At 43.7% G+C, this 144179-nt stretch overlaps 3 protein-coding genes across 8 annotated transcripts; 2 read left to right on the top strand and 1 right to left on the bottom strand.

Moving 5' to 3' along the window:
* The first annotated feature begins 5721 nt into the window (after positions 1 to 5721).
* Positions 5722 to 99559, top strand: METAP1D (methionyl aminopeptidase type 1D, mitochondrial). 5 transcript variants are annotated; one of them, XM_077957193.1, is made up of 11 exons: positions 5722 to 5778; positions 69112 to 69224; positions 77985 to 78142; positions 80182 to 80331; positions 82081 to 82229; positions 82747 to 82789; positions 88022 to 88185; positions 94909 to 95006; positions 96335 to 96382; positions 97248 to 97326; positions 97444 to 99559. In XM_077957193.1, the coding sequence occupies exons 2-11, from the start codon at positions 69137 to 69139 to the stop codon at positions 97520 to 97522; spliced, it is 1056 nt and encodes a 351-aa protein (XP_077813319.1). In that variant the 5' UTR covers positions 5722 to 5778; positions 69112 to 69136; the 3' UTR covers positions 97523 to 99559. The 5 variants fall into 5 exon arrangements, with proteins under 5 accessions (XP_077813319.1, XP_077813320.1, XP_002808056.4 ...); XM_077957194.1 differs by lacking the exon at positions 80182 to 80331; XM_002808010.4 differs by lacking the exon at positions 69112 to 69224.
* Positions 99560 to 102486: 2927 nt separating this feature from the next.
* On the top strand, positions 102487 to 106789 carry DLX1 (distal-less homeobox 1). 2 transcript variants are annotated; one of them, NM_001260619.1, is given in 3 exon segments: positions 102620 to 103131; positions 103791 to 103990; positions 105136 to 106789. In NM_001260619.1, coding segments are annotated over 3 exon segments (768 nt in total). In that variant the 5' UTR covers positions 102620 to 102818; the 3' UTR covers positions 105391 to 106789.
* Positions 106790 to 116521: 9732 nt separating this feature from the next.
* DLX2 (distal-less homeobox 2) lies at positions 116522 to 119955 on the bottom strand. Its single transcript, XM_001086012.5, has 3 exons — positions 119198 to 119955; positions 118521 to 118705; positions 116522 to 118008 (listed from the first exon to the last, which is right to left on the bottom strand). The coding sequence occupies exons 1-3, from the start codon at positions 119595 to 119597 to the stop codon at positions 117607 to 117609; spliced, it is 987 nt and encodes a 328-aa protein (XP_001086012.3). The 5' UTR covers positions 119598 to 119955; the 3' UTR covers positions 116522 to 117606.
* Between the last annotated feature and the right edge of the window lie 24224 nt (positions 119956 to 144179).

The raw sequence follows: 144179 nt of genomic DNA on the forward strand, positions 1-144179 counted from the left end.
TCTCTGAATCCCCTTTTGTGAAGGCCGTGGGGCTACCACAGAGAGGCTTGTTTGCTGTCTGCTCCTAGAGCAGCTGCCGCTTTCTTCCTTTATCCTTCATCAAGCAAAAGAAAATGCAGTGATGTTTGTGCGTGCTTTAGATGAGGAGAATGCACTCCAGACAGGTTATTCTCTGGGTTAAAGTGGATGGGGTGAGCACAGAGGAGCTCGGTTCAATGGGAAGAGAGGTCGTGGCAGCATCTGCCCTCTTATTTCAACAGTTTCAGTCTTGAATATAGAATGTGTTCAGAGAGAGGCGAGCGAAGAAGTTAAAAAATGCACTACTGCTTAGTTTCTCAGCCAGTTTGGGGAGTGGAGGTGGAGAGTGGGAGGGCAGAAAGGGACATACAGCTAGTTTTCTCTTTCTATTATTAAATCCCTTCTCATTTCATGATCTCCACTTCAGAGATTCTTATAGCAGTCTCTTTTGTGTAACTGCTAACTGACTAAAGAACACTATTTCATACTTATATGCAGGAAATGGCAAAATTACAAATATTTTCATCCTCTGATATTAATGATCAAACTGCTTTCCATAGGCACTGGCCTCACACAGTCCTACAGGACCAAATATTTTAAATCAAAACCACTAAGAACGTAACAGCAAACACAGAACCATAAATATAGCAAAAGAGTAAACAAAAATGGAAAAATATGAGAAGATAACCAATATCACCACTTCATGAGGGAAAGGGAAAAAAGCCACAAGAAAATAAGTAATTTTACAAGAGAGGGAAAAATAAAAGAAAGAAGAGAAACAGGTGCGGAGCGAAGGCAAAAGGAAGAGAGAGAATGCACAGTAGACTGCAATAAAGACATGAATATTATTGTGCATTCCTATGCTTTCGTGTGTGACTTGCCTAGTCTGCTGTCTTTTATTCTATATACCTATGTGACTGGTTGTGATAAAAATGGGTATCTTCCTTAGAAAGTCCAGCAAATAGTGTCAGGCACAGTGGCTCATGCCTGTAATTCCAGCACTTTGGAAGGCTAAGGTGGCAGCATCGCTTGAGCCCAGGAGTTTGAGACTAGCCTAGGCAACACAGTGAGACCCAGTCTCTACAAAAAATAGAAAAATTAGCCGGATGTGGTGGTGTGTGCCTGTAGTTCCAGCTACTCAGGAGGCTGAGGCAGGAGGATCACTTGACCACGGGAGGTTGAGACTGCAGTGAGCCAGGATCATGCCACCACACTGTCTCACATATGGCATTACTTTTCCTTGCAAAACATGAAATATTTACACATTTTCTCTAACAGTACCCTTAGATTACTCAGTAATATATTCATGATTGTTTCAAATGATTGGTATAGGAAACATGACATTCTGCCAGCAAGTTAGTTGAGAGTGCCCTAGAAACTGTCTGCCTGAACCTATAATCCTTCAAACATAGACCCTAACTTTAGAGGGGCCCAATCAGCTACTAAGACAGATCTTTGTTGTACATGCAGTTTATGTTTATGCAGGACTCCTAGTTCCTGAAAAGAATGTTCATTTGACTTAAAATATGTAAACAAGTAGCATACCAACATATTAAAATTAGAGAAGCTAGAGAACAAGACTGGAGATTCTTCTCCAACCACAGAGTTGCTAAGAATTGATCGTGAAATCAAATCAAAAGGCTAACTTTACGGATTCAGATGGCAAAATGAAGAGGCAGGGTCAGGAAGGGAGAATGAGGCAGGGTCAGGAAGGGAGAATGAGGTCTAGATGACAACTGCGCTGAAGCTGTGTGGTCCCAGGGTACCAGTTTCCCCTAGCAGTCACATTATATCAGTTAATCTTACAATGTGTTCATATAAAACAGCTTTTTACTACAGCTATGTAAGCACCTTGGCCCCTATTTCACGGTCTGTGTTTTCTTTCTCTTTCCTTCTGTCCTTCCCTCCTTCCCTCCTTCCTTCCTTCCTTTCTTCCTTCCTTTCTTCCTTCCCTCCTTTCTTTTTTTTTTTTTTTTTTTTGACAGAGTCTCGCTCTGTCACCCAGGCTGGAGTGCAGTGGCGTGATCTCGGCCCACTGCAACCTCCGCCTCCCGGGTTTAAGCAATTCTCCCTGCCTCAGTCTCCCGAATAGCTGGATTACAGGTGCCCGCCCCATGCCTGGCTAATTTTTGCATCTTTAGTAGAGATGGGGTTTTGCCGTGTTGACCAGGCTGATCTTGAACTCCTGACCTCAGGTGATCAGCCCACCTTGGCCTCCCAAAGTGCTGGGATTATAGGCGTGAGCCACTACTCCCGGCCTGTGTTTTCAAATATATTATAGTAATCCTAATATATATATATATAAATATATATATAAAAATATAAATAAATCTAAACTTGTGAGACAAATTACAAGATGATGTTATTTACTGTAAGACAAACATTTTAAAAAAAATTATTTACTTCATGTCGCATAATCCCTTAGAGCATTTAAAAATGCAAATATTCAATTAAAAATTCAATACATACATTACAGAACCTGCATAATTTAAATTTTATTACAAACTATATACAACTTTAGAAAAACTCATGGTATAAGTCTATAATATCATTAAGTTCAAGAAAGAGGAAGGAAAAATGGGCTTTTCAAAAATATGCATATCGGAATTTATTTGATTTATACATTTTATAAATAAAAAGATTTTAAAAGAAGTGAATAAGACATGGTCTTCTGAAAATCAAGGTAAAGACCTATAAAATAATAATCACAATTAATAAAAATATTTTAACATTCAAGAATGAATTTTTGGACATAAACTGAAGGTATTACCTTATCCTTTATTTCTTGAACCCTGGTTTTGAAAATTTATTCAACTTTTTTTTTTTGAGACAGAGTCTTGCTCTGTCGCCCAGGCTACAGTACAGTGGCACAATCAGCTCACTGCAGCCGCAAATTCATGGGCTCGAGCGCGCCTCCTGCCTCAGCCTCCCAAGTAGCTGGGATTATATGCATGTGCCACCACATCTAGCTAGTTTTTAAATTTTTTGTAGAGATGGAGTCTCACTGTGTTGCCCAGCTGGATCTCCAACTCCTGGGCTCAAGCTATCCTCCTGCCTTGGCTTCCCAAAGTGTTGGAATTACAGGTGTGAGCCACTGCATCCGGCCGAACTATTCGATTTTTTATTCAAGAATCCCAAGTACATAATCTGACTAATGGTGAGAATTCAAATCAGTGAAGTGCCATAATATAATTAACCTTCATTTCACAGATAGAAGCATGGACAGAAATGGAGTAGAGAAGTGACTCAGTAGTGGTTACTCATCTAAATAAAAGCACTCTAATGCTCAAGATCACAGAATGTTAAAATTGCAAGGGATCCTAGATATCAGTGATCCAGCCCTTTACCTTGTTGGTCACTATGTATATATCTGCCCCCCCCCCCCCCGCCTTTTTTTTTTTGAGAGAGTCTTCCTCTGTGGCCCAGGCTGGAGTGCAGCAGCGGGATCTCGGCTCACTGCAAACTCTGCCTCCCAGGTTCAAGTGATTCTCCCGCCTTAGCCTCTGAGTAGCTGGGATTACAGGTGTGCGCCACCATGCCTGGCTAATTTTTGTATTTTTAGTAGATACAGGTTTCACCATGTTGCCCAAGCTGGTCTCCAACTCCTGGCCTCAAGTGATCTGCCTGCCTCTGCCTCCCAAAGTGCTGGGATTACAGGCATGAGCCACCAAACCTGGCCTATATCCTATAAATTGATGGCTTTGGCAGACATGTGCTGGCAGCTTTTAACCCTTCTACTGTGAGAAGGATGTGTAGGAGAGAAGCCAGATCCAGGGTCAGTGGATGAGCTATCACCTGTGCAAGTTCATATTTGCTTCATTTCTAGCTCATCCCAGATATATACATTCCATGCTGAACTTATTGAGGATTTCCTCACTGGATTCCACTACTGCTGGTGCCACCTGGGTCCTCATAGTGTTTCCTTTTCCTTCTAGTTGTAGGGGAATAAAGCATTCCTTTATTTTCCAAGGGTTGGCTGAGTTAAATCACATGAACATGTGTTCTCTTTCAAATGTGTTTGAAACTGGGCTTGATGCCTTAAGGAATTTTGCTAGGGACATCTAGATTTCTTTTTTCTGCACACTTCTTAAGACTCGTGGCCAGCTAACTCTCAGGCTCCTTTGCTGCACTCAGATTGCTGGCTTCAGTTATACAGAGGAAAGACTTGCCACATTCAAAAATGCTTTCCCTGGAATTGAAATGAGTTTGCGAAAGGTAGGGCTTGAAGTAACCCATAGGATTACATTTTATTCTCAGTCTTGTACATCTTATTTACCTTGTTGGAAAGCATTATTTCTCTTTATCTTTCAAGGTGACCCAAAAGCATCCAAAACCAGGTTTCCAAGAATTATAGCCTGTGTCCTCTAATGAAATGCCAACATTCACTCTCTTTAAAAGTAAAAATATCAAGATTATGTAGTCATTAAAAAGAGTAAGTTTGAACTAAGTGTTCTAAGATTTGATGTCTATGATGAGTGGAATGGAAAAAGCAAGTCATAACAGTAAGTATATGATTCTGTTTAAAATACTTACATTTGCCTGTGTGTAAAAGGCAAAGATCTGGATTGAGCACACGGTGGTTAACCGGGGAGTGGGACTGTGGTGTGTACAGAGGGCGAGGAAGGGGCTTGCACTTGTTCCTTAACTCATTTCTGAATTGTTCTGAATTGTCTAGATTATTCACTGAGTTAGTAGTGCTTAAAAATTAATTAGAAGACATCACACACATTCACCGAGAATCCTTATCAATCTTTACTGCATTTAAAGTCTGGAAACGGTTACATTCTCAGTTTGACTGGTTTCATGCAGTGTTCAATTGCTTCACCTGACACTCCTCGGGTATCAGGTTCTGTGTCAGGCACGGAAGCTACTAAGATGAATAACACCTGGTCCATGACAGGATGGCATCTACCCCAGAACACAGGTAAGAGAGACAGTGAATTTGGTAAAAATGGGCACCGTCATCAGTAGGCATACATCAGCTCCCTCATTTGATTCACAATTGGCCTTCTGCAGGCTTCATCTCTTGGCAATGCAATTGGCAGGCGTCATCCTTTTATACTTAAACTCCAAGTTTAGGATTAAGACTCCAGTTATTACTGCCAAGTACAGAAGGCGTCCTTGGGGAAAGAGAAGTCTCCTGAGCATACCCACTGGGGTACCTAGAATAGATTTTGCAGCGACACACAGATCCTGTGTTGTCTGGAGTCTCTGCTGAGTAATGTAGATTCTGGGACAGCAAAAGGGAAGCTGGTGACTTTGAACCAAATTTTACCTTTCAACTGAATCCAGGGGAATAATTTGCAACAGAGTGGCAGATGATACAAAGTGCTATGTTGAACACTAGATTGTGCTTTATTTTTTCCGCCCAACTTCACGTTTCCATGCACCACAATGTTGATGCTATAAATATTGGATGCCACGCTTACCTGACAGGCTTCTTCCATCCCACCTGGGCGCGGGGGCTCAGAGCGAGCGCGAGAGCCGCGGCTGGAGCCCGCCTCTCGCGGCTGGAGAGGACTCAGCCGGCCGCAGGTTCTGCTGCTTGCCCGGGTGCCCTAGTCGCTTCCCCGCCAGGGCTCCCGCAGTCAGCCCCACGCGCGCACGCGCGTTCACCTCGGGCGGCCTCGACGCCTCAGGGCTTCGGCAGAGATGCGACTGGCCGGCTCCAGCTGGCAGGGCGGTGAGCGAGTGCTCGCGGCCACGTGACCGACGCCAACATGGCGGCGCCCAGCGGCGTCCACCTGCTCGTCCGCAGAGGTAAGCGCGTGGAGGACAATCCTGTGAGGGTTCACACGGTTGTTCACTCGGTACGCACCCGGGTCCAAAGGGATGCACACCCGCGCTGAGAATTCTCGGCGCACACGACTGTACTTTCAGTCTTTACAGACACACGCAGGCACACACGATGACACATTCACACACCCCAGGAACACACGCAAAAATTTGTTCACTGATCACCCGCCTAGACCACGTCACCACGTGGCATCTATTCGCAATTACTCCTTGAGATTTGCGGGCCATCGTCTGAAGTTTTTTTTCCCAACTTCGGTTGTATCATTAGTGTAACAAACATTTATTCTGTATGCCGAACGAAGAAACCTATGGTAATTCTGAAATGCATCTGGACACCCGATTTCCTTCCCTAGAGCTTATGTAGACATGCCTTTTGGGGACTTGCAAAATGTGATTGTTTTCTTCCAGTGACTTAAAGTTAAGAAGATAAGAAAAGATGTCTGGGCAGTTCTAAGTAGGTTTTATCCTGCGTGAGTGTTGAGATTTTAGTATATATACAAATGCCTTTGCAGCAGAATTGGGGAAATCTTTGTTGGATTTGAACTAGGTTCTGAATCTTTGTTGGAAAGAACTGGAAAGTTTTTTCAAGGACGGGGAAAGAGGAAAACTCATACTTTGAGGAGCTACTTAAGTGTCAGGCATGTAGGAACAGTTTTGTGAGGTAAATATTATTTTCATAGTAATAGCTACTGTTTATTAAGTGCCTTTTAAGTACACGATACTGTGTTAAGCGCCTTACATATGCTTGCTTCCTTTTAAAACTCAATGAGTGAGACCCTGGGAGGTCGAGAGGCTGCAGTGAACGGTGATCTTACCACTGCACTCCAGACTTGGCAACAGAGCCAGACCCTGTCTCAAAAACAAAAACAAAAACAAAAACCCTGTGAGTTAGGAATTATTTTCTCTTTGCAGAAGGGAAAAGTGAGGCTAGAGAGGTTAAGTAACATGACTAAGGTCACACAAATGGTAAGAGGCAGAATGTTCATTTGAACATGATTCTAATTTTTTTTTTTAAACTCATTTCTCTGTACTGCATGACATGGTCACTCCATAGAAGTCTGTGTGTAAAGTTCAGCAGAGACAGTACAGGATGAGTGTGTGCAAGAAGTGAAGAGAGCCCGGGCACGGTGGCTCACGCCTGTAATCCCGGCCAAGGCGGGTGGATCACTTGAGGTCAGGAGTTCAAGACCAGCCTGACCAACATGGTGAAACCCCATCTCTGCTAGTATACAAAATTAGCTGCACATGGTGGCACATGCCTGTAATCCCAGCTACTTGGGAGACTGAGATAGGAGAATCGCTTTAACCCAGGACGTGGAGGTTGCAGTGATCCGAGATCGCATCACTGCACTCCAGCCTGGGCAATAGCGAGACTGTCTCAGAAAAAAATAAAATAAAATAAAAATAATAAAAAATAAGAAGTGAAGAGGAAGATATTTTTAGAGAGGAAGAAGGTTGGTAATGCAATAGACTTCAGTGTTAGTGGAGATGAGAAAGGAGCCACAGGAATATTGGAGGGAGAGATGTGTATGGGAAAGGTGATGTAGTGAGCTTTGTGGACTGGTTGCATGGAGGAATGGAGATGAGCATGAGAGTGTAGCCTTGTGAAAAGACAGCCAATTTATATCTCTTAACATCTGGGCTCCAGGCCTGGCAAGGTGGCTAATGTCTGTAATATTACCCAGCACTTTGAGAGGCCAAGGTGGGCAGATGACTTGAGGCCAGGAGTTCAAGACCAGCCTGGCCAACATGGTGAAACCCTGTCTCTACTAAAAATACAAAAATTAGCTGGACTTGGTGGCACATGCTCATAATCCCAGCTACTTGGGAGGGGGAGGTGGGAGGATCACTTGAACCCAGGAGGCGGAAGTTGTAGTAAGCCGGAAAAAAAAAATCTGGGTTCCAGTCCAGACTTTCTTTACTAATTAAGTTACTTTTCTGTTTCTTCTTTTCACAAGAAATCATGGCCTTCAGACTTCATTTTTGTGTGCTTCTGGTAATGGTGAGAAGGATCTGAGTAGATAGTCAATGTAGAGGAGGAGCCAAAAAACAAAAAAAAAACCCTGAAAACATACATAGGTGTATATATATACACCTATGCATGTATAAACATATTCTTGTATGTACATATATATGTATTAGGTTGGTACAAAAGTAATTGCAGTTTTAGAATCACTTAATGACAAAAACTGCAATTACTTTGCACCAGCTTTATATATAACATCTCTTTGCAGATTACAGAAATAGCATTAATCTTTTCTTTCTTTTTGATCACTTGTGATTTTGACAAATGATGGTTTAGACAATCTTGAGAAAAGATATATGGAAGTCAGGCCAAATTATTGGTTCCTATAATCCATCCCACTGTATCCCAAAGTGTTGCAACAACCAAGAAGTGGATCCTCTGATTAGAGGAGAGAAGGAAAGTGTGTCATCAGGAAGCTGTTTTAATGATGGGAAAGGGCCCTTTTTTGGACTATCCATAGCTAGTTTTAAATTGCAGAGAGGTTTTCCTGCTACCTGATCCCCACCCCCAATAATTGAAAATGAAGGGTAAATTCACGAAGACTCCTCTCTCCACTCTCTTCCTCCCTTTCACCCATCTAGATTGATATAAAGCAATCCATTACAAGTCTTCGTGTACCAGGATTTATCATCAGCATCTCCGAGCATCATTTCTTCTTGAAATATAGGAAGACTTTTTTTTAACCTTTTAAAAAGGGCATGAGGTTTCTCTTGTGATGCCTCAACTCATTGTGGCTTTGGTCACAGTATACCCTGTAAACAGTAGTTACCTAGCTCCTCTCACCATTTCTACTCCTTACTAGATTATTAATTGTTGTTGAACAGGAGCTTTGTCTTATGTATCTTTCTGTCTTTATAAGCACAGTACCTGGCTCAAAGTTAAACTCATTAAAAGCATACTGAATTGAGAGGCTGTTAAGACTTGTTCTCTTCCATCATGGTCTAACGAGGGAGGGGTAGAAACTTTGAGTAGTGACATTGGAAAGAGGAAAAGACAGATCAGCCTTCTGGAACCAAGAGAGAAGGTAACAGGGGCCTTTAAGGGACTAAAATACTCCCAAGTACTAGCACTGGCAGGAAATCCCTTACTCAGAGTACAGAATCCCTACCCTGGGGCCCCAGGAACTCACTCCCAGCCCTCACTTCACTGGAATCCCTGGTCTAGCTCAGGCCACTAAGTAAGATCCCAGTGAGTATGAAAAGGAATAAGGAAATCTCACCTTGAATTGTAATAATCCACGTGTCAAGGGCGGGACCAGGTAGAGGTAATTGGATCATGGGGATAGTTTCCCCCATTCTGTTCTTGTGAAAATGAGTGAGTCTCAGGAGATCTGATGGTTTTATAAGCATCTGGCATTTTCTCCTGCTTGCACTCATTCTGTCTCCTGCCACCCTGTGAAGAGGTGCCTTCTGCCATGATTATACATTTCCTGAGGCCTCCCGAGCCATGCGGAACTGTGAGTCAATTAAACCTTTTTTCTTTATAAATTACCCATTCTCAGGTATTTCTTCATAGCAGTGTAAGAACAGATTAATACAGCAAGTAAGAGGGCATATTTTCTTTCTTTCTTTTCTTTTTTTTTAATTTGAGACAGAGTCTCGCCCTGTAGCCCAGGGTGGAGTGCAGTGGTGTGATCTTGGCTCACTGCAACCTCTGCCTCCCAGGTTCAAGCGATTCTCCTGCTTCAGCCTCCCGAGTAGCTGGGACCACAGGTGCCCACCACCACGCCTGGCTAATTTTTGTATTTTTAAGTAGACACAGGGTTTTGCCGTGTTGGCCAGGCTGGTCTCTCTCAAACTTCTGACTTCAGGTGATTCACCTGCCTCAGCCTCCCAAAGTGCTAGGATTACAGGCATGAACCACTGCACCTGGCCATTTACTTATTTTTAATAAATATATTTAAAAAAGTACTTTTGTTCACTTGTGACTGTAAGGCCCTAGACTCTTCCAACTGAGAATTTTGTTACCTTAGTGGTTTTTTTCAAAAATGTAATATCCAGGCAGGGGAGGGGGAATTTTGTTACCTTAGTGGTTTTTTTCAAAAATGTAATATCCAGGCAGGGGAGGGGCTATTATACACCATGAGTTAAGTACTTTAAACGTTTGCTAACTGCCCTGAGATCCTTGCTATCTTGTATAGCTTCTGCAGGAAAATGTCTGCTCAGTTTTGCCAAACCAATTTTTTTTTTTAATTGAGACGGAGTCTTGCTCTGTCGCCCAGGCTGGAATGAAGTGGCTTGATCTTGGCTTACTGCAACCTCTGCTGCCCAAATTCAAGTGATTCTCCTGCCTCAGTCTCCTGAGGTATCCGCCACCATGCCAGGCTAATTTTTGTATTTTTAGTAGAGACGGGGATTTTGCCATGTTGGCCAAGCTGGTCTCGAACTGCTGACCTCTGGTGATGCACCTGCCTCGGCCTCCCAAAGTGCTGGGATGACAGGCATGAGTCACCATGCCCAGCGCCAAACCAACTTATAATTAAACTTTTGGGATGCAATTCATGGGTGATTTGGAAAATGCTAATATTCCTAAGTTTAGTTTCCTATTACTTAGACTACATTCCTGTTGACAACCAGAGAATGGAAATGGAGTTTTGCCGTATGACATCTTTTAACAAATACATTCCAATTGTATTATAATGTGGCATGTTACTACACAGATTAAGAAATACTTACAATGAAACCATGCCTCTAAAGTCCTAAGTGCTCCTAAATCCATACATACTTGTATGTGTTTTCCTCTATTTGAAACAGCTAGCTTCCTTCCTTCCTTCCTTCCTTTTTTTTTTTTTCCAGGGTCCTGCTCTGTCACGTAGGCTGGAGCGCAGTGGCACAATCACAGCTCACTACAGCCTCAACTTCCTGAGCTCAACCAGTCCTCCCACCTCAACCCCCTGAGTGGCTAGGCGCACACCGCCACACCCAGCTAATTTTTTGTTTTTTCCATAAAGACAGGTTATCATCATGCTGCCCAGGCTGTGAAACAGCTTTCTTTCTTATTTATTTTATGTTTTGTTTCAGTAGTTTTTGGGGTACAAGTAGTTTTTCATTACATGGATGAATACTTTAGAGGTGAATTCTGAGATTTTAGTGTACTCATCACCCAAGCAATGTACACTGTACCCGATATGTTGTCTTTTTTCCCTCACCCCCGTGTCCCTAGAGTTCATTATATCGCTCTGTAAGTTTTTGCATCCTCATAGCATAGCTCCTACTTATAAGTGAGAACATACAGTATTTGGTTTTCTTTTCCTTCACTTAGAATAATGGCCTCCAGTTCCATCCAAGTTGCTATAAAAGATATTGTTTTTTTCCTTTTTATGGCTGAGTAGTATTCTATAGTGTCTTTTTTTTTTTTTTTTTTTTTTTGAGACAGAGTCTCTCTGTCACCCAGGCTGGAGTGCAGTGGCACAATCTCGGCTCACTGCAACCTCCATCTCCTGGGTTCAAGCGATTCTCCTGCCTCAGCCTCTGAGTAGCTGGGACTACAGGCATCCGCCACCACACCTGACTAATTTTTGTATTTTTTATAGAGGCAGGATTTCACCATGTTGGCCAGGCTGGTCTCAAACTCCTGACCTCAAATTATCCACCCACTTTGGCCTCCCAAAGTGCTGGGATTACAGGCATGAGCCACCGTGAATACCACATTTTATTTATCTACTCATTGGTTGATGTGAAACAGCTTTCTGTACTACAAATAGTTCCTGTCTTCTGTTGAAATTAAGAAATTTCAATGTATACTGCAGGGCATATAGACCCTCAGTGATGAATGCTCATTGAAAGTAAGAAATTTCAATGTATACTACAGGGCATATAGACCCTCAGTGATGAATGCTTTGCAGTCATTAAAAAAAAAAAGATATTGACCTGCATTTGTTGGTATGGAATGATGTCCACAAAATACATTATTTGGGAAAAGCAAGTTGTAAAACAATATAAGATACTCACATTTTGTAAATAAAGTATCAATATTTCTGTGTGTGTATACATGTGTCTAAGTTCATATAACATGTATATACACAGAGTATGACATACAACTAGATATTTATAGTTTCTATTTTTTTTTTTTTTAGACAGAGTCTCGCTCTCACTCAGGCTGGAGTGCAGTGGCGCGATCTCGGCTCACTGCAAGCTCCCCCTCCCGGGTTCATGCCATTCTTCTGCCTCAGCCTCCCGAGTAGCTGGGACTACAGGTGCCCACCAACACGCCCAGCTAGTTTTTTGTATTTTTAGTAGAGATGGGGTCTCACTGTGTTAGCCAGAGTGGTCTCGATCTTCTGACCTCATGATCCGCCCGCCTTGGCCTCCCAAAGTGCTGGGATTACAGGTGTGAGCCACCATGCCTGGCCAATATTTATAGTTTCCATGAAATACCCACTTTCCTCAAGCATTAGAAATCCATGAAAATCAGTGTGGATGCTACATATCTTAGGGAACTTGGCAAAGATGGGAGAAGTATTACGTGTATGCAGAGCTTCATTTGAACAACATCTTGTTTTATAGCTGAAACAGCTTGTTCTTGTGGAGATTGAATTTTCTTTTTAAGCTTTTGAACATGGAGACAGTTAAACATAATGCAAAAGTAGAGGGAACAGTACAATGAACTCCCACGTAGCCATCATCTGGTTACAGTAGTCATCAACCTATGGCCACTATTGTTACATCTATACCCCCAGCCACTTTGCCTCCCCACAGCTGGATTATTTTGAAGCACATTCCAGCTATATTATTTCATCTGTAGATTTTTTACCATGTATCTCTAAAAGATAGGGAGCCTTGTTTTTCTTCTTATGTTGTACATATCAGTTCTAGAATTTGCATTATAATTTCCATTTCTCTGTTGAGATTTCCCACCTGTTTACTCATTATGTTCATCTTTTCCCTTAAGTACTTGAACATACATATTTATAACAGCTTTTTAAAAGGCTGTTAATTCTATTATTGGGTCCCCTCAGAGTCTGTTTCTGTTTTATTGACTGCTTTTTTTTTTCTTTTGGTTGTACATTATATTTTCCTGCTTCTTTTCATGTCATGTAATTTTTTTTTTTTTTTTTTAGAGAAGGGCCTTGTTCTGTCACCCAGGCTGGAGTGCAGTGGCACAATCATAGCTCACTGCAACCTCAAACTCCTGGGCTCAAGTGATCCTCCTACCTCAGCCTGCCAAGTAGCTGAGACTATAGGCACACACCACCATGTCTGGCTAATCATGTAATATTTAGTTTTATAAGTGACATGACAGATAATATCTTGGTGGAGATTATGTTGTTTTTCTTTAGCATATGTTTTAAAGAACCGCCAGGCAGTTTGTTAAATCTGCTTGATTCTTTCAAGCCTGAAAGAATCAAACAGAGTTTTGATTCTTCATCTTCTGTTAGGAGTTTTGATTCTTCATCCTCTGTTAGGATGGATCTATTTGTGTTTTGCTGTTGGTTCTAGGGAGTGGCTGAGGCCAGTGTGGGCTCATGTGTTGTATTGTTTTCTTTTAAGTTTCATGGTCCTGCATTGCCTGATATCCAGTGCCAAGATATAGTTGCTTCACATGTTTTGTCTAATTGCTTAAGACAGGTGGGAATTCTAATACCAGTTATGCTGAAATGGATGGAAAAGGATATATATATATATTTTTTTTTTTTTTTCTTTTTTTTTTTGAAACAGAGTCTCTGTCGCCCAGGCTGGAGTCCAGTGGCTCATTCTCAGCTTACTGCAACCTTCTCCTGGGTTCAAACAGTTCTCCTGCCTCAGCCTCCTGTGTAGCTGAGATTATAGGCACATGCCACGACGCCTGTCTAATTTTTGTATTTTTAGTAGAGACGAGGTTTCGCCATGTTGGCCAGGCTGGTCTCCAACTCCTGATCTCAAGTGATCCGCCTGCCTCAGCCTCCCAAAGTGCTGGGGTTACAGGCATGAGCCACCACACCCAGCTGGATATTAATTTTTTTTAAATCTATAAGTTTACTTTCCAGTTTTTTTTTTGAAAATTATTTATTGAAGCAACTGGTTAGTCTGTTGTTTCTGTGGAGCTTTGCATTTTCTGGATTTTGCTGATTGTAGTATATTCCACAGGGCTTGTTGAAGATGTTCCTCTATAAAATGGTAATTAGATCCAAGGCCTGACTTAAGTTAGACATTTTTTGTTACAAGTACTTCATAGTGGTGTTGCTGGAGACATTGTGGCCTGGAGACATTGGAGACATTAGTGGCCATTGGTGATCATTACCTGGCTCATTAGGAGTTTACATATGACAATATTTTAATTACTCCTTCTTTATTTATCAGCTAGAAAACATCTGCAAAGAGAAACTTTCTCATCAAGTATTTCATTACCCTGACAGGCCCTGTCCCAGCAAGGAAAGTTAAATGGTTTGTTCTCTTTATTTATCAGTTTTAAAAATACCATAGTCGCCCGCTTATCCAATGGGGGTATGTTCCCAGACCCCTAGTGGATGTCTGAAGCCACAGATGGTACTGAACCCTGCACTGTGCTGTACTATGCTTTTTCCTATACACACATTTCTGTGCTAAGATTTAATTTATAAATTAGGCAGAGTATGAAATTAACAACAATCACTAAAACTATACTGTAATAAAAGTTAGGTGAATGTGGCCTTTCTCTGAAAATATCTTTTTGCACTGTGCTCACCCCTTTTTTTAATGATGATGTGAGATGACAAAATGCTTACGTGATGAAATGAAGTGAGGTGAATAAGAAGGCATTGTGATGTAGTTTTAGACTGCATGTCTGAAGGAGACTCATCTGTTGAAGGAGAATCATCTGCTTCAGGTGATCCTGGATCACTAAGCCATGACATGGATGTCAGAAGCAGAGGATGTGGATGACTAATGGGTCGGTAGTGTGCAGGGTGTGGACCTGCTGACAAAAAGGGCAGAATGGAGTGGGCCAGTGTGAAATTTCATCACACTGTGCAGAACACTGTGCAATTTAAAAACTTGTGAATTGTTTATTTCTGGAATTTTCTATTTAATATTTTGAGACCTTGATTGACCTTGGATAACTGAAACTCTTATCTAAGAGGAGACTACCATAACAGGTTTATCCTCCAAAAGTGACCAATGAGTTTTTGTTTAGGGTCACTATATGGGCTAATTTTTTTAAAATATGGGTTTATTTTTAATTGTGTATCTACTTTAATTTTCTGAAAGTATATGAAATGTCATGGAGTGTTGAAATGAAATTGTGAGGCAGGATTGCAAGATTCAAGATAGAAGAGCTATTGACAGAAGTAGCATTTCTAAAATATGAAATTTAAGAAATTCTTACTATACCTTAATGTTAGAGTGGAAGATTGTAGGGTCAGAGGATTGAACATCCTCCTGAGCTTGTTGCAAATTGGTTCTCAGGGTATTGGGCATTCGCATTATAATAAGATGCTCATTTCTTCATATAGTGAAATATCAAACCTTGTGCTTAGAATAAATAGAACTATGCTTCTTAACATCCACAGAGTGATTGTGTATAGGAAGATGAGGCAACTAGTAAAGATCTGGTTTTGAATCTTCTCCCTACAAATTATTATCACATAAGTTTAAAAAGTAACTTAAATTTCCACTTTACTTTGCCATGAACCTAAAACTGCTCTAAAAAAAAAAAAAAAAAAAAAAGTGTATTTTAGAAAAAGTTAATTAAGATAACCTGTGAAAACACCTAGCACAAGAAATGTCTTTTTCCTTTTAGCAGATGTGCCTCTTATGCCCCTGTCTCTGTACTCTATTGATTGAAGCAATCACAAGGTAGCCCAGATTCAAGGGAGAAGACATAGACCCATACATGCAAAATTTTGCATATATTTTTGTGTCTGTACTCCCCCTTTGAATATCAAAATTCTTTTTTTTTTTGGAAACGGCATCTTGCTCTGTGGCCCAGGCTGGAGTGCAGTGGCATGATCACAGGTCACTGCAACCTCCGCCTCCCGGGCTCTGAGGCTCACAAAGTGCTGGGATTACAGGCATAAGCCACCATGCCCAGCTAATTTTTGTCTTTTTAGTAGAGAAAGGGGCCGGGCGTGGTGGCTCATTCCTGTAATCCCAGCATTTTGGGAGGCCAAAGTGGGCAGATCACGAGATCAGTAGTTCGAGACCAGCCTGGACAACATGGTGAAACTGTGCCTCTACTAAAAATACAAAAATTAGCCAGATATGGTGGCGGGTGCCTGTAGTCCCAGCTACTCTGGAGGCTGAGGCAGGAGAACTGCTTGAACCTGGGAGGCGGAGGTTGCAGTGAGCCGAGATCGCGTCACTGCACTCCAGTCTGGGCAACACAGAGAGACTCCATCTCAAAAAAAAAGAAAAGAAAAGTAGAGACCGGCGTTTCACCAAGCTGACCAGGCTGGTCTTGAACTCCTGGCCTCAGATGATCCGCCTGCCTTGGCCTCCCAGAGTGCTGGGATTATAGGCATGAACCACTGCCCCTGACCTCAAAATCTTTTTGATACTTCTCTCATCAAGCAGAGGAGTCTTTGTCCCTTCCCCTCAAATCTAGATTGTCCTATGACAGCTTCAACCAAAAGAGTATGGGGGAGGTTATGCTGTAGGACTCGAGGCTGTCATAAAGCAGGGTACAGCTTCTGCCTTGTTCACGGGAACCCTCCTGCTCAGAGCATGAGCTGCCTTATGAGAGACCCAAGTACCCTGGGACTGCCATGCCTGGAGGAAGCCAAGTCGCTTGCAGAGGCTGTGTGAAAGTACTTCAGTCAGTAGTCCTAGGCTTTGACTCATCCCATCCCAGGCACCAGACACATGAGTGAATGAGCCTTCATATGGTTCCAGCCCCCAGCCACTGAGTCACCCCCAGCCTTCAAGTCTTCTTGACTAAGGCCTCAGATGCCATATAGCCTTAGACATTTATTTCTGAATTTTTGATCCATGTAATCCATGAGCATAATAAAATGGTTGGATTTTTTTTTTTTTTTTTGAGATGGAGTCTTGCTCTGTCGCCCAGGCTGGAGTGCAATGGCTTGATCTTAGCTCACCGCAAGCTCCGCCTCCCGGGTTCACACCATTCTCCTGCCTCAGCCTCCCAAGTAGCGGGACTACAGGCGCCTGCCACCACGCCTGGCTAATTTTTTTTATTTTTTAGTAGAAACGGGGTTTCATCATGTTAGCCAGGATGGTCTTAATCTCCTGACCTCATGATTCGCCCGCCTCGGCCTCCCAAAGTGCTGGGACTATAGGCGTGACCGTACCTGGCCTGGTTGGATTTTTTTAACACTCTTAAATTTGGGGTAATTTGTTACACAGCAATAGAAACTGGAGCAGTCTATAATCTCTAATAGCTAGTAACAATTATTTCTCAGTGGAAAGTTGAAAGAACCACTTGTAGGGAGTACCTGTAGGCAGGAACAAAATGTCTGCCCCAAATCCGGAGTTACCACACACAGCAAAGTATGGCTTGTTACCAGATATTTATTATTTATTCATAGTCTAGATGAGGTTTACCAATCAGGAGTCATTTTTATTATAAGTGATATTGTTTCATATCACAGCTGACGTTCTCTTTTTACCAGGTTTCCAGGGGGAAGTGAGCTATAAGGTTAACCCAAGGTCAGATTTGCCCATAGAGAGGTGTCCATTGAGAAAAGCCAGGTAGCAATATTAATACTGGGCAGAATAGAATTTAGGACAAAAAGCATCAAACAGAACAAAGAAGTTCATGGACTTTTTCTGTATCTACATTCACTGTCTGCTTACTGATCTCATCAGTCTGGTGACTCTAAACAACAAACATTAAGCTGTTGACTCCCATATTTATGCCCCAGCCAAGACCTTCCTCCTAAATCCTAGACTCGTACATCCAACTGCCTACTGAACATTTCCACTCGATGTCTTAATAGACATCTCAAAATTAACATGTCCAAAATTCTAAAACTGGACTTCCAATCTCTCCCCTCCCTCCAAAATTTGCTCCACTCCAGATATTCTCACCTTAGTTTTAAGTCTGTCCTGTCAGTTTCTCAGACCATAGACCTTCAAATCACCCTCAATTCCTTTCTTTCTCTCACTCTATATTTAATCTGTCAAGAAATCTTATTGGATCTACCTTTAAGATATACCCAGAATTCAAGCATTTTCTGTCACCCAACTGTCACCACCTGATTTAAGCCACTATCCTATCTGGAGTAGATTACTGCAGACCTTACTACTGGCCTCCCTGTTTCCACCCCTGCCCTCTGCACTTAATTTGCAACACAACAGCCAGACGGATCCGTTAGAGATGTAAGTCAGATCAGGTCATCCTTTGCTCAAAACCTGTTTCACTCAGAGTAGAAACCAAATTCCTTATTCCTGTAAGACCTTGTTCATAGTACTTAATGCTTTTTAACACACTGTATGATAAACTTATCTGTCAAGCTTATTGTCTGTTACCACTCTCCCTCCTAGAATATATGCTCCACAAGGAGAAGGATTTTTGTTTGTTGTTTTTCTTGACGTACTCCAAACATTTAGAACAACACTTGGTACATAATGTGCATTCAATAATGAACGAAAAGTGGTTAATGGTGATGCAATAAAGTTGTTAGCAATGAACCTTTATGAATCAAATAACATGTTGAAATACATAAAGCAAGAGCAGTTAGAAATAAAAAGAAAAATGTATACAATGACAACATAGTGGGAAACTTTAGCATGTTTCTGAGGATTTGGCAATTTAAGTAGCCATAATAAGGTTACTGAGGGTCAGAATGTTATAATTATGTGTATTTTTTACAAATACACATAAAATAGGATAAAACTTGATAAGTTATGTCACTAAAACCTTAAGAAGATTTTCTGGAGAGAAAAAATATATAAACTACTTTCTCTGACCACAATGTATTATAATGCATACATTAATGGAAGGAGAAAAGAGGTTTGACCCAAGTGTTGTGGAAATACAAAAAGAACCTAAGTAGTGGGGGACGTGCAGGTAACACTATACTGGCCTTGGAATACATGGTTCTTGTCTTCCATGAGTTTATATTCCTTTAGGGAAATCAGACATGTAAATCCATTATGGCAACAGAGGAAGATGTATGCACAGACAGATGCAAGTAAATAGTGCGGTGGGATCATCCAGTAGAGACTGAGGAGTCAGCTTCGCAGAGGACATGAAGACTGGCCCGAGTCTGAGTCTTTGCAAGTCCTGTGCTTGGTCAGATGAAGAAATTTAGAGATAGAGAGGGCCTCTTGTCCAAAGACAGAGAGAGATGTGAGAGCCTATATAGCCTTCCTGGGATCATTGCTGGTTTAACATGACAGACAAGTAGGGTGAGAGCTAGCAAGTAGCCAGAAGGTAGGTTGGAAGTAGCTAGTTTTGGCCATAGAATATGCAGGATTTGAGTAACTGCAGGGGAGAGCTGAGACATGTGTGTGAGGGGTGAAGATAGGCAGACTTCTGTTCCCTTAGGGTTAGAGGAAATGATAGATGTTCATGCAGATAGTTTTCACATGGGAGAGGGGACAGAAAATTCAAAAAGCTGCGTGTCCCTAGTGACTTCTATTTCTGTACACGTTTGCAGAGATTAGAGATGAAATGATGAGGTAGGGGAAAAGGAGAAGAAACTGGTAAGGGATGAGTGGAAGGATTGCCCAGCAGAGTTGAGACCCCAGTGAAATTAGAGACAGTGTATTTGTTGTGGCTTCATTCATTGCCACTGTGTGATTTTCTTCAAACACATGTCACTGTGGGTGTGTAAAAGAGTGGAGGTAGGCCGGGCGTGGTGGCTCAAGCCTGTAATCCCAGCACTTTGGGAGGCCGAGACGGGCGGATCACGAGGTCAGGAGATCGAGACCATCCTGGCTAACACGGTGAAACCCCGTCTCTACTAAAAAATACAAAAAACTAGCCGGGCGAGGTGGCGGGCGCTTGTAGTCCCAGCTACTCGGGAGGCTGAGGCAGGAGAATGGCGTAAACCTGGGAGGCGGAGCTTGCAGTGAGCTGAGGTCCGGCCACTGCACTCCAGCCTGGGTGACAGAGTGAGACTCCGTCTCAAAAAAAAAAAAAAAAAAAAAAAAGAGTGGAGGTAGATCATTGGATTGGCTGGATGCACTAGAAGGACCAGGGAGTGAGAGGCACATGGTTGGCAAGAGAGGTATTGAACTGATGAATCAGAGTCTAGCCTAGGCTGGAAACTTTATAAGGACATGAACCATGTCTATTTTGTTTGTATTGGCATCCCTTATTGGTAAAATGAGCAAACTGGAGAGTAGAAGTCAAGAGAGAAAAGACCGACAGTTTGGGGAAAAAAGGAGTGATCCAAAGATAAGAATTCCCAGCCAGGTTAAAGAGCAGGTATAGTGGGAAGGAGGACGGAGAGAACTGGCAGGGTGAGGTACGGTCTGGAGTTTTACGATGGATGTGACTTCTGAACTTGGTCAAACATTCTTAGTTTAATTGGAGAAAGAAGGCTCATACATATCATAATGCAGAGCAGTATAATAGTGCTCTGTGAATAAGAGAAAGAAAAGATAATTTGAGGCTAGCGTGGTCACTTCACTGAAGAAATTAGTGTTGAATTAGGCCTTGAAGGATGGGTCAAGTCGTCAGCAGAGGGGCTGAGGGGGACATTGCAAAGGGGGGAAGGTAGGGTAGTGGTGGGAAAACCATGTGGACATAGAAGAAGTCAAGACATGTTAAGAGGGTTCCAGAATGGAGAATTTGGCTGGAGTTGAGAGTTTTGTAGGGGAGTTATAGGAGATGATTAATAACACGGGTGAGGAGCAGATTGTGGAGAAGGAGAACCTGGAAGGCCAGCTTAGGGTTTATCTTTATAGGCAGCAGAGACCACTGAAGCTTTTTAACAAGGAAGTGAGATGGTGTCTCCATTTCAATCTGCTACTGGTGTGTTCTGAATGTATTGGAGAGGGAAAGCCATTGCAGTCAGTTAGAACATAGTGGCAGAAACAGAAGGACCTGAACTAGGGTAATGACTGCAGGATGGAAAGGGAGAGATGGAGGCCAAGGAAATGGTACAGAGGAGAAATCATCACGACCTGGTGGTTTGTTGGGAAGGAGACCCGAGGAAGGGGAGGGGCCATCAAAGCAGAAAAGGAGGAGTTGGCAGGAACAGAGAACCTAGTAGGAAAAAGAGTCTCTCAGATGAAGTTGCAGGATGACTTAAGTAATTATCAGTGAATTTGGCCACTAGGGATGATGGCAGATTGGAGCAAAATTTAGCAGTAGAAGGAGCTTTGAAAAGTGACAGTTGGGTTGTAGAGAATTGTGGAGGGTTTTTTGTCCCTTCTTTTTTTTTTTTTTTTTGAGGCGGTCTCACTTTGTCATCCAGGCTGGAGTGCAGTGGCGCATTCTCAGCTCACTGCAGCCTCAACCTCCCAGGCCCAAGCGGTCCTCCCACTTCAGTCCCCCAAGTAGCTGGGACTACAGGCGCACACCACCACACCCAGCTAATTTTTTGCATTTTTTTGTAGACATAGGGTTTCACCATGTTGCCCAAGCTGGCTTCAAACTCCTGAGCTCAAGTGATTGATCTGCCCACCTTGGCCTCCCAGAGTGCTAGGATTATAGGTGTGAGCCACCACACCCAGCCCTCTTTTTTTTTTAACAACTTTTTTCATTTCCTTCCTTCCTCCTCTCCTCCCGTCTCCTCTCCTCCCCTCCCCTCCCCTCTCCTCTGTCTCGCTCTGTCACCCAGGCTAGAGGACAGTGGTGTAATCTCAGCTCACTGCAACCTGTGCCTCCTGGGTTCAAGTGATTCTTCTGCCTCAGCCTCCCGAGTAGCTGAGATTATAGGCGTGCGCACCTCGCCTGGCTAGGGTATTTTTAGTAAGAGACAGGGTTTCGCCATGTTGGCCAGGCTGGCTTTGAACTCCTGGCCTCAAGTGGTTTGCCTGCCCAATCTTTTTTTTTTTTTTTTGAGATGGAGTCTCTGATCTTTCACCCAGGCTGGAGTGCAGTGGCATGATCTTGGCTCACTGCAACCTCCACCTCCCAGGTTCAAGCGATTCTCCTGCCTCAGCCTCACGAGTAGCTGGGATTACGGGTGCCCGCCACCACACCTGGCTAACTTGTATTTTTAGTAGAGGTGGGGTTTCACCATGTTGGCCAGGCTGGTCTCAAACTCCTGACCTCAAGTGATCTGCCTGCCTCAGTCTCCCAGAGTACTGGGATTGTAGGTGTAAGCCACCACGCCCAGCCTGCACGCTCAATCTTAACAACTTTTTTTGAGATATAATTCACAGTCCATACAGTTCACCTATTTAAGGTGTATAATTCAGTGATTTTTTAGTATATTCAAAGAGTTGTGCAAGTATCACCACAATCAGTTTTACATTTTATCACCCCAAAGAGAAACCTCTTACCCATTAGCAGTCACTCCCCAATCTGCCCATCCCCTCATCCTTAAGCAACCACTAATCTTTCTGTTTCTATAGATTTGCCTCTCCTGGACATTTCATATAATGGAATCATACAACATGCAGTCTTTTGTGACTGACTTCTTTCATGTAGCACGATGTTTTCATGATTCATCCCTATTGTAGCATGTGTCAGTTTATTGCTGTATAATATGCCACTGTATGGATATATCACATTTTGTTTATCCATTCACCAGTTTGTGGACATTTGGGTTATTTCTACTTTCTAGTTCTTACGAATAATGCTACTATGAATATTTGTGTACATGTTTTTGTGCGGGCATATATTTTGTTTTGGTTTTGAAATAGGCTATGTTTAGATACAGAGGGAAGCAAAGAAACTGGTAAGGATGTGGTAAAATTACCACATCCACAAGACAATGTTTATTAAGTACTGAAATATTCCTTTATGAAAGTTAACTTTTGCGATCCTTTCGTCTCTCACGTTTGGAGTCTATATATCACAACCTTGTTTTTCCTTTGAGTCAGCATTGTGATAATTCTGAACATGGGGCCCCATACGCCCTGTGTCTGTCATCAGGAAGATTATGATTAAGATCAAATAGAAATAGGTCAGGAGAGAAAAGAGCTCCCTGGCCTTATTCTCCTCAAACTAGCTGATGTTCCTGAATACCAGCCTCTTTAAGAATTGATATTTCAAAGGACAACTCCTCTCTGTCGTCTTCTGTCCTCTCTCCCCTACTTTGTGCTCTGTGCATAGCAGCTGTTCAGGACATCGCCGAGCTCAGGGGCACTGCAATCAGAAAAGCGAGGGACACAGCAGGAGAAGGCTGTTCTGGGGCCAGTGAGTGGGAGACAGGACAAACAGCTAGACAGCAGTGTGATGGCTTCACTGTGGGGTGAAGCATGGGGGAGATTATCAATTACCTAGATTTTAAAAAGAGAGCCCTCGAACACCTCTGTCACTGGTCACTTTTACCAAAGCCTTCTAACTCAACGGAAGGAGACGCTGCACTTTAAAGAAAAATCACCACTGCAGAAGAGAGTCTTGCAAAGCCAGTTTTAGTGGCTTAGTATTTTGGGGTAGCTTGTTTCATGAGGGTCAGATTAATTTTCTAATGCTGTTTTCTACCTTAATGTTACTGCTTTAATCATTAGAATACCACCAGTTCCTTCAGGCAATAGGAAGCTATTGAAGATTTAATGAGATTCATACTGCTTATGCTTAAATGTTGATGACTTCCTGCATGCATATTAATCATTCCTGACCTTGATCTCAAATTCCTTCCCGGTACAAATTCTCATTAAACATACCTACTAGATCTCCCAGTGTTCACTGAATACCTGGTTTGTTTCCAAAAGTACATAAAAGAACATTAAGTCTCATGTTCAGTGTGTGTCAGATGTTCAGTACCCTTGTCTGATTTGTTTTCCAATTCTTATTGTGACTGTAAATCTGGAGAATTTGGGGGAAGAAAAATCAGTAACTCTTAACAGGGGATTTAGCCTAGTTTACAAGACTGTATGATCTGTGCAGCAGACCTTGAACACGCCTAATTGCTTGTCTAGGTCAGTACGTCCAACTGCCAACTCTCAGAGCCCATCCAGGCCACAGAGCATTTCCGGGTGGCTTGTGTGCGTGCTCCGGCTGTTGAGCAGCAGGACTTGGCCTCTGTCCCCAGCTTCACTGGCCCCATCTTTTAGTTCAGGTCCACCCCCTCCTGCCTCAGAGGCCTGGGAAACCCAGCCTGGCCACCTGGTGTCCTCATGCCCAGCATCTACGCATCTGCCCCAGTTGTCCCCTCAGCCACAGTGGCAGATTTCTTGACTTAACAGTTCTTCCCTGAACTAGGACTGGGGGCAGGAGTTGTTAGAGAAGGGAGAGGAAAGGTGACAGGTCTCAGGAGTCTGAGGGAAGATGAAAGTGAGAGCAAAGGAGTGTGGGAGAGGGAGATCATATCCGTGGAAGAGAAATATGTCAGAATATGAGGGTGATGAGACCTGTATACAAAGACAGGATGGCAGGGGGAAGAAGTAGGTGAGTACATAAAGGAGCTTGGATATGTGGGTGCTGGTCACTGAAATGAGGAACAAAAGAGGGAAATTTGCATGTGAAAGAGGCCACATGTGAGAGAATAGAGAGAGCAAAACGACAGCTTTGCCTGGCAGAACGTGACCATGCACAGCATTGGGAGATATAGTCTGGTGAAGCATTTTTTCCAATTTGTAAATGTATTTATAACAAAGAAATTTATTATTATTATTACTTTTTCTTTTTTTTTTTTTTTTTTGAGACAGAATCTTGCTGTCACCCAGGCTGGAGTGCAGTGACATGATCTTGGCTCATTGCAACCTCTGCCTCCTGGGTTCAAGCGATTCTTCTGGCTCAGCCTCCTGAGTAGCTGGGACTACAGGTGCGCACCACCATGCCCAGCTAATTTTTTGTATTTTTTTAGTAGAGATGGGGCTTCACCATGTTGGCCAGGCTGGTCTCGAACTCCTGACCTCAAATGATCTGCCCGCCTCGGTCTCTGAAAGTGCTAGGATTACAGGCGTGAGCCACTGTGCCCAGCCTACTTTTTTTTTTTTGAGAGGGAATCTCGCTCTGTCACCCAGGCTGGAGTGCAGTGGCGCGATCTTGGATCACTGCAACCTCCACTTCCTGGGTTCAAGCAATTCTTCTGCCTCAGCCTTCCCAAGTAGCTGGGATTACAGGCGCCAGCCACCACGCCTGGCTAATTTTTGTATTTTTTTTTTTTTTTTTTTGAAATGGAGTCTTGCTTTGTCCCCAGGCTGGAGTGCAGTGGCACCATCTCGGCTCACTGCAAGCTCCACCCCCTGGGTTCACACCGTTCTCCTGCCTCAGCCTCCGGAGTAGCTGGGACTACAGGCGCCCGCCACCACACCTGGCTAATTTTTTGTATTTTTAGTGGAGACAGGGTTTCACCGTGTTAGCCAGGATGGTCTCGATCTGCTGACCTCATGATCCGCCTGCCTCGGCCTCCCAAAGTGCTGGGATTACAGGCGTGAGCCACCGCCCCCAACCAAATTTTTGTATTTTTAATAAAGACAGTGTTTTACTATGTTGGCCAGGCTGGTCTTGAACTCCTGACCTCAGGTGATTTGCCCGCTTCAGCCTCCCGAAGTGCTGGGATTACAAGCGTGAGCCACCGTGCCTGGTCAGAAATTTATCATTATAAAAACACAGATATATACTTAGCATATTACATTACATTGGGATTATTTTAGGTTGTCCCAAAGGTGTAGTCATTTGATTCAGAGACATAGCCTGCTTGCTGGCATGTTGGTTGTTTAAAATGTGGCCTGTTCTGACCAAGAAGTTGGACAGTATTGGTTTTGATGACTGTCTTGCCACTTATTTTTTAAAATGTGGTAATTTTTACATCCAGATAGTTTTTCATCTTTTTTTTTTTTTTTTTTAGACGGAGTCTCGCCCTGTTGCCCAGGCTGGAGTGCAGTGGCACTATCTCGGCTCACTGCAACCTTCGCCTCCCAGGTTCAAGCGTAGCAGGGACTACAGGCGCCTGCCACCATGCCCGGCTGATTTTTTTTACTTTTAGTAGAGATGGGGTTTCACCATGTTAGCCAGGATGGTCTTGAACTCCTGACCTTGTGATCTGCCCACCTCAGCCTCCCTAAGTGCTGGGATTACAGGTGTGAGCCACGGTGCCCTGCCTAGTTTTTCATCTTTTTAAAGCACATTTCTGCTGATACCATTTGACTGGATAGGTGAAAAGATATCCATTTTGCAAAGTAGATTTTTTATATTTAGTGATCAAAAATCTTTATCTTTTAAAAACAATTTTTATAAAATAGCCACAAAATTTCATACCCTTTAACTTATTTACTTAACTCCACTTCTAGAAATCTATATTTAGAAAATAATTCAGTCGGCACGGTGGCTCACGCCTGTAATCCCAGAGGTCAGGAATTTGAGACCAGCCTGACCAAAAATGGTGAAACCCGTCTCTGCTAAAAATACAAAAATTAGCCAAGCGTGGTGGTGCCCACCTGTAATCCCAGCTACTTGGGAGGCTGTAGCAGGATAATCACTTGAACCCAGGAGGTCGAAGTTGCAGTGAGCCGGGATCGCACCACTGCACTCCAGCCTGGGCGACAGCGAGACTCCCTCTCAAAAAGAAGGAAAATAAGGCCGGGCGCGGTGGCTCACGCCTGTAAACCCAGCACTTTGGGAGGCCGAGGTGGGCGGATCACGAGGTCAGGAGATCGAGACCGTCCTGGCTAACATGGTGAAACCCTGTCTCTACTAAAAATACAAAAAATTACCCGGGCGTGGTTGCGGGCGCCTGTAGTCCCAGCTATTCGAGAAGCTGAGGCAGGAGAACAGCGTGAACCCGGGAGGCGAAGCTTGTGGTGAGCCAAGATGGCGCCACCGCACTCCAGCCTGGGCGACTGAGCGAGACTCCCTCTCAAAAAAAAATAAAATAATTAGAGATGCTGGCAAAGATTTAGGTTCAAGGATGTTTATTACAGTGTCGCTTATATTAATATTAGCAAAGAACTGGAAATAGCCTAAATGTCCAATAAAATAAATTATTAAGTAAGTTATGATTTATTCGTAAGTTGAGATGGGCTGTTGTATGGTCATTAAAATACTGCCTATTAAACTATTATACTTCCTCCAATTCATTCTCCACACTGCAGTCAATTGACCTTTGAAAAAGTACATTGTGGCCAGACATGGTGGCTCAGGCTTGTAATCCCAGCACTTTGGAAGCCAAGGTGGGAGGATCACTTAAGGTCAGGAGTTCAAGACCAGCCTGGGCAACACAGTGAGACCCCCATCTTTATAAGACATTTAAAAATTAGCTGGGTATGGTGGCATGTGCAGGTAGCTACTCGGGAGGCTGAGGCAGAGGATTGCTTTAGCCCAGGAGTTTAAGGCTGCAGTGAGCTATGATTGTGCCACTGCATTCCAACCTGGGCAACAGAGTGGGACTCTGTGTCTTAAAACTATAAAAATAGAGAGCCAGGTATAGTGGCTCATGCCTGTAATCTTAACACTTTGGGAGGCTGAGGACAGGCAGATCACTTGAGGTCAGGAGTTTCGAGACCAGCCTGGCCAATATAGTGAAACTCTGTCTCTACCAAAAAAAAAAAAAAAAATTACCTGGGCGCAGTCACATGTGCCTGTAATCCCAGCTACTCAAGAGGCTGAGGCAAGAGAATTGCTTGAACCCAAGAGTCAGAGGTTGCAGTGAGCTGAGATCATGCCACTGCACTCCAGCCTAGGTGACAGAGTGAGACCCTGTCTCAAAAAAAAAAAAAAAATATATATATATATATATATATAAAAGGCACAGTGTCTCATGCCTGTAATCCCAGAAGTTCGAGGCCAGCCTGAGCAACAGGGCAAAACCCTGTCTCTACAAAAAAAAAACAAAAATTAATTAGCCAGGCATGGTGGTGTGCACCTGTAGTCCCAGCTACTTGGGAGGCTGAAGTGGGAGGATTGCTTGAGCTGGGGAGGTGGAGGTTGCAGTGAGCCAAGATGGCGCCACTGTACTGCAGCCTGGGCGACAGAGCCAGACCTTGCCCCCACCCCCAGAAGGAAGGAAGGGAGGGAGGATTTTAAAAGTACATTGGATCATTTCACTCCCCCTTAAAATCTTTTCTTGGCTTCTCACTCTAGTCACTATAAGTTCCTGACCTCCAAGGCTCCCTGGCCTCATCCCATTACTCTGGTCTCCAGTCCTTCCACTCCTGTCCACTGGCCTGCCCCTCAGGTGCTGTAATTCTCTAGGCACTTTCCTCCTTGGGATCTTTGCATATGTTGTTCCTCATGCTTGAACCATCTTTCCCCAACTCTTCATCTGGTTAATTCCTGCTTGTTCTTGAGGTCTTCATCTCATTGTCATTTTAAGAGAGGGATTTCCTGACCTCTCTACCCAAAGGAGAGGCCCCAGATATATTCTGTCACTGTCGTCTATGTTTCTTCTTTGTAACATATATCACATTTTAAAATCATATGTTCATTTGTATGGCTCTTTAATTCCCAGATTCCCTCTGGACTTGGTCTTTTTCCTCTCTTTTCTGGAGGAGTTCCTCAAGTTTCTTCTCTGTCCCTTCAATTGAGGTTTTCATTTCTGTTGCCATATTTAAATCTCCAAGAGTCTGTCTTGTTCCATGAAAGGTTTTATATAAAGGTTTTATATATATATAATATATGTACATATATATTATATATATTATATATTATATATATATAAAACCTTTATATGTACATATATTATATATATATATAAAACCTTTCATGGAACAAGACAGACTCTTGGAGAGAGTGTATATATATATATATATATATATATACACACACACACACACACAGAGTCTAGGTCCTTTCCTCCTTGGAAATATATAATATGTTTTTTATATATATATACACACACACGTGTGTGTGTGCGCGCGCACGCGTGTGTGTATGTGTGTGTGTGTGTGTATGTATATATGTATAAAATAGAGACAGAGGGGTCTCTCTGTGTTTCTCAGGCTGGTCTTGAACTCCTGAGTTCAAACAATCCTCCCGCCTCAGCCTCCCAAAGTACTGGAATTATAGGCGTGAGCCACCATGCCCAGCCCCATGAAAGTTTTTAAAAATAGAATTCTATTCTTGTTTTGTGGTTGGAATATTTTTCTTGAGTATATTATTAATAGTTTTCTAGAAAATTTCTTCTCTGTATAGTCTCTGAATTCTTCTTTCTTTCTAGCCTAGGATGGAGTGCAATGCAGTGGCAGCTCAAGTGATCCTCCTATTTCACACTCTTTCATAGATAGGACTGCAGGCATCCATTACCACACCCAGCTAATTTTTAAATATTCTGTAGAGATAGAGTCTCACTGTGTTGCCCAAGTTGGTCTTAAACTCCTGGTCTCAAGTGATCCTCCCACCTCAGCCTCCCAGACTGCTGGGATTACAGGTATGAGCCACTGCGCCTGGCTTCTTTCTTTTGTTTGATATTTGTCTTTTATATTAGAGGTTCTCAGATATCTGGAAATCCATGGTTGTCTGCTTCTATGTAAGAGTGGGGGATTTAAAAACCTCAGTGGACTCATGAAAGACAAGGAAAGATTATAGAAGACTAAGAAGACTTTACAACTAATTACATTGTGGAATACTGAATTGGATCCTGGAACAGAAAAAGAATTTTAGTGGAGAAATTGGTAAAATTTACCTGGAAAGTCAAGGCCTTGCTGCCAACATTCTGGAAGATAAATAGAAGGGCAGAAAGCTAATAGCTGGTGGGAGGTGGTGGTGGGGTGGGGAGGGGATGGGGGTGTCCTAGCATCCAAGTATGCAGTTGTTCACTTAATCTCCCTCATCACTCATCATAGTACCCCACCCTTAACTGGGATACTATGTTGCTAGGCTTCTCCAGTTAGAGACCTCTCTGTTTTATTCTCTCTTAAGAATGTTTTACTCTCTCCTAAGAATAATTCTGCCAAAATGGTAGAGGGGTAGTCATTACATTTTGTAGAGTATGAAATCTGGAGGTTAGCAGTTCTTCGTTTTAGTTCCACTTTACTCTTGTATCGAAAGATACCTGGTGTCACCAGTTGACTCCTGGAAATTCTTGCCTTTCTCTACCACCTGAACAGGATTATGTTTTCTTGGTTCTGCTGCCATTTACTTCCTATTATCTGCTTTTCAGCTTCTGGTCTTTTTTTGCTTGTTTCCTGTTGTCTCCTCTCCTGTTCTCTAATCTTATAGGGTCATGCCTTAATCTACAAGAGAGGCAGCAAAGGTAGATGTTTATTTGAACTTTGGACTTCTGAAATGAATTTTCTTGCATCTTGACCAGAAATATTGCCCTTATATATGTCATATTTTGTTTCATTTTAATTCAGTTTTATAATTTCTTTTTTTTTTTTTTTTTTTTTTTTTGAGATGGAGTCTTACTCTGTCGCCCAGGCTGGAGTGCAGTGGTGTGATCTCATCTCACTGCAACCTCCTCCTCCCAGGTTCAAGCGATTCTCCTGCCTCAGCCTCCCAAGTAGCTGGAATTACAGGTGCGCACCACCACGCTCAGCTAATTTTAGTATTTTTAGTAGAGACAGGGTTTCACCATGTTGGTCAGGCTGGTCTCAAACTCCTGACCTCGTGATCCACCCACTTCAGCCTCCCAAAGTGTTTGGGATTACAGGTGTGAGCCACCACGCCCAGCCCAGTTTTATAATTTCTTTTGTGGGACTAACCCTTATCTAATTTTCAATCCTTTTCCTTTACCTAGTGACAATTACCCAATTTCTCAAACAATTTACTGGGTCTTATCACCTCTGATATGATGATAGTGTGAACGGCCTCAAGTTTTCTGCAAGTCCTTTTTTTTTCTTTAATTAAATTCAAGACAACACTGTTAATCTTTGAAGACTATCCATGAATCACATTTTTGTCCATAGCCCTAATTTTTCCTTTAACTTTTTTTGCTCTAATACTTCATGTCTGGTAATTTTGTTAGTCAGAAATCTACCACTTACCACTCATGGGATGAAAAAAACACAGTCCTTACCCTGAGGGAACTTACAGTCTAATGGAAGGTACAGGTGAATGTGAAGGTAATGGCAGTCTGTATTAAGGGCTGTGATGAAGGGAAGCACGGTGGCTGTGAAGCACAGCAGCAGGACATCTCCTCCAGTCTTAAAGGATCAAAGATGTCCCAGAGAAGGAGACATTTAAGAAAAGACCTGAAGGATGAATGGTAGTGAAGCAAGAGTATTCAAGGTAGAGGAATAGCATAAACAAAGGCCTAAAAGGAAAAGAATGTGTTACGTTTGAAGCAATGCCATGAGAGTCCTGGGACAAGGGCCAGGTTTTAAGTGATGAGGCCTACGAGGTAACTAGGGTCTAGATCATAAAAAGTTTGTTTATGCTGAAGGTGGGTTAAAAATAAAAAAATAAGGCTGAGCACATTGGCTTAGCCTGTAATCCCAGCACTTTGGGAGGCTGAGGCAGGTCCATGACAAGGTCAGGAGTTCAAGGCCAGCCTGGCCAACATGGCGAAACCCTGTCTCTACTAAAAATACAAAAATTAGCTGGGTGTGGTGGTGGGCGCCTATAATCCCAGCTACTTGGAAGACTGAGGCAGGAGAATTGCTTGAACCTGGGAGGCGGAGGTTACAGTGAGCCGAGATCATGCCATTGCACTCCAGCCTGGGTGACAAGAGCAAGACTCCATCTCCAAAAAAAAAAAATACATATATATATATATGTGTGTGTGTGTATATATATATGTGTATATATATATGTGTGTATATATATATATTTAAATTTGTGAAGTATATTAATGTGGTAGATTACAAAAACGCTACCAGTTCTTCCCCTCTCTGTATGTTCCTTTGTAATATGACTTGGAGGCTCCTCCCATCAAAAAGTCAGCTCTGTTTTTAACAGTCTTTTAATCTAGGTTTGGCCATGTAACTTCTTTGGCCAATGGGATGACCATAAGCAGAGGCTTGAAAGGCACTTCTGTATTGGAGCTTACTTTCTGCTGCCCCGGGAACACTGAGACCATCACCATCTGATTGAGCCAGGCTGGTCTGCTGGATGATGAAAGACACATGGCTAAGTTTTCACTATCACCCCAGGTAACACTCAGCCAAACTTCAGACATGGAACTGAGGCCATCTTGGACCACCTCAGCCTCAGCTGACCTCTGGCTAAGCTGACCCAGACCAGAAGAACTAGCTAAAATATAGACTCATAAAAAATTTAAATTTTGTTTGTTTGTTTGATTTTTGAGAGAGAGGGTCTCACTCTGTCGTCTAGGCTGGAGTGCAGTGGTGTGATCATGGCTCACGGCAGCCTCAACCTTGCTGGGCTCAGGTGATACTCCCACCTCAGACTCTCGGGTAGATGGGGCTACAGGCGCATGCTACCATGCCCAGCTAATTTTTGTATTTTTTTTAAAGATGGGGTTTCGCCATGTTGCTCAGGCTGGTCTTGAACTTGTGGGCTCAAATGATCTACCAACCTCAGCTTCCCAAAGTGCCAGGATTATAGGCATGAACCACCATGCTCGGCCAGAAGTGTTGTTTTAAGACACTAATTTGGCCAGGCGCAGTGGCTCATGCCTGTAATCCCAGCACTTTGGGTGGCCAAAGTGGGCGGATCACGAGGTCAGGAGATTGAGACCATCCTGGCTAACCTAGTGAAACCCTGTCTCTACTAAAAATACAAAAAAAATTGACCAGTAGTGGTGGCGGGCACCTGTAGTCCCAGCTACTCGGGAGACTGAGGCAGGAGAAATCGCTTGAACCCAGGAGGTGGCGCTTGCAGTGAGCCGAGATCACGCCACTGCACTCCAGCCTGGGCGACAGAGCGAGATTCCGTCTCAAAAAAAAAAACCAAAAAAACAAAAGACACTAATTTTTAGGGTGACATGTGATACAGCCAGAGGTAACCCATACAGTTAAGATGTTTAGACTGTATAATAAGGGTAGATGGAGACGAGGAGGATTATAAGCAAGGATGTGACGTGTTCAGATTAACATGGTGTAAAGATCTCACTTCAGGGAGAAGGATGATTTGGAAGAGGATGACTCTGGAAACAGAGAGACTAGTGGGGAAGCAATTGCAAGCATTTTGAGTGATAGATGATTGCCTGAGTCAGGGTGATGGGAGTAGAGGGAAGTGAATCATTTTAGGAGATATTTGTGAAGTAGATTCACATTGGTGTTGCTTGGGTTTGGGGATGATGATGATGGAAAGGGATGAGAGGTGACTGACCCCCTGAGCCCCAGGCTCTGTCTTGGGTAGTTGAGTGAGGAAGGATGAAATTTGGAAAAGTATATCATCAGTTTGTTTGTTTTTTGAGACGGAGTCTCACTCTGTCACCAGGTTGGAGTGCAGTGGCACGATCTCGGCTCACTGCAACTTCCGCCTTCCGGGTTCAAGCGATTCTCCTGCCTCACCCTCCCGAGTAGCTGGGACTACAGGCGCGTGCCGCCACACCTGGCTAATTTTTGTATTTTTAGTTGAGATGGGGTTTCACCATGTTGGCCAGGATGGTCTCGATCTCTTGACCTCATGATCCGCCCACCTCAGCCTCCCAAAGTGCTGGGATTACAGGGGTGAGCCACCACACCCAGCAGAATATGATCAGTTTAACTTGGGTCATGTTGAGTGTGAAGTGCCTGGAGACAGCCAAGAGGAGAGTTCCAGTAAGTAGAGGAGATAAACATGTCAGGCAAGTTCTGGAGAGGGACCTGGACTGAAGGTACAGATGTGGAGGTCAAAAGCATATGGTGACAATATAAGCTCCATAGGGGAAGGTGGATTGTTTGAGAAGAAGAGGAGCAAGGACAGAACCCTAAGGAAAACTGATATGTAAGGGGTGATCAGGGAAAAGAAGCCTACAAAGGAGAATGAAGAGTAGCCAGAGAAGTAGGAAGGCTCTATAGTTAATTACTTTTTAGTTAATATTTTAGATAAATTGTCATCAGATGTTGAGGTAAGTTTCCAAATGTAACATGGCTGGCCTCTCAGCACCAATCCTACATTTCCAGGTGCCCCTAGACACCCTCACGTAGGGTGCCATTTCACATTCAGTAAGTCCAAAGTCAAACTCTAAATCTTCCCTGGACCGGAAGCAACTCATATTCCTGTGTTGCCTCTTTCTGTTAGTAGCACCTCTGTTCTCCCAATCACCTTTTTTTTTTTTTGGAAACAGAGTCTTACTCTGTTGCCCAGGCTGGCTCGAACTCCTAGGCTCAAACAATCCTCCTGCCTCAGCCTTGCTGGTAGCTGGGACTGTAGATGTGTACACACGGCTCAGAGTAATTTTGGAACACCTTTTCTCTGATATGTATGTATTCAACCAATTGTCAAGTTATGTAAAGGACACCTCTGCAGTCTCTCGTATTCATTCACCACTTTGTGGTGATTCCCTAAATCACCACAAAGTTTAATCTCTCTTTGCTTCTCATCTTTTGCTTCTGGCCTCTTGTGATAGCCTCCTAACTGTATCATCTTCATTATCCACTCCAAGCCATTCTCCCCTTTTCATTTCCCTAAGGAGTCATTTTTGCTATTGGCATTACCCTATTGAAAAACTTTAATAGTTTGCTGAATTAAAGGTAAGCTGTTTATCCTAAGCACTTTAACTCCTTCAGAGTGTGGTCAAAGCTTACTCCTCTGCATAAGCATACTCATTACCTTAGCAAAAACTAGATCAGTCAACCCTAATGTATTATGGGCTTTTATAACTCTGCTATACCTTTACCTTCAGTCTAGAATGTTGTTCCCTCATTTTTGTCAAAATCCTATCTATAAATAAGGACTCTTACAAGCATCATTATCTTTGTAGAGCCTTTCTTGATCTTCCCTAATAGTTATGACTTTGCCTCTCTGCGTACCTGTCTGTCCATCTCTTCCTTCCTTCCACCCCATGAGTTAGGGCTCAATTGCAGGAAACTGAAGGCATTCTAGCTATTTAAGCAAAAGTGCCTTTAATATAGGAATTGGGTGTTTCTAATTGTTGAGAAGTTAGAGAAATAGCCTGTAGACTGAGCCTGAAGGAACAACTTCCAGAACAGTTGCTCTGAACTGGCCCATAAGGGGAGCAAGTAGAACTGGCCTACCAGGGAAACTAAGCTGCCACCACCTCTAACTGCTTCTCAGTATTCACAAAGCTATTGTGGGACACTAGAATGCTGCTGCAGGAGAACCTAACACTGTTTGGAATGAGATGATTCAGTACAGTAGGTGGAAGTGAGTCCTGTAAACTAATGTTTGCTTATTAAGAATGGAGGCAAGCCAGGCACGGTGGTATGAGCCTGTAGTCCCAGCTACTCGGGTGGCTGAGGTGGAAGAATGGATTGAGCCCAGGAGGTCGAGGCTTCAGTGAGCAGTGATCACACCACTGCACTGCAGCCTCGGCAACAGAGTGATACCCTATCTCAAAAAAAAAAAAATAAAAAATAAAATAATACAATTGAATTTGAATTTACATCTTTCTCTGAAATAAGAGGCTCATTTAAGAGACATTTCTGGGTAGTACAGAGGTAGGAACACAAGACTATAGGAGGAGGAGTAACCTCAGTTCTGGATTTAACTTCCCCTGTGACCTTGAGCAAGTCTCTTAGCTGGCAGCCTATGGCTTCAGCTGCCGTGTCTTTATTGATGGCTCCTGAAATCTGACTGTCCTGTGAAGCTGGAGATTAGTCTGTCCCAGTGGTTCTAAACCTCAGTGTGCATTAGAATCATCTGGTGGGCTTGTTGACTGATCACTTAGCTCCTTTAGAACCTGTGTTAAAAACAAGAGCTCGTGAAGAGGAATTCACCATCTCTGGCACCTGGATTGGTCTAACGAGTTCCCAGGTGATGGTAATGATGTACTTGGCGGAATCACACCACTGCAGTGTCTGTGTGTCCAAAATGGAGCTCATCATCTTTGCCTGCAAATCTGCTCCTCCTCCTCTTTTCCCTGTTTAGGTTAGTAACTTTAGCATTTACCAGGGTCATAAGCCAGAAATGGCGGGGGAGAAGAGGGTAGGTAGGTAGTTTCTAGGCTTCTCCTTCTCCTTCATCCCAACACACAGCCACTGTAGATTCTGCCTCCTTGGTGGCTTCCCAGTCAGGCCATTATCACTTGTCCCCTTCCATAGTACAATAACCTTTTTGTTTATTTTCATCTCCAACCTGCCCCAAACCCCAGCCCAACCCAGCCAATCCATTCTGCAGATATTTCTACAGTGTAATAGATCGGCCGGGCGCGGTGGCTCACGCCTATAATCCCAGCACTTTGGGAGGCCGAAGCAGGTGGATCACCAGGTCAGGAGATCGAGACCGTCCTGGCCAACATGGTGAAACTCCGTTTCTACTAAAAATACAAAAATTAGCTGGGCGTGGTGGTGTGTGCCTGTAGTCCCAGCTACTCAGGAGGATGAAGCAGGAGAATTGCTTGAACCCAGGAGGCGGAGTTTGCAGTGAGCCAAGATAGCACCACTGCAATCCAGCCTGGGTGACTGAGCAAGACTCCATCTCAAAAAAATAAAATAAAAAAGAAGGTAATAGATCATAACTTTTCTCTGCTCAAGATGCTTTATTGTCTTCCTGGCCGGGCATGGTGGCTCACACCTGTGATCCCAGCACTTTGGGAGGCAGGCAGATCATCTGAGGTCAGGAGTTCGAGACCAGCCTGGACAACATGACGAAACTCCGTCTCTGCTAAAAATATAAAAATTTGCTGGGCATGGTGGTGGGCTGAGGAATGAGAATCGCTTGAACCTGGGAGGTGGAGGTTGCATTGAGCCAAGATTGCCCCACTGCATTCCAGCCTGGGCAACAAGAATGAAAAAAAAAAAAAAAAAAAAAGATGCTTTCATGTCTTCCCATAGTTTCTAAGATAAAATTTAAGTTCCTTATTTTAGAATACAAAGCCCTTCCTATTCTGACCCTCAGCCTACATCTCTAATCTTGTGATGGACCCTCTTCCGTCAAGCCTTAGCACCTATAAACTTTATAAAACCTACTCTCTGTGAATTGCGCATGCCACTAATTTCATCTAGCAATACATTTCTGCTCATTCTTTAAAATTCATCTCAAGTACCATTTGATTTAGATGAGCCACCTCTTGATTCCAGTGGCTTCCTGATCATACCTCTAGTGCTATATTGTAACCATCACTTAATTAGTTCATCATTTTTTCTCTTCTAGACTATAAATTACTTGAACATATGGATTTGAGTCAATAGGTATAGGTAAGGCACGGAAATCTGCATGTTCAACGAATTCCTCGGGGCATTCTAGGGCTCCAATCTCAGGTTTGTTTGTCTGTTTTTCTTTTGTTTTGTTTTGTTTAGACGGTGTCTTATTCTATCTCCAGGCTGGAGTGCAGTGGTGCAATCTTGGCTCACTGCAACCTCCCGGGTTCAAGCAATTCGCCTGCCTCAGCCTCCCAAGTAGCCGCGACTACATGTGCATGCCTGTAGCCTGGCTAATTTTTATATTTTTAGTAGAGATGGGGTTTCACCATGTTGGTCAGGATGGTCTCTATCTCCTGACCTCGCACCAGCCTCAGTCTCCCAAAGTGCTGGGATTACAGGCGTGAGCACCGTGCCTGGCCTAATCTCAGTTTTAAGTGGTTTTTAAAATCTACTTCAACTCTGAAATATCAAGGCTTTTTTTTTTTTTTTTTTTTTTTTTTTGCAATTTAATTGGTATTGGGGAGGGCAGGTAAAGCTTTCGGGTAGTTGATTAAAAACAGCAACAAAGAAAGCAGAGGCTGTCTTCTTTCGTGCCCACAATAAGAGCTTATACTGAAATTTAGAGTAAAGTAGATAAATAGAAATAAGATAAATACCCTTATTTCATTTAAGAGTGTTTGCACAATGTGTCCAATTCTTATTCACTAGTTCTAAAACTATTTATTGAGGGCTTACTATATGCCAGACACTGTTCTAGTCATTTGGAGTACATCAACACAGAGAAAACCCCTACCCTCTAGGAGTTTCCATTGGTAGGCAATAAGCAAATAAAATAAGTAAAGCAAAGTATCTTAGAAGGTGATGAGTACTATGGAGAAAATAGAACATTTAAAGGGGCTTTCTTTTACTTGTCAGTGTTTAGTAATAAATTACTAGAGAGAGTAATTTTTAAAAATTTGAGCTATTTAAATAAGCCATACTTTAAAAGGCAGGATTTAACCTACATGTAATCAGAAGAGAACTTGGGATTTGCAAAATTCAGGTCTGGTTTCCTTTTATAAAGTTGACAGTAAATGGCTTTCCCATTATGTCAATAGGAAATAAATAATTTAGTGACTCAGGGAATTGCTTCCAAGGAGTCAAAAGTAAATTATGTTTATACAAATGTTTTTACTACTGTTAAAAAAAAGCCACAAACCAGAAAAAAATTGTTTTGTACTTGTCTACAAGGCAGAGTTAATTTTATTATTAAAAAAATACCTATACTCTAAAACCTCTTCTATTATCTCCTCACCTCTTCGTTTTTATTTTTTGTTTGCATTTTCCCATTTAGGTAAAAAGATATTGGTCCTTTTAGAATTCATAGGGATGGAATGGTATGAAGAAGCACAGGACTTCTGGTATGGAATGAGGAAGCTGGAGACTTAGCTTAACCTCTCTGGGGTGCTTAGAACTAAGTAAGAGAAGCAGTCTGTTTTTGCAAGGAAAATCACTTCTCCATCTTTACTCTCAAATAACTTACTTAATCAAAAGGTCTAATGTTTCATTGTAAACAGTCTTAAAAGTCAAAATTAATGTCACCTGCAGAGTAAGCGAAAAGAGTGATGAGCACTGTTTTGCACAGCAGTTGAAACTGATTTTCAAAGTCCTACCAAACAGTAAAAGACTTTTCTTGCGTTTCTGAAAAACTAGAACTGTGTGGTGATTCTGATGACTGTCAGTTCCTGTGGGGTGTTTACACAAAGGTACTTTTAAATGAAGAGTCATTTTTAGAGCAATTAGAGAAAAGGCTAGACAGAGAAGAGCGGCTCAGGGGCTTGGCAGGTCGGGGTTAAGGTTTATTGACAGGACAGGGTCAGGCGTCTGCTTAGCCACCACTGCCCCGAGTACCTGCCCTCCGGATACACCCAAGACCTCCCTGGCCTTGGCTCCCTGCCATAGGCCAAACTCCCATGCAGAATGAGGAGAAAAGGAAGGGGAAAGGAGGAAGAGGAGAGCAAGTTCTGCTTGCTCAGTATGGAACTGCAAGTATGAAAATATTTGTGTCTATTTTTCTGGCCCAGATGTTGTGTTAACAGTAGGAAGAAGAAACTTTAAAACAAAGAATTGTCTGTTCTTTCAAGTTTGTAGTTTGCAGTTATTGCATCCTGAAGAAAGAAATTGCCTAGCTAAAGTAGTCTTTTAATTTCATTTTTTAGTTTTGAGTTACAGGTTTCTGGCAAGCTCCCTGACCACTACTGTTACCTGGTGGCGCCTATATTTCATCAAATTTAGACATGCAGACTACCTGGATCCAGGCCCAGATGAACTGTTGTGACTGATAAACATGATCCCACCCTGCCCCCCATGCAGACTCCTGCTTTTCCCTTTAAGGGAATTTAAGACGTTGAGTCGCCGGATCCCCAAGGGAGTTAAAGAAAAATGTGTTCCGGCATTTACATTTGCACTGTGGTTTTCTTGAGCTGCATCTCTCCTTGCCCAGAGGCTGGTGAACATCCTAGCAGTGCCCCGACTTCTCCAGTGTTGGTAATTAATGGGGGAAAATTTTTTGTTTTTAATAAAAACAAGCAGAGACATCTATCAGTACTCACAATCAAGGCAGAATTTGTTTGACATCTTGTGATTGCTGCGCACAAAAAGAATGACAGCAGTTATTAAACAAATAAGAAAAAAGATGCTGTTTATTGGTAGTTTTCAGATGTCCTAAGAATATTCTTAGTAATCTTACTGCCTTTGCTTGTGTAAGTAAAAAATAGTAGAATTGTTAATTTTTGCAATCTGGGTTGTATTAGGTTTGGAATCATAATAAAAATGTAAATTTTTTTTTTTTTTTTTTTTTTTTTTGAGACGGAGTCTCACTCTGTTGCCCAGGCTGGAGTGCAGTGGCCGGATCTCAGCTCACTGCAAGCTCCGCCTCCCGGGTTCACGCCATTCTCCTGCCTCAGCCTCCCGAGTAGCTGGGACTACAGGCGCCCGCCGCCTCGCCCGGCTAGTTTTTTGTATTTTTTAGTAGAGACGGGGTTTCACCGTGTTAGCCAGGATGGTCTCGATCTCCTGACCTCGTGATCCGCCCGTCTCGGCCTCCCAAAGTGCTGGGATTACAGGCTTGAGCCACCGCGCCCGGCCAAAAATGTAAATATTAAGCAAATCTGTGCTGTTTAGCTATGTAACATACTCGTGGCTTTTCCTTTTATTAGAATTTATTTCAAATACTTGTTTTTAAGATGGTAAGGTATTAGCAGTCAATGCAATTAAACTTAATTGCATTTTCTATATGAATTGTTTTTGTCTCTTTTTAAATGTATTTATGGTTCTTTTCCTCCATACTAGCCATTCCTATAGATTTGTCTTGACAAAAAGTTATAAAAAATTGTTTGTTTGCCGCCGGGTACGGTGGCTTACACCGGTAATCCCAGCACTTTGGGAGTCCGAGGCGGGCTGATCACCTGAGGTTGGGAGTTCAAGATCAGCCTGACCAACATGGAGAAACCCCATCTCTACTAAAAATACAAAAAATTAGCCAGGTATGGTGGCACATGCCTGTAATTACAGCCACTCAGGAGGCTGAGGCAGGAGAATCGCTTGAACCCGGGAGGCAGAGGTTGCGGTGAGCCGAGATCGTGCCATTGCACTCCAGCCTGGGCAACAAAAGCAAAACCTCATCTCAAAAAATAAAAAAATAAAAAATTGCTTGCTTGGAAACAGTCTGAAGTCACAAATTTGATTTCAGTTTAATTTGGAAATTTTGAAATGAAAAATTGGGACATAGTCAAGTGGGAAAAGCGTTTAAACTGACTGTTAAGTGACTGAACTTTTGTTTTCATATCATGTTAATGTGATCTAAAAAAAATAATTAATTTCAAGTGGCCTAAGTTATCCCACTTGAGGATTGTTACAGTGATTTCAGTCCCTGACCTCATCAGATGATGTGGAAGCATCAGACCACATATTTTTATAAGTACTGGGTGAGGGCAGGGATTTGCTTGGAAGGGAGGAGAGAACCTCCTGGAAGGTTGATAATAGTTTGTGTTTTGGTAGGTGTTGGTTACACCGGTACATGCATTCGTCAGGACTCATTGAATGGTACCTTAAGATTTGTGCATATAATGGTATGTAAATTTTACCTCAAGATACCAACAAAGGAACTTATAAACGTATATTAAAATCTAGCATGTTAAAGTATGGTAGGAGAGTGGATACTGATCTTGATTGTTAAAACTTCCTTTGAAATGTACTCCCTAAAAAAGATGGATGGATGGATAGTGAAACGTTTAGAAATGTGGTTAAGAGTAAATATAGTGCCGGGCGCGGTGGCTCACGCCTGTAATCCCAGCACTTTGGGAGGCCGAGGCGGGAAGATCACAAGGTCAGGAGATCGAGACCATGGTGAAACCCCGTCTCTACTAAAAAGTACAAAAAATTAGCCGGGCGCGGTTGCGGGCGCCTGTAGTCCCAGCTACTCGGGAGGCTGAGCCAGGAGAATGGCGGGAACCCAGGAGGTGGAGCTTGCAGTGAGCCGAGATCGCGCCACTGCACTCCAGCCTGGGCGATAGAGCGAGACTCCGTCTCAAAAAAAAAAAAAAAAAAAAAGTATAGTAAAATGTTAATGGTAGAATCTAGGTAGTGTGAATGTTCACTGTATCTCTCTTTTTTTTTTTTTTGAGACGGAGTCTCGCTCTGTTGCCCAGGCTGGAGTGCAGTGGTGTGATCTTGGCTCACTGCAAGCTCGATCTCCTGGGTTCACGCCATTCTGCCACCTCAGCCTCCCGAGTAGCTGGGACTACAGGCACCCGCCACCATGCCTGGCTAATTTTTGGTTTTGTATTTTTAGTAGAGATGTGGTTTCACCATGTTAGCCAGGATGGTCTCAATCTGCTGACCTCGTGATCCGCCCACCTTGGCCTCCCAAAGTGCTGGAATTACAGGAATGAGCCACCACGCTCGGCCTCATTGTAAAATTCTTTCAGCTTTTTTGTGTGTTTGACATAAAATGTTGTGTTTCATAAAATATTGGGAAAAGATGAAGGTACTGGTTTTTGCTCATTTAATGATCTGTGTACCTCCATTTTAAATCCCCTCCTTAATTCAAAATCAGACCACTTGGATTAATACCAAAAAGGGGAAGGGTGTGAAAGTAGCTATTTAGATAAACAGAAAAATGTACCCACTTCATACTTTCTCTAATTACCTGCTGAAAGACCATTACCAAGCATGGAAGCCAAAGGTGTCTTTACAAACAAGAATAATTCTGAGAAACCCAAACCACAAAGCCCAACCAATGACCTCTCCAGGCAGATAAAAATTGGCCTCCAGAACCCTAACCATGAAAAAAGACATGACTTCCTGACATGTAATCTTCACCAATGGCAAGGGTGACCCCCCGCTATATACCTTATACTAAGACCCTATCAAATGAAAATGGGCTTTCGGTTTTCAGCCAAATCCCCAGGATTTGTCCATGAACACCTCCACTTTATCAGAATGCCAAGCTATTTCTTACATCCTGATAAAGCCTCCTTTTTAAAGACATATAGATTGTGTGTGTGTGTGTTTGTGTGTGTGTGTGTGTGTGTGTTAATCTTGAAGGGTCAAAAGGACAAATTGGTTCTGGTAGAATTTGAACCAAACTTTTAAAAGCTAATGATAATACATTTTTTAATGAGGCCATATTGTTCAGTTGATGCTTGAGCAGTAAACTAGAAAATCAAGACTTGAGAGGCTCAGTGATCCCAATTCCTTCAGGGTCTCATAGTGAACTCTGGTAAGTTAATTTATGTCCAAACTTTGATTTTCTCATTTGGAAAGTGAGAATAAAGCCTGACACAAAATGGCTAGCCCGTGGTTCTCAAACTTTTGTGTAGTAGGAATCATTGGTTAAGAAACCTTGATGTGGCCGGGCGCGGTGGCTCAAGCCTGTAATCCCAGCACTTTGGGAGGCCGAGACGGGCGGATCACGAGGTCAGGAGATCGAGACCATCCTGGCTAACACGGTGAAACCCCGTCTCTACTAAAAATACAAAAAACTAGCCAGGCGAGGTGGCGGGCGCCTGTAGTCCCAGCTACTCCGGAGGCTGAGGCAGGAGAATGGCGTAAACCCGGGAGGCGGAGCTTGCAGTGAGCTGAGATCTGGCCACTGCACTCCAGCCCGGGCTACAGAGCAAGACTCCATCTCAAAAAATAAAAAAAAATAAAAAAAAGAAACCTTGATGTGTGTAAACATAATTTGATTTGTTAAAATAGAGATTCCTGGGTTCCAGACTGGGTTTTCTCAATCAATTGTCCTAGGGCAGAGCCCAGAAATCTACATTTTAATAAGCACCCAGTGTGATACTGATGCAATTATTGGCTATTAGAACTCTTAGAGCTGTGAAAGCTCTAAAAGATATGGTGTAGATGTGTTTTGATGGGTATTATATTAACTGACAATTTTTTTAGCTTTTTGTTATGAAAAAAAATTATTATTATATTGAGACAAGGTCTCACTCTGTGGCCCAGGCTGGAGTGCAGTGGCACGATCATGGCTTACTGCAGCCTTAACCTCCAGGGCTCAATCAATCCACCCACCTCAGCCTCCTGAGTAGTAGGGACTACAGGCGAGTGCCACCACACCTGGATAATTTTTATGTTTTTTTGTAGAGATGGGGTCTTGCCATGTTGCCCAAGCTGATTTTGAACTCCTGGGTTCAAGTGTTCTGCCCACCTCAGCCTCCCAGGTCTTCCAAAGTGCTGGGATTACAGGCATGCACCGTGTTATGGAAAATTTTAAATATGCATTAGAGAGAATAGTACGAGTCTCCATGTAAGAGATAGAAGTATCACCCAACATCCATCAGATTTTTTTTTTTAAGAGTCTGGGTTGCTCTGTTGCGCAGGCTGGAGTGCGGTGACACAGTCAGCTCAGTGCATCCTCAAACTCCTGGACTCAGCGTGCCTGTCTTCACAACTTCAATAATCTTGATTCACTTCGACTTTCACCCTTTCCTGCACCCCTCCTCCAAGGTGATTTGTAGAAGCAAATGTTAGATATATCATTACATCTAGTAAATATTTTAGTAGGCATCTCTAAAATATTAAAATATAAGTATTATTTTAAAGATATATGACAGTTAAACCTTACCAAATTTGAGAGTGATTTCTTAGTATCAAATATGTCAGTGTCTAGATTTCCTTGATTATCTTTTTTGTTTGTTTGTTTCAGTTGTTTTGTTGGAATTAGGAACCAAACATAGTCCCATGTTGCATTTGGCTGATATGTCTGTAATCTTTTATTCTGTAGGTTCCTCCTGTCTCTGTTTTTTTCCTTGTTATTTATTTGTTGACGAAACCAGGTCATTTGTTCTATAGATTTTCTCAGTCTAGATTTTGCTTTTTGGGTCCCCATGATGTCATTTACCTTTTTTTCCCCTCCTGTTTCCTGCAAATTGGTGGTTTAATCACTTCCCTCCTGAAGTATGATCAGATTCAAGTTCAGTTTTTTGGCAGGAATACATCACAGATAGCGTCCTGTCCATCTTTCAGGAGGCACACGTTTGGTTGTCTTGTTTTTTGTCATGTTAGCACCATTGATGGTCATTGCTGAGATCCTTTATTTCCTTAGGGAGATCCTCATATTTTAACTTAGTGAGTTGCTCATGAATCTCTCCCCCTCATCATGGAGGTTTTTCTTTTCTAAGTTAGACTTTTAGAGCTTTCATAGCTTTCACAGTGAACCCATAGCTGCCTACCTAGACATTCTGTTTGCTGTAGAAACCAGAAAGGCTTTCTTGCTCTCATATCTTAGTTTCATTTACACAATATAGTAATCTTTAAAATTTGTCCTAGTGTCCCCCAAATTTATTTCTGTTTCTGAGACATGTTAAGATGAATGGATGACAGAACAGAAAGTTGAGGGCCCTCGAGTGAAATTACAGTTGCAGGTAAGTTGCCCAGGTGCAAATACAAGTAAGACAGTCACCAATTCTGTACCATCATCCTATCCAGAGGGAAGGGGATAAATTTTTATTATCTATATTTACTTATTTTGTCCAACATAAGGTTTCTGGGTACACAATTATGGGGCACACAATTATGACTTAGAGCATTAACTAAGTCAATTCCCCATACCCCAGTACCCTCCTTCAGGGCAACATGAAGGGGTCTAGAAGAAGAGGGTCTAGAAGAATGAGGTTGGATATGCCAAGATTACTCCAGGAACTGAGAATGAATGGAATTATTCCTTTATTCAGCAAACTCACTGATTGCCGGCTGTATGCCAGACACTGGGGTAGATGATAAATACTAGAAAACTCCCAACCTAACACACAAAACCATGTGCCTCTGTGTCTAGAGTTAGGCATCAGGTGTCATCTTGTGCTTATAGGTAAATCACATACCCATAGTTACATGCCCTATAATGACATTTTGGTCAACAATGGACTGCATATATGATGGCAGGTCCCATAAGAGTATAATGCTGTTTTTACAGTACGTTTTCCATGTTTAGATACACAAATGCTTACCATTGTGTTCCAGTTGCTAACCATATTCAGTACACTGACCTGCTATACAGGTTTGTAGCCTAGGAGCAATAGGCTATCCCATATAGCGTAGGGGTATAGTAGGTTATACCATCTAGGTTTGTGTAAGTACCCTCCATGATGTTCACACATGACAGATCACCTAATGATGCGTTTCTCAGAATGTATCCCTGTTGTTAAGTGATGCATGACTGTGTGTAAGGATATGAGTGTGTATATGTATTTACAATTGTATACGTGTACACATGTGTATGTCATATTCCCTTCTGACTTATATTATAATTTCTAAAAATATTTTTCTTCATTTTTAATTCATTTTCAGTTGTCATTTGTGCTAAAGTTTGCATGAAGTTTTCTCATCCCCCACTTTCCAGGTAGCAGTGGAATTTACTCTCTGCCTTCTGTTGTGTCTGCTCATGTGACAAGTTCTTTTGGTAAGAAAGTAAAGTCCAAACTATAGAAGTTAAACTCTGAAAGAAGAAAATTCAGGTGCAAAGTGATAAGGATTTCACCAGACTGAAGAGACCTAAAGAAAGGGAGGGCCAGATCTCCCAGCTGCAAGTCTCTTGATTTGGTGAGGGATTAAATGCGCCAGGTCCACTGGGACTGGTGGGGGCTGGGGTTTTAGACCTCACGTAGTTGCCATTCTGATGGGGAAACAATAGATGCAATTAGACAAATAAACATGATAACTTCAAAATGAGAACCGTGCGTGTAGGGAAATAAACAAAGCTAAGAGGGTGCCAGTAACTGGGGGAGGGGACCACTTTAGAGAGAGAAGTCCCAGAAGGTCTGCTGATGAAGTGACATTTGAGCTGAGACTCAAAGGCCATGAATGGGCCAGTGATGTGAGGACTTGGTGAAAGAGCAAATGCAGAGCCCAGAAAGGGCTTAGTGTCTCTGAGGAGCAGAAAGGGGGCCCCTGTGACTGGCGGCAGTGAGTGACAGGAGGGTGGAGTACCAGGAGGCCAGAGGGAGGTGGGGTCAGACCATGCAGGCCCTCAAGGCCATAATGGGAAGTTGAAACTATGTTCAAAAAGCAGTGGATAAACATTGAAGAGTTTGAAGCAGGAAAACTTAGTAATTATTCTCACCTAGACTTTTTTCCTACACATGAGCAGACTTCTGTGTGTGTGTGTTTTTTTTTTCTTAGTAGTAACATGCTGTGTATATAATCTGCAACTTGTTTTTCATTTACCAATAATATCTTGGTCATCTCTGAAAGGAAGACTTATAAAGAAAAATAAGGTTTGCCACGAACTATATAACAAATTTAGATATGCAAAAATGTGAAGCTATGGTGGAAAATTAGTTTCTTAGGAGTCAAAAAGGAAGGAGAGTGCTTGTTTTCAATGTCTGTTATACCTATGAATTCCCTGTAATAATTTAATGATATTAAAAATGTATTCTAACTTGATTCTTGATTTTCTCATAAACTTGTCATGATTAGTATGTTACTTTAATTATGCATTTATTGTTAAAGCATCTTTACACACCATTTTTAGTCTTCTAAAGTATAGCACCGCCTGAACAAAGGAGGAAAATAGAAGAATAAGAATTCAGTAGACGTACGTGGTCAAACCGTAACAAACCCAAAGATACTGAGACTCTAGAGAGAATGTGTCACCTTTCAAAGTATGGCTTACTATTGCCATTAGTTATAAATGTACTTGTTACCTGGACATGGTGGTTCACGCCTGTAATCCCAGCACTTTGGGAGGCCGAGGCATGAGGATCGCTTAGCTCTGGAGTTTGAGACCAGCCTGGGCAACATGGTGAAAACCCGTCTCTACTAAAAATAGAAAAATTAGCCAGGCATAGTGGCATGTGCCTGTTTTGGTGCACGCCTGTGGTCCTAGATACTTTGAAGGCTGAAGTGGGAGAATTGCTTGAATCCAGGAGGCTGAGTTTGCAGTAAGCTGAAATCACACCACTGCACTCCAACATAGGCGATAGAGCCAAACCTTGTCTCAAAAAGAGAAGTACTTATTTATTTGCTTTTAAAATATATTTTTGTGAAAAGATATACCTAAAAACCCTTGAACTACAAAAACTCCAGCACATTTTAGTTCTTATCCATTTACAAAATAGTATATAGACAAAGCCTGACTAAGAGAAGCTGTCAATATTACAGTGAAACAGAGACAGGGATTGTTTTCTGGTCTTAGAGTTACCGTAGCATGAGCATCTATGGTCAGCAAATATTTTCCAGAAAAGCAGGTGAATGAAAAAACTATAGCCCACAAAATAACCACCTCAAACTCATGGTCCCTAATGTAGGCTCATTTTTAAGTCTACATTTTATTTTTATTTCTACTTACTTATTTATTTTTTGAGACAAAGTCTCACTCTGTCACCCAGGCTGGAGTGTAGTGGCACCATCTCAGCTCACTGCAACCTCCACCTCCCAGGTTCAAGTGATTCCAATGCCTCAGCTTCCCTAGTAGCTGGGATTTACAGGCATAAGCCACCACACCCAGCTAATTTTTGTATTTTTAGTAGAGATGGGGTTTCACCATGTTGGCCAGGCTGGTCTCAAATGATCCACCCGACTTCAAGTGATCCACCCACCTCGGCCTCCCAAAGTGCTGGGATTACAGATGTGAGCCACTGCACCCGGCCTTTAAGCCTACATTTTATTTTATTTATTTATTTATTTGAGGCAGAGTTTCACTCTTGTTGCCTAGGCTGGAGTGCAATGGCATGATCTTGGCTCACCACAACCTCTGCCTCCTGGGTTCAAGCAGTTCTCCTGCCTCAGCCTCCTGAGTAGCTGGGATTACAGGCATGTGCCACCATGCCTGGCTAATTTTCTTGTATTTTTATTAGAGATGGGGTTTCTTTATGTTGGTCAGGCTAGTCTCGAACTCCGGACCTCAGGTGATCCTCCCGCCTCGGTCTTCCAAAGTACTGGGATTACAGGCGTGAGCAACCGTGCCTGGTCTAAGACTACATTTTAAAAAAAATGTATTGCAGAGGTGAAAATTAACTAAAGTAGGCACGAAGTAAGGGTCGGGGTCCAAGGATGTGCAACACAACACTGCTACCATGTTATGGAGGAATATTCTACACAAAATCTCTGCATTCTTACCCCATGAACCCTATCTTCAGTCTTTACCACTGGAAAGCATCTTTCTAAATTCAAATCCTTGATTTGCTTCTGGTTTTGTAATAAAGTCATGAGCAATAGGAATGCAGTCAGCAATTACCTTTCTGCTTTTGTCTTAAATTGGAGACCATGGAGCGACATCAATTAGCAGGAAATATATTGTTTCTTAAGAAAGTCTTTCATTTAACTTTCTTCTGTACTTAAAATTGGAAATATATTTAGCTTCTCCAAATATTTAGTTGTATGCAAACCAGTTGTTAAAGAATGTCTTAATTCTACAATTAAGCTCACCCACATGTATGTATGTATCATACATTAAAAATGTCATCCTGTTGTGTAGTTTTAAGAAATTACTTTCAGAAGTAAATACTTTAGGTATGATAATGATAATTTAGTAATGATAATTTAGCAAATGATAATTTAGGAAAATTTTCTCAAGTACTCATCATTTTTAAAATTTATAATTCAGAAATATTTTAATGGGAGACTAAAGATATTTATAGTATTTTCCCCGTGTCATATTTTTATAAAACAGATTATTATTAACAAATGATATAATTTGAAATAATTGGAAAGGTCCACTGGCCCCAAAATATGTCCCCTACAGCCTTCTTGGAACATAAAATGTCCAGCTACGTATTAGAATTTCTTTGGGTTAATGGAGTATCCTCATAAAGGCTTAGTTTAATAGGAGTTATCACTCTGTGTTTTGCCAAGATTGCTTTAGAAGGAATGAGTTGGGTATGTTTTCAGTAGTCTTGGTGAAGACCCCAGAGGAAGAGGAGAGGGTAGGGATCTTGGTGGGAGAGAAGGGAGACACTCCCCTACCAGGGGCTCCGAAAGAGGGCTTTAGGCTGTGGGAAAGGCAGGCAAAGCCTGTCCTTTATAATAATAAAATGTTTAGTTAGAGGGGAGCCATATTTAAAACTATAGTACTATACTTATCTGAGTTGTAAAATGGATATTATATAATAAGATGGAGGAAGTCATTCACATATGCTTTCTCTCTCTTTTTGAGCATAATGCCAAAGTGTTTCCAGAATAATTTGGCACCTTCACTTCCTGCACAGACTTGGGGTAGAGTCCAGAAAACAGTCTAGTTGAATTCTCAGATGGGTTTTTGGCAAGAATACAAAGTAGCTTTATACAGCTCATCTCTGATGCTTTTCACTGAGTGTCTGAAAGAAAAGGGAGGATTTGAGGACCTGATTTAAACAAGGAAGTAACCCAGTGACTTAAAGAGGAGTGTTGTGGAATTCGAATCCTAAAATAAAGCCCTCCATCGTTGACTTTTCAGCCGTGGGAATAACCAGTTGCTTCACTGTGTGTTTTGTCAAAGTGCCTCAGCCATTTGGTCGGCCTGATGGTTACCTGCTGCCTCTATTCATAGTTTCTGCGTCCTTTGTTGTTGCCCGGCTGGTCAAACATGTGTAACAGTGCCCTAGGGCACCAAGCGTGCCCTCAGGGAGCTAAATGCTGCCAGATGTAGGGAGCAAGGGTTGATTCACATAGCCATAATTTCAATAGCTAATTTTACCTGTTTTCTTTTGGTTTTGGGTTTCCTTCTTAAAGAAAAACCCATTTGGAGTTGAGCTTTCCCCCCTTTAAATTGCAGTCTTATCTTGTTACCTCTAATCTCCCAGCCCCATCCCACTCCCAAAATAAAAGTGTGAGAAGAAAAGAATAGAAAAGATACGTGATTTATTAAATCTGAGAGATTAATAGTTTTACTTTACGATAAAATCAGTAAAATGTTTCTGTTTTACTGGATTCTGACCAATATTCTTACTTCAAAGTGAAATTATGTTTCATTGACTCAACCTTTCCTCTAGAAATCATTTAGATAGAAATAGATCGTCTTCTAGATAGATATTTTATGTAATCTCTGATTAGGAACACTGAGTTTATTGTTGAAAGCCCTAGATTTTTAACTCATTCTTGAAAACTGGTTAAGTAGAAGGAAAGAATCAAGCCCTTAACTTGATATTCTGTATGGAACTGAACCTCAGATTACCAAATATTTGATGAAAGAACGTTTCTCTTTTTAGAAGTATTTCTGCCAACAAATTAAAAAGTACTGAGAGAACATCACCATTTAGGCAAACCCCTAGTGAAATAATGGATCTAGCTATTGGTCATCAGTGGTTGCTAACATCACAAAAAGAGCCACAGCTATCAGAGCACACTGCTGTCCATTAAATATTCTTGCAAAAAGACTGAACTTGAGGCCAGGCGTGGTGGCTCACATCTGTAATCTCAACACTTTGGGAGGCCAAGGCAGGTGGATCACGAGGTCAGGAGATCGAGACCATCCTGGCTAATACACTGAAACACCGTCTCTACTAAAAATACAAAAAATTAGCTGGGCCTGGTGGCGGGCGCCTATAGTCTTAGCTACACGGGAGGCTGAGGCAGGAGAATGGTGTGAACCTGGGAGGCGGAGCTTGCAGTGAGCTGAGATCGCGCCACTGCACTCCAGCCTGGGCGACAGAGCAAGACTCTGTCTCAAAATAAATAAATAAAAATAAAAAATCATACTTGAATCAGAACAAATCCCTAGGTTTAATATGTCTACAGGAAATACAAAGGACAGAGAAGCATGTTAATTGACACCACCCAGATACAACTAGTAAATTACAGAATGTGAGAAGTGCTAGAGACAAATTCATTTCCTTAACAAATAATTTACGAGAAAGAAAAAAGAGAAGAATTCATTAAAACTGGCATAAGAGACATAGCAATCAAGTATAATAGACCTTATTTGGCTCCTATTTTAATAATCCATTTGTTTAATTTTTTTTTTTTTTTTTTTTTTTTTTTTTTTGAGACGGAATCTCGCTCTGTCGCCCAGCCCGGAGTGCAGTGGTGTGATCTTGGCTCACTGCAACCTCCGCCCCCCAGGTTCAAGCAATTCTCCTTGCCTCAGCCTCCCAAGTAACTGGGATTACAGGTGTCTGCCACCATGCCCGGGCTAATTTTTTTGTATTTTTAGAGAGGCAAGGTTTCACTATGTTGCCAGGCTGGTTTTGAATTCCTGACCTCAAGTGATGTGCCTGCCTCAGCCTCCCAAAGTGCTGGGATTACAGGCGTGAGCCACCGTGCCCAGCCCATTTGTTTAATTTAAAAAAGAATATATGACAAAAGGAGAATAAGGCTGATGAAATATTCGATGGTACTAAGGAACTATTGTTGATTTTTAAAGGTATAATATTATAGTATTAAACCATTAAAGAGAGTTCTCATCACAGACCTGGTATCGTGGCTCACGGCCTGCAGCACTTTGGGAGGCTGAGGCGGGCAGATCACAAAGTCAGGAGTTCGAGACCAGCCTGGCCAACATGGTGAAACCCTGTCTCTACTAAAAATACAAAAAATTAGCTGGCAGTGGTGGTGCACGCCTGTAATCCTGGCTACTCAGGAGGCTAAGGCAAGAGAATCACTTGAACCCAGGAGGCGGAGGTTGTGGTGAGCAGAGATCATGCCATTGTACTCCAGCCTGGGCAACAGAGCAAGACTTCATCTCAAAAAAAAAAAAAAAAAAAAAAAAAAAAACCTCATCTTTTAGATACACACATGGAAATATTTACAGATGAAATTATATGATATCTGGATTGGCTTCAAAATTATCCAGTGGGAAGGGATGATGATTATAGATGAAACAAGATTGGCCATCCATTGGCCATTGTTGAAGCTGAATGATAGATACATGGGGATTTGTTACACTAATCTACTTTTGTGTGGTTTTGAAATTTTCTATAACAAAAAGTTTTTCAAATAGGCTTAGGTAAATCCCAGATTTACCACTTGTAAATCTGTGATCGTGGACAAATTCATTAACCTCCACAAGTCTCAGGTTTTTTTGTTTTTTGTGTTATTTCTGGTTGGGGGGTTACCTAAACAATAGGTACAAGTGTATATTCCCAGTTTACCACCTGGTTCAGGTTGTTGTGCCAAACTTAATAATATGTATGAGGTTACTTTGTAAATTACTACAAATATATCAACTGTTTTATTATTATAAAGTTCCTGAAAGGATCCAGGTTTTCTGCTTAGAAAATTTAGTAGCTTTTTCTGCTCCAACAAGCAGTATGGCTATCTAGATAGATTATATCAATTAAGAAGCTTTGGAATAAGAATATAGTTATGTATCCAACAAGGGTTTTATCCATTAGTTTGTAGTAATAGAGTAATTATAAGACTTTATTTTTAAAAATTTGCAAAAGAAATTTCTCATGGCCTAGTCAATTAAATGTCGTATAGACAACTGTGCTATTAATGTTTTCCCTGTATAGTAAGAATTGCAAATTATTGGCCGGGCGCGGTGGCTCAAGCCTGTAATCCCAGCACTTTGGGAGGCCGAGACGGGTGGATCACGAGGTCAGGAGATCGAGACCATCCTGGCTAACACAGTGAAACCCCGTCTCTACTAAAAAATACAAAAAAAAAAAAAACTAGCCGGGCGAGGTGGCGGGCGCCTGTAGTCCCAGCTACTCGGGAGGCTGAGGCAGGAGAATGGCGTAAACCCGGGAGGCGGAGCTTGCAGTGAGCCGAGATCCGGCCACTGCGCTCCAGCCTGGGTGACAGAGCAAGACTCTGTCTCAAAAAAAAAAAAAAAGATTTGCAAATTATTTCTGATTTCTTATTTTTCTTGATTTAAAGAAATTGCTTGAATTTAACACATCAATAAAGATTTTAAATTTATTTCTTCAAAATATAGAGAAACCCTGATTGTTAAGAATTTTTTTCTTTTTCCTTCCTTTTTTTTTTGGTTGCTTTATTTTCTAATTCTGGCCTCATTTCTTCCTTCCTACCTCCCAGCATTTTATTGTGAAATATATAGAGAGAAACTTGTAAAAGAAATGTACAATTTAATGAATGATTATAAAGCAAATACCTATATAACTACTGTACTGTGTTTTATTTTTTTGTTTGTTTGTTTGTTTTGTTTTGAGACGGAGTCTCACTCTGTCGCCCAGGCTGGAGTACAGTGGCATGATCTCAGCTCACTGCAAGCTCTCCCTCCTGGGTTCACGCCATGCTCCTGCCTCAGCCTCCTGTATCTGGGACTACAGGCACCCGCCACCACTCCCGGCTAATTTTTTGTATTTTTGGTAGAGACGGGGTTTCACTGTGTTAGCCAGGATGGTCTCAATCTCCTGACCTCATGATCTGCCCACCTTGGCCTCCCAAAGTGCTGGGATTACAGGCGTGAGCCACTGCGCCCGGCCCGATTCCACCTTTTTCTATGACAAACATTCTGTGTATGTCTTTTGGGTGCACTTCTGTATGTATTTCTTTTATGTGTATACCTAGGATTGAATTAGTGACTTCATAATTGACAGGCAGTTTTCCAAGGTGGTTGTACCAGTTGACTCTCCAGTAGTATTTGAGAGATCTTGTTGTCCTACATCTTCCACCTGTACTTGGCATTGTCAGACTTTTAAAATGCTTTCTTTTAAAATATTAGTAGTAAAACAACATAGGTAAGTTTACTCTTGTCTATTACTTATATGTACTTGTAATGTTAAAGTCTAGGTTTTATGGCTGGGGGCGGTGGCTCACGCCTGTAATTCCAGCACTTTGGGAGGCCAGGGTGGGTGGATCACTTGAGGTCGGGAGTTGAAGACCAGCCTGACCAACATGGAGAAACCCTGTCTCTACTAAAAATACAAAAACATTAGCCGGGCATGGTGGTGCATACCTGTAATCCCAGCTACTCGGGAGGCTGAGGCAGGAGAATCACTTGAACCTGGGAGGCAGAGGTTGCCGTAAGCCAAAATTGTGCCATTGCACTCCAGCCTGGGCAACAAAAGCGAAACGCCATCTCGAGAAAAAAAAAAAAAAAGTCTAGGTTTTATTTGGTGTGTGTGTGAATATTTCAGAGGTACAGAGACTCTTTCTGGTCATCGCTATCTACTTGCTAAATTACATCTTCCTACCTAACAATTGCTATGCTAGAGACCAGAAAAAAAAAATAGTATAGCTTTAAAAAAGGAGAGAGCATTTTTGTACCTTTTTCACTTGTTGTGATATTAAACCTATAAGTGATAGCTCAATTTATCAATTGCTACATGCCTGTGCTAATGAACTCTTAAGATATGTAAACTCATTTAATCTTTACAACAGTTTTTTATTTCCCCATTTTTTAACAGATGAAGAAACTGAGGCATTAAATGGTTAAGTAACTTGCTGAAGATTGTAAGCTAGTAAATCATAGAGCCAGAGCTGAAGCTCAATAGTTGAGCTTCACTGGTTCCATCTGGGTTCTGAACACTTAACATCTAGACCTCCTATCCCTGTTGGTGGGTTCTGGTTCGAGTGACGTTAGTCCTCCAGAGCCACCATGTTTTGTCTCCGGGTGGCTGTATTTGGGCTTGATATGTTCTTTCTGGTGATAACATTTAGGAAGCAGGTTTGCTCGAACTTCAAGACAGATACTTACTTCCTTTCACTTGCTATAGAAGCTGAAAGAAGCTGAAGCAGCATGAGAATCTTGGCTCTGGGGCTGGTACAGGTATTACAGGAAGGGACAGGACTTGGCCCTCTCCCTTTACTCTCTAGATTTTCCTGGGGACACTCAGCCTTCACCTTCTGTCGCTTAGGGTTTGGGTGGAAATGGCTGAGAATATGTGGTAGGAAGCAGTAAGTGGATGTTTCATTTTCCTTAATTGTCCAAAAATATGGAACATGTTATCCTTTAGAAACCATGTTGTAAATAGCAGCAACATTCCCAGGCCTGCTGAAAAAACCTATAATGTGGCTAAAATATATGCTTACAGCTGTATTGTTTCCTAGTTTTTTGTTTTCATTGCAATTGTGTAGTAGTTTATTTGTCTTATGAGCTTTTGGGCTAGCTGAGAACTTAGCTGCATTGTTCATGTCGGAAAATGCATTCCAAACAGCTAAGACCATGTATGTATCTTAGTGTAGAGCTAACTTTATCCATGGCATAGATCATTGACCACCTGAACACTGCTCCAAGTAAACTGAACAATACTAACACCATTTTTTTGACGGTAAAGAGAAAAACATCTCAGTAAGATAGAGAAACATTTTCTATGGATTTACTGTGACTGAGACCAAATTTTAGTTAGCTAGGATATTTTTAAAATTGTAGCAATATATATATTCATCTGTTTTTCATTTGTGACATATGGGTTTTTATTTACCAACCCCCCCTAAAACACTGAAATATATTCATGTAGCTACCTGAACCACTCGTAGATCTTCAGACTTGTGCGGCAAAAGGAATGATAATTATAATCTGCTTCAGGCTACAGGCTAGAATAATTCAAAAGGAAATGTGCATTACTAATGCAGCAGAGCTCATAAATTCTCAATGTCAGTTTGCCATTTATGCAGTCAGTCTGGTTGGCTAGAGGCAAAAAGACTAGGGTTACATAATATTTATGAGGTCTGAAGTTAGCCATCACCAAACCCAAATATTGCCAGTGTTTCAGATTACTCATTAAAGTCAGCATCATCTAGTCACAGCAATGGAGTTGGGAGCAGGGTGGATTTGGTAGTGATGAAACATTAGCTATAAGTATAAATTCTGTCCATTTTAGTCCACTGCTACCTCCTTTACAGGATTTATAGCCTTCCTATTTTATATATTGTCCCTGAGATACCTACATTCTGCAAAAATCTACTTGCCACCTAAGGTTTCATAACACAAAGGTGGGAATGGGACTTTCTTCACTCTGCAGTGTTTCTCCAACCCTCCTCGTGTTTAACTCCTGAGAAGACCTCCTGGCTCTCTGTACATCATCACAATGGCCAAGTCTCAAAAACTTTTAGATCCCAGCTAGTACCTTATGTCATACTATGCTCAGAAATAATTAAGTGTCCAGACCCACACTCGTGCTCTAGTGCACTTCAGGAGTTTGACTTGTATGGGGTAATGAGCAGCTACAACTCCAGGCCTCAAGGTTACTCCCAGGAAACGCTGTGGCTGTGAACTGCAAATTAAAAATGTGTGTACAGTTGTATAGTTTTGACCATCAAGAAGCACTAGTGCTGGGGCTGTTCCTAACTGCTTTCTTTGTATTTTCACATAAGAACAGGGCATCCCAGAATTAAAATAACCCTTTCATTTCCTACGCTTCTTAGAAGTCTTCAGGAAGGATGAGTTTTGGTATTGTTGGTGGTGGGTTTTTTGCGGGCTGGGGGTGATGGAGCAAATACCTTTAAAACTTTTTTTTTTTTGAGACCAACTCTCACTCTATCGCCCAAGCTGGAGTGCAGGGGCTCCATCTCGGCTTACTGCAACCTCCGCCTCCCGGGTTCTGAAGCGATTCTCCTGCCTCAGCCTCCCCAGTAGCTGGGACTACAGGCGCCCACCACCACGCCCGGCTAATTTTTTGTATTTTTAGTAGAGACGGGATTTCACTGTGTTAGCCAGGATGGGCTCAATCTCCTGACCTCGTGATCTTCCCGCCTCGGCCTCCCAAAGTGCTGGGATTACAGGCATGAGCCACCGCGGCCCAGCCTTTTTTTTTTTTTTTTTTTTTTTGAGATGGAGTCTTGCTCTGTCGCCCAGGTTGGAGTGCAATGGCGCCATCTCAGCTCACTGCAACCTCCGCCTCCCGGGTTCAAGTGATTCCCCTGCCACAGCCTGCTGAGTAGCTGGGATTACAGGCATCCGCCACCAGTCCCAGCTAATTTTTGTATTTTTAGTAGAGACAGGGTTTCGCCATGTTGGCCAGGTTGGCCTCGAACTCCTGACCTCGTGATCTGCCCACCTTGGCATCTCAAAGTGCTGGGATTACAGGCGTGAGCCACCTTCCTGGCCAAAACTTCTTTTTGTTTTGTTTTGTTTTGAGACGGAGTCTCACCCTGTCGCCCAGGCTGGAGTGCAACCGACTCCCTGGTTTAAGAGATTCTTCCGCCTCATCCTCCGGAGTAGCTGGCATTACAGGTGCCCGCCACCACGCCCAGCTAATTTTTGTATTTTCAGTAGAGATGGGGTTTCACCATGTTGGCCAGGCTAGTCTCGAACCTGTACCTCGTGATCTGCCCACCTCAACCTCCCAAAGTGCTGGGATTACAGGCGTGAGCCACTGCACTCCGCCCAAAACTTTTTTTTAGTGAAAAAAGTTGTAAGGATTTCAGGTATACCAGGGTTATAGCTTAACTTTAAGGATTTCATTTTACCCCTTTCTCTACTTTTACCTATATTTAAAAATATCAACAAGTCTTGTTTTTTCTGTCAACTATACAGCATAGTAATTTTCTTCCAGACTAGTAGGTGGAGTCGGAAGTCGTATTCTGAAACACGTGGAGGAAACTACATCAGGAGAGCATTTGCCCTAAGGGAGCAATAGTGAGAGGATCCCCACACTTTCTTCGAAAATTTTAAGACATACTGCTATTCCCAGGGGAAAATCAAACTAAATACACAGGGTTCTAGGAACTAGAGCTATACAGAGTCCTTGTTCAGCAGAGTGTCAGATTCGTTTTAAATTTATTTTTATTCAAAGTTTTTTTTTTTTTTTTAAATCTCTTTTACTGTTATAAGACTAGGGGAAACATCGTAATTGATTGTGCTATTTGCTTTGTTACATTCAGGCCTTCTTGTACGCGATAGCCACAGTTACAGAACTGAACAGTATACAAGAACTGAATGAGTCTGAGGCCCCCCAAAAGCATATTATATAAAGCAAAAACAAACAAACAAAAAACCCACTTAAGGTTGGGTGCGGTGGCTCATGCCTGTAATCCCAGCACTTGGGGAGGCCGAGGTGGGTGGATCATGAGGTCAGGAGTTTGAGACCTGCCTGGCCAATATGGTGAAACCTCGTCTCTACTAAAAATACAGTAATTAGCTGGGCGTGGTGGTGCGCGCCTGTAGTCCCAGCTACTTGGGAGGCTGAGGCAGAAGAATCGCTTGAATCCAGGAGGCGGAGGTTTCCGTGAGCCCACATCGTGCCACTGCATTCCAGCCTGGGTGACAGAGCAAGACTCTGTGACAAAAAAAAAAAAAAAGAACCCACTTAAATGCTCATCATTGGTTAAAGAAGGTGTTGTGTGGCCTGTCCATAAAGGAATTAATGAAACAACTAAATTCATCCCCCAAAAGAAATGACCTAATGTATATATAGTTTTGTTTTTTTTTTTAAGATGGAGTCTTACTCTGTTGCCCAGGCTGGAGTGCAGTAATGCCATGTCAGCTCACTGCAACCTCCACCTCCCATATTCAAGCAATTTTCCTGCCTCAGCTTCCCCAGTAGCTGGGATTACAGGCACCCACCACTATGCGCAGCTAATTTCTATATTTTTAGTAAAGACGGGGTTTCACCATGTTGGCCAGGCTTGTCTTGAACTCCTGACCTCAAGTGTTCCACCTGCCTCGGCCTTCCAAAGTGCTGGGATGAACCACCGTGCCTGGCCAGAAATATATTTTTTTAATTAAAAAAAAAAATATATATATGTGTGTGTATATGTGTGTGTGTGTGTGTGTGTGTGTATATATATATATATATATATATATTTTTTTTTTTTTTTTTTTTTTTTTAAAGACAGGATCTCATTCTGTTCCCCTGGCTGGTCTCAAACTCCTGGACTCAAGCAATCTTCCCACCTCAGCCTCCCAAGTAGCTGGGATTTTAGGCACCCGGCTATGAGAAATATTTTCAATATCAGATCCTTACAAAAAAAAGTAGTATTCTTTTATTGGAGCTTTACTTTGCTGGCACTTCCAACACCTCTTAGTTTATCCAGTCCAGCACTCCATATTTGGAAGGAGGGAGGATAATATTTGGGGAGAGGCAAGGTAAGAGAGGGGTGAGTTGGCAGTGATGGAAAGCAAAGTCAACTTAACCCCAGTTGGTCACAACTCACTAACCTCCAATGGAGAAGATATGTGCGTCTGCATGTATGTTTGATTTTTGATATATGAAAGAACATAAAAATATGACATTAGAGTATTACACTTCAATTTTTAAAACAAGTTTTTTTAAAATAAGTTTAATGTTTTATAAAAATTATTGTATTTATGTATAATAGCATTATATTCCATTATAAAAATTTCATTTATAGTAGCAACCAAGGAGTTAAAAAAACCCAAGGATAGACAAATAACAAGAAATGTACAAGGCCTTTATGAAGAAAGCATTAGATCTCCACCGATGGACATTTAAGAACACTGTAGGAAATGTGAAGACATTTCTTATCTTAAAGAAGACAGTTAAATATTTTAGAGTCAACTGGACATGGTGGCTCACACCTGTAATTCCAGCACTGTGGGAGACCGAGGCAGGAGGATCACTTGAATCCTGGAGTTTGAGACTAGCCTGGGCAACATAGTGAGACCCTGTCTCTACAAAATAAAAAAAATTATTGGGCATGGTGGCATGTGCCTGTGGTTCCAGCTACTTGGGAGGCTGAGGCAGGAGGATTGCTTGAGCCCACGAAGTTAAAACTGCAGTGGGCTATGGTTGCACCACTGCACTTCGTCTGGGTGGCACAGCAAGACCCTGTCTCAAAAAAAAATTATAATCATATTGTCCTTAATCTGTAAATTCAATGTAAACCCAATTTTGTGGCCAAAAACACTTTAAACATGGTGGAAATACAAAAAGCAAGCTGAAAAACATAGTTGAAACAATGTAGTACACACGTTTAATGTTTCTAATTCACAGAGTACTCTTAAAAATAAGTCAGGTGGGCCGGGCGCGGTGGCTCAAGCCTGTAATCCCAGCACTTTGGGAGGCCGAGACGGGTGGATCACGAGGTCAAGAGATCAAGACCATCCTGGCTAACATGGTGAAACCCCGTCTCTACTAAAAAATACAAAAAATAAAAAAAATAAATAAGTCAGGTGGGCTGGGCACGGTGGCTCATGCCTGTAATCCCAGCACTTTGGGAGGTTGAGGCGGGTGGATCACAAGGTCAAGAGATCAAGACCATCCTGACAAACACGGTGAAACCCCATCTCTCCTAAAAATACAAAAAAAAAAAAAAATTAGCTGGGTGTGGTTGCATGTGCCTGTAATCCCAGCTACTTAGGAGGCTGAGGCAGGAGAATCACTTGAACCCGGGAGGCAGAGGTTGCAGTGAGCCGAGATCGCGCCACTGCATTCCAGCTTGGTGACAGAGCAAGATTCTGTCTAAAAAATAAAAATAAAATAAGTCAGGTGAAGAGGCTGGGCTTGGTGGCTCACGCCTGTAATCCCAGCACTTTGGGAGGACAAGGAGGGTGGATCACTTGAGGTCAGGAGTTTGAGACCAGCCTGGCCAACATGGTGAAACCCTATCTCTACTTAAAATACAAAATTAACTGGGCATGGTGGCACATGCCCGAAATCCCAGTTACTCGGGAGGCTGAGGAAGGAGAATTCTTGAACCTGGAAGATGGAGGTCGTGCCACTGCACTCCAGCCTGGGTGACAGAGTGAGACTTTGGCTCAAATAAATAAATAAATAAATAAATCAGGTGAAAAACAACCCAAGAGGCCTAATAGAAGACTTCACAAAAGAGGATACAGAAATAAACAAAGGATAAGACCTTTAACCTCAGGAGTATCTGAAGAAAAATAAGTAAAAGTGAGATAACATTTTTCATTTATCAGACTAACAGATTTTAACGTTAAACTATTGGTAAAGGTATAGAAAATAGGCATCATTAGTAATACAAATTGCAGTGTTTGTGAACAGTTTTGCAAATAAGTTAAAGTTTTGCATATTTCTTAACCTACAAGTACTTTTCTTTTTTTTTTTTTTTTTTGAGACGGAGTCTTGCTCTGTCACCCAGGCTGGAGTGCAGTGGCCGGATCTCAGCTCACTGCAAGCTCCACCTCCCGGGTTCACGCCATTCTCCTGCCTCAGCCTCCCAAGTAGCTGGGACTACAGATGCCCGCCACCTCGCCCGGCTAGTTTTTTTGTATTTTTAGTAGAGACGGGGTTTCACCATGTTAGCCAGGATGGTCTCGATCTCCTGACCTCGTGATCCGCCCGTCTCGGCCTCCCAAAGTGCTGGGATTACAGGCTTGAGCCACCGCGCCCGGCCCAACGTACAAGTACTTTTACACATTTAAACTAAAAAGAAGTAATCACTTGTGCAACTGTACTTGAAAAAGCACATTATATAAAGCAAAAAAATCAAACCAAAACAGAAAGGACCTACCAAAATGCTCATCATTGTTTAAATAAGGTACTACATAATCCTTTCGTATAAGGGAATGCTCCAAAACCACTAAAAAGGATCATATATAAACTGGGCGCAGTAGCTCATGCCTGCAGTCCCAGCGCTTTGGGAGACCGAGGCGGGCGGATCACTTGAGGTCAGGAGTTTGAGACCAGACTGACCAACATGGAGAAACCCCATCTCTACTAAAAAATATAAAAGTAGCCGGGCGTGGTGGCACATGCCTATAATCCCAGCTACTCGGTAGGCTGAGGCAAGAGACTCACTTGAACCTGGGAGGCGGAGGTTGTGGTGAGCCGAGATCGCACCATTGCACTCCAGCCTGAGCAACAAGAGTGAAACTCCATCTCAAAATAAAAGGATTATATATATATATGACAGAGGATATATATATCATGGAGGATATATATATATATGACGGAGTTCTTTAGTGGTGATTTGTGAGATTTTGGTGCACCTATGCTGCTGTGTATTTTCATATATACAATAAGCCTGACCCTACTCTCAGGGCTCAGCCTCACTTAGCGCTGGGCTTCCCAAATTTTATTTTATTTTATTTTTTCTGGAATGAAAAAAGTTTCAAAGATTGCAATGTAATGCTTTTTTTTTTTTTTTTAATTACACTTTGGTATCTCAGAAATCTCTTTCTGTGGGTGTTTACTTCAATTCTGAAAATAGAGCTAGGGTCTTGAAGTGGTTTCTGAATAAATGATGAAACATATGTTCAAAGTCTGTAACTCTTCCTTCTCCTTAACCACATCCTAGATAATCCACTGATGGTAAGTGTCATTTGTGTGAATAGATTCTCTAGTTTTAGTTTTCAAGGACTTTTTTTTTCATTTTAGCTGTCTGGATGATTAATGTGACTAGGAAAATACTGTTGACCCATTTAAATCATGTCAGACAGCATCCATTGCTCATCTACATAATGAAATACACACTGAACATTACAGCTTAAGTGTGGGAGCCAGTGAACTACAAAATAATATTTTACTCATTTAGATTATGAAATAAAATATAAGACATTAGGACTAACTATAGCATTAAATATTAAACTCTTCAAATGGTAATTGTCAGTAAAAACAACTTTTAAACCAAAACAACTAGTAGCATTTCTGTTTTAGTAGCTAATTAGAGGAAGTGGGGGTGGTTGCATGCAACAGAATGAATTTAAGGTAAGTCTTTATGTCAAAGTGTCTGTTAATATTACTTGACTATTATGGGACTTATTGTAAATAGTTGAGTTTTTCAGTTAATCAGTGGTTGTGAAATAATAGTTTTCTGACAAAATTAGAAAAAATTGTTTGACATTTTTATCGTAGTTTCATTAAACTGGTCTCTGAATAATTTTAAAGATAACTAATTTATAGCTGAAACTATTTCAATCAATGATCTAATAACAAAGATAAGCTTTGACAGCTTTAAAAATATTTAAATTTTGTAAGGACATCATTTGCACAGTGATTAAATAAATGCAAAATTTAAAGGCACTGAATTTAGGCTATCAGGTTTCCATGGTTACACCTTTCCAAGTTATTTTGTGTATTGTATAAATAGGTCTGTGAGGCACTGATAATTATTTGTTTTTTTGTTTGTTCTGTTGGTAATTCTGTGTTTAGCTGAGTTTAATACAGTTCACACGGCGTGCTTTGGTTTATGTATATTTTAGTGTTTGTGATTGACAGTGATTGAGCATTTCTTATGGAGTGCTTGCCTTTTTTGTCATAAGTGATGTTATGTTGGTAGTGCTTGAAATGTAAATAAGTTCTTCCTGTATCACTGTTTAATAAAGAGGAATTTTTATGCAAAGAAGACTTCTTGATACATTTAAACAATAAGGTTTGTTGAGCTCTGAAATATTTCTGCTAAACAGATTGCACACCAAGACAAATAGGTTTAGATTCTTACAAACTGAGGTTACCAAGGGCAACATTAAAGTTTATGGCTAAGCACGGCATTGGCTGAATGGTATTTAGTAACAGAATAAAAAAGGCTGAATTCTTTTTTCCTTTTTTTTTTTTTTTTTTGACAGGATCTCACTTTCTTGCCCAGGCTGGAATGCAGTGGTGCGATCTTGGCTCACTACAGCCTCAGCCTCCTGGGCTCAAGTCATCCTCCCACCTCAGTCTTCCGAGGAGCTGGGACTACAGGCACATGCCACCATGCCTGTCTAATTTTTGTATTTTTCATAGGGACGCGGTTTCACCATGTTGCCCCAGGCTGGCCTTGAACTCCTGAGCTGAAGGGATCCGCACACCTCGGCCTCCCAAAGTGCTCAGATTATAGGCGTGAGCCACAGCGCTCAGCCAAAATAGCAGCATTCCGATCTAACTCTTAAAATTGTTTGTGATAGTACACTTTACAGGGAATGTCTTCAATGCAAAATAGAATCTTCCTATAACATAATTTCTCCCATCCCACCCTTTCACAAATTTAAGAAGTATTCTTATATATTTAGAAAGATATGATTCTTGAAAAAAGCCAGGGCCTTTTATGCCTATGGATGTAGGACGGAATTTTCCTTAGACCTCATCATTAACCATCAGCATACTAGCAAGGGCCCAGCAGGAACTCTCAGGAAAACATCAAAATTAGGCTGTCCATAATTCATCCTAGTGAGTGTGAGCCTTCTCTCATACACTACAATCATGAAATGCTGTCCAGTTTGTAAAGTGTTTCTACATCTGCAGTCTCATTTGGGGTTCAGGTTGGCCCTGTGATGGAGTGAGGAGAGGCCCAGTGCTTTGGATAGTGTCACTTTTAAGTAGCAGCTCTGGGACCCAACCTAGGATCTCATGATTACTTTGTGAATTACTTGCTTTGTGGATTATCCAAGGCACGTTGTAAAATTCAGGCTGGTTTCTACCTACTGATTAGTCCGTTTTAGAGTGACCTCCTCCCACAGTCAGGTAACCAATGATAGTAATTACCATTTATTGAGTGCTTACCTTATGCCACCTTCAATATATCATGTCATACAATTATCATAGCAACCCTGTGAGGAAGGTATTGTTATCCACATTAACAAATGAGGAAACTAAGGCTTAAAAAATTTAACTAACTTGTTTAAGTAAACCAATAGTACTCAGAGAAGGAAAACCAATTTAAACAAGAGCTCAAGTAAATATAAATAGGAAAGCATATCTTTTGGAGGAAATTCTCATGGTGCATTCACAAGCAAAATACAAAATTTAAAATTTCACACTGTTTCCTTCTTTTTTACCCCCAAATTGACTGTACCTTATTAGGCATTCAAGGGTTGAGGTTTCTTTGTAACACTCCAGTAGCAGTATACTTCAAAAAGTGTCCCATCCCCTCAGACAATAAATATGTTTCAAATGTTTTACACATCAAATATTTTGGTATTGTGGCAATATTAAAAACTTTAAATATGAAATGATGAATTTGTCATTTTACTGTGTGAATAATCTTGGTGTTGGCTAAGTGTTTTCAGATATGAGAAGCAAGCAGCCTGCTATATACAGATAAAGAGTACATGTTTTGTTGGTGATTGTGGTGGTTTTAATTTTTAACGTTTTTAAATTTTTATTTTATTTTATTTTAACTTTTTTTTTTTTTTTTTTGAGACGGAGTCTCTCTCTGTCGCCCAGGCTGGAGTGCTGTGGCCGGATCTCAGCTCACTGCAAGCTCCGCCTCCCGGGTTCCCGCCATTTTCCTGGCTCAGCCTCCCGAGTAGCTGGGACTACAGGCGCCCGCCACCTCGCCCGGCTAGTTTTTTGTATTTTTTAGTAGAGACGGGGTTTCACCGTGTTAGCCAGGATGGTCTCGATCTCCTGACCTCGTGATCCGCCCGTCTCGGCCTCCCAAAGTGCTGGGATTACAGGCTTGAGCCACCGCGCCCGGCCTATTTTAACTTTTTTAAGGCAGGGTCTCACTCTGTTGCCTAGGCTGAAGTGCAGCAGCGCAATCTCGGCTCACCGCAACCTCTGCCTCCTGGACTCAAATGATCTTCCCGCCCCAACCTCCCAAGTAGCTGGGACTACAGGTGTGTGCCACCATGCCCGGCTAATGTTTGTATTTTTTGTAGAGACAAGGTTTCACCATGTTTCCCAGGCTGGTCTCAAATTCTTGGACTCAAGCAATCTGCAGCCCTCAGCCTCCCAAAGTGCTGGGTTTATAGGTGTCAGCCTGACTTAATTTTTAATCTTTAGTACAAAAAGTAACAGATAGTTGAAAATTCATATCCTTAAATATGTAAGTATATATATTTAAATATATTTATGTTTACCTATATACATATATTTACTTATATACATATTTATATTTATGTTTATATACATACACACACATATATATGGGCCAAATTGTAAGCAGCCTTCTATGGAGCTCCCCTTTTAAGCCTGTGCCATTTTAACACATTGTACTTTTTGCATTAATACCCAAAACTGTCGAGTGAGTATTCATATGGTCAACCAAGTATACCTAGTGGAATTGAGTGTAAAACTATTTGTGGCAACATAACTATACCAGTCCAAAAAGCTGCCTTCAGAAAATTTGGAGCTTTTGCTTTTACTAAAGAGGTTACTGTATACTTTCTCTTTATTTTTCTGGTTGAAAATAACTCCTTGGTGAGTGATCTTGGCTTCTGTTGTCGTGAATCTGTGTACTCTCAACTGCAGAAGCTTGGAAATATGTTGTTTTCCTGAAGCATTAGCTTTCTTATTTTAGGTGGTAATTATTGACCTATCTACCTACCGATTTACCACTCCTATTGACTGGTTACAGGGCAGAGACAAAACTCCTACTGTTGTCAAAATACCACAATAAGACTGATATTCACATGTTTTCTTTCTATCCCATGCCTTTCACTTAGAGATGTACAGTGAAAATTTTCTCAGGAAGTTTAAGATGTAGGGTTTTTTGTTTTTTGTCTTATTTGTTTTTGGTATTGATACTACAATTTTGGTCAAAGCTCTGAGCTATTTCATCCCAATGGTTTGCTTATGTGGCAATAACTTTAAATGGCCCATTGAAAAGAAAAAAGGAAAGAAAGACATCCAACAGAATACCTAGGGCATGCTGTATATAGAATTTAGTTGACACTATTGTAATAGGAAGACTGAAATCATGCTCTTTTCAAATGCTTTAATATACTTTAAAAATATATTAAATCTGTGCTTTTGATCATAGATTATAAGCCCTCATATCTTCTGTTATTGGTATTTTAATACGAAATAACTAATATTTTAAGTAGTATATGACAGTAGTATTTATGAATGGTCTGGAGGTTTTTTTAAGAATTAAAAGGCCGGGCGCGGTGGCTCAAGCCTGTAATCCCAGCACTTTGGGAGGCCGAGGCGGGCGGATCACGAGGTCAGGAGATCGAGACCATCCTGGCTGACACGGTGAAACCCCGTCTCTACTAAGAAATACAAAAAACTAGCCGGGCGAGGTGGCGGGCGCCTGTAGTCCCAGCTACTGGGGAGGCTGAGGCAGGAGAATGGCGTGAACCCGGGAGGCGGAGCTTGCAGTGAGCTGAGATCCGGCCACTGCACTCCAGCCTGGGCGGCAGAGCGAGACTCCGTCTCAAAAAAAAAAAAAAAAAAAAAAGAATTAAAGAAGGATTTTCTCACTATATCAGTTTTTTTAAAAAACTCATGATGTTTTTATATAGACTTTCTCTAAAATTGAGTTCCATGTGTGATTCCTATGAAATTGCACTTCTGGTTCTGATTTGTGTGCTTTAATATAAAATCGTTCTGTTTTCCTCTTCTTTAACCAAAGTGTGTGAGGTAACAGGAATGTTTCTTTTGAGAGACTTTGGAAGGTTGAAATTTGCCAGATGTTCTGTGCTAACCTAGAAGTGTGCATTCCCTGGGTACCAGGACTGTGTGAAATTCTTTCCTGTATCTTTGACAGAGCATTTGGTTTTAGTTCATTTTAGTGTTGTGCTTGTACTCTGATCAGAGCTTGTCTTTTATTCTGTGTTTAAATGATATTACGGCATCCAGAAAATCTGGCAAAGAAAATGATATTTTGATGACATTTTTCACAGGGCTCAACTAGAATGAATTATTACATTTTAACCATGGCCCTAATAAACAGCTTCTTTATTTCCTCTGTAAGGATACAGTATTTCTTTGTCTAAGAAGTTGCCTGAGTATGTGTATTGTTGAAGTGCTAAAAAGCTGCTTTTCTCTAAACTTTAGCTGAGGGACAATGGGATTTGCCAAGTATATACCATTTCATTGTGACTCAATACTTTATGATTATAAAGATGAATTTAATTTAAATTTTGAAGTAAACTTTTTTGTCTCAAATGGAGAAATTCCATGCAATAGCCCTATTGTACAAATTAAACATTTCTATGTAACTTCTACTTACCCACCAAACAATCAGCTTTTAGTTTTATATTTGATTTCTGACTATAATCTTTGGCACCCTTCCCCCAGCTATAATTCGGCCAGCCTAAAGGAATTTTTTTTTCCTAGACTCACAAGCAGGAGCCTACATTATTAAGTAGGAATGTTTATAGATCTGTATTTCTAGAGTAGGTTGAGGTGTTTTTGTTTCCCAAAAAGAGGGGAATGCTTCTTGTTTAAATACAGATGCCTGTGGGCTGGTGGTGTACATTAGTGAATAATCACATATTATTGGATTTAGCTTTTGTAAAGAAGCAAAATGAAGTATTTTTGTAAACCACTTCTGAACTTGTCATTGATGTTATTCTCTATCAGTTGCTATTAATAATTTTATTTAAAGGAGGAGGGATATAGTACAGAGCCAACTTCCTGATTAGGCCTTGGGGAAGGTCATGTTTTGCAGTGACCTGGGCACCATTCTTAAATGTTGTTATTATTGGAAGAGGGTACCCTCAGGCTGCTGCCCTTCCTCTCCCCAGAAGTGCTCTATGACCGACTTTCCAGTTCATCTTTTCTAGAACCAGGACTCCCGGGCTGTAGATGAATTCTGACATCTACAGACCAGTATCCATCTCAACTTCATTTGAGGTGAAGTTTTATTAGTAGTAGTGGCCCAGTCCTACCTTAATATGAGAATGATGCATCCTCATAAAAATTGCAAAGTTAGAGCAGTAAACAACTAGGATGAACTTTTATACTTCAGCATAAAAGTGAATTATGACTTTTTTGTCACTTAAAATATTTTACACATTTCCTTTTTATTTCTGTGGGATCTTTGTTACTGTTTTAGTGGTCTTAGGTAAAAATAATTTCAAGGACAACACTGTTGGATGTGAAGTAGAATATTTATTTCAGACAAGTATTATGCCCATATATTTTAGATTCAGCTACGTGCTTTATTTTCAGCATTAAAGAAAATGAGCTGTTTTCCAACACCTGCATACCAACTGGGCCTGCATCCTCTTTAGAAATGTTGTTTAATAAATAAACACTGTGACTTTATCATCCAGAGGCTGTTGCCAAATGCTGTTAATTAGGCCAAAAAATATTTTTTAAAGGTTGGTGAAACAGATCCACTTTTCTCTCTGTAATGGCATCTTAGCTTGAAATCCAGGAAGCGGTGGTGTATGGTGTCCATATCCACGATTTCCTGCATTGGAGAAAAAGTGTGGAAAGCATCTGGGGAAAAGGAGGCTCTTTACCAGCTTGTTTCCTGTAAGTTCAATTGGAAGACCTTGTCTGTGCAAATAGATTTCAAAATAGAGCCTGCCCTTTGACTGTCTCCATAATTACATGGCTCACTCTGTATTTTATTTGGCAGCCACAGCAGTTAACCCCTGGAAGGAAGGGGCTGATGGCATGGCCAACTTGGCTTCCCAGACATGTCCATGGGAATGAATAAACCACTGTTTGGAGAAGCCCATAGCTAAAAACACACTAGAATAGTTTGTAACTGAACTGGAACTCTTTTAAAACAAGTTTACTAACGTTTATTATAAGTTAAAAAACTTAACTTTGTCCTTATTGTGCATATTGTAGAGCTGTATTAATTGTTTTAAAAAATTGGGAATTGGGGGAGTTCCTTATTGCTTTGATGTAATCAACATCTGTCAACAGATGAATTTGCTTTTGTTTAGTTTCAAGGGTTCTTGTCCTTTAGCTTTGCGCAGTCAGTATCTGCTTCAGCCTGGGGCATTCCCTAGTAGTGCATGTGGTTTTTTTTTCCCTCAACAAATGCACAGGTTATTTCTTGTGAAATGTGAGCTTCCCTTCTGCTTTAAGTTGCCTGGAGATGGGAAGGAACCTTCAATCTTTCTCATTTATTTTGAAACATACACCTTAGTACTAGATTATAAAAATCAATAAAAGAGTTATATCGAGTGATGCAGACTATTTAATTTTTCTTTAGCAACATTTGTACACGTTATGAAACCTGTTAAGCAATCAGTCAGTGTTTTAGGTCAAGAAATATAAGGCATGGATGCATTTGCAGTGTTCTTGTGGACTTGAAGCACACAGCGCTGTAAGAGCCTGTGCTCCTACTCTGAGTAATTGGTTGGAGTTCATGAAGTGTAATCTTTCTGTGGGTCTAAATCAGCACCTGGAAAATATATTCCTATGATACCATCCCTTCTGAGCTTACTGTAGGAGGCAACATTTTTAAACAGTTAAAAATGTATCAGATTGCTGTCACAAAGTAAATTGGGGTTTTTTTGTTGTTAAAGTTAATATATTATTAAGCAAATCATTTGGTTTAAAATTAAAATCATCAATGAATGTAAGAATCATATTTGAAAATGAATTAGCAAAACGTTGTTTTTCTCTCTTGGTAATCATAAATCATTTAAATCTGGCAGGCATTCCTCTCTTCATCCAAAATAATTGCCTCCATTTGTAAAATCAATTAGATGTTAACATGCTATAAATAATAGTTTTGTTACTAGACTTTGGCGTTTACTGATCATTATGAAAAAAATATATTCAGTAAGACATTTTACAGGGTGTCTTTTAAATCACATATTATCTCTGGTTGACATTGGTAGCTAATGTAAAGTAGTGCCAAGCTACTTTATTGTGTTGTTTTCTACCCAGATATTTGATACCTCTGCAATGTAACATAACTGAGGATTGATGGCACACTGCAGGGTGAAAGTGCTTCCCTGGAAACATACAATGAAAAATATGTGTGTTGGTAGCCCACACTTGAGTACAAATGTACTTTGTTCAGTTTTACAACTTCTTAAAATAATCAGCATTTTAAATGTCTCTTTGAAAGTTCATTCAGACCTCTCCCTTAAAAATACTTGTTGACCAAAAGAAAACTCACATTTTCAGGGATAAAATCAGCTTAATTAAGGGTCATTAGTAAAGGTGCACATGAAAACCCAGGGCTCAGTGGGTGAAATGGAAGCATTTCATTATGTAGTATAGGATGCATGAGCAGATAACAATTAAAATGGACCCTGAGTAAGAGGCCAATAAATATAGGGCATATTATGTGCAGCAACATTAGTTATTTAAAATGCATTCCTCCCTCCATCATACTTGAATTCTATAATCCCACCTTCAGGCTTAATCTATAAAGGAAAATAAAATGCAGCTTTTAGAAGTGGATGTTATTACTGAATATGAAAATATTTAAAACTGTAACCTAGATTTACATTCCAAATACAAATTTGAAATATGAAAAAGTGTGCTGCAGGATCCGGAGGACACAGAGCAATTTCAAGAGACATTCAGGCTGCACAGTGTGTCCTTCCATGGAGCGCAGGAAGCAGTTACCTATAATTTTCAGCGTTCAACTCAGACTAGGTGCTGATAGAATTCTTGTAACACTAAAAATAAGTCTTATTATTACCTTTGATAACAATAAATATTCTAGTATTCATAACAAATAACATATAGATTTACTGCCTAAAAAAATCCGATATAGAGTTGGTGTTAGGTCATCACCAGTAACAATACTACGATCATCTCTTACAAGATCAAATTAGTACAAAGCAACTCCTCGCTGTTCTGGGCTCTTCTACTCCCCTGAGGTTTCTTGTGATTTCCCACTGGTGTCTCTAAAACGTCACATTAGTCCACTTGCCCCTTATGGTAATTAGTATGCACTTGAGTCTTGTTTCCCCAAATAGCTTTATCAAAACACAGTGTGCAGTGAATCCTGAATGAATGATAGTGTGTGGGAGACGGAGGGGCCATTTCTGTCTCTGAAGATGGTCATCATGCATCAGATTTGTTGTAATATTGGTGGTAGCAAGTTGGAAATTAGATGTAGTTATAAGGTATCAGCAGTGCTTTTGTCAAGAAATGAATTATATATAGGAAATTCAAGAGACCATTTCTACGTTGATCTACATTAGTTACTGTAGTTTGGGTATCCTTTCTGTGACCCTGAATATAATGGATACTGGGGATTTTAATTTTGCTCATTCAACATTTAGAAAATTTACTACTTATTTATATTATGATAAACAAAGTTGAGGGCCCACCCCTCTTTCTTTGCCAGGCTAATTGGAGGACCATTATCTTCTAAAGGTACCATGACTTATGCCCACTTCTTCATTTCACCTGTGAAAATACCAGATTTTATTTCTAATAAAAAGATGGAATCATTTGTAACGAGTAGTTAGTGGAATAAACACAGTATGGCACGTTATTATCCTGTTGCCTTGTGACAACATTTATAAGGGTGTCTTTTATCAGATTGAAAGAAAAGAATTCGTTTCAAATACAAAAGTGTCTTATGAAAGTGAAATTGCTGAATACAGTGTAGAACCATAATTGTCAACAGATTGGATATGTTCAGGCTATGTTCCTGACGTTTCGAATTTTACCATCCAGTCATGTGTGGGTGTGTCTGCATCTTTTCGGCAGTGAGGCTGTCATTTGGCAGGGCAGGTACCTTGGCAACACTGTTCATCCTAAAAGTGAATGTCTCAAAAGCCTCATCCAGATATCCTAGTCTTAGAGGCCTGATGACTTCATGCTTCAAGTTTAAGTACATGGAAAAGATTCCCCCTATAATGATTGTGTACTTGAACTTGATAACACTGATAAAGATGATCTTTCATGTAATCAACCACATTGAAAAAAATCTTCATGAGTCCTAAAATTGATCAGAGGCTACATCTTCCCGATGCCTGGGATGTAGCATGACAATCAGATGGTGCTGAATGAAGGCACACGTTTCAGAGCTGAAGGGACCTCAAAGATTGTGAAGCCCAACTCTCTCATTTTACTGAGCTTCTGCACCTCAGAGGATAATGTCTTTGAAGTACTCAGCACCGAGCTTGGCACCAGTAAGCACTTGGTCAGTCAGTGTCAACTGTTATTGTTATTGCTCAAGATCACATAGCTCTTAGCAGGACCAGGGGTAGAACTTTCTGTCCAATGCTGTGCCACTTTGGTTCTTTTTTCATCATGCATAGCACTATCTGATGTAATCAAATGCATTTGTTGATTTGTCTATGTCTGCCTCCCACTACAAGGATGTAAGCTCCCTGACAGTAGGGACCTTGTCACCTCATTCACCACTGAATTCTCTAATCCAGAGCATGGCACATGCAATGAGTTCATTAAGTAGTTGTTGAATGAATGAAGGCATTTAGAGACCCCTCAGGTAAACATGTTGAAGAGTAGAGAAGGAAAAGGAAAAGAAAGGAGGATTTATGGAGCACCTATTTTTTAAAAGATGGTTTATCTATTTATCTTGTCTCAGCAAATGCTTGCATCAGCTCGTGGTAGAGAGAACACTACTACTTCCATTTAATAGTGAAGAAAATGAGTCTCAGAAGTTTTGGTAACTCACACCTGTTTGACCTCCAAGCTCATGCTGTTTTCACTACCATAGTGCCTCCCAGTTGGATCATTTCTAAGAATTTTCATGAAAAGTGTCTTCATTCTAAATGCTAACTAGTTACATGATATGTACATTTTTCATGATTAAAAAACTGACCTTGAAATCTAATCCCTGAAATAATACATTATATAACAGAACACACTAGCGAATAGAACTCATAGAGCCCCTGCACACGGCTGAGAGGCAACTGGAATGGTAGACACAGCACTGGATTTGGACTTAGAGGATTAAGCTTGGGGCCAGGTCATTGATTACCAGACATGTGAGCCTTAATTCCTCATCTATAAAGCAGTGATGTTAACAGCTACCTGCCTAATGACAGAGCTGGTAAGAGATAATGTATGTAGAGCACCTAGCACTGAGCTTAATCTAAATGTCTATTAAATTTTAACCATTGTTAGTATTTATATTAGTATTATCATTATTAATAGTAATTATAATACTTTCCTCAGAAGGGAAACACTTATGAGTTTGTGTCTTGTATGTGGTCCTGCCTAGCAATGCAATTAGGGAGGTGGAATCACAGATCGAGTCCACCTGAGTCTTTCCAAAATTTCCATTTCATATCCACAGACTGTCCAACTAATAGTTCTGGCAGCCACCTCCGCGAAGAGCGTGTTTGGTCAGCGAAGGCAGCTTGGTTTGAGGTAGTGGATGGGTTAGGTCAACCCATCACCGCTTTTGGAAAAATAACTTAATAGTAGTAGTAACAATAGTTTTGTGATGACTTTTAAATTTTCTGGGTGTTTCCCTGTGTTTTAGCTCCTGTTTTTCTCATGCCTGTGAGAGAAGTAATATATTTTGTAGAGGCAACTTAGCCTGCTTTCCCTCTCAGCTTTGGGACTTACTGCATGTTCCTTTGTGTGCCTCAGTATTTTCAACTGTGACATGGAGTAATAACAGTTCACAATTCATACAGTTTCTGTGAAGATTAATGAGCTAACATATGTAAAGTGCCTAGTACAATAATTAAGACATAATGAGTGTTCAGTTAGAAACTATACTTGAGCCCTGTTTTCTTTCCCATTTTATTTTTTATGTAGTCTTTTTTTAATTTTATTTTTTATTTTTTTATTTGTTGAGACAGGATCTTACTCTGTTGCCCAGGCTGGAGTGCAGTGGTGTGATCATAGCTCAGTGCAATGTCAGACTCTAGGGCTCAAGTGATTCTCCTGCCTCAGCCTCCTGAGTAGCTAGACTCCCGAGTAGCTGGACTGACTCCTGAGTAGCTGAACTTCTGAGTAGCTGGACTACAGTAGCTGGTGGCCCAAGCCACCACATCTGGCTAATTCTTTTATTTTTTGTAGAGATGGGATCTCACAATCCTCCCACCTTGGCCTCCCAAAGCACTGGGATTACAGGTTTTTATGTATTCTTGAAAGAACTATTATTTATTGGGTATCTTCTAAATGCAAGGCACTTTCATATTTCTTATTTCAATTAATTCTCACCTGAGACTGAAATGAAGAAACTTGTGCAGGGCCACACAGCTAATAAGTGGTAGAGCTGAAACAAAAGTCCAGGCTTCTACTTTCCAACTGTCTGCTTTTCCTAGGATACTACCCTGTCCCTCATATATCAGTTGACAATACTAGGGTTGGTGGTATTGTCATTTGGGAAATATTATACTTTAAAAACTTTACAGAATACATACCTGTCTCTATCAAGCAACTTTTTTTTTTTAGAGAGACAGGAGTCTTACTTTGTTGCCCAAGCTGGTCTCAAACTCCTGGGTGTAAGCAATCCCGCATCAGCTGCTCTCCAGAGTAGCTGGGACTACATGTATGTGTCACTGGACCTGAGTTTTGCAACTTCTTTTTAAAGAAATGATATTATTGACATTTTGTCTGATGCTTGAAATTGTTTAAAATAGTACCCAAACACCTCTATAAGTTAGATTCAACAATATTACAGTCCACTTTAAGGAGGAACATAATTGAGTGAAACCTATCACCCTGAATCACTGACCACTGCGGTATGTTTGCATCAGTAACTTTCCCCAAGTCAATTAGATATCCAGAGTTTTGAAGCCAGTACTTACCTGCAATTCATGTTTTCATTATGTTTCACAGCTGAAATGTTACTCTAGGCCAGTAGTTCTCAAGCTTCCTGTGCGTCAGGATTACCCTGAGGGCTGGTTAAGGCACAGATTGCCTGCCTCCATCACCAGTTTCTATGTTTGTAGATCGATACGGGGCCCAAGATTTTGCATCTTTTTTCTTTTTCTTTTTCTCTTTTCTTTTCTTTTCTTTTTTTTTTTTTTTTTTTGAGACGGAGCCTTTCTCTGTCACCCAGGCTGGAGTGCAGTGGCGTGATTTTGGCTCACTGCGACCTCTGCCTCCCGGGTTCAAGCAATTCTCCTGCCTCAGCCTCCCAAGTAGCTGGGATTACAGGCTTGCGTCACCATGTCCAGCTAATTTTTGTATTTTTAGTAGAGACGAGGTGTGGGATTACAGGCGTGAGCCATCGCACCCAGCCTTGCATTTTTTTTCTATGTGACATTATAGTGCTGGTCTGTGAACCTCATTTTGAGGACTACTGCTCTAGACCAGGATTCAGCAAATGTCTCCTGTAGAGGGCCAAAGAGTACATTTTTTAGGCTCTGTGGAACACATGTTCACAACTACTCAACTACCACTGTAGGTCAAAACCCGCCATAGACATTTGTAAGCAAATGAGGGTAGCTGTGGTCCAATAAACCTTTTATTTATGGGCACCAAGATTTGAATTTCATGTATTACAAAATATTGGGTTAAAAAGTTTTTTTCAACCATTAATAAATGTACCATTTTTAGGTTTTGTGCTATATAAAAACAGTCAGCAGGCCAGATTTGGCCTTTGAGCTATAGTTTTCTGACCCCTGCCATGTAGTTGTGACCTGTTGGGGACTTTTAAAACTATTGTCTGGACAGGCGCAGTGGCTCACGCCCATAATCCCAGCACTTTGGGATTCTGAGGCGGGCAGATCATGAGGTCAGGACATTGAGACCAGCATGGCCAACATGGTGAAACCCCTTCTCTACTAAAAATACAAAAAAATTAGCCAGACCTGGTGGTGTGCCCCTGCAGTCCCAGCTACTCTGGAGGCTGAAGCAGGAGAATTGCTTGAACCTGGGAGGCAGAGGTTGCAGCGAGCCAAGATCGAGCCTCTGTACTCCAGCCTAGGCGACAGAGTGAGACTCCATCTCAAAAAAAACCAAAAAACAAGCAAACAAACAAACAAAAAAAGATTGTTCTAAATATGAAAGTAATGAAATAAAATGAATCAAAATGTCCTCCTGGCTGGATGCAGTAGCTCACGCCTGTAACCTCAACACTTTGGGAGGCTGAGGTGGGAGGATCGCTTGAGCCCAGGAGTTTAAAACCAGCCTGGGCCACACAGCAAGACCCTGTCTCTACAAAAAATACAAAAATTAGCCAGGCGTGGTAGCATGTGCCTGTGGTTCCAGCTACTCAAGAGGATGAAGTGGGAGGATTCCTTGAACCTGAGAATCCAAGACTGCAGTGAACCATGATCACACCACTGTGCTTTAGCCTGGGTGACAGAGCAAGACCCTGTCTCAAAGAAAAAAAAAAAAAAAGTCTTCCTCTCTACCTCTAGCCCCAACCACATGCCACAGAAAGAGCTACTGTTTATGAATATTAATTTCCAGAATTGTATGGGCATGTGCAAGCTTATATAAATGTATAAGCTCCTTTTACATTAATGGGTTTTATGTATGTATTTGTTAAGCATTCACTTTTTTCCTAACAGTGTATTGTGACCTCTTTCCGTATCAACACATAGAGATGATGATTTAGCCTATTCTTTTTAATAGCTCCAGAATTTTCTGTAAGTATACCATAATATATTTAATCAGTCCCCTACTGGTATTTCCTATTTGGAAACATTTGAGTTGTTTCCCACTTGCTGCAAGGACGATACATCTTCATACATCCATCATTGCATAGTGTCTGCAGGATAAAGTCCTAGGAGATGAACTGCTGAATCAAAGGATATGTGCATTTAAAATTTTGATAGATATTTCTAAATTCCTGTTGTGAGTATTTTGAACCCTATATTCATTTTCTTTCAGTGTTATACTTACATTTTTGCTATTTAGTCTTTATCTGACTTGAACATTCATCACAATGAATTTCAGTATAATGCCTCACTGCACGTGAACTTAACACAGAGTAGTAATCCTATGGAGGGCAAAAAGTACAGCTGGCAATTTGTCTGTGATTCTTGAAAGGAAAACGGCTTTACAGAGTATAAAGCCATCAAAACAGTACCCTGAATCTAGGGTCGTCTTGGACATTGTCACATAAGGTATCACAGCAGAAATTGTTCTTTTTACAGCCCTGGTACTTAGCAGATGTTTCTATATGTCTGTTTCCCGTTTACCATTGTCACGCATTTATGTAAACATAGTATTAGCTAATAAATACACTGTTACTATTGTACTAGAACTCAGAATACCACTGCTTTCCTTTCTATTTGGGGCTTTTCCTTTTTCAGTCAATAAGGTATTAGAATAATGATTTAATAGACAACGCCACAACATCTTAAAGTGGAGCACTGTGTTAGGTTGGTTTTTTACTTAGAATATGTCTATTTCTGCTCACAGGTTCTCATAGAATTTTCTCTTCACCACTCAATCATATCTACTTACACAAGCAGTCAAGCCGTCAACAAAGAAGAAATTTCTTTTTTCGGAGACAAAGAGATATTTCACACAGTATAGTTTTGCCGGCTGCAGTTTCTTCAGCTCATCTGGTTCCTAAGGTACTGTATTGCCTATTATCTGCTGCTTTTTCCAGCCAAGATAAAAGTTGACTGCAGAAGCGATCAAATATTTTTGCACCTTTGATTTCTGAGCCATTTGGGTTTTAATTTTCAGACTAGGTTTGTGATCTAAAACTGTGATTTGAGAAGTTTTAATATCCTACAGTTCTATAGCATTAATTTTTTAAAATAAAGCTCTAAGCTTTCAATTGCTTAGTGTATTTAGAATTAAAAGTTCTAACGTGAAATTTTCTATATTAAATTTCTAACATGAAGATAAAACTATATGTGCGTAGTTTTCTGTTTTAGAGAAAAAAAATAATTATAAAATCGTGATGATTCAAAAGAGATAACTTAAAACTAGCATACTAGCTTTTTTAAGCCTGTTCTTATACTTTCCTTGTTATTGATGCTGGTGTCTTTGAATCGTCTTTTAGACTAAATTAAATAAAATATGTCTCAGAGCAGTCTTTTTTTTTTTTTCAGAGATTACAGTTCTGTGGAAAGGCAATCTATCCATTTTTCAAAATGTAATATAAAGAGAATGTGCAAGCAAGCCCTTTAGGAAGAAGGAGAATAGCTAAAGAAATATAGATTGGTCACAAAAATCATCTGCTTTCTCCCTTTTATGAATTTTTTTTACAGTGAGCCCACATTTAGTACGTTACACTTCTGAAGATGAGTGGCCCACTTTTATGGCAAAGGCCGATGACACAGAAAGGCCACCAGGATGTATTCCCTGGCCTGTCACAGTGAGAGTGAGAATTTGGTATTAGTCACAAAATTGACACTTTTTTCCTTAGAAGAAAAGATAAATCTCTGGTGAGGTGAATTGCATTGTTTTAGCCATTTCAGTCAATTTCAGTGTGACAACCCAACAGCCCTTCTGCCTGCAAGTGATAACCTTGCCAGATCACAGAGCAGAGTGGAGACAAGACACAGGCTCTGTGGGGGAGACCTGGTGAGCATTTGTGGGCATTCGTGGTGTAGCTGTGGGAGAGTAGATGTTCCTCCAGAGCTCGGCTGTGGCAAACCAGGCAGTAGTGTTACCTGTATCAGAAAACCCATCTGAACAAGGGAGTAAATGAAGAGCCGTAACTCCTGCAGGACAGGCTTCACAAAGAGGAGAGCCCTAACCTCAGCCCTTCCAGAGCTGCTGTGGTGTTTCAATTGAATAGTGTTATCTCCCTCAGATTCCTGTCCCAAACTGCTGTGGAGCCTTACTGTGGACTGTCCAACAATGCTTATAGTTTGTCATGCATTATAAACTATAAATAGTTTGTAAAGAGCTGTGCAAAACCTTGGGACTGAAAGAAGCTCTGTGTGTAAGATGGCATTTATTTTCTGAATACTGCCCATGGTGGAGAATGGTCTGCAAAAGTGATCAGGGTTGCATGTCTTGAGTTTTGGGGTGGCTTTTTGTTTACTCTTGACAAATAATGGAAATGTTTTAGGTAATTTTTATGTACTTGAAGAATAAAACTTGTTTCATTTTATTCTAGCCTCTCAGTGTTGAGTATGGTTACAACATGTAAGAAAAGTGTATATGTAATAGGCTTTAGGGAACTTAACAGTCAGCCTTTTTACATATATTCATTTGGAGAGGGTGTTGGGAGCTATCTTTTGCATAAATTATATTTTTGTGTTAAGAAGACGAAAGTGCTCTTAATTAACCATTTGGTGAATTGGAAGCTTGGTGCTATTTTTCATCAATGGTGAATATGCTTCTAACCGGGTTGGGAGGAGGAAAAAGAGAAAACTACTGTTTGTTTTGACCAGAAGTCTGCTTCAGTCCAGTTTGACTCAAAGCATGGTAAGGTTAACAGACCATCCAGAGGCAGCACTAACAGGCAATGTTAAGTTCAAAAGGGCAGGGGAAGGAACTAGGGGCAGCCTGGAGGGTCTGTTGTGCTGGCTTCGGAGGTCGGTGCTCCGGCAGGAAGGGCAGAGCTCCATGAAGCAGTAGGCTGTGTCTGAAAAAATGATCCCATTGTCGTGCGCTGGGTTCTGATCTTCGTTTTCAATCCTTTTTCCTCAAGCACATAAAGAAGCCAGACTATGTGACGACAGGCATTGTACCAGACTGGGGAGACAGCATAGAAGTTAAAAATGAAGATCAGATCCAAGGGCTTCATCAGGCTTGTCAGCTGGCCCGCCACGTCCTCCTCTTGGCTGGGAAGAGTTTAAAGGTGGCGTCTCACCAAGCCTCAGGATGACTTACATAAGGGGCAACAAACACTCCTCTTTTTTTTTCCTTATCCTTAACTCTTCTTTTGTACACATCTAATTTGTTTTAAAAAAAAAATAAGTGAAGCCTTGGGATGGGGAAAAGGAATTTTATTATTTTATGTGTTTATTCAAGAAGTAATTTAAAACCCAAATTCAATTTTAACTAGCAGAATTCTAGAGATACTTTGGTCTCAGTCACCCTATCCAAGTTGATCAATGGCAGACAGCTTTGATTTTTGCCCCCTACTCCTGCCTGTAGTTTCAGCTTGTACTCCCCACATTATTTCTGTGTGCCTGAAGATTTGCTCTACCTTGTCCTTTGTCTCCTATTTTCTTGCATTTGCCCTGCAAAGAAAGATCAGGTCACATACAAAAGGCTGTAGGTAATATAGCAATGCAATTATATACAACTTCCTATTACAAGATTTAGTTCTTTCAGGCCAGACACAGTGGCTCACACCTGTGATCCCAGCACTTTGGGAGGCCGAGGTGTGTGGGTCATTTGAGGTCAGGAGTTCGAGACCAGCCTGGCCAACATGGTGAAACCCCACCTCTACTAAAAATACAAAAATTAGCCGGGCATGGTGGCGAGCACCTGTAGTCCCAGCTACTTGGGAGGCTGAGGCAGGAGAATCACTTGAACCCAGGAGGTTGAGGTTGCAGTGAGCCGAGATCATGCTGCTGTACTCCAGTCTGGGCAACAGAGTGAGACTCCATCTCAAAAAAAAAAAAGAAATGATTTAGTTCTTTCATTTAGTTCTTTCATAATAATCTGAAGCACCATTCTATATAAGGATTATAAAAGAAATATGTGAGCCTATTTTCTGCCAAAAGGTGGGCAGAATTTAGGAAGTGAGATTCAAAGATAAAATCACTCACAGTATCTTCTGTGTACCAAACTTACAACACGACTAAACATAATGTATATATAAAATAATGAAGAAAATTACTGAAGAAATGGTTAATTTTTAATAAAAGATTTTATTTTTGTTTTAGAATTTTATTTATGTTTATGGAGTTTATGGAAATAGTCTTCATATACTTATAAAACTCAATTTCAGTTTTCTTTTAGTTTGGGAGCAATTTCGTTTGGAATACCTTTAGTAAGGAAAAAATATTTTTAGAAATACATTTATTTATTTAGACATGAAAGAAATCAAGATTACTTAAAATCAAGTCTCTACAAAATGTATTAGACTCACTCTTTTAAATATCAACCATAATCTCTATGCCATTGCTGCAAAACCCCTGTAATGTTTTATTGAGATAAAAAGATGTGGGTTGACCTACTTTTCAAGTTTTTCAAGGTTCAACTGATGAACCTTTTGAGCATTTATTCATATGCGCTGGGTAGCCCAGGGCACCAACCATTGAGAAAGAGGAAGGAATTGCCGAAGAACATAATTTTGAAATCCTCAGGCCAAAAGGGAGTTATGTCATTTAGTGACTCACAAATGATTTAGAGGATCATAGGGCTTAACATTTCTATTTCCTAATGGTCCATAACACCATCACACGCCCAAATGATTGTCCACGAGGCACAGTTGAGAATTGTAACACTAATCATAATTAATTCAATTGTTGTACCATAAGTTTATCACAGTAAATTTATACAGTCTCACATGGAAGTGCTGTTGCTATAGCATAGTTGATAAATACAAGAAATGTCTTCAATTGTTGCTGCACAATTTCTTTATTTAACATTTTAGGTTGACATGACAACTGAAGAGATAGATGCTCTTGTTCATCGGGAAATCATCAGTCATAATGCCTATCCCTCACCTCTAGGCTATGGAGGTTTTCCAAAATCTGTTTGTACCTCTGTAAACAACGTGCTCTGTCATGGTATTCCTGACAGGTATTCATTTCTTAATAACATATTGTTCTTTGGAAACTAAAACATAAAGCTAAGATCTGTAACATATGTTGAAAGACACTATCATTCAATTGAAACCCACCAGTAAACTTCTGAAATTGATTATGATAAAACAGAAATTTTAAAGTATTTTACTTCTAAGTGGACACAATACCACCATTTAATGTGTGTTAAAGCAGTACGTAATCTAGATGGGAATTGTGCATTACATATGTCTTTTACTTCTTAGATTTTAATCATATAAGTGGTAAAAATCCAAATGTGGCAAATTTTTCTTATCAACTCTCGTTTTGGTTCTTGGCAAAATTAAGGTAACAAATTAAGTGCATCTTTTGAAATAAGTTAAAGATTAGATTTAGTTATCCCGTGTATTCCTCCTTCACTCCAAATTATCATTGCGACTCATTGGGTTTGTAATAGTAGTCATTAAGTATTTATTTTTATTTTCCTTTTATTGAGATCTGTCTATCACCATTTTTTTTTTCTGTTTATGTTTTAGTCGACCTCTTCAGGATGGAGATATTATCAACATTGATGTCACAGTGAGTAAATCATATAAAAAATCGTCTTTGATCAACTTCAGAATTGCTGGTAGCAACAGGAAGAGTGGATTGAAAATGTGAACTGCACCAGTGGAAGTGCTGTTTACTTCTAGACCCAGACGCAAGCAGCTGGTTTCCTTTTTTGTCTTTAACTCTGTGTTTATTCCAAGTAAACCCAGGCCTGACTTGAATTTAGGGCTGCAATCAGATGCACTGAGATCAATGTTGGCCTAAGTGAAATGTCAACCCAATCCTGCTATGTGTCATGTTTTTGAGAAGGTGTAATTGTTATTGATCCACTGTGTAGTTAACGCAGAGCACCACAGCACTGGGCAGCTGCTGAAGCTAGATATGTATGAGATGAGCTAACACGAAGAAAGCCAGCATTTTTCCTTCACTCTGCCAAGATTGATCTTCCTCTTCCTGCTGATTTTGAGTGGGGCCTGTCATTATCTTACTCTGTCATTAGGGGCTACATTGGCCTGTGTATGTCAGTCTATTTGGACAGCAACTCTTTTGCTAGCAGTGTTCCCTAGATTTATTAAAATCCCTGAAGGTAACGTCGAGTTCCATTTCTGGTATAGAGAACCTTGCGCTCAAAGTAAGCAGAGGGCTTTTTGTCTGAACTTAAGTTTTCACCAAATGGTTAATAGCCTTTCTTTTAAGTAACAAGCCTAAGTAATTTAACATAGGGACTTCAAATTGTACAAGATGTAACTTTTTCTCATTTTCTTAGCCTTTTACCATTCTCAGACTTGGATTATGTGTACTTTTACATTTCTTTTTATTAAAGAATTTTGTAATGATACCTTTGGATTATGTAGATTATAAATAAATTCTGTACATCTAATGATTAACAAATATATTTTAAATAAATAAAATTTAAACATCTTAGGAGAACTAGTTGAAATGACAACATTCAAGGAATACAGTTTCTATTAATAAGGAAGTGTTTTTAAGAATAGTAACTAGACCATGAAACTTAGGTAGGAGTGGGAATGAGATAAAAATAGGAATCCAATGGTGGAATTCAGTCTGATTTTTAGTTAAGTTAACTCAACCTTTTTTCTTCATATCAATCATATGAGGAGATAGCCAACGATTCTTTTATTGCTGATACTATTTCCTGTATCATTTTGTCGTACTTAAAATGCTTGAACACTTGCACCACATACATCCTGTTGGTATCTTTCCAACTTAGAATCATGCAGAAGGAGGTATTTTATGAAGCATACCTAAAATAAAGTGCTTTTCATAAGACACTTTTATTTTGGATTGTACCTGATTTTAGGGTTTTACATCTATTATCTCATCTAGTCACCCTATCATGAAATGTTACCATTTTAATGTTTTGAATGAAGTCAGCTGCTCTTCCCTACTGTTTCCAGTGTATCTAAAGAAAATACTCTATTCCTTTTCTAAGTTTCCTGAATACTTAATAAACAGTTTTGTATCTAACATTCAAATTATTTCACAATTGTAAAACTTATAAAGCAAAGTGAAATACTTCCAAGTGTCTAGAAATGTGAAGGAATCTAGGAAACATATAGGTCCGTATCTTAACAAATTACATTTCTTATAAAATATTTTATTAAGTGAAGGACTCCATTATCAGATCCTATATTTCTATCAGAAAATACTCATTGCATTTTAGAATTATTTACGTCTAGTATACATCACAAGAAAATAGATTTCCTTCCCCCCTTTAAAATTGAAAAATGTTTTTCTTAAAGACAATGTAATGTCCATAGTAGTTGCTCAGTAAATATTTGTTAAATAAATGAAGTACAAGGACCAGGCACAGTGGCTCATGCCTGAAATCCCAGCACTTTGAGAGGCCAAGGCGGGTGGATCACCTGAGGTCAGGAGTTCAAGACCAGCCTGGCCAACATGGCGAAACCCCATCTCTACTAAAAATACTAAAAATATAAAAATTAGCCCGGCTTGGGGGCAGGAGCCTGTAATCCCAGCTACTTAGGAGGCTGAGGCAGGAGAATTGCTTGAACCTGGGAAGCAGAGGTTGCAGTGAGCTGAGATCACGCCCCTGCACTCCAGCCTGGGTGACAGAGTAAGACTCTGTCTCAAAAAATAAATAAATAAACAAACGAAGTACAAGACAAGACTAGTTTGTGGGTATAAATAGAAATTGTAGATGACTACCACAGACTTTCAAAAGTATTGTATTTCTGTATATAGTGAATCTTTCAAGTAGTCTTTTTTTTTTTTTTTTTTGAGACGGAGTTTCCCTCTGTTGCCCAGGCTGGAGTGCAGTGGTAGGATCTCAGCTCACTGCAAACTCCACCTTAAAGGTTCAAGTGATTCTCCTGCCTCAGCCTCCCCAGTAACTGAGACTACAGGTACGCACCACCACACCCAGCTAATTTTTGTATTTTAAGTAGAGGCAGGGTTTTACCATGTTGTTCCAGGCTGGTCTTGAGCTCCTGACCTCAAGTGATCCGCCCGCTTCCACCTCCCAAAGTGCTGGAATTATGGGTGTGAGCCACTGCACCAGTCTCAAGCAGTCGTTTTGATGTTCTTTCCTTCCTTCCTTCCTTCCTTCCTTCCTTCCTTCCTTCCTTCCTTCCTTCCTTCCTTCCTTCCTTCCTTCCTTCCTTTCCTTCCTCCCTCACTCCCTCCCTCCCTCCCTCCCTTTCTTTTTCTTTTTCTTTCTTTCCTTTTTTTTCTTTTTCAGAGATAGGGTCTTGCTCTGTCACTCAGGATGCAGTGCAGTGGTGCCATCAAGGCTTACTGTAACCTTGAACTCCTGGGCTCAAGTGATCCTTCTACCTTAGCTAGAACTACACGCGTGTGCCACCACACCTGGTTAATTTTTTAATTTTGTAGAGATGGGGTTTCACTATGTTTCCCAAGCTGGTTTTTAAACTCCTGGTCTTACACAATCCTCTCATCTCAGCCTCCCAAACGATTGCAGGCATGAGCTACTGCACCCAGCCTCAAGTAATCATTTTCAAAGCTAGCAAAAAGTAATACGAAAAGATGAATAAAGATTTTTTAAAATAGTACATTTTTACTTAAGAAACAGTTATACAAACATTCATTTATACATCTTCTTGACTACGCCTATATTAGCAAAATTTATATTCTTGTATTTTTTTTTTTTTAGATAGAGTCTCGCTCTGTCGCCTAGACTGGAGTGCAGTGGCGCAATCTCTGCTCACTGCAAGCACTGCCTCCCGGGTTCACGCCATTCTCCTGCCTCAGCCTCCCGAGTAGCTGGGACTACAGGTGCACACCACCACGCCCGGCTATTTTTTTTTTTTTTTTTTTTAGTAGAGACGGGGTTTCACTGTGTTAGCCAGGATGGTCTCCATCTCCTGACCTCATGATCCACCCGCCTTGGCCTCCCAAAGTGCTGGGATTACAGGCGTGAGCCACACGCCTGGCCTCTTGTATTTTGAATGAAATAGTATTTTGTATTTTGAAATAGCATTCTTGTATTTGAATGAAATACAAGAATATAAAATTTTGAATTTTTGAATGAAATCAGCATACTCTTCCCTACTGTTTCCAATGTGTCCAAAGAGAATACTCTATTCCTTTTCTAAGTTTCCTAAAGACTTTTAATAGTTTCATTATTAACATTCAAACTATTTCAAAATTGTAAAACTTATGAAGCAAAGTGAAATACTGCCAAGTGTATAAAATGAAAACTTGTGCTTTCCTGGATTGCAAAGGACTGTAAATGGGAGTAAATGTATAAAACACTATTCTGTTGCAAGGTAATTAAGATAATTTGATATAGTAGAGAAAACACTCGATTAGAAGCCAATAATCCATCATATTAACCTGAATCTACCTGTGTATTAGCCACCAACCTTAAAGAAGTTACTTGTCTGTGCCTCAGTTTCCTGAATTATAAACTGAAGATCTAATAAAGACCTTTCTTGCTTCCTTCACACAGTATGAGAGCATTTTTTAAAGAAATGCCGAGTAGTATACGATTTAAGACATTAATTCAGTATCACAACAGACTGAAAGCTCAGATAAACATCTTTTTTATAATAGTTTCTACATTCTACCTTATGAGCAAGAGAAATGTCAAAAGTAATTAGATAGGACAAATTTATGCAAAGTAGCAAATTCCATGCTACATCAAAGGATCAGTATCCAAACAGTCGCTTCTGCCTTTTATATTTACTATAGTGCTTGGTTATCATTGATTTATAATGAATCTGGTATCTTTCAAGATCCTACTTGGCTTCTGAATCACTGAAGAATGATAAAATTATCCTTTCTGTAAATGTGCTTTTAAGCCTGTTTTATTATATTCTAATTCTTTAGATATCCATATATAGTGCTTTCTGTTAACATTTGGCCATCTGGAACATTTGATTCAGATTTCACTTCTTGGCCGGGCGTGGTGGCTCACACCTGTAATCCCAGCACTTTGAGAGGCCGAGGCGGGCAGATCACGAGGTCAGGAGATCGAGACCACGGTGAAACCCCGTTTCTATTAAAAATACAAAAAATTAGCCGGGCGTGGTGGCGGGCACCTGTAGTCCCAGCTACTCCGGAGGCTGAGGCAGGAGAATGGCGTGAACCCGGGGATCGCGCCACTGCACTCCAGCCTGGGAGACAGAGCGAAACTCCGTCTCAAAAAAAAAAAAAAAAAAAGAGATTTCACTTCTAGACATAGGGTTTTTCCGTAACACATTTTATTCCTATATGGAACCACTTCTGTTCTTAGAACTGAATTATCCTATTTGTCTGTTATAATACAAACATGTCTATCTACTTCTTCTTGTCATTATATATCACTTCAAATGTAGAACTGGTAAATACAAGATCAAGTAAGTCTTCATGACCTGGAAGAAACTTTTCGCTATGTTAAATACTCCTTAGTTCTCTAAACCTACTGTGGTAATTGTAGATCAAGGTCTTTGGCCACTAATTTTTGCTTATGTAATTCTGTCTTCTCAGAAATAAAGTGAGGAATCAAAATATTACAGTAGTATTGCTCGTCATAACGCTGAAATAACCATACTAGTTAACACATTTGTTTTTAAATTTTGCAATATAATTGCATGGCTTCATCTTTTAAGTTTCTGCAAGTTTCAATATATCTATTTCTTCTTTTTTTGATAGGCAAATGAATAATTCTGGAAGGGTAAAACACATGAGTCTACTAAATACATAAATGAATACAATGTATACTTTAGGATAGTAGATTTTTAAACAAGGACATATTTTTAAATTTCTGCTTATGTTTAGGTCTATTACAATGGCTACCATGGAGACACCTCTGAAACATTTTTGGTGGGCAATGTGGACGAATGTGGTAAAAAGTTAGTGGAGGTTGCCAGGAGGTGTAGAGATGAAGCAATTGCAGCTTGCAGAGCAGGGGCTCCCTTCTCTGTAATTGGAAACACAATCAGGTAAGCCTTACATTGACAAGTAAAGGGAGGGTTGGCAAATGGTACAGAGGTTATTGGTGGCTTGGTATAAAGTTGATGACATGTTTTATGATTCAGAACCATCATTTCAGTCTGATATCAGTATGTGAACTGCCAGGCTGCAATATTGTTCCCTGAGTTGAAAAAAAAAAACAAAAAAAAAGGTTTTATAAAAGTGAATTATACCAGGGTCAGCAAAGAAACTTATAGAAGGAGTAAGCAATAGTTACATGGCTGCTTTTGTTTTAGCTTGATGTACTGGTCTATAGTTTCCCTTTATTCAAAATCACACCAAATATGGAAGGGAGTACCTAAGAAGGGGATGAGCATCTCAACCCTGGGGTTTTTAATAAGACAGGAGAAAAACTAAATTTTATAAAGGAATGAAGTGAAATGTATTCCTATGATATGAAGATAATAAAGTGTTAGTTCAAGCAAGCCTTACCTTTCAAATTGGCAGATTAACAAATAGCCTGAAAGGGTGATCTGTTCTTTTTTTGTCTGGTTCATTTTTCCTGTAAACCATTGTTTATTTTTCACAGAGTATTCTATCCATACTTTTTGAGTGTATGTGTATTTTCTGAATTTAAGACTTTTCTTTGTAATCTGTTACCTACTTTTAGGTCTTTTTTTCCCCCGTAACTGTTTTGAGGTAGACATGCCGAATATATGTTTTCATTTTAAAGTAATGCATTCTGTTAAAGATGATCACATCAGCATCGTTTAAAGTACTGTTCTCATTAATATGAACCATTGAATACTTCCCATTTGTCTAAAGGATGGAAGGCTTAGTCACCTTGAAAAGATGCTGCCTTTTTTTCTTCGTAAGCCTTCAAATACTTTAAGAAAAAAGCCAGTAAAATATCAGTTAAATGTATTTATGGCTTTAAAAATATTGTAACAGTGTCTGAATCAAACTTTAGTAAAATCTCTTTGGGTTATATCTGAGAAGCTTTTATTGAAGACTTTGAACAAAATTGTGTTTTTGACAGTTTTAAATTATAGGCTAACTAGCCTGGGAAAAAAGGATAGTGTCTCTCTGTTCTTTCATAGGAAATGTTGAATCAGACCCCTACTGGGAAAAGAAATTTAATGCATATCTCACTATCTTACTGTCCATGAATATAATAGAAATGAATTCAAAATGCAGTTTTATTTTTGCAAATGGGATGAGTCGATAGATGCACCTCATATTTTTGAACACCTAGGGTTCAACAAATTTACTGGTGGTGCTCTTGCATTTTAACAAAATTTATTCTTCAGTAGAAGGGGGCAGAGAACACTAGATTCTTATTCAAGCATTCTATCGAGCTCTGCATTCATGGCTGTGTCTAAAGGGCATGTCAGCCTTTGATTCTCTCTGAGAGGTAATTATCCTTTTCCTGTCACGGAACAACAAATGATAGCTAACTACAGAGGCACATTTGCAGTAGTCACATTCATCAACTGCAGAAAAAAAAATTCAATTTAATTGTGCAACACAGCTGCACATGGGCTTTTGAGCATTTCTGTTGTTCTCCCTGTCTCGCTATTCCTCCCTCCAGATCTATTTTTTAAACTTTTTTTCTGGTTATTTTTTCCCCTTTTTGTCTCTTCTTCCATTTTTACTCTCTGTACTTTCTTGTTAAAGTAATTTTCCTTTGTGGCTCTCATTCTTTTTTCCCCATTGAAGGCTATGAATGTAGAAAATTATCACAATTACTCATATAATTGAGCCTCTTTGTAGCAAGTGCAACTCCAGTAGCCTTTCTCCATCATGAAAATGGTTTCATTATAGGGTTTTTCATATTCTCTGACACCATCTACACAGAGGAACAGGCGTGCAGATGAGATGTACTAGGAACAGGCTAGATCAGTAAGGTCACAGTAGGAATAATTAGCTCTGCTATGGAAAGAGCATCTAGGCCTTTTACTGCTACATAAATGTACTGTCCATGGCTTTTAGTCACAAAAAAAACTTACTAACAAATGGAGCTCCCGCCTACTACTTTGAAAAAAAGATTTGTATCAACACTACAATTTTCCATCATTAAGACTAATAACACAGAGCCTAGTATACATCAAGGGGAATAAAAAGAAAAATCTCACATTCAAGTGGCGGCTGGGTGCTGACCTTTGTTCCCTTTTTTTGTGTACGACTTAACTCTTTACAAAAAAGAGCCACACGCCACACCAACATGCAGGTGAACTCCAGCTAGTACTAGCAAAGCATAGCATTCAGTTGGAAAATCTGATAAATCTCCATGCAGGATAATGCATTTCATTACATATTCACTACATTAATTCTAGCTACATAAAAAAAAAAAAAAAAAAAAAGAAGAAGAAGAAGAAGAAGAAGAAGAAGAGTAGAATTGAAAGTGACATTGGATTTTAGCTATCTGGATACAAGGTCAGTTTTCACAGACTATGAATTTGCATGTACAAGCTTTTCTGAAAACCAGATCAGTCCCAACAACTGCACTTTAAAAAACTATGTGGAAAATAACAGACAATGAACTTTTTACTTGTACCCTAATACATTTCATTATTTAGATGGTTTATGTCTGCCACTAGAAAGGAAACTGGCCCCGATTCTAACAAATGTTTGTTCTGATGTGTTAAAGCAGTGTTTCTGGACACCTATTATCTTGCCTTTTCTTATTCTGGCAAAATCTTAGGGGAATAAGTAAATAAACCATATTTACCTTTAAGCCAAAAGTACTTGAAATCATTATAGACCAAAGGTTTACAAACATCTTTCAACTCGGTCTTGTTTATTTTAAGATATTCACCATCTTTTGCATAGCCTATCTCTACTGATACACTAGGAAAAGAACAAACAACTTGTATTAGTATTATGTTATCAAAAACCTTGAGATCTTTACAGGAAATTTTTGAATTCTCCTCTGAAACCTAAAGAAGATAATGTCTCTGAAGAAGTATCAGCGAAAATGTTTTAATGGAAAGAATTCTCTCTGGGCCCTTTTGCTTTGTGAGGAATGCCTAGTAATCTTTAGGTCATAGTGTTATTAGACTCACTGAACCTCCATTTGCTTTAAAATATTTCTAAATCTGTATTTTTATAATTATCTCTAGATTATACAATCTGTACATATGAGTATATTGTGAATGTGTAGATTCATGCATCATAAATATGTGACAGTTCAATCAAAAATAATTTAAACTTATAAATGTCATGATGAAAGTATCAATAAATGGTTTTTAATGTTTAATTCATAACTATATGTTTTGATATTAATTTGGAACAATATGAAGCAGATTTTTAAAAAATAATCTCTTTCTATTAGATTACACACATTTAAACAATAAGTGGCTCAGGCAAAATAAGTCATTTTAATGTCATCTGTGATGGATTTTTCTTGACAGCTACTGTAAATTACAATTATACTGCTTCTCTCTGCACATGAAAGTAAGCATTGCAATAAATTATCTTTTATTTCAATCCATCATGTCTGCTTTTCAGAAACAGAAAACCTCAAATAAAAGTTCAGCACTATTGTAAGAAAAATACAGTAATTTGTGATCTAGTTTGAAACAAAAAAAAATGTACTACTTTTTTGGAAAACAGTTGTTGGCTTTCAAAAATATTACTAATTGTACTTAAACATTCCTTTTCATTAGAAGGAATCCCTGGATTTGTGCATTCCTTCATTCATAAGTACTGCCTAAAATAAATATCTAGAAACAGTAAAGAAAAATTTCGTAACATGAAATAGCGTGCCATTTGAGATCATTTATTTGAGATGTGACTATTTGGAGATTAGTGCTGTTTATAGGATTAATGTAAAATTGGCAATAATCTATTTTCATGTGCATTTTTATTTCTTTATAAGAGCCTGTACTTAAACATAGTACTCCTCTGCCCTCTTGGGGAATGTATTTTTAGTCAAAAAAAGTAGTTGAAAAGTATTAAAAAATTTAATTTACCCAGATGACATTTAAATTGAGTATAACTGCCTCATGAAAAGGAATTAAACTGAAGAAAATGGTCACAAGATGAAATTCCTTGCAAGAGATATCTTTTTCATGTATAAACTGTAACTGCACCGCAAATTGTAATAAGACAGTATAATAGGAAAGTAAGTTCATAAACAACCTTTATATATCCTCCTCTCCCTCTCCAAATATTCCATAAAAAAAGGCCTCAAATCATCAGTGTGCTTGGGCTCATGAGTAGATATCATACTGTCTTAAAGGATTTTTAATTAGAGAAAATCAGAAGAGCTAACACCAGGAGAGTTCTTTTCAGTAGGTTTCAGCAGAGCGAAGACAGATTTTATCCGTGAAATGTTCAGGGCAAGAAAACTCTTGTGCACAGAAAAGGGTCATGGCCTGTGGTGACTGGTGTTTGGGAGTACTTGGGTGCTTCTGCCTGCCCTGCTGTTTCCATTTTCCCCAGCATGCCAGTCAAGGGGTGCAGACACACTCCAACTTCCCATGCCACAGTAAGGGTTACCAGTACTTTCTTTCATATTAGAGGAGTGAAATTTGCTACTACTGGTCACTTGGGTTATCTCTGTGAATTTGGATTTAAACCCTACAATGAGGTAAATAATCTTGTGCTCCCCATTTATTCCAAAATAATAGAAAGGGAATGCTTTTAAACATTAATTAGGAATATTAATGAGATTCTATCTGACTTAGTTCCAGTAAGTACTAAAAACCATCTACCAATCCAAAAGGAAAATACTCTGAAAAGCAAACAGGAGTGTATACTCAGCTCCTGGGAGTCAGGCATTAAGATGTACTCAAGCAGGCAACCGGGGGAAATTTGGCCTGTTCTTTTCCTCTTTCCACCTGGCTGTGAAATCCTCTAACCTTTGCATCCATGACACATAGATTCTATGATACTCCTGGAGCCAGAAGTTCCAGCAGGACCCAGGGAGTAAATTGTTATAAGAGAATGCTCTCAGATATCTTTAGCCACCTAGTAATTGCACAGCTTCTTTTATGCAGAGGAACGAGAGGTATGATGGGGGGAGGGACCCCAAGTGTTTTTTCAGAGTGGGCTTTCTTCCTCTCCTCTCATCGGAAATTAAAATGAAGATTGCCATTGTAACACACATTTAAGATGTAGCCGTGATGCCTGCCAATCAGCCGGATCCTTTAAAAAAAAAAAAAAAAAAACCTAGATTTTTTTTTAAGAAGAGAAAATAGAATAGTTTATATTGAATGTTCTTAGAATCATTGAGGTTTGTTGGGATTGAACTAACATAATTTATAGGTTTTGGTAGAAACTGCTTATATAAAAAAATCTAGATTATTATGTCCTATTTAATCATCTTTCTTCCACCTGTATTCACTCTTCATCCTCAGTTTTTATTCACAAACTGTGTGGCACAAATAAAAACACCTTGGGAAACACCAAATAGAATTACTTGCCCACCAAAGATCCACAGAAATAACCATAAAGTACAACATAAGAGATAAAAACCTTGACTTACCATTCCTGTCCTCAACATATGCATTGCTTACCTATTTCTGCACTAACAGTTATATCAAAATTAAATCTGAATAAGAGGTTGCCCATCTGCTGGTTATAGTGACATCCTGGTCTAAGTGAAGCTATCTTACAAGTCTGGGGATGGTTAAAATTATTTAAAAAAACATATAGACATGAATGACCATAAAGATGCTGGCTGAAAGCCTTTGGGTTCATGTTAAACTAAGAGTCAGTTTGAGACTCTAGTTTGAGATCTAGAAACTTAGTTCTGTTAATAATTGAAATAGTAGTCCTGTAAATCCCAATCTATTGTTAGGGTTAGGGGTGTTGTGCCCTTTGTCCACCTGAAAATATAAGTTCTTAATAGTATATATGTTCTTGTTTGTCTGATGCTCCCCAAAATAAACATGTTCAGCTGATTTCAAGGACTACTTTTCAATCTTGTAGATAAAGATTTTAGAGTTGGATTCTGTGCTTGGTTTCAGATGGAACGTAAAACATTTGCTTGTAACTAATGTAGTGCATGCAATGTACTTCATTACATACATGTAATGAAGTAACTAATGAAGCACTAAGAATTGGGAATCACAATACTAGCTTATCTTAAGCATCCTAGTGATCAAAAAGCATTCTTTATGAATTTTGTTAATGGTGCAGGTCTTGAATGGAACTCTCAAATGATCTCACAGTTTTGGAGTGTTTCAAGAATACTGACAAAGTAGATTGAGCTTTTCATGTGAGTGTGCCTGTTGGTAAAATGCATAACGCTTTGAAATAGAGCAGAAAAAGGGAACCATAGTAAGTCATATTTCTATATTGTAATTTGTTTTATTTTTGGTTCCCCAATCAGGAGTAATTTATAGTCTTTTTGTGAAATCTCAAAAAAACCAGGCAGGTTTTTATGACCTGCATTATATGCACATGTATCCTGGTTATGTATGGCAATCACTATGTGTGTATACATACTCATTTGTTGTCTAAAAGTGGCTTTGTTTGAATGCTATACAAAGGTAAATGACTCAAACGACTGTGTTAGATAGATATGTACCTTCTTTCTTCATATATCCAAAGAGAGTGGTTGCAAGCAACAGCAAAAATTAAAATTATTACAGCATAATGAAAATATATGAATATTATTATCTGACTCTAAATATTACTGACTTTTTCTTTTTCAGAGAATATTTTAACGTGACTTTGTTTTATCTTAGTATGCCTGAAAAACTTACCTAATTTAATTTAATATTTTTTGGTCACTTTTAAAGCCACATAACTAATCAGAATGGTTTGCAAGTCTGTCCACATTTTGTGGGACATGGAATAGGATCTTACTTTCATGGACATCCAGAAATTTGGCATCATGGTAAGAAAGTTCATTGGGAAGCTGTTTGTTGATCAGAGATCAGGATGTGGCAGCTTTGCCCCTGAACTCTTACTCTGACTTTGAATCTGCATTATCAACCTTGTGTTTGTGTGTGTGTTTGTGTGCGGTGGGCAGGGGAGGGGAGTCTGCTTAATTTTAACCGGGACATTACTGTGTTACTGGATTAGAGCCCAGCTGTTTCAATCCCAAAATAAGGTTTATTTTGTTTTCTGTCTTCTCCTGAAGGGTGTATGGCTGGAAGGCACAAGGGATATTTGTTTAGAAAGAGTTACTGAAAACAAAACGCTACTGCATCAGTGTCCCAGCAGCATGCACATATGACTGTTTTCTGTTTTTCTTTTTCTACCCCCTTTTCTAGCTGCTGACTGTTGTGGTTAAACTTCATTACATCCTACACAGCGTTGACAGCTGATGTATTTAGCAGCATGTACTCTTTAGAGATTTCTAGATTATGCCCACCCTTGTCTTCCTTCCCCAGAATCTCCTGTTTTTCACTGCCTGGGTGTGCACCCTATAGTGAGAAGACAGGTGTGGGCCCGCAGGGGTGGGAGGATTTGGGTTGAGGTAGGAGGCAGCTCAGTGGAGCACCCTCAAGGCAGGTCCACACCTGGACAGGGACCAAAGGAAAGTTGGTCCTGGGGCATTGACCTGTGCCCCTATGGACTTGGTTGGTCCATAGAAGGACTACTCTTTGGGACTCATGCCCTGGAGGATCGCTGGACACCCAGCAGGTCTGAACCCTCTTTGGACCAAAGAGCCCCCACCTAGGCAGCTCAGAAGAGGTTCAGGTGAGAGTGCAGAAAGAGCTTGTGAGCCTTGTGCCTTACCTGGTGCCAATGTCTGGAGTGAAACTATTTGAAGTCAGGCCCCTGCTCCCCACAACCTGCACCAAAGGAGGTTGCCGTCCTTTGCAACATTCCCCAGGACTTCTTTCTCTTTGAGGGAGGGGTGTGGGTGAGACCCAGGACCCAGTAGGCTGGGAGACCTAGTAGCCTGGGGGACAGAGAGCGGGGAGAGGAAGCCTGACATGTGTCTGAAACACCCAGTCTGCCCCTGCCAGGCCTTGAAAAACTCTTCTGGGGGAGTCTTGACCCAGAGCACAGATAATGCAAAGACTCAGGCCCAGTAGCCCCATGTTTAACTTCTGGTCACTGTCCAGGACTCCAGAAATCTCCACCCTTCCTTCTCTAAAAGAAGAGAAATAAAACAACCAAGTTTTTTCAATGGGCCTGACCCCTGTAATCTGTTTTTTTCTGTCCTCCCCATTTCCTATTCTCACACCCCCTCTGATGTTTTTTGTTTTGCAGCAAATGACAATGATCTACCCATGGAGGAGGGCATGGCATTCACTATAGGTAAATGAAGCTCCTCTTCCAAGTGCGTAGCTCCTGGTGGAAGCTGCTGCCACTGGCCTAGGCCCGGCAGTCCGGTGAAGGACTAATAAAGCCAATCAGCGTAATGAAATAATTCAGATGCACTGGAAATCTGATTAAATAATATCCTCAAGCCCCATCTTCCTAAATCAGATACTTACCGACACATTTAGGAGAAGGCAGCCATCCAACCTCTAATCCTGTTACCAGCATAATGTGGTGTTGGGTTTTTTGTTTTGTTTTGTTTTGTTTTTTCATTAACACCCAGTAACTAGGCGCGATTATGTCCCTTGCTCCCTGTCAGCAAGTGGCATGTGCTCTCTGGTGGCCCGTTCCTGGCTGATCCTGTGATTGGTATCACCACCAAATTCCAGTCACCTAGGGCCGTAAAGGCATCATATTTCTGACTGTGGGACTTAATAGAGAAGCAATTAGAGTGAAATAAGAAATTTGTTATTTGCTGATGAATGAATATTTTGAGCATGGTTTTAAAATTGAAATTTTTTAAAAAAATTCGTATTTATAAGAGGGACTGGTGTTTGGGTGGTTATTATCCACGGGGTCCTAATTAAGGCTTGATTAAAATGCCCTTCTTTCTCTAAAAAATTACGAACTAGGCAACTTCATACATTTTGAATGGCATAGTGTTTCCTCTTCCTACTGTTTAGTTTGTAGTATACTATGTAAGCAACATCAATTATCAACCCTTGCAAGATGACAACATGAGCCTGTGGGGGAAGCACTTGAGGGGAGGGAGGAGAAACTTCTATTTTTTAATAATCAGCCCGAAACAATGTTTAACAAGAATCTGATGAGGTCACTGCAGTAAATATTTTTCCTCTTACAGAGCCAATCATCACGGAGGGATCCCCTGAATTTAAAGTCCTGGAGGATGCATGGACTGTAGTCTCCCTAGACAATCAAAGGTGCTTTCTGCCCCGTTGCTTTTAAATTGCATGGGAAGGGAAGATTGGTCCGACGGCGCTCTTGCCACCCGGCCGGAGCTTGCGTGTGCGTTCTGACGGCTGGGTGCTGTGTTACAGGTCGGCCCAGTTCGAGCACACGGTTCTCATCACGTCGAGGGGCGCGCAGATCCTGACCAAACTGCCCCATGAGGCCTGAGGAGCCGCCCGAAGGTCGCGGTGACCGGGTGCCTTTTTAAATAAATTGCTGAAATCTGGCTAGAGAACTTTTAGAAGAAACGGGAATGACCGGTCATGCGGTAACCTACGTGGCACCTAATAGCATCTTGGAAAGACCCGGGCGCGGGGGGGACTGGAGGGCAACTGGGAACTCGGATCTGAAGCCCTGCCGGGGTTGTGCGGCTATGGAAAAACAAATCCTGGCCCTGGACTCGGTTTCCCAGCGCGGTCAACGCATCTGGAGGGGACTGGAGGAAACCTCTTCGTCTGGAAGACGAGAGATTCCAAGAGAAGCACGGTTTTCTCTTTCCCTTGTCCTGACTGTTCCAGTAAAAAAACCTCTTAAATCCATTGTGTCTGAGGTCCTTACCTCTCTGACAGTTACAGTGATCTTCGTGTCTGAATTTTGCACGTCTGCCGAAAAACCCCAACCTGTTGACTGGGATTTTAAAAAATCCGTTTTTCCCTCTTGTGTATCCCACATTGGCCGGCCCCAAGGATGCTCGCGGAAGCCAGTCCCCAACTCCAGCCCTTCCGTATCTTTCCCCTCCATCGCGGCTTTGCGATGAAAGATTAGCCTGCGAACAGAGGCATTGATTACAAACATGTCCTTGGCAGTGGACTCTGGGCCTGGCCATTCTTCGGGTTTCTGTCAATCCAGAAACGCGACTTTCCTGGACCACTGCTGCTCTTCCTCCCCTGCCCACATCCAGCCCTCCAAGGCCATCCCAGAGGTGAAGTTTGAGGCCCTGCCCCCAACCACCCCACACGCACGCACGCTAGACCGTTTGCTGCACTAGGAATTCGAGCTTGGGCCCCACTCGCCCAGTTGTGTACAGTGACTGGTTAGTGGGCGGTCAGGTCTCTAAAATGACCCCTCCCCACACTGGCCCACTTCGCATCGGGACCTGCGCTCGCATGCTGCAGGAGCCGCAAAGGTCAGCTGTTCTGGAAACTGAGAGGGTTCCAGAGAGAGGAGATACCGGCGCATTTGAGAGCAAGGGCCTACTTGGCTGGGACTGAAGCTTGCGAGTTGAACTCCAGTTCGGCCGGCAGCTCCATCCCGCTTCAGGAGCAGGAATCCAAGGACCCACGCTGTGTGTGCCAAGGGCCATTCCTCCCCGGAGCACCCTCCTTTCCCTTGCGCTTGCTCTCCAGTACCAGTTCCGCACCTGAGCTCAAGGGTAGGGAGGGGCCGGGCCTCTGGCAGTCCACGAAGGAAGCCGTCTGCCTCCGGTTATGATTTTAGGAACAAGTCCAATGAGGGTTTTCAAGCAGTTAATGGTTGTGCTAACTCTGGTTTCTACTGAAGCGGGTTTTGCAAAGCTGACATCCCTTAAAAATAGCTTGGGCTTTCGGAAGCGGCAAGGAAATGGCACCTGTAGTTGCCAGGACGGGTGGTCCCCTCGGCCAGGACTAAGAGCCAGCTCATCTTTGTAACACTCACAATACGGGAAACTGAGGACCAGCCGGCTCGGAAAAGTGATGAGTTCCAGCTTTTACCTAACACAGGGTTCTCCCCGTCGTCCCTCAACCCCTCCAGCTCAGCTTCTTTGTGTCCAGGGTTGTAGATTTTTGGATAGAGGTGTTTCTGATTCTAGTGAGTCTGAGAACTGGAAAAGACCAGGGAGTGGCTGACGATTTACAAGGTCCATAGAAAAACTTTTTATGTGGTCAGAAGTTGGCCAAGCAGAGGCCCACAGGCTGATGCTACTGCCCACCCCCCACCCCCCAAAGATCTGAATTCCCTAAAGTGCAAGCGGGTTCAGCTGGCCTTGGGAGATGTTTGCTGGAGAATGACTTCAGTTTTCTCCTAAGGCAATCAGATTGCAACCATTAGTATTGTATCTTATCTGCAAAGCAGTTTACTCCGAGGTTCCCCAAGGATACTTTTATTAGGACCACAGGACTTTACCAACCACTGAGGTAACACGCTGCTTGTGCAGCAATTATTTTGAGGTGGAGGTATTTATGGGACAAGTTTATAATTCCATTTATTAAAGGGACTAACCTTTAATGTGTGTGTGTATATATGTGTGTGTGTATGTGTGTACCAACACTCAGCAGCTCCATAAAGAACTCCCTTTTAACATGCTTTGAAGTTGAGATTAGGAAGTAGATTTAAAAATACCTCATCCACGCCTTCTTGTCCCTTTTCCAGCTGAACTGGCCCAAAACCTCACCCAGAGCCACTGGGATTCCAGCCAAGAGTGGCTGTGGCTAACACCACCAGGACCTCCTGGTTCTGAGGTGACTCCAGTAGGTTCCATGAGGAATCCGGGACCCTCAGAACAAATGGGAGGGTTTTGTTTTCTCTCAGAGTGAGGGCAGGCAACAATTTAAGCAAACCGGCATTCAGAACAGGTGTCACCTTAGCAGTAGAGAGTGGGAGGGATCCACTCCAAGCTCACAAAGTGCGGCTAAGATCCCACATTGAGAAACCAGCTACTGCCAGCGGCTCGGCATGAGAGGGCCCCTGCTCAGTGCTCCTCCCTAAACCTGCTTTTCTGGGCTAAGAAATAATTCCGGAGTGTAGCCATCTCTTGCTCACACACAATCCGCTTCTAAATTAAACAAGGCTCTGAAACAGTATCCCGAGGGGCGCATGCCGGACTTTTGTTCCAAGAAGGCAACCAGGTCCCCTGTGCTGCTGCAAAAGTCTTTGATCCCTCTCCAGCTGTGGACACAGAGCACCCAAGAGACAGTCGCGAAGTGAGGCCGTCTCTCCCCTTCCCCCCTCCTTGCAAGTCTCTGGAATACACTGTCCCTAGGCAGCCCGGCCGTCGGGTTTCCTCACGCCTTGCCCTGAGCTCCCGGAATTACCAATTCCACTTTCCCCGGTCCCAACCCCGACCCCGCGCCCGCCGCGGCGATCACTTACGTGGGCAAGGCCCTCAGGGCACGCGCAAGAGACCCGGGGCCCGGGCAGTATCCAAGCGACTGTGCTAGGCACACGGCATGGCACTCCGCACCCTAAAACAGGCACTAGTAAGGAGCAATTAAAAGCACAAGTGCGACACAGAAATCAGGACGAGCCGAGCGGCTCCAGGAGTTGCCTGGTGGCGGAATCATTAGCTGGCTGTTGCTACAAAGCCTCACCGTGTGGTTCGGTGATTAAGAAAAAAAAAATCTTTTAAACGTTGGCAAACCCGTTATTGGTTTGGCCTATTGGGTTTTTTTTTTTTTTCTTTTGTTTTTCTTTTTGCTCCAACCACGCTGCCTGAAATATTTCTGCCCCCAGCACTGTGCCCTTAAACCAAAGGAGAGGAATTCTGCGGGCAGCAGCAGCTGGTACAGAAGTTAAAAAAAAAAAGAGAAACCCCCTCTACTAACATCTATAACGACAGCACCGATGTAATTTGTTTTGAATGTTCATTTTTATTGGTGTTCCCTCTGCCAAAATGCGCTTGATTACAGAGGTTTGTCCTGTGATCATTGCACACTCCAGACAGGGGAAGGTGCAGCGATGAAGGTTCAGCTCAGGCCAGATCAAATCCCGAGCTGTTTAACGCTGAAAGGCTGCATGTTGCTATTAGTGTTAAATATATGGCTAATTATGCGTATGAAAATTAAACATCAGTGTTATGCTAATGGAGCGCCTTCAGCTGCGGATCTGAGCACTTGAGACTACCATTTAATCAAATGAATCAGTAACTAATACATCTGCACGTGTGAACTTTCACAAGATCATTTTCCCGTTCCCGTCACACCGCTAAATTATGAAAGAAATAATTATCAACACTTTCTAATTACCTAACAAAGTAATTTGGGATTCACCGTGGGACTGGCGGGTTGGGGAACCAACATCCACTTACAGCCAGGGTGGTGTGCGCCACACCGCGAGGGGGTGGCTGTATTGGTAGTAGTGGCGATGGGTTGGGGGCTTTTGTGCAGTTTTTCGTACCTAGCACCTCAGAAGACAGAGGGAGCAGCGGCAGCTCTTGCCTCCACTAGCCCTGCCCCCTAGGCCCGGTGGCGCGCGCTTTGGCCACTGGAGAAAGATACTGGGTGGCAACGCGAGAGGTATACACACAGATAGGGGAGCCTACTACAGGCTGGGTTTGCTGCGGGTTTCGGTGTCCCCCAGGGACTCCTAAACTCTGGAAGTCTCGCTAGACCTCAGGAGGCCGGAAAATGATCACCTGGCGTCCGCGGCTTCAGCAGATCTGAGCCCCTAGGCCCCCTGGGCTCCACGCTGAGCCGCGCTCTCGGGGCGAGTGAGCCCGGGGCTCTCCGCGCAAGGGAGTGGAGAAGGGAGGGGGAGGAGGAGGAAGGCTGGGAGGGAAAGAGGATGTGTGTGTTGGGGGAGGGGGCGGCGCAGTCGCCTTTCCTGGGAGGAGAAGCGCGGGTTCCTGGCTCTCCACGCGCACTGCTTTAATCAGACCGTGCAGCCTCGAGCTGGAGTGGCCAGCTGGGCCTGAAGCAATGCGAGCGGGCCCCAGGGAGCGACGGCGGCGGCGGCGCAGCGGCCGAGCGAGTGAGTTCGCAGGGAGGGCCCCTAAGCCCCGACTCCAGGGATGTGGCAGAGCGTACCCGGGCCGGGGAGGCGCGGCCGAATGGGCGCCGCGCTAGGCACAAGGCTCTTGGGAGGACCTCTGTCTGTTGGCCGCCTCGGGCGCCCCCCAGTGCGCGACTCCGCGCTGGAGAGGCAGAGGTCAGGCTCCTCCCCAGCAGCCCTAGCTCTGCGCCGGACTGAGTGGCAGCGACGAGAAGCGGTCCAGGGTGTCTGGCGTTAGGGACCGCTGAAGGGTGGGGACAGTGGCAGGGGGGCGGCGGCGCCGAGCCGCTGGTTGGTTCCTGGGGAGGAAGGCACGCGAGGGAGGCGGGAGGCCGATGAGCCGCGGGTCGCAGCGGTCCCGGCGCAGACGCCGGAGCCCATTGTGCTTCCTGCCCGGCGCGCTCTGTTGCAGAGCAGCCCCGGCCGGGAAGTGTGGATGCGACTCTCCCGAGGCCGGGCCGCCTCGCCCGCTCTAGTCCAGCGGAGCCCGAGCGCCTCGGACCAATCCCCAGTGATTATGCAAGACAGCGGACCAATCAGCTCCGCCAGCTCATGAATATTTATGACCTTGGCTGAGTCAAAGCTTTGAACCGAGTTTGGGGAGCTCAGCAGCATCATGCTTAGACTTTTCAAAGAGACAAACTCCATTTTCTTATGAATGGAAAGTGAAAACCCCTGTTCCGCTTAAATTGGGTTCCTTCCTGTCCTGAGAAACATAGAGACCCCCAAAAGGGAAGCAGAGGAGAGAAAGTCCCACACCCAGACCCCGCGAGAAGAGATGACCATGACCACCATGCCAGAAAGTCTCAACAGCCCCGTGTCGGGCAAGGCGGTGTTTATGGAGTTTGGGCCGCCCAACCAGCAAATGTCTCCTTCTCCCATGTCCCACGGGCACTACTCCATGCACTGTTTACACTCGGCGGGCCATTCGCAGCCCGACGGCGCCTACAGCTCAGCCTCGTCCTTCTCCCGACCGCTGGGCTACCCCTACGTCAACTCGGTCAGCAGCCACGCTTCCAGCCCCTACATCAGTTCGGTGCAGTCCTACCCGGGCAGCGCCAGCCTCGCCCAGAGCCGCCTGGAGGACCCAGGTACGTGCGCTTGCCAGGGAGAGGGAGAGGAGGAGGTACAAGGGAGAGAGGGAAAGAAGGAGCGGGGGAGAAGAGGAGAGGGAGAGAGAAAGAGAAGAGAGGAGAGCGAGGTGGGGTGGGGGTGGGGAGGGCACGGGAGCAGTGGAGGTTTCGAATATCAATCTATAGATCCTTGTCACAGCAAATAAATTTTTTTTAAAATTCACTCAATTTGCAACTATCCAGCAAAGGATAAATCCCAGAGCGTCTCCTGGCACTGGCTGGGCCTCTGGGCGGCTCGGTGTGCAGAGCACACAATGCCCCGCTGGAAAACAGAAACCCACATGTGCACGTATTAGTCTCGGTAATTATTTATTGCGTAGTGCTATAAACAATGTATGCAATTAAGGGTAATTAAACCTCAACTACCGCCTGCAAAAATAGCAAACTTTCCCTGCAAAGGCAGGGGCTGCGCTTCTGGGAACGGCTCTATCCCGCCTGCAGTGGCCCGGGACAGGCCCTCGGATTTTGGGGGACCCTTCCCTGGCTTTCAGAGTTTCTTGAACGTTCTCTCCCTGGTCCTGCCTCCGCCACCCTTCGGTAGCCACTCGCTCTCGGCTGTTCGCACTAAAGGCGGCCCCTCGTATTAACAACGGGCCCTGCTTCTGCTGTCCCTCCAGGGGCGGACTCGGAGAAGAGCACGGTGGTGGAAGGCGGTGAAGTGCGCTTCAATGGCAAGGGAAAAAAGATCCGTAAACCCAGGACGATTTATTCCAGCTTGCAGTTGCAGGCTTTGAACCGGAGGTTCCAGCAAACTCAGTACCTAGCTCTGCCGGAGAGGGCGGAGCTCGCGGCCTCTTTGGGACTCACACAGACTCAGGTACCTCGCCGCTGCCGCTCCGTTCCGCCACGCAGGCTTTCCGCGGCCTGCCTGCGCCCGGGTCTTCATTTCTTGCTCGCTGTGCCTCACGGTCGGGGTGTCACTGTGTGTGTGTGTTTGTGTTCACCCCTGGCTCTCAGCGTGTCTCCTTCCTCCCTCATCCTCCGCCCTAGCTCTGTCGCTGCTCTCGGTATCCCGAGCTGCCCGCAGCCCGGCCCTCTGTCCCCGGACAATCTGATTAGGGCGCAGGAAGGAATTCCCTAGACGTTTTGTTTGGGAACTCTGAGGTCACACGTGCCTAAACAACTGGAACAATAGACTCGGGGCTTAATCCCTCCCTTGCCTTTAAATTGTGTGACTAATCACTCGGGGCCTGGGTCTGCGCCTCGGCCTCCCTCCTCCTCCTCCTTCTCACAGGTTGGGGGTGGGGGGAGAACCTTTCCTCCGCCCTCTCACCTCTCAAGTCCCAGATCTTAGAGGAGAAACGGGACCGACCTTCCCGGCTTTCTCTAAGACTCCGGGGAGCCCGTGAGCGTTCTGACGGCGGCGGGCGCGGGCTTCCAACGTCCGGTCCGGGATTTGGAGCAGAGCTGGAGAAAGCAAACAGACCGTAGGGCAAGGAAGGTTTTGAATCCAAAGAAAAGTTCCCCAAAACCTTGAGGCCTCCTTAGTCCGTCCCAACTCAAGGGCAGAAAGGATGTCGCATAGAAAAGTTGGGTCGCATTGCAAATAAATTTCCTCCACTCCTTCCTAGGTTTTCGATTCTTTTATTGATGTTGATATTGGAATTGCGGGCTCGGTGTTGTGCAGGCGCTGTATCTTCCGCAGGCGGTAGCCACGGTCGGACTGAGCCCCTGGCAGGCTAAGGCCTGGATCCCAGTTCGCCCCTCACCACGACTCCTCCCTGGCTCTCTGAGAGCTGCCCCCATGGGCTGACGGCGGAGGGCGGTTAGGCCTTCGAGGCTTTGGCTCTTATGGGGGAAGGGAGAAAGGAGGGATGTCTCTGCTTCTCTGGCAGAGGGCTGCCAGCTGGCGCAGGGTTGGGAGGTCCTATCTCTGCTGTTCTGCGGTCCCTTTTTTCCTCCCTGTGACCTAGGTAGGCTCAGTGGTCCCAGCCTGAGTCACGTTGTTGTCCGCTCTTGCAGGTCAAGATCTGGTTCCAAAACAAGCGATCCAAGTTCAAGAAGCTGATGAAGCAGGGTGGGGCGGCTCTAGAGGGTAGCGCGTTGGCCAACGGCCGGGCCCTGTCTGCTGGCTCCCCACCAGTGCCGCCCGGCTGGAACCCTAACTCTTCATCCGGGAAGGGCTCAGGCGGAAACGCGGGCTCCTATATCCCCAGCTACACATCGTGGTACCCTTCAGCGCACCAAGAAGCTATGCAGCAACCCCAACTTATGTGAGGTTGCCCGCCCGCCTCCTCCTTGTCTCCCCGGCCCAGGTCCCTCCCGCCTCCAGGTCCATCCACCCCGTCAGGAAAAGAAGGACCCAGAGGGAAGAAGAAGGAACAGTGGAAGCAGGACGAGCTCCATCTCCTCAGAGCCCCGCGAGGTCCGGCCCAGCAACTTCCCGGCGCCCGCGCTCTGGCCTGAACCCTGGCCTGGGCCGAGCAGTAGCAGCAGAGAGTGGCCTCGGAGGGAAGGCACTGCCACCTGAGACAGGCCAAGCAACAAGATAAACCCGGCTCCACCCGACCCACCGACCTTCAGCTTTGTGGGACTATCAGGAAAAAAAAAAACAAAACAAAAACAAAATGTAGAAAAAGCAAAAGCTCTTTTCTGTCCTGTCAGTCTCCTGTCTCCTTTTGCTCTGTGCGCTGATAAAGTCAAGGTCCTCATCCGTCCGCTGTCCTCATTCTGCGGCCTCTGCAAAAAGCCACCAGGTCTGAGAGGCCCGGGTCCTGCCCGGCTGACCATCTCCGGATCCTGGGACACTGCCTGATCATCTGTGTAGCTGGTGTGGGAATCTGGGGGCATTGAAGGGAGGGGGTTTTATTTATTGAGAAATGGACTTCGCCTGAGGCTGTTTGCCAATTCGAGGTTCTGCTGGTCGCAAGAAACTCACTGTTCAAACGCACTGTTTACTTTAAACGCACGGGGAGAAACGAATAAGGAGGACGTGGTGATTTTTAATTTATACAGTAACTTTTGTACTTCTCTGGCGTGGAGAGTTTGGAGCCGAACGATTTGCATTTTTTACATGTCCGACATTATTTAATAAATACTTTTTAAAAGAAAAGAAAGATAAATGAAGTCAACACGATTTTCTCATCTGGGAAGAACTCTTGGTTGCTTCGCCTGGACAAGATGGAAAACACTGGTTTCCTCCTTGGGTAGAAAGAGGGAGCGAGGACAAATGGGGAGTAGAGAGAAAACAGGCGAGAACAAGCACCCTAATTCCAGTGGGCTTTACAATAAGACAAAATCAGCTTTACAACAATCCCTAGAGGCTCAACCACAGAATAATGCCAGTCACCACCCTGAACGCACAATCTTCAGTGCAGGCTCTAATTACTGTACATATTATTGTTAATTATTATTATTATTGTTCTGTAAACATGTTGCACAAGCTTAGCCTTTTTGCGTTCTGTTGTGTGTGGCTGTAAAACCCCATGCTTTGTGAAATGAGAATCTTGACATTTTACTTGTGAAATTTGGAAAATGTGATCAATTAAAATCAACTGTGTTTTGTGTTCTCTATGTCAAAGTTTAGTTTTATATTGAGAATGTTAACTTATTGCTTTGTATCTTGGGAAAAAAACCTTTGTAAATAAGTTATAAAGTTTCTTTGAGACAGTAAAATTATGATTTCTTGAAAGAACTGCTCTCTCTTGTGCTGTGTGAGGGTGTGCCAGGGGGCCAGGCCAGGTTCCCACCTCTGGAGATAGTTCATACAGGGTCAGCGACTTATCAACTTATCGGTGATAGAATGGGGACCCTGTACTCCAGAAACACCAGGATATCGTCAGAGGCCTGTGGGGTGCCCCATTGGACCTTTTCTTTTTGCCTTGCTCCCTGGACCCTCAAGGTGTCTGATTCCTACCTGAATTGGAGGGGTAAGGAGAGAATCCCTGGCCAGGGTTCCCCGGGAAGGGGGCTCAGGAACAGGTGCATCAGGGCAGAGCTGACGCTCAGGAACCAAAAGGATGTTGAAGACCGGCTGAGAGGAGATGAAGTCAGAGTTCAAAGTCAGCCGGCCAGGACGATTTCAGTTTTTTCCACACCCAGCCAGCTCTTGGGAGGCCGGGATGTCGGGAGGCTGAGAGGCCTGGAAGCAGAGACACTGCTTTGCCTCTAGTCTTTCTCCAGATCTGGCCTCCCGGCTTTTGCATGCCCGGAGGCGCTGGATTCCATCGCGGAAAAGACGCAGCCAGACGCCAGGCAGGGGCCGGAAAGACACGTCTGTCAGACTGCCCCTCTATCAATCAGTGCGCTCCAGGGGACAGGGCACAGTTCCAGGGAGCCACCCTGGGAGCTCCACAGTGAGAAAGGCAGGTTCCTGTCTAATGATTCGGGGTCTTTCTCTGCACCTCACAGGAATGGAGGTGGTAAGGAAAGGGTGGCTGACTCTTTGGAACCCCAAAATCTGACCAAAGTCAAGCACGCCACTCCCACCTCATCCCAGTCCGAAAGTCCCAAGGCCAGGCCCTTGGGGGAGCACCTCTAGTGAAGCATTTGCTCAGATTAGTTCCCTCCAGAGGAACACGGGCTCCAAGGGACTAGAACCAGATTGGTTCTCTTCTTGTGGCCCTGCGTCCCAACCCAACCCCAACCCCAGATCCCGCAGCCGAGCCGAGGCAGTCCCAGAGAGCTGCGGGCCCAGACGGGCTGCCAAACGCTATTCCTGCTTCTCCTGCATTCGCCTTCCAGCGCTCCTGCCCGCGGGAGCTGGCCCTCCACCTTTGGGGGCCCCTTTCAGGCGCACGGTGGGGAGCAGAGCCCGGAAGGCAGTGATCTGTGTTGTGACAAGCACCCATTTTTCAATTGGTGCTGGTGAAAGATCAGATGCGCCAGGTTCTTCCGACGCCCTTTGTGAAGGGGAGGAGGAAGTGGCGGGGCTGCTGGGAGTGGGGGGAGGCGGTATGATAGAAGCAGGGAAAGTCGGGGGCGGGGGGATGATGCTGAGGACCTCCAAGCCCCTTCCAGACCTGAGATTAGGACTTTTCTCCGCAGCACCTAGAAGCACCAGCGCTAATGGGAGAAAGCAGACCTTGGAGACCGGGATGTGGGCAGTCAGATGGGCCTCAAAGCTGAGGAAAGAACCAATTTCCCAACTCCGGCGCGGGGTAGGGGGTCTTCCTAGGTTCAATTTCCACTGGGAGATGTGACTTTGCTAGTGCGAAGATTTCTGTCCCGCATCTGACTCAGGTCCCCTAGAAGACAGCTAGGGCCCAACGCCTCAAGTTACAGGCAGAATCTGTTTGGTCAAGCGGATTGTAATACTTTGAGATATTAGCTTATACTAATTTAATAATCTCTTGCTAACAGTTCAAATAGAGAAATTATTAGTTTTAGCTAAACGAAAACGGTCTTTAGTTAGGCTCTATTATAATTATAAGCGGTTGTACTTTTTAAAAATGTTAATCTCAATATAGGCCTAATTAATGCTGCCTTGTTACTGACAAGTAGTTCATCAAATATCTGATTCAAAGATTTTCATAATGAGTATATTAATTAAACTATGAATAATCTAAAGGTGGTTATATTTAAACAATACCTCATTATAATGATTAAATACTGATTTCGAATATTATGTCTTAACAATTGTCACTTAGAAAACACAACCTTTCCTTATGTATGAGTCTGTAATGGCAAAATGCAATTTTGGGATTTTTTTCCCTTGTTCAAAAAATGTGAACCTCATTTTAAAACACTTCTGAAATAGGTTACACACAGCTTAATGATTATCAAAATGACTCTTTTCTGCAAAAAAAGACCCCAAAGTGCGCGTACAGCTGCAAACCCAAGAGGGTCAGCATCATTTCACTGTATTCTCTTCTTGATTACAAGCCGGGCCCATCAAACACAACATAATTACAGTAATTTCAGGTTTATTTATTCTAATGCAGTTTCCCCATCTCTCTGGTAATTATGAGCAATTTTTTCGCCCAGGGAATCTTTTTGCATTAACAAAAGAGATAACGCACTGAAAGCCAAATTTGCTGTGCATTGAGAAAAGGAAAAAAAAAAAAATCAAATAGGTGCGAGCTGCCATCTCTGCAATTCTGCGGTACCGGAGCCGGCAAATTGCTTGCAGGTGTATGGAGCAAGCTTGTCAATGGCCAGGCCTCCAAATTAGCAAATGCACAGCAGCAAAGTAATGAAGACAGACTTAGCAAAATTGCCAAACAACAGATATCCCTTTAATATCTTCTCTCACTCACACTAGCTCTAAAAGGGGTAGGGGTAGGGACAGAAGCAACAGTCCCCAGCCCCCTCCTCACTGCTCTTGGCTTTCATGAGCCCGGAGGGGCTGGGTAGCCTTGTGAGTGGTAATCTAATTGTGGGAGAACTCAGATCCTAAATCAAGGCACTATTTTACAAATATAAAACTGGAAACATTTATAGTTCACAGCTTTTCCTCACTGATCATTATGTTTTATTTTTATTTCTTTCTTCCGGAAATCTGCACCTGGGCTGGGTTAGATATAATAGCTCTTCAGCCTTCTTGATTCTGTACGAGTTTTTAGAGCCACAAGAAGTTTTAAGATTCCCCCATCTATATGCACAGAAGTGTGAATTTATTCATAGAGAGTCATCTGATGTAGAAACTAACTGAATCTTTCACCTTGAAGAAATTGTCAATTTCTGTCACCCAAGGAAAGGTAGGTCTGTGCGCTGGATGTGGAACATGAGATACTAGATCAAGAAAAATTGGGAGCAAACAAGCAACCCAGGCTTCCTAGCTTTAAATCTTTATCCTGGTATCCATCTCTTCCTTTCTGTATCTTTTATAAACTGATTTCAGAACTATCTGGTTTTCGTCATACCACCGCCTGGATTAAACACCTTTGAAATTATAGGCTAAAGCAAACTTTTCTGCTCTTCATCCCACATGGCCATAGGAACCTCCGTCAAATGCAGTATAGAGGGCAAGGGTCCTTCCCTCCCATGCCTCAAAGAAATCCTCCTCCGGTCCCCAGCTCCACAACAAACCCCCAGCTCCAGCGTAGACAGACAAACGGCTGTAAAGATTGCCTTCCCCAGGCTCAAGAAACATGTCACCCCCACCCACCGCTTTCCTACCCCCTCCCTCATCCCTCAATCTTCGGGGATTAACACTTCCTGAAACATCAAGTGTTTTTATAAAAAGGAAAAAAATAATCCTGACATCGCTGACAAGAAGTTTTGATGGAAGAATTAGCTGGTGCATACATAATCACTCCCCCACCCTCCTACTCCCGGAGCGGGAGCCACGGCGGCGGGCGCAGCGCAGCCTTCCAACCCTCTGAAAAATGAAACCGGTTTCCACCCTTACCTTCTTCAGTGTCAATTTCAGATAATCTGGACACACACTCTTTGCTACATCAAATCAAAAGGGTCGAAGGTAGCTTTTGGCTGGGAGAATAACAGGAAAGAAAAATCAAAAAAGAAAAAAGGGAAAAAAAGGAAAAATAGAAAAATACAAAACCGACCAAACCAGAGTAAAACAAAACCAGAAAACCAAAAACAATCCCCCAGCCCCATCCTCCTATCTTGAGAGTAAAGAGTGGAAAGAGGTCCCCAGGACCAGGCGCCTCAGAGCGCCGCAGGCTTTTTGCAGCGCTGCGCTTGCAGAATAGGACTGAAATTTTCGGCTATATAGCCTCTGTCTTTATAGCTGATGAAAAAAATTGCAGATTATTAGCATAAATGTTTACTCTTCATTACGCTGATGACATTGTGCACTCGAGATCTTGGTAATCTTTGGGAAAATTATGAGTAATTTTTAAAAATTTTAAAGCAGCAGCAGTTACCATGCAATTCAGGCTAATTCTGCGTAGGCTCCGAACGGATATAATTATCGAGGAGTCAAGATGTTATGCTAAAAACTATGCATTGATATTCCCATTTATTATGTACATACAACTTTGACAATGTTGATGCTTGAAATAGCAGGAAATTGTCTTGCGCAAAAATTACAGTCCATATTAGGACATCTGAAATTGCGAAGAATTATATAGTAATTGCAGGCTTTCAGATGGGAGAGCCAGAATGCTCAAACTAGTGCAAATGTGGATAAAATTACAGATCAGAGCAAAAATTAGGGAAAAAGGGGGTCTGGGATTTTTCAGGTTGGCTATAGGATTCCGGAAGTGTCTAATGCCACATGATTGCTACAGCTTTAGGGGAGACATTCATGCCTCAAATAGAGCCTTGGCCAGGGTGGCTTTAATTGAATTTCTTGGGCTTTTTCTTTTAATAGGGGCGAATGAGGAAATTGGCCACCCAAGGCAAATTTTCGCTGTCCTCCCGTGAACGTGCGGATGAGAGAATCCCTTTCCTGTACCTGCTCTCCCCAGTTGAATGCCCGGGAGGCCCCGAGGGGCTCCCCACCCTAAAAGCAGCAACTGAGAAAGTGACTGAACCGGATCCCCCCTCCCGCCACCTCCTCTTTTCTTTTTCTTTCCCGTTTTCCCCTCCTCCTTCCTTCGGCCCCCTTCCCGGATTCTGGCAAACCCCTCCACAGGGCAGCCGGGCCGGGCCCCGGGATGGGCAGGCCGGCCCCAGGGCACAGGGGGGCGGGATGATGGGGGAGCTGGCTGACTGTGCTGTCGGTGCCAGGCGGGGAGCATCTCGGGAGATGCCCAGGGAGGTTTTGGGAAGGTGGGAAGTGGAGGGTAGGAGCGGAGGGTCGGACTGGCCCGCCCCGCGACCGCCTAGGCTCTTCTTTTGTCTCTACCGCCCGGAGATAGCGTTCCCCCACCTCCCAGACATTCACTTCCCACTTGGGCGGCGCTTCTCTCGGGAACCGAGACACCCTGCGACTTTAAGAAGCCGAGGCCAGATCCGCAGAGGGAGGGGGCGGGGCGGGGGCTGCCCCCGGGGCGGGGAGCGCGGAGGCGCCTGGCGAGAGAAGACGACTGGAGCGCGGCCACCGCTCAGAGTTGCCGTGACTCGGTCGGGTTCTCCGGCCAGAAGTCCCCATTGTTCCGGGAGCGATTATTTCACCTCCCCGCTGTCCGAGACTCCTCGACAGCAATAGGGACGGAGAAGCGGCAGCCTGGGCAGCCTACCACGTTTGCTCCGTGCGGGCCCCAGTCTGCCCCCCGGGGTCACCGGAGCGCGCTCCAAGTCCAGTCCTTTCGCCCTCGCTTCTCGCCCCGAAGTTGTAATCCTCTGCCCAGCACCCCCGGCCTGCCTCTTGGGTCGGTTCTGCACCTTCTCCCACTCGGCACCCGACCCTCGGCCCGCATCTCCCTGCCGGGGACCCGACGCGACTGGGGACCCTCCCCAAAAAGGCCTCTCTCGGAGCGCTGCCACTCAGCCCGCAAACTGCCGGGACACTGCAGCTTGTGCGCTCTGGCCCCGGAGGACTAGTGGGAAAGCCGGAGCCGGAGCGGCCGAGGGAAGAAAGGTCTGTCTGGAGGCTGTCTGCGTTCTTGGCGTGAAGGCGCCGAGCTGCTACTCCAAGACCTGCCTGCACTTTCTTTTCCTGAAACACAGTCTCCCCGCCCCGCCCGGCCCCAGGCCCCAGGGCGGAATGTAACATCTTGTAATGTGGCAATCACTGCCAAAACCGTCCCCGCGAGGGGAACTCCCGCGGGGGAAGGGGGATCGGAGGGATGTGGGGCCTCTGCATCCGCCTTCACTGGTGTGTGTGGGGGCGGGGGTGGTGTGGGGTGGCTGCGGCGTGCCTGGCAGATCCTGGGTGGGAGGGAAGGGAAAGGTCGGCCTGGGGGAGGCTTCCCTGGGGCTGCTTTGGGTGTTAGGATCCTGCTAGAGGCCTCCAGTCCCCGCAGGACCTAGTGCCCTAGCGCCAAGGCTGGGAGTAACGCTGCCCCCAGGATAGCGCCCCATCCTACAGCTTCTAGGATTCCTGGACCCCAAAGTTGAATTCGAAGGGAAGGGACCTATCTGTCTTTTTGGAGGAGAGGATCTGTAGCTTAATTCTCAAAGGAGTCTTGGACCCTAAACAGGTTAAAGCCACTGGTGGTCGCTGTTCCATGGAGGGAAAGCAGCGGGCTTGTGACTTTTGAGCGACCGCAGGGGACACCAGGAGTGAGGGAGTTGCACTCGAGTTTTACTGCCCGTAAGAACGACTTTTTGAGAGGGGACGGGGCGTCTTCCTCCCCGACATTGTTCTCTTGGGCGCAGGGGACCACTTCGGAGCTTCTCTTTCCACCCGCCTCTTCTGCCCCTTGTCTTCTACCACCGAACTGTTTGTAAACAAAGTTCCAGTCTTCCCCCGCTCTCTTCGCCTCCACCAAACCTGATATGTCTTCCAAATTCGCTTCATCAGTCTGGGATCGTTACACAGGGCGGATATTCACAATTTTCACAAGTGATCCTGAAAGAAGGCCTAGGGGAAGCCTCCTAAACGGTCCCACATTGCAGCAGGGCTGGTGAGGCCTGGGATCCATTCTCTCTCTTTTCTGCCCTTCCCATCTCGGAGTCTCAGGGCCGGCGGAGGGAATTCGGCGCACCCGGAGGGGGGTCTGCGCCCAGCAAAGCACCGCGCTGGGGCGAGGTGGCTGTGGGCAGAGCGTGCACGAGGGTTGGGGGGAGAAGGGAACTGAAGGGGCCGGGGGCGCAGGAGCACCTGGGCGGCAGGCAGTTGGCCCTGGAGCTCAGTGCCCGCGCTCTGTCTGAGTTGGGAGAGCCCTGCCAGAGGGTGGAGCGGAGAGGACCGTGCACCCCTCACTCTTCGGCTTCCCTCCCCCTGCTTCCCAGCGCTTGTCATATCCTGTCTCTGGCCTGATATTTCACGCGAGCAATTGGAAGGAGATTACAATGGAGATTTATGTGTGTTCTGAGCACTGCTAGTTTCCCAGTGTAGAGAGCCGAGATCGCTGCTTCCCATTTCCATTTTTCATTCGCGCTTTGGGGAGCTCAGTAGAGCACGGGGGGAGCGTGTCTGCGCGGCGGCGGGCTGATCACAGGACTCCGCGTCTCCGGGCGGGCCGGGAGACTGTGAGAAAGGCTTGCCAGCGCGTCGCCCCCGGCGGGGCTGGAGCCGGCCCCCGCCTCCAGGAGCCAGGCTTTGTTTCCTCCCTCGCCCACTCCTCCCCCTTTTCTCCCCCTCATTTCTGGGACCTGGGCGCGTCCTTGCAAACCCTTCTCTTTGCCCCTCTCCTCGTCTGCGGAAACACCTCTTCCTCTGGCCCCTTCACCCTCCTGCTCTCGGCTTCGCAGGCTCCCTGGGGAAAGGCTCATCGTGGCCCAGACCGACCCCTCCGTCGCTGGGTGCCGGGTTAGGTGACTCCGGCGAGTCTGTGGGGCCTCAGCCCACCCCGGAGCTGAGGGCGCCCGCCCTCCCGGCTCCCAGGCTTGGCTCAAGCCAAGGCCTGTTGCGTGATTCCAACTTGGGCTGACATTCCCTGCCCCGGGCGCTCCAGCGTAGGCCTCTTAATCATCTTGTCTGCTGCAGATCCTCGACACCAGCCAATTTACTGCCCGTCTCTCCCCGCTGGTTTCGGGAGGAGGGAGGGGAGTGCGCGCAAAGGAGGGGAGGGCACAGTTAACCTCAGGAGGAAGGCTGGCACCAGTTAGTGGCACTAAAAAAAAAAACCCACAGAATTTGGAGCTGGGGTAGGGGTGGTGGACAGGGATGGGGGTCTGCCAGGCAGCGGTTGCTTAGGGAAACCCAGGATCACAGGTCAGTGGGCTTCAACCCAGGCCTCCCTAGCCTGGGAAAACAATGCAAAAAATGCAATGGGACACTAGATTGTGTAGCCTCCCTGCTTTTTCCAAAGCCGCAACTCTCTGGACCGCACCATTGTAAACCAGACTCAGAGCAGGCCCAAAAGCAATCTGCCCAGAAAAGTCATGATTCTCCTCGGGATGATGCCACTGAGCCCAGAAAGTCACCTCCGCCCTGTGTCTGGTTTTGGCAGATAAGTTGAAGACACACAACACAGATGGCCTCATCCTAGAGGAGAGGAAGCCTGGACCTGGCAGGCGGGGCTCTGTGGCTGGTATCCAGCCCCTCTGCAGTAGCAGAGAGTCCCTTCAGAGGGCATGGCTGAGGTTCAAACCCCAGGTAAGAAGGGGCTCTCCCAGCCCCAGGATGCTGCTCTTCCACACAAGGTGAGGTTGAAAAGCCTCTGGGTAACTGTGGGTTTCATACCCCTCTCTGGGGGCACTGTGATAAAACAGTAATACTAAATATTAAATAGATAAAAGTTAGTTGTTACCATGTGCCAGGCACTGTTACATTGTTGCCTCATTAAATGCTCACAACTCCAAGCTATAGCTGTTAATGTCTTACAGATCTGCAAACTGTAACACAGGATGGTTAAAATGGGTTCCCCAAGGTCACACAGTCAGTGATTGAAGCCAGGAAGCTTCTACCTGTGGGCCCTAGCACTTTCAGGGAAAGGGACTTTTAGTTCAGGCCTTCATTAACCACCAACCCCTGGCCTTTGTAGGGAATGCCAGAAAGTAGGGTCACCGCCAAAGTTGGAAGCTGGTTGTGTGGGGCCCAAGGTAGAAAGCAGAGCCCAATGGTGTGTGGACATTTTCCCCTCCAAGAGTATGAAGTGGAAAGATGCCACTCTCATACCAGTGTATATAAGTCTGTGACTGTGTATACATGAGTGTGCATATGTGAGTTTCTCTATCAGTGTGTAAAGGTGTAATCCGAGTGTGCATGAGTTCGTGTGTCAGTGTTGTGTGTAAAAGTGTGATGGAGTATGAGTGTGTGATTTGACGGTGTTAGAGTATGTGTCATTTTGTGTGCGCCTGAGAATATTTGAGCATGAGTGTGACTGTGAGAGTGTGTATCAGTATAGGTGAGTGTGTGTTAGTATAGATGGGCCTGTGACAGTGTGCTCAGTGTGTGATTGTGTGTTAGAGCGCGCGAGCACAGCCCCGTGCCTTTGGGGTCGCCTTGCATTCCAGAGCAGCCAACCGTGCCTCACGAGGGTGACTCACAGAGCTCTCAGTTCAGTCCCGAAATGCCGTGGGACAAACAGAGGGGAAGGTTCAAAGTAGGGGTCCGACCCTCAGGTTGCTCAGGTCCCTGATGGGAGGTCCCCCGCGGCGGCTCGGATGCCTACCCTGGCCATCCAGGCGGGCGCGGGGGCGGTGGCGCCAGAGCCGGAGGGTCCGGGCAGGCGGAGGCTGGAGCCGCTTGGCGCTGAGTGCGTCGACTCTCCACCGGCTGGAGAACCACTCGCAGGGACTCGGGAGGGGGCGGGGCGTGAAACCCCCGGTGCGGCCCCACGCCCAGCGTGCCTGTCCTCTCCTTGCCGCACCTCGCGGTGTCGCAGCCTCGGAAAGATGGAAACGTAGCTCTCGGCCGGCTGGCTTTCCGGCCTGTGCAGCTGCTTGAGCACTGAGCACATGAGTGACCGGACCCTGGCACCAAGAAAAAAGCGCACACATCCAATGAAAACAATAATTTATTTAAATAATCTCTTCATATTGTAAAATCAACATTAAGAGCATGTTGTTTTCATAATAAATAACCCCAAAATACCTTTCATTTCAACAACAAAGACTTTAGGATACGATAAAACAAATCCAAATCAGTAGCTTAATTTAACTGAAACGTTTTTAAAGGAAAAAATAAAAAGGAGGGGTTGCCGAGGTCACTGCTAAACTGCAGTTTTCACAACTGGGGGTTTACAAAAAAGTCTGAAAAGATGGGTATTTTTATACAAATAAATCAGTGGGAAAATACGCACAGACACCTTTATTTACAAACTCTGTGTCCAAGTCCAGGCTAATAATCCTGAATAGGTTTTAAAAAAGATAATTTAAACACATTTTTGCAGTGTTCACATATTAAAAAATCATTTTTTTTCAACATCAAAATGAGGTCATCCGCAAAGGCACCTAAACTTTTAAAAAAATAAAAATAAAAAAACTCCACTGGTGATGGATGAGGAGAGAGCTGAGGGAGCGCTCCTTGGGGAGCACGGTGGGGGAAGAGAAGGGATGGGGGCTCCGAGGGCTGGGAACTGCAGGGAGTAAAGTGGCCAAGGGTCAAGGGGCCACGTAGGGGAGGGCGGGCAGGCGGGACCGGGAGGTCAATAACTGCAGCGTCCGAGCTGAGCCCAGGGGCGGGCGAGGAGAAAGAAGCCTCAGAGCGCCCGGGAAGCCTCGCGCGCCTGGGAGGCGTCCATCTCCCGAGACCCAGCTCTCAGCCCCGGGCGAGGAAGGCGCCAGACAGGCTCACCCGGAAGGGAGGGAAGGCAAGTCAGAAGCGGGGCTCGAAACGGCCGAGACCCGGGGCTCAGGTCAGAAATGCGGCCTTTTAGGGAGGCCTTCGCCAAGCTGCTGTCAGGTTCCCCCGAGAGAGAGGCCCGCTTGGTGGCCCCGGGAGGGAGCAGGCCCTGGAACGGGCCACTGCAGGTCGCAGCCTCCAGGAGAGGTGGGTGGCGGAAGCGGGCCGGGAGGAGAGAACCCCGGCTCGGGGTAAGCGCTGAGGATAACTGGTCTCTGCTCTCAGTCTCTGGCGAGTTCTCCCTGGGGTTAGAAAATCGTCCCCGCGCTCACCGGGGCGCCCCCGCCGCCGTGATGGTGGTGGTGGTGATGCGGCTGCGGGGCCTGAGTGGGGTGCAGCAGCGGCGCCGTGGCCTGCAGGTGTGAGGTGGATCCCGAGGCCTGGTGGTACCATGGGTAGTTGCCCAGAAAAGCCGAGGCCGCGCTGCTTGGGCTGGAGCCTGAGCTGCCGGCGCCGCTGCCGCCACTGCCCGGACCGCCGCCGCCCGCCATCCGCTGCGGCGCACCGAAGTCCCAGGAGGCCGGCGCCGAGATTGGCGGCGAAGCACAAGGTGGAGAAGCGCTGGCCCCAGGGTGCTGCTCCGAGGGAATCTCACCACTTTTCCACATCTTCTTGAACTTGGACCGGCGGTTCTGGAACCAGATTTTGACCTTTGAGGAAAAAGACCTGAGCATTAGTGGAGGAACCTAGTCTTGGGGCAGTAGGAGTTCGAAGAGGAGAAAAAAACAGCAGAGAAAAACCGCCGGCTAGAGGTGGGCAGCTAGCGCCCTGGAAGCGGATCACGGGCGGCGGCCTTTGAGACTCTGAGGGTTCCTGCTCCCTGGGGAGGTACTTGCCAAAAGGCCAGGACTGCTGGTGTACGTGCACTGTGATGATGGTGACAGCGGGAGGGTGAGGAGGGCCAGTTATTTCACCCGCTTAATCAGTAGCGAGAGGTACGGGATTTCTGTCCACCGGGTCCCTTTCCTTCCCTCCCACGAGGCGGCCCCTTGGGGGTTTTCAGCTTTGGGCCTAGAAGCTTACTTAGGGCCGCTCGAGGCGTAGGCCTGGAAATCCTTAAAAGTACTTAAAGTGAGCTTTTAAAAGCATTGTCCTGAACCCGCCTGCTTCCCAGCCATCTCAGGCCCGCGCTCTCCTCGCCCCCGCAGGGCGCGAGCCCCACCTGAGTCTGGGTGAGGCCCAGAGATGCCGCCAGCTCGGCTCGCTCCGGCAAGGCCAGGTATTGAGTCTTTTGGAAACGCCGCTGAAGAGCCGCCAGCTGGAAACTGGAGTAGATGGTGCGGGGTTTCCGGACTTTCTTTGGCTTCCCGTTCACTATCCGGATTTCAGGCTCAAGGTCCTCCTTCTCTGCAATGATACGGAATTGTGAGAACCGCGCAACCCAGGGGTCTTGGAGTTCCCGCGCTCCTAGAAGGCCCGGAGGGGGGACTTGGCTTGAGCCAGGAGGTGGGTGCACTGAACTGTGGCGCCACGGGCAGGCGCAACTTTGCAGCTTGCGGATCGGAGCCGCCACCGACCCCGGGAGCTGAACCCTCCAGGGAAGGGGGAGACAAGTGCACACCCAAGAGAAAGAAGCAGGTGGCAAGGAGATGCCCTTATGAGGCAGGCGGAGCACGCCCACTTGGCCCTTGAGGCCACCAGGTCCCACCAACGGAGAGAGGGAGGTAACCGGCGACCTGCGGCAGATTGGAGGCTGGGGAGGGTAAAGCGCACAAGCGGGCGGTGAGCAGGCAGCGTGAAAATCCAGGGCTTTAGACGGCCCCCCGCCCCGAACACGTTTACCCATCCATCCCATTAACTAGACCGACTCGACACTCTTGACTCCAGCGTTATGCATACCAGGCTCGTTGTTGGCTGGGGACGAACTGGTTCCATAGGGAGCGTAGGAGGTGTAGGCGGCGGTGTAGCCCAGGTCGTAGCTGCTCTTGGCGGAGTAAGGGACATTGTTGAGACCGCTGGCTTGGTACTGGTAGGAACCCATGTGCGCGAAGGGCGAGCCCCCGCCGCCGCCGCCGCCCGCCGGGTGCTGCTGGTTGGTGTAGTAGCTGCTGTCGGTGGCGGTGGACACCGGAAGGGTGGGCGACTCCTGGGGCTTGTGGAGGCTGCTGCTGCTGCTGTTGTTGCCACCCGGGCCGGCGCCGCCGCCGCTCGGGGGCTGCTGGTGCTGGTGGTACGTGCTGGAGGCGGCGATCTGGGTCGAGTGCATATCAGCCACTAGACTGTCAAAGACTCCAGTCATCCTGGCCCGGGACGGGAAAGAGCAGAGGTGGCGGGCGTGCGGGGGAAGCCAGGCGCCTCCTCCGTCTCTCCCGGTCCCCTCCAGCAGCCAATGTAATTACGGGGGTGGTTGGGGGGAAACAAGAAAGGAGGCAACCGTCTAGGCGCCTCCTCCTCGGGGGAGGCGATCACTGTGCGCTGCTCGGGACAGCTGCTGGTCGCATCCTCTTTCGGCCTCTGGGCCCTCTCGGCTCCTTGCCCAGCGCGAGCGCGGGCTCGGGCGGGGGGCGGGCAGTGAAGGGGGCAGGGGTGGCTGGGCCGGGTCGGGGATCCGGGAGGCGGGAGCAGGTGAGCGGCCCTGAGCGGCTTTACGATTGTCTGCCAGGCGGGCTCCTGCAGTGTGGGCATTTAACACTCGTCACGTGAGCGCTGGCGACGTCACCTAGCAACAGCCAATCAGAAGCAAACGGCCGCGGAGCTCCGGGAACGCCCGGCCAGGGGGCGGGCGTCACATGGTGGGCGCTGTGGCTGCGGCTGCGGCTGCAGCGGCCCCGGGTGCAAGCAGACTGCCGCTGAATGTGAGCAGCGAGTCAAGGGGTCGAGGTAGCGGGAAGTCAGGGTGGCCCGCAGCAGGAAGATAGAAGGCGTGGAGACAGACTGGCGTTTTGCCTCAGAGGAAGAAGTGGGGTCCCCCATCCCATTCTGTGTGCAAGTGCCAGTTCCAGTGATTCGTACTTTCATGTCCGAGGTCAGTTTTCAAACACATTAAAGTACATCGGTGCCCAGAGTCCAGCTAGCTCTATCTCCACTTTTCCTCGAAGTGTCTGGCACTTACTCTTGTTAGCCACTCGGCACTTGACATAGTCAATTGATTTAATTATCCACAAACCACGTGTAATGCCCGCTTCCTAACCAATCCGCAGAGATATTAGGACAATTAATTAGATAATATTAAAACGGGTTTTCCTTGTTGCTTGAAAGAGAAGCTACATAAACTTAAAGGTATTATTGCTAATAGTATATTTGAAACCAGTTTCCCTGGTACTTTCCCGACACGCGAGGCTCTGAGTAATTACATATGTTTGATAAGTAAATGACACCCTGAAAGCCATCCCGAGGACTTCCTCCTTCGGGTGAGAAGGTTCACCAGTTGGCCTTGAAAATTCGATGCTGTTGCGGAAAAGGAAATAGGATAATAGGTGAGATTATAGATTTATCAAGTAGATACTGGATTTATCACTTCTCTGTAAATTTAAAACAAATATAAAAAGTTTTATCTGGTTTGTTGAATTTAATCCTGTTTTACAGTTTTGCATTTTGGGACCCTGTTCTACTCTGTCATTGCAATTTTTTCTTTTCATTCTCCTGTTTTTTAAAAAGTCGGAAAGGGCAACTTCCTCTGTCTCTATAACCTTGTAGTGGGAAACCTTGGCCCGACGGTGATGGACGGCAAGACTTGCTGGACTCCCATGTCCGAAGATCCTGCAGCAGCGCTTGCTTTGTGGCGCCACCTGGTGGGCAGTGTGCGAGGTTACCGGGGGCGGGGTAGACGGTCTAATCACGCCCAGGCGCCAGCCTCTGAAACCCCCCAAAAGAACAAAATAGTAATTAAAAGCCACAAAATTGTGCTAGTGCTCACCATCTGAAGCACCCTTTCCTAAAGACCTAACATGTCGCTGAAAGAACTTGTTACAACAACTGTCTGATAGAAAACAAGTTGATACCTTCAAAAATATGATCTTTGGTCTTCTTCCCCAGAAAAAGCAAGTGTGTAATTAAAACTCCAGCATTCACGCAGAGGAATAATGAGATAGGTAATGCGCCTTCAAGTCTACCTGGATTTAGTTCCCAGCTTTTTTTTTTTGGTTAAGGAAGGCCCCTAGATGGAAAGAGCCAGCTTATGAGAAAAAGTTGGAGGTGGAGCTCACCCCCACCTACCTGCATTGCTATGCGGTTCTCTGCCTACTTTGTAGGCCTCAGCTGCAAAACTAACCTCTTGATACTGAAACATGATTGCCTTTTGGTGTTTTTTTGTTCGTTTGTTTTTGTTTTTTTGAGACGGAGTCTCACTTTGTCACCCAGGCTGGAGTGCAGTGGTGCAATCTTGGCTCACTGCAACCTCCACCTCCTGGGTTCAAGCGATTCTCCTGCCTCAGCCTCCTAAGTAGCTGGGATTACAGGCGCGCGCCACCACCCCGGGCTAATTTTCGTATATTTAGTAGAGACAGGGTTTCACTATATTGATCAGGCTGGTCTCAAACTCCTGACCTCGTGATCCCCCCGCCTTTTGGTGTTTTGACTTCAAATTCCAACTCTTTCTTTCTGTCACCACGGTGGGGGCTGCTTTGACCTAATATAGAAAAAAATTCCCTGAAAAAGAGATTTTAAAAAATCCAACCTCCTGCCAGACGCGGTGGCTCACGCCTGTAATCCCAGCACTTTGGGAGGCCAAGGTGGGCAAATCACCTGAGATCAGGAGTTCGAGACCAGCCTGGCGAACATAATGAAACCCCATCTCTATTAAAAATACAAAAATTAGCCGTGCGTGCTGTTAGGCGCCTGTAATCTCAGCTTCTTGGGAGGCAGGAGAATCGCTTGAGCCTGGGAGGCAGAGGTTGCAGTGAGCTGAGATCATGCCATTGCACTGCAGCCTGGGTGACAGAGTGAGACTCCGTCTAAAAAAAAAAAAAAAAAAATACGACCATGTCTTTTTCTCTCTGTTCTTTGTTCCCACCCTAAATATGTTCTCCAGGCTTTTTCATGGTGGCAAATTTGTTGTATTTTATTTATTCAGTAACTTCCATTAATTAGCAGCCCAAAGTCTATATCAGCTGAGATCTGGAAAATGGTATCTTTCTGGAAGGAAATGACTGACTGGAGCCCCACTTTATCTGGAAAACAAGGGATTGTGTACGTGGGGCAAAGAGGGGGCAAAGAAGAGACCAGAGGCAATGAGCAAGCAGGGAGAGTGTGAGGGAGGGGGAGAGGGAGGCAGAACCCACGACTGCATTTGGAGAATCAAGTAGAGACTTGAGGTATGAGTTCTGATAATTTGAACACAAATCTGGGTTTAGCCAAATTATCCGATTACTGCATCACAATGTCCAAACAGTTTGCTTACTTTGGTCTAAAGTCAGGGAAGCAGTGGCAAGGGAATTGACAGTTTTGCTTACAGTCAGAATGATGCCCATCTCCTTAGTGATATGAGTGAAGGGGAGGCTTAATGGCCGGGCGCAGTGGCTCAAGCCTGTAATCCCAGCATTTTGGGAGGCCGAGACGAGCGGATCACGAGGTTAGGAGATCGAGACCATCCTGGCTAACACGGTGAAACCCCGTCTCTACTAAAAAATACAAAAAACTAGCCGGGCGAGGTGGCGGGCGCCTGTAGTCCCAGCTACTCGGGAGGCTGAGGCAGGAGAATGGCGTAGACCCGGGAGGCAGAGCTTGCAGTGAGCTGAGATCCGGCCACTGCGCTCCAGCCTGGGCGACAGAGCGAGACTCTGTCTCAAAAAAAAGGGGGGAGTCTTAAAACGAGTTAGGGGAAACACTGGTGCTTGAGGGCGGCCAGCTACTTCTTCTGCCCCAGGGCACCTTCTTTCCCCTTCTCCGTTTTCGGATTTCTCTGACTTCGGCATTCTTTTGCTCCGCAGGAACCTAGAAAATGGTGGGGGTAAATAAGGGGAGGGTGAAGTTTCTGCTCTGGCCTTGCGTGTCCCAATCCCATCGCTGAGACTTTCTTCTGCATTGGAACGCTTGTCCCAGGCTGTCGCCGCGCTGCGGCGTCTCCCCTGCGCCAGGCAGGGATGGAATCATCATTCTCATTGTACAGAAGGACACTGAGGCTTGAGAACGGAAACGACTTCTTTTGAGTTGGGTCCCCCTCCCCCCTTGCCAGGCAGCAGCCTTTCTCTGTTGCCATAGCACAAATCACAAGGGTATTTATGTAGTAAGCCTTAGTTGAGCAGCTCCAGGTCTCCATAAGACGGCGAGCTGGAGACGACAGGTCTGCGCTTTGCTCTCAGCCCCTTGCCCCACCGCTAGCCTGGGGCAGGATTCCAGCCTTCGCCTAGCCCCGCGCTTTGCCTCTGCAGGGCTATCGGGTGTCCTCCGCTGCACAAAAAGCCAGCCCAGTTGGGTATTATTGGGGAGAGGATGCCTCCTGCCGGAAGGCAGCGAGGGTGGGCGCCCGGGTGCCCTCAGTGCGTGGCGGGGCCAGGCCCATTTTCACTCTCCTTCTCCCACCGGGGGTTGGGGGCCGCACGCGCTGCTGCTCCTACTCCTCACAGTCTCGTCGAGGGTCCCGGAGACGCGGGTTTCCGGACCTCTGGTCCAAGAGGCAATGCCAGTTTCGGTACCTTTGTGTTTTCGCTCCCGAAGTAGTAGCTCTAGGAACCCGCGCTTTCGAATTCCTTTGGGGTTTGTCCTAAAACTCAAAGACGTTGGAAGAGGGCGGGGATTTGGTTATGAGAACCTCACAGCTCAGCCTTTGCGACCAAACCGGCAGTGCTTTTGTTCTCACTTCATTGGCTAATTGCAGATTCTTGGGACAGCTCTGGCCGGATCCTTTCGCATTGCTGGTCTCCTCAGCATGATTTTCCCCTGCGGCTCCAAGGGCAGCCTCAAGGGACTCCGGGAGCCATCAGCTATCCGTAGCCCCTGGGACCGGTAGGCAGACGGGACCCCTGACTCGGGATCTGGGTCCTGAGATGTCACATTTTTTCTTTTCCTGCATGGACCTGGCGAGAGGACACAATGGAATCACTCTTGGGGGGCAAAGACTCCGCCTGTGCAGGGAATGGGTGGGTCCTCTGGTCTCCGCTGCCACGGCTCCCGGCTCAGAGGTTGTCTCGGGTTTCCACCATTTGAAAAATTATTATTACCATTATTATTTCGAGACGGTGTTTTGCTCTTGTTGCCCAGGCTGGAGTGCAATGGCGCGATCTCAGCTCACCGCAGTCTCTGCAACTGAGGCGATTCTCCTGCCTCGGTCTCCCGAGTAGCTGGGATTACAGGCATGCCTCATCACGCCCTTTTTTTTTTTTTTTTTTTTTTTTTTTTTTGTATTTTCAGTAGAGACAGGGGTTCTCCATGTTGGTCAGGCTGGTCTCGAACTCCTGACCTCAGATGATCCTCCCATCTTGGACTCCCAAAGTGCTGAGATTACAGGCCTGAGCCACCGCGCCCGCCTATTATTATTATTTTTAAGAGTCAGAGTTTCACTCTCTCACTCAGGTTGGAGTGCAGTGGCGCGATCACAACTCATTGCAGCCTCGAATTCCTGGGCTCAAGGGATCCTCCTGCCTCAGCCTCCGGAGTAGCTGGGACCATAGGCATATACCACCATGCCCAGATAATTTTTTTATTTTGTAGAGACGGGGTCTCACTATGTTGCTCAAGCTGGTCCCAAACTCCTGGCTCAAGCGATCCTGCAACCTCGGCCTCCGAAGGTGCTGGGGCTGGGATTACAGGCATGAGCCACCGCTCCCGGCCCACATCTTTGGCTCCACACTCCCTCCTGGCTCCCAAGCTTGAGAGTCTCAGTCAGCCATTCCTCTTCCACCTGCCTCCAGGCACTGTCCTCCAGCAGCGTGCAGTCTAGTGCAGAGAACGACTGCCTGCGTGTATTTACTGAGCGCCCAGCGTTCTGCCAAGCCCTTTACCTCCGGCATCTCACTGACTCCTGGGAATCGTCCTGTGGGGTGGGTACAATATCACGCACATTGAGGAAACCAAGGCCTAGAGCCAATCACATGCTTACGGACGCGCAGCAGTGTCCGACCTCGGACTCAGATCTGGGCCACAGAGGCAAGGCCGCTGTCGCTCTGGGCTGTTTCTGGCCAGGGGACGCGAGAGAAGGCGGCACCACACTTACCTCTCCCGGGCCTGGTGCTGCCAGCTCCGCGGAACAGACGGGAAGGGGCATTGGCCGTCCTGAGGGCTACCGCGCCCCTTCATCCCCAAGGAGCGTCCTGGAAGGGAGGTTCCCCTGGGAGAGGAGGAGGCGCGCCTGGCTGCACAAAGGGTAGCCCCGGGAAGATTCCCGAACAGACTCGAGCCTCTGCGGAGAGGGCGGGAGGCGGGTGCCCCCTGGCTTGGCACGTAAATCCGAGCTTGGGGACTCGATGTTTTGTTCCCGCTGGGATTCCGCCCGGAGTTATCTTTGCTCCCTGCTGGGGTGTAAGTAAACCTCAGGAGCTTGAACCGGAATCATCGGACGGATACTCGACGCTCTCAGCCGTGGCCTTTCCGCGGCGCAGGGCTTCTGGTGCTTTCAGACCCAGTTTCGCCTGTTGCCTTCCAGAACTAACAGACTCTCGTCAGGTCCATTTCACTTTATTGTCTGTTCAACGGTTAAAGCAAAGAGAGTGACAGCTGGGGCCCTTGATCCGCGAGGGCGCCCTGTATGGAGCGAAGGGTGGCCCAGGTTCTGAGGCACACTGATCCGGTGGCCTAACTGTGGGATCCCAGCGCACAGGCCCCGAAAGCAGGCCACCGGTGGTTGAGCTTCCAAGGGCGAGAGAAATTCATTCCCCTTAGACGGTGAAAAGTTGCCACATCACCGTGTCCAGGTCCCTCCTCCTTTCCCCACCGCCCCCGCCCCCTCCAGGAACAAAAGCTCAGACCGCTGAGATGTTCACTTTGCACTTTTGGCAGCACTCACATTGACATATGAGAAGAGTGCAACAAGGTTTGTTCTCAATCCGAAAGAAAACAATCTCAGAGAACACATGGACACAGGGAGGGGAACGACACACACTGGGGCCTGTCAGGGGGTGGGGGTGGGGGTGGGGAGCAGGGGTAGGGAGAGCATCGGGAAAAATAGCTAATGTACACTGGACTTAACACCTAGGTGATAGGTTGACAGGTGCAGCAAACCACCATGGCATACATTTACCTATGTAACAAACTTGCACATCCTGCACATGTACCCTGGAACTTAAAATTTCAAAAAAAAAGAAAAAAAAATCTATGAGATTTCCCACCCCTGAACTGAGGACCATTTGTGCCCGGCGTTCGTGGGGGTGCGGGGAGGGGGCTGTGCGTGGGGGGAGGCGGGGGTGGGGACTGAAAGAGGGGGGTAAGGGTAGCCGGGAGGGGAACGCCGCAGGGGTGTTGGACCTCGGGTCTTCCTCGTGTCTGGTGTTGATTGGCTCCAGCTGTCAGGTTGAAACCACAACTCCTCCCCTAAGAGCCGCAGGGGTGAACCCCTGTGCCGGCCCTAGGTGTTCTCAGAGTTGGGTTGTCAGTGCAGCATGCTTCTGGAACTTTCAGAGCCTCGCAGGCCTTAGATCCTAGTTAGGCCCTTTTCACTTTAGTGTCTATTCAGTGGTTAAAGCAAAACACACACACACACACACACCCCACCACCACCACTATCACCACAACCACCAAACGGGAGAACTAGGAAGGAAACGTCTGGAACTCAGAGAGTACCCTTGGACACAAAATTCCCTTCTCTTCGACAGAGTCTTTCTTTCCACTGCCTCGTCTTAGAACAAAAGGGTTGTGCCACCCCCTATGGATGTGAAGAGGATGTGCTGACACGTGTGCTCGGGAGCCAGACTTTGTGGTCTTGGGGGAAAGGAATGAATATTTCTGTGCTTCGTCGTTTGCATCTATGGAATGCGGGTGATACTGAGCTCTTCCTCGTGGGATTATTGCCTGGAAATACACCGTTGTATGTTCATCGCCTCCAGGTTTACCGCGAGACTCGGCATTCTCGGGCCTCAGATGAATGGGTTTTAAACTGCGGAGGGAGGCCCAGGTGGAGAGGGTGTAGGCCCACTTTTCTCACTCGTGCCCAAGCAGGCCTTGTCCTGGCGGCAGCCAAGGTGGAGGCAGACGCTGTTTCTGGGATCCAGTGCACCAGACCAGGCCAGGGGATTTGGGCGTGGGCCTCCGTCCGAGGCGGCAGTGGGTGGTCCAGGGGCGTTGTGAAGCGGTCAGGCACTGTGCATGGGGAAGTGCAGGGCCCTCCTGCAGCACTGAAGTTTGGAAGGCCAAACGCTACCCCTAACCCGTTTGGCCTTCCAAAGGACTGCCCCATTCAGTAAGCGGGGCAAAGTCCCGCTGTGGCAAGCTTCTCCGTAGTCTCCCTGTGTGCTACACCTGGGCTGCTTCTGCTCGCTTCTTTGAAAATGGAGAGGGGAGCAGAGGGAAGAACCTTGCAGGTTATTCACAGGGAACTGACCCTAGGCGGTATAGGCTCAGTTATTGTTTGCCGTATGTCCGATTGTTTGCATGTACTTGTGCACACCTTTTCAAATGCATAAAACCCTATGCATGTTTCAAATGTGTAAACACGTAAGCATTTTTATTTGTATTTCTATTTCTTTTATTTATTTTCTTTTGAGAAGGAGTTACCCTCTTGTTGCCCAGGCTGGAGTGCAATGGTGCATCTTGGCTCACTGCAACCTCTGCCTTCCAAGTTCAAGTGATTTCCCTGCCTCAGCCTCCCGAGTAGCTGGGATTACAGGCGCGTGCCACCATGCCCAGCTAATTTTTGTGTTTTTAGTAGAGATGGGGTTTCACCATGCTGGCAAGGCTGGTCTCCAACTCCTGATCGCAAGTGATCCACCTGCCTCGGCCTCCCAAAGTGCTGGGATTACAGGTATGAGCCACTGCGCCTGGCCAGCATTTTTATTTTTTAGAAATCTTTTCTTTCTATGTCAGTAGTTACAGAGCAATCATTTTCTTCTTAAGGAGAATGAGGAAGGTATCATCACTTATTTAACTATCTTCTTTGCCTTGTCATCTAGATGATTTCCAATATTTACAAACAACACATGAGTGAATGTCTTCTGGAGAGCTTTACCCACGTGTTCAATTACATTTGTAAACTAGAATCCTAGTAACTGAATTGTGTGTCAACATTTTAATAGCTACCACTAAGCTCCCCTGAAAAAAACAAGCAATTTAAGCTCTATACTCATTTCTCAGCACTCTCACCAAGAATATTAGGAATCTTCAGTATTTTTTGAATATGATAGGCTTAAAATAGTGCCATATTTTAACTTGCAAAGCCTTTACATTAGTAGAGTGTGGGTGTTTTTTCTTTCTTTTCTTTTTTTTTTTTTATTGAGGGGGTGCTCTGCTGTATTTTGTCCAGGCTGATCCTGAACTACTGGGCTCAAATGATCCTCCTCCTGCCTCAGCCTCTGGAGTAGCTGGGACTACGGGCATGTGCCATTGCATGCTTGGCTTGTGTTTTTATATAGGCATTTGATTTTCTTGATTTTCTTCTGTGAATTACCTATTTCTGTTCTCTGCCTATTTTTCTGTTTTTAAAAAATTGATTTACGGGAAATCATTACATATTTTGGAGATTAACTCATTATTGTGTTTATAGTCAATATTAATTCCAAGTTAATTGCTTCTCTTTTACTTTTGTTTATCCTCTTTTCCAGTTCAGAGATTTTAAGTTTTGTATGGTCAAATATGTGACTCTTTTTTTTTTTTATGCCTTCTGGGCCTTCAGGTCATGATTATAGATGCCAATACTTTATTTTTTTTGAGATGGAGTCTCTCTCTGTCACCCAGGCTGGAGTGCAGTGGTTCGATCTCGACTCACTGCAAGCTCCACCTCCCGGGTTCACACCATTCTCCTGCCTCAGCCTCCCTAGTAGCTGGGACTACAGGCGCCTGCCACCACGCCCGGCTAATTTTTTTGTATTTTTAGTGGAGACAGGGTTTCACCATGTTAGCCAGGATGGTCTCAATCTCCTGACCTCATGATCTGCCCGCCTCGGCCTCCCAAAGTGCTGGGATTACAGGCGTGAGCCACCGCGCCCGGCCTATAGGTGCCAATACTTTTAGATGTTAATACTTTTAGAGTTAATATATACAGTGGTTAAAAGTATGGGCTCTAAGCTCAAATCCTAACTTGGCTACTTGCTAACTGTATAAATTAAGGAAGGTTATTTAACTTCTCTGTGCCTCAGTTTAATGTTTAATCAAACAAAACTTCATTTGGACTACTGACGGATAGTTGTGGAATGGATCAAGTGTTGTCTCTCCAAATCAGATTTTTTGAGAATGTGGCTAAACCACTCCCTAGCCCCCCTTGCACTTATGTGTAACCATGTCATTCAATCCAAGACAATGGAACATGAGTGGAAGCCATGTGTGCCTCTCCCGGGACAGGACCTTTTAGACAGAGTTGAGACTCCTCTCTCCTCTCTTTTTCCTTCTGCTGTCCGGAACCAGCTTCAACTATGCAGATGACATGGCCCCAGAGGCTCCTAGAAGCCCTAGGGGACTCACCGCCTAGGGGAATCTTCATCACTTGTTTGGAAGGTTATCTGACCAAGAAATAAACTTCTTAATTTTAAGATACTGACTTTTCTTATATTTTAAGATACTGACTTTTAAGTATACATATGTATGTATATATATGTGCCACGTGTGTGTGTGTATGTGTATATATATATATATGGCAGCTTAGCTACTATAACTAATACAATGACCTTGAAGTCAGGATGCCATGACTTCATTAGGAAAAAATTACAGGAAAAAGTCCAGAACATCCTTTACCTGTGAAAATCAGATGAATGGGAAGCCAAGCACAGACCTGAAACCATTTGATTCCTAGGTGCATTCAGTCCATGAATAGAAAGGGGCTAGCAGCACAGCTGGTTGTTATCCTTAGGAACATAAGTCTTAAATGATTGTTACTGGGGTTCTGGCAGATCTAAGCCCCAGTCATATGCATTTCCTTTTAAAGGTGATGGATTGCAGAAATTTTGTCACCCTGCCACATGGGACCCTCCCCTCCATGTCAGTGTCACTCTTGCCTTGGGCACATGCTTATTATGCTTAGGAGTTGTCATGGGGTGATAAGCCAACTTTCTACTTTAGTCTTTTTTGGACGACAGTGCCTAGGATAATGGAATGAACAAGGGCAAAGGCAGCACAAAGACAAGAGGTACTAATAATGAAATAACTTCAAATAGGAAAAAGAAAAAAAAAAAAAAAACAAAGGAAACTTCACACTAAAAAGGCCCAAATGGCTTTCATTTGAGGAAAGTATACAAACTTCAGTGAATGAACTTTGGAATGTCATTTTGGGCCATTTCAAGACATTGTTTTTGCCTATTTCCCAGTCCTCAGTTGTGTACTCCTTGCCGGTGTTACTACATAGCTAAGTTCTGAATTGATGATGTGCTTTGGTTTCATTTAGAACTGAGCACAATTGATCACCACATTCCAGAAAAGACTGAATACTAAGGAGCCACACCAAGTCTTGTGTAAGACAGTGATGACACCCAGTGGTCATTTAGGGTCTTCATTTACATTGACCCAATTCATAGTAAAGCTAACAAATTGCACATACTAGTATACAAAAAGTGCTATGTATGTGTGACAGCTGTGAGGGAAGGGGCAGCTAGACTTTACAGCCCTGACTGTTGTATCCTTGTAGTTTCATCTTGGGCAGTTCTTTTTTTTTTTTTTTTTGAGGCAGAGTCTTGCTCTGTCACCCAGGCTGGAGTGCAGTGGTGCGATCTTGGCTCACTGCAACCTCTGCTTCCCAGATTCAAGTGATTCTCCTGCCTCAGCCTCCCCAGTAGAATAGCTGGGACTACAGGCATGCACCACCATGCCTGGCTAAATTTTGTATTTTCAGTAGAGTTGGGATTTCGCCATGTTGGCCAGGCTGGCCTTGAACTCCTGATCTCAAGTGATCTGCCTGCCTTGGCTTCCCAAAGTGCTCAGATTACAGGTGTGAGCCACTGCACCTGGCCTTGGGCATTTCTTTTTTCTTTTTTTCTTTTTTTGAGATGGAGTCTTGCTCTGTCACCCAGGCTGGAGTGCAGTGGTGTGATTTTGGATGACTGACTGCAACCTCTGCCTCCCTGGTTCAAGCGGTTCTCCTGCCTCAGCCCCCCGAGTAGCTGGGATTACAGGTGCGCACCACCATACCTGGCTCGTTTTTGTATTTTTAGTAGAGACAGGGTTTCTCCATGTTGGCCAGGCTGGTCTGGAACTACTGGCCTCAGGCGATCCGCCACTTCAGGCTCCCAAAGTGCTGGGATTACAGGCATGAGCCACTGTGCCCAGCTGGGCATTTCTTACTATGCAATTACCTTCCCTGGTTGAACTCAGTAAAGGGTTTCACTCTTATCTCTATTATACTTTTGATACTCTGTCATAATCCAAATAATAGCTGCTGGAATCCTGAGATGTTTAAACAAGGTTTTACTTAAGTCTTGGGATAACAAAAGGGAAATAAACATCAAAAGTAACCTGTACCCAGATGGCCAAATACTGTAAACTCTGTTGGTATGAACCATGTATTTATTGTATGAAATATCCCCATCACATAGGGGGTGACTGAAGGGAAAAAATGACATATAAAAGACTTAAAGGGTAAATGAGAGTTAGCTAGGTAAATAGTTGAGAGAAAGGCATTGTAGAAAGAAGGAAATAGCATGTGTAAAGTTCTGAGTCTGAAAGGGACATTTGAAAACCTGGAAGAAGGTGAGCTGGGCCGGACCACAGTGAATGAGGAGAGCATGTACAGTGGGGCTGGCAAGGTAGGCAGGGAATACATCACGTAGGACCTAATAGATTTTTGGCCCAAGAACAATAGAAAATTCTAAAGGTTAAAAAAATTTGGCCAGGCGCGGTGGCTCACACCTGTAATCCCAGCACTTTGGGAGGCAGAGGTGGGTGGATCATGAGGTCAGGAGTTCGAGACCAGCCTGGCCAACATAGTGAAACCCCGTCTCTACTAAAAATAGAAAAATTAGCTGGGCATGGTGGCGTGCGCCTGTAGTCCCAGCTACTCAGGAGGCTGAGGCAGGAGAATCCCTTGAACCTGGGAGGCAGAGGTTGTGGTAAGCTGAGATTGTGCCACTGCCCCCTAGCCTGGGCAACAGAGTGAGACTCCATCTCAAAAAAAAATAAACTTTTAATTTTGAGATAATCATAGATTCACATGTAGTTGTAAGACATGATAAAGAATGATCCTTTGTATCCTTTCCGCAATTCCCACAGTGGTTGTGTTAAGTTATAGTGCAAATCAACAAAGTTTTTTTTTTTTTTTTTTTTTTTTTTCCAGGAGATGGGAGTCTTGCTATGTTGCCCAGGTTGGACTACAATTCCTGAGTTCAAGTGATCCCCTTGACCCAGCCTCCCCAGTAACAGGGACTATAGACATGTGCCACCATACTTGGCCTACAACAAGGATATTGACTAATCTATTCTCTATTCCTATAATTTATCATTTCAATAATGTTATATCAGTGGAATCTTATAGAATGAAAGCTTTTGAGATTGGCTTTTTTTTTCTTTTTACTCAGAGAACATAATTTTCTGGAGATTTGTCTAGATTGTTGTATGTAACAATAATTTATCCTTTTTTATTGTTGAGTAGTATTCTGTGATATTATATCCCACTGTTTGTTTAACCATTTACCCATTGAAGGACATCTGGATTGTTTCCAGATTTTGATTATTATGAATAAAGCCGCTATAAACACTTGTGTATATGTGTTTGTGTTAACACAAGTCTTCATTTCTCTGGGATATGTGTTTAGCTTTAATGCTGAGTTTGAGGTATCTCTATCAGTTAGCTACTTCTGTGTCACAAGTTACCCCAAAACTCAGTTACTTCAAACAATAAGTATTTCTTATTATTTGTATGTCTAAGCTTGCTTATATGTTTGTGGAGGGCTGACTGAATTGGACGCTGGCTTGTTTGGAATGGCCTCACTCACATGGCTGGCAGTTGGTTGGCTGTTGGCTGAGGTGACAAGGGTCACTGGGCCATCTCATCAAGTAGCAGGCTAATCTGCAGGTGGCCTGCAGTGGCAGGGATCTGAGCAAGAGGAGAAATGTAAGATACCTTTTGAAATCCACGCTTGGAACTTGCACATTGTCACTTCCACTGTATTCTACTGACCAAAGCAAGCTATGAGGTCAGCCCGGATTCAAAAGGGGAAGTGGACTCGTGGGGACAAACTCATCCTGGTTTGCTCACGATTTTGCTGGTTTCAGCACTCTAGTCCTATGTGCCAGGAAACCCCTCAGTCCTGGGCAAACTGGGATAGTTAGTCACCCTAAGCAGATGCCACCTCTTGGTGGAAAGAGCAGCAAAGTCACATGGCAAAGGGCGTGGTTATAGGGGGAGATAAAGAATTGGGACATTTTTACAATCAATCTGCTGCAATGCTTATGAGATTTCCAAGCAGAAGTATCAAGTATCATTTAGCTCTTAGTAGACAGGTCCATCTGGAGATAAATTTGGCTTATATGTAAGTGATTATCTAATATTTATTGAGCAATTAAATGACAGATGCTAATGCAATAAATCACTAAATTTTAATTCTGACAAATTATTAGGAAATATGTATTATAGAAGTTTAAGATATTGTTTCTCAAGATAAAAAGAAAGCAAGATAAAAGGAAATTGATGGTTAGAAATAAACATAAAAGAAACTATCGAATGCTGATATATGGCCCCCTAATGCAGCCATTGGGGGCTAATTAGCATAGGGAGACTATCCTGACACACCTTGATGAGGTTCTGATAGAGCCTGAAAATTGTTAATATTTAGAATAGTGAGTCTTGACTAATTCAGGAAAGATTGGAGTATGTTCAGCATTGCTCTGCCTGACATGATAATGATGTCATCACAGTTTAAATGGTTAAATGGCTTTCTATCACTAACAGCAATGTTTCTCAAATTGGGGCCTGGAGATACCTGGGGCCACACTGTTTTTGCAAGAATTATATTCCAGGTTTTTGCTTCAATAACAAAAAATTAATGTAAGTATGCCCTGGATCATTTGGATGACTACATTATAACAGTTCTGTCATATGATTTTAGCATTCATATTTGTGTTAATAATAAAATTTGGGCCAGTAAATTCCACAGGATGTTATGGTGTGCAGTAAAAAATAAAGATGTGGCAAATTGCTCAGAGGAGAACTTTGCATAGCGCAAGATACAACAGGCAGGGTGAACTCAAAAGGATCTTCTAGTTGGTTAAAGCAGCATGTCTATAGTTTCAGCTACTTGGGAGACTGAGAAAGGAGGATACTTTGAGTCCAAGAGTTCGAGGCTACAGTAAGCTGTGATTGTGCTTTGTGCCACTGCATTCCAGCCTGGGCAACATAGCAAGATTCTATGTCTATTTTATATATATATATATGAGATATATGAGACTACCTTCATATATATGTGTGTATGTGTGTATATATATGTGATATATGAGACTACCTTCATATGTGTGTGTGTGTGTGTGTATATACACCTCCTTATCCTTTATATAGCTTATACCTACTTGCCACATTTATCTATAATTATCTTTATTATATATAGCTCCTTTATATATAGGAGGTAGTCTCATATTCTCTTTGAACATTGATACATTCAGTGGATTCTGTCTTTGTATAATTTACAGCAGTTTATTATTATTAAAGGCAGCAGCAAATGCTCAACGAAGAACTTGTTTCCCATTTTCAACAATAGGTTATTTATGCTGGGTGCGGTGGCTCATGCCTGTAATCCCAGCACTTTGGGAGGCCGAGGTGGGCGGATCACAAGGTCAGGAGTTTGAGACCAGCCTGACCAACATGGTGAGTGAAACCCTGTCTCTACTAAAAATACAAAAATTAGCCAGGTGTGGTGGCGTGTGCCTGTAATCCCAGCTACTCAGGAGGCTGAGGCAGGAGAATCGCTTGAACCCGGGAGGCAGAGGTTGTAGTGAGCCGGGATTGTGCTTCTGCACTCCAGCCTGGGCAGCAGAGTGAGACTCTGTCTCAAAAAAACAAAAACAAAAACAAAAAACCCCAAAACACAAAACAAAAAAACCCACAATAGGTCATTTATTTATTTATTTATTTATTTTTGAGATGGGGTCTTACTCTGTCACCCAGGCTGGAGTGCAATGGCACAATCTTGGCTCACTGCAACCTCCACCTCCAGGGCCCAAGCGATTCTCCTGCCTCAGCCTCCCAAGTAGCAGGTTATTTATTTAATACAGATTTCATTAATGATCAGTTATAAGTATTAAAAACATAATTTAAATCTGTTTAAGCAGAATATAGAATTTATTGTCTAGGGGTTCATCTGGATTCAAGCAAAGCTGGGTCCAGTGACTGAGATAATGTCATCAGGATACAGACACTTTCTCTTCGGCTTTCTGCCACTACATAAAAGAATCCACCCTTCCTCCAGTTTTCAGTAGCTGCTTCCTTAATTTCTTTTTTTTTTTTTTTTTTTTTTTTTTTGAGACGGAGTCTCGCTCTGTCGCCCAGGCTGGAGTGCAGTGGCCGGATCTCAGCTCACTGCAAGCTCCGCCTCCCGGGTTCACGCCATTCTCCTGCCTCAGCCTCCCGAGTAGCTGGGACTACAGGCGCCCGCCACTTCGCCCGGCTAGTTTTTTTTTTTTTTTTTTTTTTTTTTTTTTTTTTTGAGACGGAGTCTCACGCTGTTGCCCAGGCTGGAGTGCAGTGGCGCGATCTCGGCTCACTGCAAGCTCCGCCTCCTGGGTTCCCGCCATTCTCCTGCCTCAGCCTCCTGAGTAGCTGGGACTACAGGCGCCCGCCACCGCGCCCGGCTAATTTTTTGTATTTTCAGTAGAGACGGGGTTTCACCGTGTTAGCCAGGATGGTCTCGATCTCCTGACCTCGTGATCCGCCCGTCTCGGCCTCCCAAAGTGCTGGGATTACAGGCTTGAGCCACCGCGCCCGGCCCCTTAATTTCTTTAGAATTTTCATTTGTTGTGTCTTCAGTGTCCAGAATTCTACTTATAGTCTACTCAAAGCAATTTAGACTTTCTCTATAATCCTTCTCCAAATCCTGGTAGCGTGTACCTACTGGCTACATTTGACTGTAATTATCTTCTCACACTGTTCTTCCAATATATACATTCTACTCTATACATTTCCCTCTCAATCTGAGCCAAAATATCTGGGGCACTGCGGCAAACTCACAGGGGTGACATGGGATATTTTCAAAATTCAAGGAAAATACAATGATACCATACAAACTAAAACTATATAGCTTGAGGTAATTCATAGTTTCAATAGGAGATTACAAAACAGTCTTTTTGATGACATATCTTTGTGGTATGTCATCATATTCAGCACAACTATGTTAAAGGCAAGTAGCATGTGAAAATCAATGTGGAGCAGGGAATAAGGGTAGTGGTTCCAAGGTTTGAGAAGTAGTACAGGGCTCAACAGGTACACACATTCCATAATGATGCAATTCTGTTATTTAACTGTGATGAAATATGAATATTATCTATTCTTTCAACTCTGTATTCTTTTTTTCAAATGGCTAGTAAGTTGTTAGGGTTTAAATACTTATTAAATTGTTTGGCTATAACTACAGTCATGTGCCACATAACAATGTTTTGGTCAACAATAGGCAACATACACGATTAATCTTATGTTTTGTTCATTACAGCCCTTAGCATTCAAAAATCATGGCTAATGTTGTTAGTAAGAGCCACATTGAGTGATCGACCCAGAAAAAAGATTGAAAGTGATTGGGCCGGACGCGGTGGCTCACGCCTGTAATCCCAGCGCTTTGGGAGGCTGAGGCAGGCAGATCACGAGGTCAGGAGATCGAGACCATCTGGCTAACAGGGTGAAATCCTGTCTCTACTAAAAATACAAAAACAAAATTAGCTGGGCATGGTGGTGGATGCCTGTAGACCCAGCTACTGGGGTGGGGGAGGTGGGAAGCTGAGCCAGGAGAATGGCATGAACCCTGGAGCTGAGAAGCGGAGCTTGCGGTGAGATGCAGTGAGATCTCGCCACTGCACTCCAGCGTGGGCGACAGAGTGAGACTCTGTCTCAAAAAAAAAAAAAAAAAAAGATTAAAAGTGATGATTAAGAACCGGCCGGGTGAGGTGGCTCTTGCCTGTAATCCCAGCACTTTGGGAGGCCAAGGCGGGCGGATCACCTGAGGTCGGGAGTTCGGGACCAGCCTGACCAGCCTGACCAACCTGGAGAAACCCCGTCTCTACTAAAAACACAAAATTAGCTAGGCATGGAGGCACATGCCTGTTTCATTCCAGCTACTTGGGAAGGCTGAGGCAGGCGAATCACCTGAGCCTGGGAAGCAGAGGTTGCGGTGAGCCACGATCGCGCCATTGTACTCCAGCCTCGGCAACAAGAATGAAACTGCATCTCAAAAAAAAAAAAAAAAAAAAAGTGATTAAGAACTACAAAAGTGCAAAGTCAGTGATAATGTTTGTTTATCAGGCAGGCATGTCCCATTCCACCATAGCTATGATTTTGAAGAATAAGAATAACTAAATGATGGAAGCTGTTAAAGTATTTGCTTCACTAAAGGCAATGGGATTAACACAAATTTGAGAAGGGTCCTATATCAGATATGGAGATACTTCTAATGACCTGGATTGAAGGCCGTACACAGAAGCACAGAAGCACATCCCTCTCAGCACCATGACCAACACAGCCAAAGCAAAAAGTTTGTTTGCAGTGATCAAAGAAAAGCCTGGACCTGACTATGATGTTGAATTTACTGTTTGCTCTGGGTGGTTTAAACAATTTCAGAATTGTTATCCATTACATAATGTGAAAGTGAGTGGCGAGTCTGTGAGTCCTGATGTGAAGACAGCTGAAGAATTTTTGGAGACTTCAGATAAACTGATTGCGGAGGAAAATACTTGTCAGGGCAGACTTTCAATATAGACAGAACTCTTCTGGAACGGATGCCTAACAGGACTTTCATCTGCAAGGACGAAGGTCAAGGTAATACCAGGTTTCAAGGCTTTTGAGCACAGGATAACAGTCTTGCATGGGGACAATGTTGCAGGCTACAAATTGAAACTCTGTGTGTGTGATCTGGCACAGTGAGAGCCCCAGGAACTTCAAGCATATCTTTTATTTTATTTTATTTTATTTTTGAGACGGAGTCTCGCTCTGTCGCCCAGGCTGGAGTGCAGTGGCCAGATCTCAGCTCACTGCAAGCTCTGCCTCCCGGGTCTATGCCATTCTCCTGCCTCAGCCTCCCCAGTAGCTGGGACTACAGGTGCCCGCCACCTCACCTGGCTAGTTTTTTGTATTTTTTTAGTAGAGACGGGGTTTCACCGTGTTAGCCAGGCTGGTCTCCATCTCCTGACCTCGTGATCTGCCCGTCTCGGCCTCCCAAAGTGCTGGGATTACAGGCTTGAGCCACCGCGCCCGGCCTCGAGCATATCAATAAGCTCCCACAGGCCAGTGTACTGCATTACTCAATAGTCATGAGTCCTCTTCCAGGATTCTCTCCTGAATTACTATGCCAGTAGAATGGAGAAGTTCTGTTTGGAGGATTATGAACTTTCCAAGCTTCTGCTTATTGTTTTTTAGTTTATTTTGTTTTTGAGACAAGGTCTTGCTCTGTCACCCAGGCTGGAGTGCAGTGGTATGATCTCGGCTCGCTGCAACCTCCACCTCTTGGGCTCAAGCAATTTTCCCACCCCAGCCTCCTGGGTAGCTGGAACGACAAGTGCAAGCAACCACACCTGGCTAATTTTTGTGTTTTTTTTGTAGAGACGGAGTCTCTCACCATGTTGGCCAGGTTGATCTTGAACTCCTGCCCCAGCCTCCCAAAGTGCTGGGATTATAGGCGTGAGCTATTGCTTACTGCTGATAATGCTCCTGCACATCCTCCTTTTATTTGCGCTCTTCATCCCAACATCAAAATGGTGTTTCTCTCTCCAAATACCACCTCTTTGATCCAATGGATCAAGGAATTACAGCAGCTTCTTTTTTTTTTTTTTTTTGAGATGGAGTCTCACTCTGTCACCCAGGCTGGAGTGCAGTGGTGCCATCTTGGCTCACTGCAACCTCCGCCTCCTTGGTTCAAGCAATTTTCCTTCTTCAGCCACCTGAGTAGCTGGGATTACAGGCGTGCGCCACCACATCTGGCTAATTTTTGTATTTTCAGTAGAGACAGGGTTTCGCCATGTTGGCCAGGCTGGTGTTGTACTCCTGACCTCGTGATCTGCCTGCCTTGGCCTCCCACAGTGCTGGGATTACAGAGGTGAGTTGCCATGCCCAGCCAGTTATAGCAGCTTTTAAAGCCCACTACCTGAGGAGGACCTTCTTTCAGTCTATTGCTGCAACTGAAGAAGACCTTGAGAAAACAATTATGCAATTCTGGAAGGATTACAACATCTATGACTGCATTAAGAAGAATCTTGCTTGGGCTTGGGGTGATGTCACCAAGGAGTGTATGGATGGCATCTGGAAGAAGAGACTCAAGATATTTGTCCATGACTTTAAAGGATTTGCCAAGGATGGGGAGGCTGCAAAATCAGCAAGGCTGTGGTTAAGATGGCAAACAACTTTAACCTAGGCGTGAATGAGGATGACAACATTGAGGAGCTCCTAGAGGTGGTTCCTGAAGAATTGACTAATGAAGAGTTGTTGGAAATGGAAGAAGAACGTGTAGCTGAATAAGAGGCAAGAGATAGGAAACCGTAGGAAATATAAAACAAGAACTGCCAAGAAAATTCACAGTGAAGGGTTTAGCAGAAGCTTTTGCAGACCTCAAAAAGCTCCTTAAAAGTTTGAAAACAGGCTGGGTGCAGTGGCTCACGCCTATAATCCCAACACTTTGGGAGGCCAAGGTGGGCGGATCACTTGAGGTCAGGCGTTTGAGACTAGCCTGGCCAGCATGGTGAAACTCCATCTCTACTAAAAATATAAAAATTAGTTGGAAGTGGTGGCAGGTGCGTGTAAGAGATTTCAGTTACTCGGGAGGCTAATGCAGGAGAATCGCTTGAACCCAGGAGGAGGAGATTGCAATGAGCCCAGATCACACCACTGCACTCCAGCCTGGGGAGCAAGAACGAGACTCTATCTAAAAAAAAAAAAAAAAAAAAAAAGTTTGAAAACATAGACCCTAACATGGAAAGGTTTTCATTAAGAGAGAGGAATGTCCATGGTACGTTACCTGCTTACAAGCAAATCTACCGTAAAAAAAAAAAAAAAAAAAAAGAGAGAGAGAGAGAAAGAAAGAAATCAAGCAAACCACCATGAACGTACTTCTAAAAAGAGTGACACCATCCCAGTAAGAGCCTCAGGCAGGTCCTTCAGGAAGCATTTCAGAAGAAGGCATTGTTATGATAGGAAATGACAGATCTGTGCATGTAATTGACCCTGAAGACCTTCCAGTGGGACAAGATGTAGAGGTGGAAGACAGTGATATTGGTGATCCTGACCCTCTATAAGGCTAGGCTGATATGTGTGTTTGTATCTTAGTTTGTAACAAAAGTTTAAACCGTAAAAAGAAATAGTGAAAATTTTTTAAAATAGAAAAAAACAGGCCGGATGCCATGGCTCATGCCTGTAATCCCAGTAATTTGGGTGGCCGAGGTGGGCAGATGACTTGAAGTCAGGAGTTCAAGACCAGCCTTGCCAACATGGTGAAACCCCATCTCTACTAAAAATACAAAAATTAGCAGCGGAAATAGCTTGAACCCAGGAGGCAAAGGCTACAGTGAGCCGAGATCACGCCATTGCACTCCAGCCTGGGTGGAGAGCGAGACTCCATCTCAAAGGAAAAAAAAAACCTTATAGAATAAGGATATAAAGAAAAAAATATTTTTGTACAGCTATACAATGTATGTTTTAAGATAAGTGTTATTACAAAAGAGTAAAAAAGTTAGAGAAAACTTTAAAAGTTTATAAAGTAAAAAAGTTATAGTAGGGTGGGTGTGTTGGCTCATGCCTGTAATCCCAGCACTTTGGGAAGCCGAGACGGGTAGATCGCTTGAGGCCAGGAGTTCAAGACCAGCCTGGCCAACATGGCAAAACCCCATCTCTACTAAAAATACAAAAATTAGCAGGGTATGGTGGCAGGTGCTTGTAGTCTCACCGACTCTGGGGGCTGAGGAATTAGAATTGCTTGAACCTGGGAGGTGGAGGTTGCAGTAAGCTGAGATTGTGCCACTGCACTCCAGCCTGGGTGACAGAGTGAGACTCTATCTCAAAAAAAAAAAAAAAGAAAAGAAAAGAAAAAGAAAAACGTCTAACAGTAAGTGAAGGTTAATTTATTATTGAAGACAAAAATTTTAAATATATTAAATGTAGCCGAAGTATCCAGTGTTTATAAAGTCTACTGTAGTGTACAGCAATGTCCTAGGCCTTCACATTCACTGACTGACACCCTGAGCAACTTTCAAGTCCTGCAAGCTTCATTCATGGTAAGTGATCTATACAGGTATACCATTTTAAATTTTTTATGCCATATTTTTACCATCTTTTCTTTTTTTCTTTTTTTTTTTGAGACGGAATCTCGCTCTGTCGCCCGGGCTGGAGTGCAATGGTGTGATCTCAACTCACTGCAAGCTCCGCCTCCTGGGTTCATGCCATTCTCCTGCCTCAGCCTCCCAAGTAGCTGGGATTACAGGCACCTGCCACCACATCTGGCTAATTTTTTGTATTTTTAGTAGAGACGGGATTTCACCGTGTTGGCCACGCTGGTCTCAAATTCCTGACCTCAGGTGATCTGTCCAACTCGGCCTGCCAAAGTGCTGGGATTACAGGCATGAGTCACTGCTCCCGGGCTCTATGTTTAGATATATTCACATACACAAATACTTACCATTGTGTTCTCATTGCCTACAGTATTCAGTATAGTAACATGCTATACAGGTTTGTAGCCTAGGAGTAATAGGCCCTATTATATAGCCTAGGTGTGTAGTAGACCATACCATCTAGGTTTGTGTAAGTACACTCTGTGATGTTTGCACAATTATGAAATCGCCCAATGATGCCTTTCTCAGAATGTATTCCCTCCATTAAGCAACGTATGACTGTACTTAATAAATGTAACTCTTGTGTGGTTTTTTTTTTTGGGCCAGGGGAACTGTAAAAACTTACTGAGACGGCCGGGCACGGTGGCTCAAGCCTGTAATCCCAGCACTTTGGGAGGCCGAGACGGGCGGATCACGAGAAACCCCGTCTCTACTAAAAAATACAAAAAACTAGCCGGGCGAGGTGGCGGGCGCCTGTAGTCCCGGCTACTCGGGAGGCTGAGGCCGGAGAATGGCGTAAAAACCCGGGAGGCAGAGCTTGCAGTGAGCTGAGATCCGGCCACTGCACTCCAGCCTGGGCGACACAGCGAGACTCCGTCTCAAAAAAACAAACAAACAAACAAAAAAAAACTTACTGAGACAATGAAAGAAGGCATTGTGAACCAAGAAATTTGGGGAACCTCTGGCCTAATCACTGATTATCTGTATTCCATATATTCGATATGTTGTATTTTCATTATCATTCACTTTGAAATGTTTAAAATTTTCCTTGCAATTTACTCTTTGACCTATTGTTATTTAGAAGTATGTTGTTGGCCAGGCGTGGTGGCTCATGCCTGTAATCCCAGCACTTCGGGAGGCTGAGGCAGGTGGATCATCTGAGGTGAGTTCAAGACCATCCTGGCCAACATAATGAAACTCCATCTCTACTAAAAATATAAAAATTAGCTGGGTGTGGTGGCAGACACCTATAATCCCAGCTACTTGGGAAGCTGAGGCAGGAGAATCACTTGAACCCAGGAGGTGGAGGTTGCAGTGAGCCAAGATGGCACCATTGTACTCCAACCTGGGTGATAAGAGTGAAACTCCATCTCAAAAAAAAAAAAAGAAAATTTCTATGTCTTTGCTATTTTTTTGGATTGCTCTATCAATTACTGAGAAAAAGATATTAAAATCTTCAATGATGATTATAGATTTGTTAGTTTTTTCATTTAATTCTATCAGTTTTTCTTTATGTATCTTGGAGTTCTGTTTTTAAGTACATCCATGTCTTCCTGATGAATTAAATCTTTAATCATTGTGTAATGTCCCACTGTATCTCTGGCATACTCTGTCTTGAAGACTGTTATGATCATAAGATAGCCAGTCCAGTTTTTTCATGCTTATTGTTTGCAGGGTATATCTTTTTACATCTTTTTCTTTTGATCTATCTGTCTTTATATTCAAAGGTCAAATCAGTGAGGGTCTAATCAAGAGACAGAAATGATACAGCAATTTGAAGTGGGAACACTTAATATAAAGAATTATTAAATAAAACGGGATTGAAATAATGAGATATTGGCTAGTAGTAAAGAAAACTCTAAAGAATATAGAAATAGCAGATATAAGGAGCAGCCACTATCCTTAAGGCTGAGATAGGTTGCCCAGAGAAGAATGCCCTTCCTCCCTACTACCTCTCATGCCCTTCTTGCCAAGCTGAGAGCTAGACCTTGTTGAAGAGGGTGGCTCATTGAATGGCAGAGAAGCCAGTGTGATGCCACATTAACAGAACTTGCTGTGGCCAGGCACGACAGCTCATGCCTGTAATCCCAACACTTTGGAAAGCCAAGGTGGGTGGATCACCTGAGGTCAGGAGTTCGAGACCAGCCTGGTCAACATGGTGAAAACCCATCTCTACTAAAAATAGAATAATCAACTGGGCATGATGGCGGGCACCTGTAATCCAGCTACTTGGGAGGCTAAGGCAGCAGAATCGTTTGAACTGGGAGGCAGAGGTTGCAATGAGCCCAGATGACGCCACTGCACTCCATCCCAGGCGATAGAGTGAGACTCTGTTTCTAAACAAACAAACAAACAAACAAACAAACAAAACAAA

Source organism: Macaca mulatta, chromosome 12, assembly GCF_049350105.2.
Source record: "Macaca mulatta isolate MMU2019108-1 chromosome 12, T2T-MMU8v2.0, whole genome shotgun sequence".
NCBI lineage: Eukaryota > Metazoa > Chordata > Mammalia > Primates > Cercopithecidae > Macaca > Macaca mulatta.

Bases quoted from the DNA above. Each gene is read 5' to 3' on its own strand.
- METAP1D (XM_077957193.1), top strand. From the start codon at position 69,137: ATGGTGTCCATATCCACGATTTCCTGCATTGGAGAAAAAGTGTGGAAA. The intron at 82,230-82,746 runs GTATTCATTTCT...TTTATGTTTTAG, and splicing joins TGTCATGGTATTCCTGACAG to TCGACCTCTTCAGGATGGAG. The intron at 88,186-94,908 runs GTAAGCCTTACA...TCACTTTTAAAG, and splicing joins GTAATTGGAAACACAATCAG to CCACATAACTAATCAGAATG.
- DLX1 (XM_028830406.2), top strand. From the start codon at position 102,819: ATGACCATGACCACCATGCCAGAAAGTCTCAACAGCCCCGTGTCGGGC. The intron at 103,132-105,135 runs GTACGTGCGCTT...CCGCTCTTGCAG, and splicing joins GAGCCGCCTGGAGGACCCAG to GTCAAGATCTGGTTCCAAAA.
- DLX2 (XM_001086012.5), bottom strand. From the start codon at position 119,597: ATGACTGGAGTCTTTGACAGTCTAGTGGCTGATATGCACTCGACCCAG. The intron at 118,706-119,197 runs GTATGCATAACG...GTATCATTGCAG, and splicing joins CCCAGCCAACAACGAGCCTG to AGAAGGAGGACCTTGAGCCT. The intron at 118,009-118,520 runs GTGGGGCTCGCG...TTTTCCTCAAAG, and splicing joins TGGGCCTCACCCAGACTCAG to GTCAAAATCTGGTTCCAGAA.